This window comes from Callithrix jacchus, chromosome 13 (assembly GCF_049354715.1).
Source record: "Callithrix jacchus isolate 240 chromosome 13, calJac240_pri, whole genome shotgun sequence".
NCBI lineage: Eukaryota > Metazoa > Chordata > Mammalia > Primates > Cebidae > Callithrix > Callithrix jacchus.
The window spans coordinates 55,868,615-55,990,510 of record NC_133514.1 but is presented as its reverse complement, the minus strand read 5'-3'; the positions used below and the strand labels follow the sequence as shown (position 1 = coordinate 55,990,510).

At 43.3% G+C, this 121,896-nt stretch overlaps 1 protein-coding gene, 1 long non-coding RNA gene and 1 pseudogene across 3 annotated transcripts; 2 read left to right on the top strand and 1 right to left on the bottom strand.

The window, feature by feature from the left end:
- Positions 1 to 16,741: 16,741 nt before the first annotated feature.
- Positions 16,742 to 90,510, bottom strand: LOC108587957 (uncharacterized). 2 transcript variants are annotated; one of them, XR_013525312.1, is made up of 6 exons: positions 90,397 to 90,510; positions 83,289 to 83,397; positions 24,754 to 24,880; positions 21,886 to 22,004; positions 20,561 to 20,653; positions 16,742 to 19,429 (listed from the first exon to the last, which is right to left on the bottom strand). It is a non-coding gene; the product is annotated as an uncharacterized LOC108587957 (long non-coding RNA). The 2 variants fall into 2 exon arrangements; XR_008476007.2 differs by lacking the exons at positions 16,742 to 19,429; positions 20,561 to 20,653; positions 21,886 to 22,004; positions 24,754 to 24,880 and adding exons at positions 41,866 to 42,019; positions 43,291 to 43,399; positions 43,505 to 43,636; positions 44,458 to 44,728.
- LOC118147120 (small nucleolar RNA U3) lies at positions 74,100 to 74,200 on the top strand (annotated as a pseudogene).
- LRRC30 (leucine rich repeat containing 30) lies at positions 86,598 to 88,457 on the top strand. The gene has a single exon (XM_008979511.5). The coding sequence runs from the start codon at positions 86,866 to 86,868 to the stop codon at positions 87,769 to 87,771; it is 906 nt and encodes a 301-aa protein (XP_008977759.2). The 5' UTR covers positions 86,598 to 86,865; the 3' UTR covers positions 87,772 to 88,457.
- Positions 90,511 to 121,896: the final 31,386 nt, after the last annotated feature.

Here is a 121,896-nt window from a genome sequence, read left to right as displayed (position 1 = left end):
GTGGTTCACGCCTGTAATCCAAGCACTTTGGAGGCCAAGGCGGGCGGATCACCTGAGATCAGGAATTCAGGAACAGCCTGACCAACATGGTGAAACCCTATCTTTTAAAAAAAAAAAAAAGAGAAGGAGTCTTGCTGTATCACAAAGGCTGGAGTGCAGTGGCACCACCTCTGCTTGCTGCTACCTCCACCTCCCAGGTTCAAATGATTTTCTTGCCTCAGTCTCCTGAATAGTTGGGACTACAGGCACACACCACCACGCCCGGCTAATTTTTTGTATTTTTAATAGAGATGGGGTTTCACCGTGTTAGCCAAGATGGTCTCCATCTCCTGACCTCGTGGTCTGCCCACCTAGGCCTCTCAAATTGCTGGTATTACAGGCAAGAGCCACTGCGCCCAGTCAAGGAACTAAATTTTTAATTTAATTTTAAGTAAACTAAATTTTAAGACTGATAATTCAGTATTGAAAACTCAAGTATGTTTAAAACTTGGATATAAAAATCTACCTTTTTATCTTAAACGTCATTAAATCTTAATGCAGATCAAGCTTTTCCAATGAAAATTTTATGTCTGAATTGCAGTGAGCTGGGACAGCACATTTTAGATATATCGGGTTAAATAAAATATCATTCAAATTTGTTTTATCTGTTTCTTTTTACTTAGTTGAAATGTGGCTTCTAGAATAACTAAAATTACCCATGTGGCTCACTTTATCTTCCTATTGGACATGCTTCTCTAGAGAGATATAATATCCTTTTCCTCATTGTATCTATTATTATGGTGAAATATATTAATGTATTTTCTAATAAAATTTTTTTGGGATTTCTGGCATAACCACCACCTGGTTATGGCATTCTGGATTCTTTACCATAATTCCTTCTTCATTATTTAGCTCCTTTTGTCTTAGTATTCATATATAATGTTGGTCTTTAGTTTTATTGGGCTGTGATCATACATCTGGGAGCTGTTCTTGCCCAGTATTGAAATTGTCTAAATAACATGGAAGATATTGTTCTTTGGGCTTGGCATGGTGGCTCACACACTGGGAGGCCGAGGCGGGTGGATCACTTGTGGTCAGGAGTTCAAGACCAGCCTGGCCAATGTGGTGAAACCCTGGCTCTACTAAAAATAAAAAAAATTAGCTGGGTGGGGTGGTGGGCACCTGTAATCTCAGCTACTTCGGAGGCTGAGGCAGGAGAATTGCTCGAACCTGAGAGGTAGAGGCCAAAATCATGCCATTGCACTCCAGCCTGGGTGATAGAGCAAGACTCTGTCCTAAAAAAAAATCTTGTTTTCCAATTATTTGTTGCTAGTATCATCTTTGTATACAAGTCTTAACACTTGCAGATAAAGATAGATTTACTTCCTCTTCTCCAGTCTTTATTTTTAAAATTTAATTTTCTTGGCTTATTACATTAGCTAGGACCATCAATAAAATGTTGACCAGAAACTCTAATAAGTGACATTCTTTTCTTATTTTGAAAAATCAAGAGAAATGTTAAAAATTTAATAATCAATTATTAACAGGGAATTTTGAAGATATACTTTATTTGATTTAAGTTCCTTTAGGCCAGGCACAGTGGCTCACGGCTGTAATCCCAGCACTTTGGGAAGCAGAGGTGGGCAGATCACGACGTCAAGAGATCGAGACCAGCCTGGCCAACATGGTGAAACCCCATCTCTACTGAAAATACAAAAATTAGCTGGGCATAGTGGTGCACGCCTATAGTCCCAACTACTCAGGAGGCTGAGGCAGGAGAATTGTTTGAATCTGGGACACAGAATTTGCAGTGAGCCGAGGTCATGCCACTGCACTCCAGCCCAGTAACAAAGTGACACTCCGTCTCAAAAAAAAAAGTTCATTTATATTTGTTTTGAATTTCTATCATTAAAAAGTGTCCAATTTTATTAAATCATTTTTCTCATCTATTGAGATTCTCACATTGGTTTTTCCCCTTTATTTTGTTAATGGCATGAATTACATAAATTGGTTTTCAAATGTCCATTTAACCATACCACCTTGTATATTTGTTAGAAATATTCATCTGTGATGATCTTTTCCTCTACTTTACCACTTCCCAAACAACATGAGAATCTCGCAACAGTATTATCTCATTTATTCCTTCACAGTTTTTGTGTCATTGGAGCCAAATATTCTCCCTTTTACTGGTTATAAAGCTTATAAACATTGTTATTAGTGTTCCTTCTGAGCAATAATTTTTATAAAAACTTTATTTTTAGAACATTTTTAAGTTTACAGAAAATTGAAAAGATAGTAGAGAGTTCCCTTATGCACCTCACTGTTTCCACTCTCATTAACCTGCTACTCTAGAATGGCACATTTGTTACAATTAATGAATCAACATGGATCCATTACCATTAACAAAGTCTGTCACTTATTCTGATTTCCTTACTTTTACCTAATACCCTTTTTATGTTCCCATTCAGAATACCACATTGCATTTACTTGTCATATCTTTTTTTTTTTTTTTGAGATGGAGTCTCACTCTGTCTCCAGGCTGGAGTGCTCACTGCAACCTCCACCTCCCAGGTTCAAGCAATTCTCTTGCCTCAGTCTCCCAAGTAGCTGGGACTACAGACACACACCACCACTCCCAGCTAATTTTTTTTTTATTTATTTTTAGTAGAGACAGGGTTTCACCATGTTGGCCAGGATGGTCTTGATCTCCTGACCTTGTGATCCGCCCACCTCCGCCTCCCAAAGTGTTGGGATTACAGGCATGAGCCACCGCGCCAGGCCACTTGTCATATCTCTCTATGCTGCTATGGCTGTGTTGGTTTCTCAGACTTTCCTTGTTTTCAATGACCTTCAGGGTTTTAAGGAGTACTGTTCAGGTATTTTGTGGATGTCCATCTACTGAAATTGTTCTGGTTTTTTTCTCATGATTGGATGGTGGTTACGGATTTTTGGGAGGAAGACCACAGAGGTCTGTTGTATGTTTTTTTGCAGGACTCCCCCTCTAAGTGGAATCTGTCTCTCAGGCAGAGTGAGATTGTGAGAGATTTTTACTACTCCTTTCTAGCTTAATCCGGTAGACTCGTCCTGTGATCTAGCAATCAGGAAATGGAAAACCTGCCTTTCATTTGGTTCCACTCTAGGTCTCAACCCCTTAAGCCAATTTATATGGCCACAAAAACGCTGCTTCTGTTTTTTTTCCTTCAGCAGTTTCCTCTGCCTAGGCCAGTCCTAGTTCTCAGCCTGTGCCCAGCCTTGATGACTACCCACCAGTGAAGAAAATATGGACACTCTCAGCTCACAATAAAGTGGTCTGATCCTCTTTAGAATTTAATTTCATTCCATTTTTCTTTCTAATATTCACAGCTTTCCAATGCCTAGAAGCAGATTGACTGGATTAAAATCTGACTCTTAAATTTATCAGCAGTGTGACCTCTGCAAATCATTTAACCCTTTTGTGATTTAGAGTTTTCAACTATAAGATAATATAACCATAGCACCTACTTGCTACAGTTGTGGCAGTTAGTGTATGTAGAGCATTTAGGACTGTGCAAGCTCTGTAGGTATGAGACATGGTGGGAATGATGACAGAACCCTCTCCTTGCTTCTGAGAGGCCAACCCATGGCAGTTCTATGATGATGCTGCCCCACAGCTGGAGCTCCGAAACGCTCACTATTTTCTTACAAAGTGTTGCAGCATTTTCAATTTTCACATGCTATGGTTTGAATGTCCCCTCCAGAACTCATGTTGAAATTTAATTGCCACGTGATAGCATTAAGAAATGGGACCAGCTGGGCGTGGTGGCTCACGCTTGTAATTCCAACACTTTGGGAGTCCAAGGCAGGCAGATCATCTGAGGTTGGGAGTTCAAGACCAGCCTGACCAACATGGAGAAATCCCGTCTCTACCATTAAAAAAATACAAAATTAGCCAGGCGTGATGGCGCATGCCTGTAGTCCCACCTACTCAGGAGGCTGGGGCAAAAGAATCACTTGAACCTGGGAAGCGGAGGTTGCAGTGAGCCGAGATTGCACCATTGTACCCTAGCCTGGGAAATAAGAGTGAAACTCCATCTAAAAACAAAAAAGAAATGGGACCTTAAAGAGATGATTAGGTCATAGGGGCTCTGCTCTCATGAAAGAATTAAAGTTATTATCTCAGAAATGGGAGATTCATAAGTTGGGGAGTTCAGCCCCCTGTTTCTCCCTCTCTCCCAGGGTCTCTCACCACATGATGCCCTCCCTTGCCAGATGCAGCTTTTAATCTTGGACATCCCAGCTTCTGTGAGCCAAATAAATCTCTTTCTAAAAATAGAATTACCCAGTCTGTGTATTCTGTTTTAGCAGCAGAAAATGAACAGGGTGTTTGAGCTTGAGTATCACTGCACCTAGGACCCTGACCCAGGCTTCTCTAGCTCCACCCTCCTGCGCAGTTGCTGAGTACAGTTCTCTCTACGGGGTTCCACTGTCCCTTCAACAATCTGGCTTCTACCAAAGGCTACCCAAATTCATTCAACAAATATACTCATGTGTGAACTCTAGGGATTAAAAAGCTCAAATCGTTTGCTAGGTGTCTCCCTAGCCACTGTCAAATCCCTGGATGCAAATGTTTATCCTGGAGACAGGACACTGGCCAACTTTACCATCTTGAAGCCACATTCCAAATGGAAACTGGAGGTCGGGTCATATCCTCCAGCTTCCACTGAACTAATACACCCTGTTGCAAAAGAATGTGCTTACTCAGTCTATCGACTTTGCTTTGGGTTCAGGATGTTACATAGCATACTGGTGAGGTGTTAGAGCAAAAAGAAGTGACAACTTAGATATGAGAAACCCTCTGAGAGGGATTCTTCTGAAGAGGGATTCTTCCGTAGCTCTACAATTATTAGGGCCTCAGGTCGAAGAGTCAAGTGAGTTGAAAGCACTTAGAGCAGTGATAGGCACATAGTTAAGAGCTATGAAAATCTAGTTATTTTTATCTCTGTTTTTGGCATCACTGCCCCTTGCCCTGCCACCATGGGAATGTGGGCCCATCCCAGCACAGCCTCTTCCCTCCTACTGCCAAGGCTGCTTTAGTTCCACACCTGAGTCAGGCACCAGTCATGTAGTCATGTTCAGAGAACATACTTTCAACCCCCAGCCCCATGGCAGCCATTAGGATAGTTCACAAATACTCCATTTTGCCTTCTTCAGGGACCTGGTAGAGTTATAATTCCTCATGTCTTTTGTAGTCCCATGTGGGCAGGCAACTCTCTTGACCAAAAACACCTGGTGGGAGTCACTTGTGTTGCATCCTTCTGGACGGAAGTTTTTTTTTTTTTTTTTTTTTTTTTTGAGATGGAGTTTTGCTCCTACTGCCCAGGCTGGAGTGTAATCGCGCCATCTTGGCTCACCACCACCCGCAACCTCCACCTTCCTTCAAGCAATTCTCCTGCCTCAGCCTCCTGAGTAGCTTGGATTTATAGGCGCATGCCACCACGTCCAGCTCATTTTGTATTTTTAGTAGAGACAGGGTTTTGCCAAGTAGGTCAGGCTGGTCTTGAACTCCTGACCTCAGGTGATCTGCCTGCCTTGGCTTCCCAAAGTGCTGGGATTACAGACGTGAGCCACCATGGCCGGCCCCACCATATGTGAGTTGCCACAGCCCCTTACCACTGCTTCAGTGATTGTGAACTTGTGTCCAGCTGGAGCCTCCATCAGCCTGGGATCCCGAGAGATGGCACTGAGCTCAGCCCCAACTGACCTGCGCTGATGTGTAGTGTCAGGGAAAACAAACCTTTAGTGTAGGAGGTCCCTGGGATTTAGGGGTTATTCCTGCAGCGTCATGAGCCTGCCAGGAATGACACACCCCTAATGAGGCGTGAATGAAATGTGATAGGCTTGAATTAAATCCCACACACTGGGATTGAGAAAGGTAGAGACTCAAACTAATGTTTATCCTTCACATCTCACCAAAGTATAGGTCCCTGTCTCATCTCAGACATATGTGAATATATCCCTGTCCTCGGGGAGCCTTCTACCCACCCATTACAGCACTTCCACATAGGTAGGTGGTTGTTGCCTATCTGATTCTCTTCTGTAACTATGAGTTCCCAGAAGGCAGCAATGATATATTTTTACCCAACCATTCAATTAACTTTTTTTTTGAGGTGGAGTCTCAATCTGTCACCCAGGCTGGAGTGCAGTGGTATGATCCTGGCTCACTGCAACCTCCACCTCCTGGGTTCAAGTGATTCTCCTGCCTCAGCCTCCTGAGTAGCTCAGCTGGGATTACAGGGCTGCACCACCACATTTGGCTGATTTTTTATATTTTGGGGTAGAGATGGGGTTTCACCATGTTGGCCAGGCTGGTCTTGAACTCCTGACCTCAAGTGATCTGCCTGCCTCAGCCTCCCAAGTGCTAGGATTACAGGTGTGAGCCACTGCACTCGGCCCCAATGAACTTTTCAAGTTTCTTTCTTTTCTTTTTCTTTTTTTGAAGAAAAAAAAAGGAGTGAAAGAGAGGAAGAAAGAGGAAGAAAAAGAGGGAGAGAAAACGGGAATGCAGCTTTATTCTAAAAATGGGTATTAATAATGGCCGATCAATATTTTGTGTATTTAAGGTGGAGAATGTATATTTTGTGTATTTAAAATGGAGAGCTCTATAAATATTTATTGAGTTTACTTGTTCCGGATCTGAGTTCAAGTCCTGGATACCTTATTAATTTTCTGTCTTGTTGAGTCTAAATCTCTTTATGGGTCTTATGTATCTGGGTGTTAGGATCATTAGCTCTTATTTTTGCATTGATCCTTTTACCACTATATCTTTGTTGCTTTGAAATCTATTTTATCAGATGCGAGAATTGCAACTCCTGCTTTTTATTTATTTATTTATTTATTTTTTCTCTCCATTTGGTTGGTAAATCTTTCTCCATCCCTTTGTTTTAAGACTTTGTGTATCCTTAGATGTGAAATGGGTCTGGATGTAGCATACTGTTAGGTTTTGGCTGTATCTTTTGATTGGGGGATTTAGTCGACTTAAATTTAGGGTTACTGCCATTTGATGTTAACTGGCTATTTTATCCATTCGTTGATCCAAATTCTTCTTCATGTTGATGCTTGTTGATGTTGATGCTCTTTACTTTTTGGTATATTTTTATAAAGGCTAATACTGGTTGTTCCTTTCTATGTATAATGCTTCTTTCAGAAGCTCTTGTAAAGCCAGCCTGGTGGTAAAATCTCTGAGTACTTACTTGTTCATAAAAGATTTTATTTTTCCTTCAATTGTGAAGCTTAGTTTGGCAGGATATGAAATTCTGGGCTGAAAGTTCTATTCTTTAAGGATGTTGAATATCGGCCCCCACTCTCTTCTGGCTTGTAGGGTTTCTGCTGAGAGATCTGCTGTAAGTCTAATAGGCTTCCCTTTGTGGGTAAACTGACCTTTCTCTCTGGCTGCCCTTAGTATTTTCTCCTTCGTTTCAACCCTGGTGAATCTAACGATTATGCGCCTTGGGGTTGCTCTTCTTGAGGAATATCTTTGTGGTGTTCTCTGTATTACCTGGGGTTGAATATTGTGCTGCTTTGCTATATTCGGAAAGTTTTCCTGGATAATATCCTGAAGAGTATTTTCCAGCTTGGATTCATTCTCTCCATCGTATTCAAGTACATCTATCAAACGTAAATTTGGTCTTTTCACATAGTCCCTTATTTCTTGGAGACTTTGCTCGTTCCTTTTTATCCTTTTTTCTCTATTCTTGTCTTCTCGTTTTATTTCATTAAGTAGGTCTTCAACCTCTGATATCCTTTCTTCTGCTTGATCAATTTGGCTATTCAAACTTGTGCATATTTCGCTAAGTTTTCGTGTTGTGTTTTTCAACTCCATTAGTTCATTTATATTCCTCTCTATATTGTCTATTCTTGTTAGTATTTCATCAAACCTTTTTTCAAGCTTCTTAGTTTCTTTACGTTGGGTTAGAACAAGTTCTTTCAACTCCCAGAAGTTTCTTATCATCCACCTTCTGAAGCCTACTTCTGTTAATGGCACACAGTCCTTTTCCATCAGGGCCTGTTCCGTTGCTGACGAGGAACTGTAATCCCCTGTAGAGGGAGAGGGGTTCTGATTTTGGGTATTCTTAGCCTTTTTAGGCTGGTTTCTTCCCTTTGTTATAAATTTATCCATCTGTCGTCTTTACAATTACCGAAAATAAGAAACTTTTCAAGTTTCTTAACAGGTTTGTGCCTCAGTTTCCTCATCTATCAAACAAATAATAATCATAGTTAGCTCAGAGTTGCAGTGAGAATTTGATTGAATAAATGGACCAATACATTTGAATGGTAGTTAAATCACTATTAGGACTGTGCCTGCCACATAAACCACACTATGTGTTAACTTTTATATCATTTCTGTTTGAAGGACTCTTGATTCCTGAGTTGTCTATGTGAACTATTGCACACTTCATGGTCCCAACACTGTGCCTTATGGCTGAAGCAGCTGTGATTCAAGAGATAAACGAGCCAAGAATGAATGGTGCCAGGATATCCTGCTTGGGGAACCTGATGGGCGTTATGCCTTCAGCCAAGGAAAAGAAAGTAAGAGGAACACAGATTTAAGGAGGATACTGAATTGACTTTGGATGTTGAGCGTTAGGTGCCTGCAGGTCATCTAGGTGGAGATGACTGCTAGGCATTCAGGCGGGTGGACTGGGAAGTAAGCAGAGAGACGGGGTGTGGGGGGAGCAGATGTTGACACATGTGTCGTCAGCATCCACATGGCGGGTAAAGTCTTGGGATTTGAGGGACAAGGACTGAGGACAGATCCCATGGGAAGCACCTACAGTCAGAGAGGTGGGAGGAACAAAAATGAGCCTGCTCCTCGGATGGCAGAGATAACATATACTGTTAACTCAGAATAAAAAGGAAGACATGGACTTTCGAGTGTTCTGGGAATTGCATAAAGTCAAAGTTCTCTCCCCATAATCTCGGAGTGCAAGTGTGAAGAGATTCTCTACAACACGGGAGTGAACACAAGTTTCTCTGCACTTTCCACACCACATGCACTGAGGCCAGGGTTGTGCCCGTGCTGACCTCAGGCTTGGGAGGCACATGAAATGTTCAGAGCTAAAGAACAGTTTTCTCCCTTCACCCCTCCCAACCGTTCTAAATGAAGAAGCATTATAGCCATGCATAACGTCTTTTCTCACTAAAGTTTAATCCTAACCTGCAGTAAGTCATACTGAACACACACGAATGCTGTAAAAGAGGACTAGGTCTTCATGCCTTCCAGACGACGACAGTTTGCTCCGAGCCCCACTAGATGGCACTGCTGATCCGTGCAGCCGGAGAAACAAAGCATGGCTTCCTGCATGGAACCGGAGTGATTCTATTACTTCATCTGTCTTTGGTAATAATCTGTCACTCCCCAAGAACATTATCTCCAGATGCAATTTCTTATTCTGTATTCCATGTGGCATGCTTAGAACCTGCTCACCCGCCAAACCCTGTCCCCCACCTTGGGTCCTTTGCACATGGCTGGCCCCGCCATATGTGAGTTGCCACAGCCCCTTATCATTGCTTCAGCGATTGTGAACTTGTGTCCAGCTGGAGCCTCCATCAGCCTGGGATCCCGAGAGATGGCACTGAGCTCAGCCCCAACTGACCTGCGCTGATGTGTAGTGTCAGTGAAAACAAACCTTTAGTGTATGAGGTCCCTGGGATTTAGGGGTTATTCCTGCAGCGTATGAGCCTGCCATGAATGACACACCCCTAATGAGGCTTGAATGAAATGTGATAGGCTTGAATTAAATCCCACACACTGGGATTGAGAAAGGTAGAGACTCAAACTAATGTTTATCCTTCACATCTCACCAAAGTACAGGTTTTGGGCAAAAGAGCTCCTCTTCCGTTTCAGTGGTAGCCGCCTAGAATTCCCTTTCCCTCCTTCTTTTCCTTCTGCCTCCCTCTTCCTCACAGCCCTCCTGCTGTCCTAAAATAGCCAGAGCCCGTGACCCCATCACTTCTCCTCCTGGGTCCCCTGCCAGGCACATGTCACCTGCGGACACCTGGCCTGCACTCTGGAAGCACCCACCCCTACCACGTGGGAAGATGATGTCTTCTTACACTATTTGGCCAGTCATCACACGCAGCGATTTACTTCAACCAGATTAGGGGTTCAGTGGTTCCGGGGGGATGGCTGGGAACATAACCACCAGTTCTAACAACCCTATCACTCAGTGAGCCCCAAACCCAAAGCAGGTGATCAGCTGAGTTAACATGGGATCACAGCTAGGTAACTGCATCACACAGTGAATGCTGTGACAGTGCTCTAAAGCAAATGCCATGGGGAATTCCTTCTTCCTCCAGGTGAAGGCGGAAGCAAGGCACAGCGAAGGAGGTGGTACTGACCATGATCTATGAAAGCCCCTCATCAAAGGAGTGGGGACTGTGGGGACAGGAGACAGAGCCCACCAAGACTACAGTGTGCCTCTGGCCTCGGAGCCCAGGAAGCTTGGCGTAAAGTGAGTAGCAGATTGATGGATGGGAAGAAGGGAGAAGGGGGGCTGAGGAGAGACTAAGCAATGTGGGGTGCCCCTGTTCTTAGACTTGAACTCTAAGCTATGAGGAACAGCAAAGGTTATTTAGGTCAAGGGTTGAGTGTGTCCCCTCAAAAAGGTATAAAGTCCTAGCCTCTATACCTTAGAATGTGACGTTATTTGGGAAAAGGGCTGTTGGAGATGCGGTTAGTTAAGGTTAGGTGAGGTCATACTGGAGTAAGCAGGTCCCTAATCCCAAACAACTGGTGCTCCTAAGGAGGAGAAAAGACCCAGACCTGAGGGCAGGAGGGCCACAGGCGATGCAGACAGAGGATGGAGTGATGGCTGCACGCTGAGGAATGCCACAGGTTGCTGGCAACACCAGCAGCTGGGAGAGGCAAGGAAGAAGCCCTATGGGTTTCAGCAGGAGCATGGCCCTACTGACCCCTTGACCTTGGACTTCTAGCTTCAGACTCTGAGGTAGTCAGCTTCTTTTTAAGCACCCAGTTGGTGGTGCTTTGTTACAGAAGCTCTAGGAAAGTGAGCTTTAGGAAAATGAAGCTCTAGGAAAATGGCCCTCCTCACCCCTGCTTATGTCCCTGCTAGCCACCTGCACTTGACCTGGGAGACCCCACCTCACCGTCTTGTGCTCCTCACGCGCTCCTATCTGTGCTTCCATGATTACCTCGAAGCCCTGCTCTTCCTCAAGCCCCCACGACCCTCAGTCCCAGTAACTTCCCCTTTCCACTTACAGCCTCCACTGCGCACTTGTCCCTGCTGTTCCACAGCCTCCCCTGCTGTCTCACTAGTCTCCCAGATACTAGGCTGCTTCCCCAGTGAACCCCTAAGAGCCTTGAATGCTGCCCCCAAGTTTAGGAACTATGTTTAAAATCAAACTGATCTAAGCCATCATTAACACATTTACTGAGTTGATTGATTTGTTCAGGGCTTTGGAAGAAGAAGCAGGAGACAGAGGTGACAGCAGCCTCAAGCACTTGCATAATAATTATCAAGCCAGAGGGCATAAGATAAAACAAGCCTTGAGATAGAATAGCTCTGAGGTCTGACCTCAACTCTACCACTTAGAAGCTGGTTGACCTTGGGCAAGTCGCATGATGTCCCTGTGTCTGTTTCCTTACCTGGAATATAATGTCTGTGACTCCAGACTGTGAGAACTGCACGCCTGTGGAGGATCAGATGTCCATAAGAACCTTTCACGCAGTGGATGCCCACTGTGCATGGCCGTGGCGATTCACACTCAAGCCAGCCCTGCCTTCCTGTATCAGTCAATGGTACCAGGAGGACAAGTATTTGCATTCCATGAATTTGCACTATGAAGAATTTCCCTCAGATCGTCATAAAGCATGCATTTCATAAACAACGGGTTTTCTATGTTGTCTAAGAATTTCAAGTGAGGGCCTGAAGCTGAGCACGATAGGTACCATGGCCTCTGAGTTCTAGAAAGTGGTGCGAGGTCATCAGGGCAGAACTTGGTCAGGGCGGGCCCAAAGCCAATTCTGCAGCCCCGAATGTCACTCACTTTTCATCCACTTATAATCTAAAAGAGATAAGAACAGGCCAGGTGCGGTGCCTCACACCTGTAATCTTAACACTTTGGGAGGCTGAGGCAGGTGGATCACCTGAGGTCAGGAGTTCAAGACCAGCCTGGCCACAATGGTGAAACCCCCATCTCTACTAAAAATACAAAAATTAGCCAGATGTGGTGATGGGCGCCTATAATCCCAGCTACTGGGGAGGCTAAGGCTAAAGAATCACTTGAACCTGGGAGGCAGAAGTTGCAGTGAGCCAAGATCGCATCATTGCACTCCAGCCTGGGTGACAGAGTGAGACTCTGTCTAAATAAATACATAAATAAAAATAAAAGAGATGAGAATGGTTCGGGGAAAAGGCGATTTCTTTGAAACCAGCTGTCAGTGTAAGAGAACAGCTCCCACTGTTCCATTCCCAGCTCCCACTGCCAAAGGGCGTGTTCTGCTGCTGGAGGTTTGCCAAGGAGGGGAGGTCCCCAGGCCCTGGGCCAGAAGAGCAGGGAAGGATGCAGGGCCTTGTTGGAGCTGCAGGTGAGCCCCCAGGTCAGGTGCCTCCAGGTTAGGTGCCCCCCACCCCAAGACCACCCCCTGGCTCTCACCTGGAAAAGTGTGAAGGCAAGAGATGGTGGACGCTGTCCCCAGCAGCAGAGAGGTGGTGCTGCAGGGTGGCACCTGCACTGCAGGAGGGGAGGGGAAACTGAGCCAAGTTGGAGCCGACTTCAAAGATGGCTCTGCCCAGGAAGATCTCCTTATGGAGAGGGGGACCCAACAGACAGGGCTCTGTGGCGTGGAAGCAAGGCCTGAGAGCCAGTCTCAGGAAGTCACCCAGAGGCTGCTTAGCTTTCTCCAGGGAGGGGCTTCTTCTAATATCCCCAGTTGTGTGTATGCCTGAAGAATCCACAAGAACAGCCCTCCAGACCGTCATCATGGCACCACTGCCACACCAGATGGCCACAACCTCATGCAAGAAGCCACCTCTCCCTATCTGACCCACCCTTCACCTTGCCCTGGAGAAGCCAGAAACGAGCCTAGAGCTGCCAAACCCAGCTCAGGCCTGCGCAGTGGAAGCTTTCCATCGAATGAGACGTTTGCATTTTGAGTCAAAGGGTCTGGACTTTGTAACGTCTCAGAAAGAGATTGCTTTAATCCCTGAAAGTCACTTTTTTAAACTCAGAAGGAGATTGCTCTAATCCCTGAGTCACAGGGAAAGCTCAGGGACATCTTCTAGGCCTTAGGAATGGAGATCAGGGGGTGCAGGTGTGAAGACAGTGGTGGGAAGAACAAAAGTTCCTTTTTCCTTGTTCTTAGCAAGGTCGGTTCATCCAATAAACCCGCTGAACGCATAGTGCGTGTTCTCCCGCTGACTTTATTATCTTCATTTTTTGAAGAGTTGGCATTTTAAATGATCCTAATGACACTGAATCCATCTTAATTATAACCTTTCCTCTCAGGGCACAGAGTTGTCTGTGGAAGAATCTTCTAAATTTCTTAATTAACCTGCAGTGGCTTTATTTTGCCAAAGATTGTGCTTGCAGCCATTATGAGATATTCTCCATGTGCTACCCCAGAGTAGTTAAAAATTTAAAAACTACCCCATAAAGCAGAAAGCCTATAACAATAAACTCCTTGGCTATGAAAGGTCAGGAAGCCCAAGAAAATAGGCAACAATTAGATTAAGAATTTAAAGTCCCAGGTCTCAGAGATTAACGTTCACATCCTGCACAGTCATTACCAAGGGAACATTTAAGGATAAGCTGTATTTTATGAACCTGCCTCAAATCCCATTTTTGATGACCAGGTTTTTGTAAGCAAGCTTTCATTCATTAATATGCAGCTCTTTACCACCCAATCTACTTTATCTTCCAAAGCCAGTGGTTAAGCCTTTCTCTAAATGGAGACTGGATCTTAGGTTCAGCAAACAGAATTGGGCAGAGACGTAATTGGGAGGGAAATTCATCATATCCCCAGTTTCCTTTGAGATTTCAGTTCTTTCCAGTAGACAAGAACTTAGGGGGAAACCAAGCAACCTTTAGGCCCCCCACTCACTTGAGTCTCTTGTAAGGCCTGGGAGGCACCCCAGTAATATCTTCACAGGGTCATCTGTTTTTATCAAGTTGGCAAAATTAAGATAATTTAACTGCAATTGTCCAGGGCATCCTATCTTTCCACACTGACTTGCCCTTTTTAAAACCTTCTTCAGATCTGGTGGCATTGGGGTGTCTATGGGCATTTTTGGGGCTCAACTAGAGCAAAGTTGAGCTAACTGGGTTCAAGAAGACAGCTTTGAGGTGTGGATGGGGGCCCCTACCTCAGTGGGTCCTTGGAGGGTGCCATCCCCAGGTGCTGTCCCTGGCATGGCCTCTCGGTTGTTGGGGCTGCAGGCCTCTGGCCATCTGAGACCCACACAGCTAGGCTTACTGAGCTGGGGCTGGGGCTGGGGGTATCCCTGCTTCTTCTGAGACACCCCCCAAAACCCTTACCACCATAGGCCTGAGCCTTTCTTCACCTGTCGGGTTCCTAGGCACCTTCTCCTCTGCGGCTTTGTGGGGGTCTCTGTGCAGCTCCAGGCCACAGCAGCCCATTCTGCTCTCCCCGACAGGGCCTCTGGGGCATAACTGCCCTGGATTCCTGTCTGGAGCAGCCCCCACAGTCACACCACTCTGGAATCACCGTGAATGCTTTCCTGTGTGTGCTTTTCTGGAACTGCTCCTCAGGGTGCAGGGATGGCTGGAGAGCGGTTGCTCCTCCCTTCCCTTTCAGAGTCCCTGAGAGAGGAATTAGGAGTTCTCCTTTTGTTTGCCTTTTTCGAGATGTCTCTCCCATTCTTTCCCCTACGGACAAAGAGTAGATCCCCCTGCCCCGTACCATGATGGTTCATGTTGATGAAGAGCTTAGCATGTGCCCAGGTGGGAAGATGCTCACATTAGCCCGTTTAGCTTTACACATACTTTATCTACTATCCTCTCCTCCCTACGGATGATGAAACCAAGGCACAGGAGCCTAAGTGACTGGAGCCACAGCCAGGCGGCTCTCAGCCCAGGCCCAGCGCCCACCCCACCTGGAGGCCAGGCAAGCCCAGGGATTTGCTCTGAGCGGCACAGCCTTCCTTGCTGGTTGCTGTGCTAAGACAGGGCTGGGGAATCTGGAAACTTCTCTCTCAAGACAATAGCCAGGCTGGCCTTCAAGCCTGTAGTTTTGGTGAAGAGAAGACGTGACCCTTGTTCAGGGGGAAGGGAAGAGGCTGCTATGCCTCTAGGTGCAGGAACGTGCATTAGCTGAAATTTCCTTGGTTCAGAAAGCACCGGGGAGAAGACCACTTCATCCTGCACTTTGGAATGTTGCATTGTTTAAATTGCTGGATCCTTTGGAGCCCTGGTTTGTTTCCTGTGAAAATTGTTGCTTAGAGTCAGGCACAGTGGCTGACGCCTGTAATCTTAGCTCTTTGGAAGGCTGAAGCAGGAGGATCTCTTGAGCCCAGGAGTTCGAGACCAGCCTGAGCAACATAATGAGACCCCGTCTCTACCAAATACAAACATTAGCTGGGTCTAGTGGCACATGCCTGGCCCCAGTTACTCAGGAGGCTAAGGTGGGAGGATGGCTTGAACCCAGGAAGTGGAGGTATCGAGCCCAGATCATACTACTGAGCTCCAACCTGGGCAACAGAGGGAGACCCTGTCCCAAAAAAAAAAAAAAAAAAAACTGGCTCAGCAGCTGATGTAGAATTGTAGTATGAAGGCTTGACTTTCCTGATACTGTGGTTAGGCTCAGGGAGAATCCTTAGAAGTCCTTTTAGCTAAGGAGAGGATATGTGGAGCAGCCTGTTTATCTCAACCACATGCAATCTCATTGCATCTTGCCAAAGTCTATTTTTTGAGATGGAGTCTCACACTCTGTTGCCCAGGTTGGAGTGTAATGGCATGATCTCTGCTCCCTGCAACCTCAGCCTCCCTGGCTCAAGCAATTCTGTCTCATTACAGGAGCCCACTACCACACCCGCCTAATTTTTTGTATTTTTAATAGAGATGGATTTTCGTCATGTTGGCTAGGCTGGTCTCGAACTCCTGACCTCAGGTGATCCACCTGCCTTGGCCTCCCAAAGTGCTGGGATTACAGGTGTGAGCCACCGTGTCTGCTCCTAGAGTCTCTTTAATCTAGAATATTGAGGAGCCCTGTGGTGCCCTGCAGAACGCCCCTCCTGGATGTATCTAGGGGCCACTCCACGGAGGTACTTTTTGTTTTTCCCAACCTGGTGTTTGCAGCAACTCAGAATTAGTTCTAAAGCCTTGGCAAATTCAAATGAAACATCTGGGCTGAAACACATGGTTCTATCCCATGAACCTGTGCTCAACCTTCCCCTGCTCAAATTCTGAGGCACAAATCTCTGCATGAGCCTCCTGCTTCCTGACCAGAAACCAGCTACTGGACTAGGATTCCTTCTTCTTCTTTTTTTTTTGGGGGGGGGGAGGGAAGGAGGAAGGGAGGAAGGTAGGAAAGGAGGGAAGGAGGAAGGGATGAAGGAAGGAAGGGAGGAAGGGGGGAGGGAAGGAGGGAGGGAGGGAGGGAAGGGAAGGGAAGGAAGGAATTCAAGCAATGAGAGAGACATTGCCAACCTGGATCTAGAGGTTTACAAGTTGATTTCGTTTTTTGAGAGAAGGAAAGAAAAAAAAAATGAGTAAAGGAGAGAAAGAAAGAGAAAGAGAGGGAGGGTGAACAGAAATATTGCTTTATTCTGAAAATTAAATGGGTATTAATAATGACCAATCAATGTTTCATTTAAACTTATGGGTAGGTGTGATGTGGTATTGACAAGAATGTATATTTTGTGTATTTGAAGTGGAGAGCTCTATAAATATTTATTAAGTTTACTTGTTCTGGATCTGAGTTCGAGTCCTTGATATCCTTATTAATTTTCTGTCTCATTGAATCTAAGTCTCTATGTATCTGGGTGTTAGGATCGTTAGCTCTTGTTGTATTGATCCTTTTACCACTATATCTTTGTTGCTTTAAAATCTATTTTATCTGCTACGAGAATTGCAACTCCTGCTTTTTATTTATTTATTTATTTATTTTTGCTCTCCATTTGGTTGGTAAATCTTTCTCCGCTCCTTTGTTTTGAGTCTTTGTGTATCCTTGCATGTGAAACAGTCCGGATGTAACATGCTGTTGGGTTTTGGCTGTGTCTTTTGATTGGGGGACTTAGTCGATTTAAATTTAGGGTTACTGCCATTTGATGTTAACTGGCTGTTTGATCCATTCGTTGATGAAAATTCTTCTTTATGTTGGTGCTCTTTACTTTTTGGTATATTTTTAGAAAGGCTAATACTGGTTGTTTCTTTCTGTGTGTAATGCCTCTTTCAGAAGCTCTTGTAAAGCAGGCCTGGTGGTAATAAAATCTCTGAGTTCTTGCTTGTTCATAAAAGATTTTATTTTTCCTTCAGTTGTGAAGCTTAGTTTGGCTGGATATGAAATTCTGGGCTGAAAGTTCTGTTCTTTGAGGATGTTGAATATTGGTCCCCACTCTCTTCTGGCTTGTAGAGTTTCTGCTGAGAGATCTGCTGTAAGTCTGATAGGCTTGCCTTTGTGGGTAATCTGACCTTTCTCTCTGGCTGCCCTTAGTATTTTCTCCTTCGTTTCAACCCTGGTGAATCTAACGATTATGTGCCTTGGGGTTGCTCTTCTTGAGGAATATCTTTGTGGTGTTCTCTATATTACCTGGGGTTGAATATTGACCTGCTTTGCTAGTTCAGGAAAATTTTCCTGAATAATATCCTGAAGGGTATTTTCCAGCTTGGATTCATTCTCTCCGTCGCATTCAGGTACACCTATCAAACGTAAATTTGGTCTTTTCAGTCCCACATTTCTTGGAGACTTTGCTCATTCCTTTTTATCCTTTTATCTCTAATCTTGTCTTCTTGTTTTCTTTCATTAAGTTGGACTTTGACCTCTGTTATCCTTTCTTCTGCTTGAACAATTCTAGTGTTTAAACCTGTGCATACTTCTCAGAGTTCCTGTATTGTATTCTTCAGTTCCATTAATTTACTTATATTCCTCTCTAAGTTGTCTATTCTCAATAGGATTTCGTCAAACCTTTTTTCAAAGTTCCTAGTTTCTTTACGTTGGGCTACAACATGTTCTTTTAACTCACAGAAGTTTCTTATTATCCATTCCCTGAAGAGTGATTCTGTCATTGGGATGTGCTCGTTCTCCATCAAGCCTTGTTCCATTGTTGATGTGGAACTGTGATCATCTTTAGAGGGAGAGGCGTTCTGATTTTGAGTATTCTCAGCCTTTTTATGCTGGTTTCTTCCCATCATTGTAAATTTATCCTCCTGTCATCTTTGAAATTACCAACTTTCAGATTAGGTCTCTTGAGTGGACGTCCAAGTTGTTAGTTCCCAGGGCCAGAACGGTGGCGTTAAGACTGATGGTGCTTTTCTGCCCAGGATTCTCCTGTCTGGCTTCCTTCTTGTGTCCGTAATGGGCGACTCTGCCTTCCCGAGGCTCCAAACCTTGGTCAGAAGGGGAACCAGTCTCGTTTACTCTGTGTCGAGAGCTGCCGCGCCAAGGTGCTGGCGAAGCTGCTGCGCTGGCCACAAGAGTAGCGCTGGCGACACGTGTGGGTCCTCCACTGGGGATCTTCTGCTCCGTGAGTGACCAGAATTTGTCTGAAAGTGTGACGTCCTCTAGTTCTCTGCGCTTTGACTGAGAGCTGCAATACCGAGCTGTTATCGATCGGCCATCTTGGATCGTTCCCGATTCCTTCTTCTTTTAAATGCTTGTTTGCTTTGTTTTTTATCTGTTGCTTTTATTTATTTATTTATTTTGCATTTAGTCACTGCATTCTTTGTCTTTTCCTGATGCTGTATTTGTCTATTTCCTGATGCTTATCTAGACACCCAAAATAAGAAAAGTCCTGGATCAATTGAACACTAGTGAGGAGAGCCAAAACCCCTCTCCCATGGGAAGTGCTTGAAGCAGTGGGAGGCTCCAAGTTCACTGCCAGGCAAGCTATCACAGACACCAAGGAACAGAGAGGCTCACAGGTTAAAGTACAGTGTTCGAAACACATTGCTTATTAAATGAATTGGAAACACAGGACAAAAAGCAAGGAGAAAGAGATGGAATAGGTAAGAACCTTGGAGACATGGGGCTACCAGGGCAGAAGAGCCACACTCCTGAGCCCTGCCCTCTCCCCTCACTCCCAGCCCCCACTGCCAGCCTTCTCCATGCTGCTGTGGTTCTGGGAGCCAGAGTAGTGGATGATCAAGTGCCTCTGGCAAATGCTTCTTGGGCAGAGGAACCATGGAGGCAGAATGTGTCTCGCCAGTAGATGCAGACTTCAGCCTCGTGAATACCGGGTACCTCCTGAATATGTGAGCTTCCCAAATCTCCGCTCTGAAAGAAAACATGAATTGCAAAACAGGGGCCCAGCCTGTGAGCGGGAGTTTGCTGATAAGATATATTTTATACATACACACACACACACACACACACACATCTGATCAGATATATGATATATATTATAAATGATATATCATATATACATTATATATGATATATATCTGATATATATGATATATATGTGATATATAGATATATCATATATCTTATCTATATATTTTAGATGGGATCTCACTCTGTCACCCAGGCTGGAGTGCCATGGCGCAGTCTCTGCTCACTGCAACCTCTGCCTCCTGGGTTCAAGAGATTCTCCTCCCTCAGCCTCCCAAGTAGCTGGGACTACTCCAGGCATGTGCCACTATGCCTGGCTAATTTTTGTACTTTAAGAAACAGGGTTTTGCCATGTCGGCCAGGCTGGTATCGAACTCCTACCTTGTGATCCACTCACCTCAGACTCCCAAAGTGCTGGGATTACAGGTGTGAGCCACTGTGCCCAGCCTGCATTAAGGTATTATCTAGCTTGATAACAGAGTTTTTGTTTGCCCCTTAAGTTTTGGGCCAAGTGGAGCTCCTCGGCAGCCTCACTCAGACCTGGCCCTGAGGGGTGGAGCCGCGACTGAGATGCAGACAACCTGGCCCACTAGTCCAATGGACTCCAAAGCCACCAACAAAGTGGTTCCCGTGGTCCCAGGAGAGCTTGGGCGGTGAGTCAAACTTTCCTTCATCTGCCTGTGCCGGCCAATGTGAAAACACCTCTGTACGCAGCAGGCACTGTGTCCCTGTTAAGATGTGGACGCAAGCCGGGCGCGGTGGCTCATGCCTGTAATCCCAGCACTTTGGAAGACTGAGATGGGCAGATCATGAGGTCAAGAGTTGAGACCATCCTGGCCAACATGGTGAAACCCTGTCTCTACTAAAAATACAAAAATTAGCTGGCTGTGATGGCACGCGCCTGTGGTCTCAGCTTCTCAGGAGGCTGAGGTGGAAGAATCGCTTGAACCCACGAGGCAGAGGTTGCAGTGAGTCGAGATTGTGCCACTGCACTCCAGCCTGGCGACAGAGCAAGATTGTCTCAAAAAAAAAAAAAAGGCATGGAAGCAGATGGCGCAGCATTAAGCACCTTACCTCTGTCTGCACAGCTGCTAGTTTGGGTCTGACCCTAGGACTCTGTTGCCAAAGCCAAGCTGTGGTAAATGTGTCTGGTGTCATCAGCTGAAACTAGACAAACATAGGCCTGGAATAAGGGTTTTACCCTGAAAAGAAACCAAACATACACGGAAAAGGTAAACAGAGGCACAGGCAGGGACAGGAGAAACAAGAGGTGTGGGAGGGGAGCAACTGGCAGAGGAATGGAGAGGCAGGGTGGGGAAGGGTAGGTAAAAGAGATGTGGGGAGTGGCCTGGCACGATGGCTCATGCCTGTAAATCCCAGCAATTTGGGAGGCCGAGGTGGGCGGATCACGAGGTCAGTAGTTCAAGACCAGCCTGGCCGACATGATGAAATCCTGTCTCTACTAAAAATACAAAAAAATTGGCTGGGCACGGTGGTGTGCACCTGTAATTCCAGCTACTCGGGAGGCTGAGGCAGAAGAATTGCTTGAATTGGGACCCAGTGGTTGCAGTGAGCCGATATTGCGCCACTGCACTCCAGCCTGGGCTACAGAGAGAGACTCCGTGTCAAAACAGAGAGAGAGAGAGAGAGAGAGAGAGATGGGGGAGTAAAGAGGAGGCCCTTTAGGGATGCCTTTCATGGCGGAGTGCTCCAGAATTGAGCATGTGTGTGACTTTCCATGCGCGCTCCTTGACAGCCCTAAGAAGCACACAGAAGAGACAGCAGGCGGGGACCGTGAGGCTGGATATGCAGTAACCTGCTCGCCCAAGGACACGCTAGGAGGGGAGCCTGGGTTTCTCAGGCCAAGTCTGCTGCACATCTGATTTCTCCATGAATGCCGAAGTTCTCTGAGGGCTGAGAATAGATTCTGATAACATACGTAGCAAGAACTTACTATCAGGCATTGAGGTGAGGCAGCTATCCCCAAATCTCACACCCCATAAGCGACAGAGCCCCGGCGAGCCCAGGCAGACCAGCTCCACTTGGCCAGGCTGCCTCATCGGCCTCTGGACCAGGGCTTTGTACCAAATTGAGAACCAGGACTGTCTACACCACACAGCTCACTGCCTACATTAATGTGACTCACTGGCCCATTGTCTCTCTCAACATGAGTTTACTATTCCAGGAAACTCTTGCCAGAAAGCTGTAGATAACTTTATCTTTCCAGAATTTTCTGAAAAGACCCGTCAGCTTTTCAATACAAAACATCAAACCCTCCCAAGACTCTTTTAACCCTGCCTCAAAATCATTGCCTTGCTGTGTCATCCTGCAATCCTCACCTATTACATCGTGGTCCTCACCCAGGCCTAATCAAGGCCCCATTCAATGGGAAATCTCACCTTGAATCTCAATAAAGATGCCGGCTTTGTCCTCCTCCCTCTGCCTCTTCTTCCTTAGAGTCAGCATCTACAGGGCTTTGTGTGCTTGCCAACGATTGTTTCGGTGACACTTCGGGGAGCTAGCATTTGATAACACAGAAAGAAAAGAGAAAAGGGAGATTAAAAAGAAGAAGAAGGGGCTAGGCGTGGTTGCTCATGCCTGTAATCCCAAAACTTTGGGAGGCCGAGGCAGGCCCATTCCCTGAGGTCAGGAGTTTGAGACCAGTCTGGCCAACATGGTGAAACCCTGTCTCTACTAAAAAAAATACAAAAAAATTAGCTGGGTATTGTGGCTCACACCTGTAATCCCAGCACTTTGGGAGGCCAAGGTGGGTGGATCACGAGGTCAAGAGATCGAGACCATCTGGCCAACACGGTGAAACCCCATCTCTACTAAAAAAATACAAAAATTAGTTGGGCGTGGTGGTGCACGCCTGTAGTTCCAGCTACTCGGGAGGCTGAGGCAGGAGAATTGCTTGAACCCAGGAGGTGGAGGTTGCAGTGAGCCAAGATTGTGCCACAGCACTCCAGCCTGGGTGACAAAGCAAGACTCCATCTCACACACACACACACCCCCATACACAAAAGAAGGACCATTGGGACATTTCACAAGGGACCGGTGATCAGGGAGTAGTGACCTTCCACCGTTTGGGCACAGTGCCCAGATGACATCTGGAACTTCTTTGCAGTGTAACAGCACCAGTGGTGGCCAGCCCTGGAATCCAGGGCTGCGTCTGCCACCCTCAGTCTCCTTGCATGGAAAGTTGCAGATTCCTAGGAAAGCTGTAGTTTCCCGTACCCCAGGGTAGGAGGGAATGTTGCATCTGCTGCAGTTTGCCTTTGGCAGGAGAACGCTCCCTCTGTCAGCAGCCCACACCCACGCCCTCTCCTTTATCTTCCAAAGGCGCCTGGGCAGGGAAGCCTGAGCTCTGCAGCCGGGGCCTGTGCTGCTCTCAGGGTCCTCTGGCCTCTCAGCCACGGTAACTGTCACCCTGATCACTGATTACTGCCACCACCACTCTTTCGGGTTAGCTGGCCCAGCCTCTCCCCACTGGCCTGGCCCACCTTCCTCTCCAAGGAGCAGAGGCCAACTGTGACTCCATGTGCTCCCTAGCCGGGCAGTCGCTCTGCTGTGTTGGCCTATGGGGCCCAGGTTTTTCCCTCACAGAGACCACTCCCCGTCAGCTCGTCCTCCCACACGTGAGTGGCCTTCTGCACCTTCCATCTGGCCCACATCAGGGTTAGGGATCTGCTGGGCATCCCAGGAGCCGAGGGAGACCTGGGCAGCTGAGATGTGTCCTTCCATCCCTGGTGATGCTGCAGACTAACAGGAACCTCATGTTGGATCAAGGACTCTAAGAGGCTTTTTGCCTGGAATCCCGATGGGAAGCAGAACAAGGAAACTTCTGCCCTCAGCGCCCACCAGCCTATTCATAGTCAGCCCACAACCCAGTAGCCAGGAAGGACAGTGAGGCCTGCCTCCGCCTGCTGCAGGTGCCATAGCAAAGAATCATGGGCTGGGAGGCTGAAGCAACAGAAACTTGTTTCCTCTGAGTTCTGGAGGCTGAAATCCAAGACCAAGGTGTCAGCAGGGGTGGGTTCTCGTGGGGCTTCTCCTTGACTTGGATGGCTGTCTTCTCCCTGTGTCCTCACGTGGTCTTCCCGCTGTGTGGGTCTCCATGTCCACATTTCTTGGACTTCAGCCTCCAGAACTCAGAGGAAATAAGTTTCTATTGCTTCAGCCTCCTAGCCTGTGATTCTTTGCTATGGCTCCTGCAGCAGGCTGAGGCAGGCCTAACTGTCCCTCCTGGCCACTGGGTTGTGGGCTGACTATGAGGACACCAGTCAGATTGGATCAGGGCCCACCCTAATGACCTCGTTTTACCTTGATCCCCTCTTTAAAGAACCCTCTGCAAACACAGCCATATTCTGAGGTACTGGCATTTAGACTGCAGCAGATGAGTTTGGGGAATGCAGTTCAGCCCTTAACAGACCCCTTCTCTACCATCTCCCCCATGTTCCAGCCTGTTCCCTACAGGAGCCAGAAGCTCCCACTGTCCCTTCCTTTCTCTCTCTCTTTTGTGAGACAGAGTTTCGCTCTTGTCACCCAGGCTGGTGTGCAATGGCACAATCTTGGCTCACGGCAACCTCCACCCCTCGGGTTCAAGCAATTGTCCTGCCTCAGCCTCCCGAAGTAGCTGGGATTACAAGCATGTGCACCCAGCTAATTTCTTTGTATTTTTAGTTGAGACAGGGTTTCCTCATGTTGGGCCAGTCTGGTCTTGAACTCCTGATCTCAGGTGATCCACCTGCCTTGGCCTCCCAAAGTGCTGGGATTACAGACACGAACCACTGTGCCTGGCCTTCCTTTCTCTTTCTAGGTGGGAGTTTTCTTATCATTTCTCTTTTTCTTTTCTTTGAGCTAATGTCTCACTCTGTCGCCCAGGCTGGAGTGCAGTGGCGCCATCTTGGCTCACTAAAGCCTTGACCTCCCGGCTTAAGCAATCCTCTGGCGTCAGCCTCCTGAGTAGCTGGGACTACAGACATGTGCCACTACACCTTGTTCCTTTTAGTACTTTTGGTAGAGATGGGGTTTCACCATGTTGCCTAGGCTGGTCTCAAACGCCTAGGTTCAAGCCATCCACTGGCCTTGGTCTTCCAAAGTGCTGGGATCACAGGTGTGAGCCACCAGGCCTGGCCCACATTTTTCTCTCTGATCTACCTTCCCCACTTCATAAATGGTCTAGTGACTGCCATGGGACCTGACTTCCAGGGGAAAGAAGTGAGAAATCCATTAGTTTAATATTTTTGAAGAGCCATCCTCCTTACCTTCAAGTGAGACTGAGGATACCCCTGGATAGGCCTGGAAACTGACTTGAGGAAAGGAGGCTGATGAAAATGAAGCATCCAGGGGCAACCAGGGGGCCCCTGAGAGCAGATGTGCTTTATGAAGATTCTAGAAGAGGAGGAAGACATCCAAATGCAGCTGGGGTATGGCAGTTACAAAATGGGTTTATCAAGCTAACAAAAATTCATCTGTCAGTATTCATATGACCTCCCTTACACCCCTGGCTGGTGAGGGCTGAATATCACCAGGTTCTTTGTATTGAACTGAAAAAGAGAAAAAAGTAAAAAGTAGGCCTGGTTGATTGACAACATTTTCATTGCCGTTTACGCATTAATAAGCAGTTTTGGGGCCATTCATTATGTAACTCTTAACCTACTATCCCTTTCAACTTTAATGAAATGTGTTCTTTGTATGGAATTTTCATAACTTTACTTTCTCTGTTAGAGAAGCTGTTAGGATTTGATGATGAGCTCTAAGCCAGCTGAATATTCTTTAGAAGTTTTCAAGGTATCTGATTGAGTTTATCAGCTTCTTTCTCCTAGCTGCTTTGCTGCCTCTCTGAACGATTACAGAGTTCTTTCATAATTGTGCCAAACATGAAATGATAATGAACCACTCCGAATCAGAAAGTAGCTTCACAGACGCAGACGGCAGAGGCCAGCGCTGGTTTACTGAGTAATGAAGGACCAACACCTCCCCTTAGCGACACAATGGGGGTACTACATGCTCACACCAGCTAACAGGAACCCTGAGAAGTGAGCGCAAATTCAGATTTAAACCTCATTTTATTGCAGATTTTCACAGGCCGATTATTCTAAACACAGGTGAAAATGCTAATTATCAATCAGGAAGAAGTTGCATAATATATCCGTTATTCTTTTTGTAACTGAAAGACTTTACACTATATGTATACATGTAAATAATGAAATCTGAATAAACACAGATAAAAGTGAATTTAATTATCTTAAAACACTCACTCATCTTAACATCAAAATATAATCCCCAGGGTTTATTAAAAGAATAGCTTATTTTGCTAGACTACTGGTAACAAAATGTTTTAACTGAATTTGCATGAGAAATTGATAAATACGGTTCAATAACTGCCACAAATACATTTGGGGAAATGATGAAATGCCAAGAAAAGAAAAACATATTCAATTTTTCTTTTCAAAACTTTCTCTGAGTCTGAACCAACATATTTGTGACATCAATTATTGCCCTTTTTAGTTGCCTCACTCATCCAAATTGGAAAATTTTTCTGCATAATTAAGTTAATGTAAGACAAGAGAAAAACAATTCCCAGCAGACTTTGAAAGTTAAACTGAAAGATGCTGAAAGGCCAAGTTACTCAGACCCACAAATTGCATAGAAAAATCAAATCAATAAAGATTTGATAACATACTGGAAAAGGTTTGGCGGAGGAGGAAGCATGTCTTCAGGCTCTATCAGTACTGAATATGAACATGTGTTAATGTGGTTCATCCACACTCTAATTGCATTCACTTACCATGTTAGAGGCAAGCTACCAGCAAAGGAAATTGAGAAATAGAAGCCATCGAGAGATGGTTAACATTTAGTATTAACCTACCATTTTCACATCCAACAAAATGATCAAAGAGAAGATCAAGCATTGAACCAGAAAGTGAAACATTCACAGTTGTTTGAAATTGCAGGCAAATACAAATCCAATAATTCAGGGTTAGCTACAGAGTTTCTGATACAAACACATAGAAAATGAGTTTCAAGGCAATTGGTTTTCATTAGCAGAATCTGAGGGATCAAAAACAAATTAAGTCTTAATGTGTGTAATTTCTGGAATACGATCCAAATTTGGAGTCCTGGCTACCTCCAGCAGTGATTATTTGGGACTGTCTATCCTGCCCAAGCCTTTTAAATGCACCTGTGCTGGCCACAGGAATGTGTGTGCATGTGAGAGGCTTACTATCTCTGCTGGAGAGCTAATTCATCCCATCTCCCATTTAACCCTCCGTGCCTCATGGAAGACCTTGGTTCCTTTATTCTGTTCTTTTTCTCTCCCTACATATGTTTTAAAAACCATCTGTGGTGACAAAGGAAGCATATTTTCCAAAAGCAGCATCTTTTCAATTATAGTAAATGAGCCTGTGGTGATATAATATGGCAACTGTTAAGGTTAAAATGAAACGGCAGTGAAGGACTTGTGATTCCAACAGTCTGGGTATGAGATACCCTGACCATTTCTTCCATCTGTATAAACTAAATATGCTGGACTACAAAAAGATTACAATCCAATGATAAACCACCAAGAATGTAAGGCATGCACAGAGGCCAAAACTAAATGAAAGGAGAACCTGCAATCGGAAGTAGATAGGAGAGAGCTTCAGTCCTCAGTGCATTTGCCAAACCTGGTATCTTGGTCTTTGGTTTTCATGTCTAGCCCAAGAAAGAGACCCCCTTGTGATAAGCTGGAGCCTTAAGCAGTTACCTACTTGGTGTCAAGCTAGACTAACCCATCAATACCCTACCCCGGAGACAGTAAGGCTAATTGCCTAGCTTATATCCTTCAAGTAGAGTGAACAATAAATTTTCCTTGAAAATGTATCATTACCACATGGTCTTCTATAGGTTTTACCATGAATTCGTTCAGTTTTTGTGGTCCTAAACTTTTCCAAGCCATAATTTAGCTTGTGGTATCCAGGGTTGGTGTGCTCTGAGACTATAACCAAAAGCAGATGAGGTTGCCTCCGCAGGCATTACCTTCAATGAATCCCCTCATGCAAAATTCCAAGAAACATAAACTTCATATTGAAAACCACAAAGCACACAAGGAATCAAGTCACCACTCTCAAGAGCTGGCAAAAATAACGACAGCAGAATTAGACTCACAAAGACAGCGAGTATTGAAATTATCAGACACAGAATATAAAATAAGAATGTCTAATATGTTTTAATGAAATAAAACTGGAAGCTTAAAACAGTTTTTGAAAAAGCAAGTCTAAAAGTAAACATAAAATTTATAGACAAGATATGTGTAATGACTGACATGAAAACCGTTGAAAGGTTTTGGCAGCTGTTCATTTGTACCTAATGAGAATTAGCAAAATGAACGTTATTTTAGAAGAAATTAATCAGAGCTCAGTGCCCTGCCTGAGACAAACAGGGAAAACAGGACAGAGATGTTAAGAGATGTGGAAGCTACAGGGAAAAGGTCTCCTATATGAAGGGAACACAGGTAATATTTGAAGAGAAAATAGTTGTGGATATTTCAGAACTGATACAAGGCTTTGACTCACAGATGAACTAAGTAAACACAACGATTTCCAAGCACAATTAAAAGAAACAAATCTACATGTAGTTATGTTCTAGTAAGACAAAGACAAAGAGACCTTTGTAAAAGCCAATTTGAAAACACAGATTAACTACATTTGAATGACATTTAGTCTGAGATCTGATTTCTCACTGGCAACAGTCTGAGGCTCAGGAAAGGGAAATAATATTACAGGTTTTTTTTTCTTAGACGGGATCTCTGTCTGTCACCCAGGCTGGAGTACAGTGGCACAATCTCAGCTTACCTCAACCTCCGCCTCCTGTGTTCAAGTGATTCTCCTGCCTCAGCCTCCCCAGTTGCTGAGATTACAGGTGCGTGCCACCATGCCCAGCTAATTTTTTTTAAAAATTTTTTAGTAGACAAGCTTTCACCATGTTGGCCAAACTAGTTTCAAACTCCTGACCTCAGGTGATCCACCCGCCTCGGCCTCCCAAAGTGCTGGGATTACAGGCATGAACCACCACCAGAAATAGTATTTTCAATGTCCTTAGAGAAAGTAGATGTCAGGCCAGTTGCAGTGGCTCACGCCTGTAATCTCAGCACTTTGGGAGGCTGAGGTGTGTGGATCACCTGAGGTCAGAAGTTTGAGACCAGCCTGGCTATCATGGTGAAACCCTGTCTATACTAAAAATACAAAAAATTAGCCAGGTGTGGTGGTGGGTGCCTATAATCCCAGCTACTTAGGAGATTGAGGCAGGAGAATCACTTGAACTCAGGAGGCGGAGGTTGCAGTGAGCCGAGATCACACCACTGTACTGCAGCCTGGCAACAAAGCAAGACTCCATCTCAAAAAAAAAACTGTCTCAAAATAATAATAATAATAATTGAGAAAATAGATGTCAACTTCAGAACTGTATTCACAACAAAAAACATCTATCACAAATGAACATAAATAAAATCACATTTAAATTAATAAAACAGAGCGTTTTCCAGCCACCAACCTCTGTTAAAATTGTAACAGACGGAGGGGGGAGGACTCAAGATGGCGCTGTGAGAACAACCCAGGATTGGAGTTCTCGTTGTGTCTGCGGAGAGGTGAGTCTGAGCTGCATTTCCAGACTGATATTTGTTGCTCACGGAACGGGGAAATTCCCAAGTGAAGAGGAGACGCGGGACGCCAGGCAGATATTCCGCCTGGCGAAGCCGGCAGCCGGGGTGGCGGTGGCCGGCCCTACCCAGCGCTCCCCACAGGGCGCACTTGTCCGGGTGCCCCGTTGAACCGGCAACTGGAGACGTGAGAGGGCTGGACTTGAGACTGAGCTAGACTTGAAAAGTGGGCCAGCCCAGGGGATTGCAGGAACAGAGCGTTAGGATTGGCCCAGTGGGACGAACAAAACCGCGATTTCAAACAAGCCCCGTGCAGACAGCCCGAGACGCTCTGAGGGGGAGGGGCGGCCACCATTACCGAGGTAACCCACCCCAACTGAGATACACGCCCATTGCTGACGCAGCCAGCCGTTGCGGAGGCAACCCGTCCCTACTGAGATACACGCCCACTGCTGAAGCAGCCTGCCATCGCCGAGGCAACCCGCTACAACAGAGAGACTCCGCCGCAGGGCGTGGCGGAGAACAGCAGAATAGCGGAGCCAGGGCGAGCCTCACAACAGCAGGGCGGAGCCTCGGCAGGCAAACAGTGGCTAGTCTGCATCCTAGCTGGGCAGGACCTCAACGGACATCCAAAAATAAAGCCCAAACCCCTCAACACAGCATTTGAGAAAAAAAAGGGTTTTTTTAATGAGCTCTGTTGCAGCAGAATCAAACATAGCAGCCTAACAGCCCTGAATAAACAACACAGCTCACAGCTCAGCAATTAAACCCCTATAAAGTACAAACTGTCTCCTCAAGCAGCTCCCTGACCCCTCTATATCCAAAAGACTGACATTAGGCAGGCACCATCCTGGGACAAAGATAGCAGAAAAAGAAACTGGTAGCATCCCTCGCTGTGCCACAGCTGCTAGAGGTGCACCCCAGACAAGCAGGGTCTGGAGCGGACCTCAGCACTCGTACAGCGAAGGGGCTAGACAGGTAGAAGGAAAACCAAGCAACAGAAATACTTCATCATCAACATTCAGGGTGTCCACTCAGAGACCCAATCGAAAAGTCAGCAACTACGCAGACGACCAGCGGACAAATCCGCAAAGATGGGAAGAAACCAGTGCAAAAAGGAGGAAAACACCCGAAACCAGAACACCTCGCCTCCTAGAAAGGACCAAAACTCCTCACCAGCAAGGGAACAAAGCTGGACGGAGAATGACTGTGAGGAAATGACGGAATTAGACTTCAGAAGATGGATAATGAGAAACTTTTGTGAGCTAAAAGATCATGTATTAAATCAATGCAAAGAAACTAAGAACCTTGAGAAAAGATTTGAAAAAAGATTTGAGGAAATGATAACAAGAATGGATAACTTAGAGAGGAATATGAATGAATTAAAGGAGCTGAGAAACACAATACGAGAACTTCGCGAAGCATGCACAAGTTTCAATAGCCGAATTGACCAAGCAGAAGAAAGAATATCTGAAGTCGAAGACCAACTCAATGAAATAAAACGAGAAACCAAGATTAGAGAAAAAAACGCAAAAAGGAATGAACAAAGTCTCCAAGAAATGTGGGACTATGTGAAAAGACCTAACCTATGTTTGATAGGTGTACCAGAAGGGGACAAAGAGAATGAATCCAAGCTGGAAAATACTCTTCAGGACATCATCCAGGAAAATTTCCCCCACCTAGCAAGACAGGCCAACACTCAATTGCAGGAAATTCAGAGAACACCACAAAGATATTCCGCAAGAAGAGCAACCCCAAGGCACATAATCGTCAGATTCAACAGGGTTGAAATAAAGGAGAGAATACTAAGGGCAGCCAGAGAGAAAGGTCGGGTCACCCACAAAGGGAAGCCCATCAGACTCACAGCAGATCTCTCGGCAGAAACACTACAAGCCAGAAGAGAGTGGGGGCCAATATTCAACATTCTTAAAGAAAAGAACTTTCAACCCAGAATTTCATATCCAGCCAAACTGAGCTTCAGAAGTGAAGGAAAAATAAAATCCTTTGCGAACAAGCAAGTACTCAGAGATTTTGTCACCACCAGGCCTGCTTTACAAGAGCTCCTAAAAGAGGCATTACACATAGAAAGGAACAACCAGTACCAGCCATTCCAAAATCACACTGAATGCTAAAGAGCATCAACATAATGAAGAATCTACAACAACTAACAGGCAAAACAACCACTTAGCATCAAAATGGCAGTATCAAATTCACACATAACAATATTAACCCTAAATGTAAATGGACTAAATGCACCAATCAAAAGACACAGACTGGCAAATTGGATAAAAATCCAAAACCCATCAGTGTGCTGTATCCAGGAAACCCATCTCACATGCAAGGATACAAAAAGGATCAAAATAAAGGGATGGAGGAAGATTTACCAAGCAAATGGAAAACAAAAAAAAGAAGGAGTTGCAATTCTCATCTCCGATAAAATAGACTTTAAAGCAACAAAGATCAAAAGAGACAAAGAAGGCCATTACATAATGGTAAAAGGATCGATACAACAAGAAGAGCTAACGATCCTAAACATATATGGACCCAATGCAGGAGCACCCAGATACATAATACAAGTTCTTAAGGACTTACAAAAGGACTTAGACTCTCACACAATAATAGTGGGAGACTTTAACACTCCACTGTCAATACTAGACAGATCTACCAGACAAAAAAATCAACAAGGATATCCAGGGCTTGAACTCAGACCTGGAGCAAGCAAACCTGATAGACATTTACAGAACTCTCCACCCCAAATCCACAGAATACACATTCTTCTCAGCACCACATCACACCTACTCTAAAATTGACCACATAATTGGAAGTAAAGCACTGCTCAACAAATGCAAAACAACTGAAATCATAACAAACAGCATCTCAGACCATAGTGCAATCAAGTTAGAACTCAGAATTCAGAAACAGACCCAGAACCGCACAGCTTCATGGAAACTGAACAACTGGCTCTTGAATGTTGACTGGGTAAACAACGAAATGAAGGCAGAAATAAAGAAGTTCTTCGAAACCAATGAGAACGAAGACACAACGTGCCAGAACCTCTGGGACACATTTAAAGCAGTCTCTAGAGGAAAGTATATAGCAATAAGTGCCCATATGAGGAGAATGGAGAGATCCAAAATTGACACCCTATCGTCAAAATTGAAAGAGCTAGAGGACCAAGACCAAAAAAACTCAAAACCCAGCAGAAGACAAGAAATAACTAAGATCAGAGCTGAGCTGAAGGAGATTGAGACACGAAAAACCCTTCAAAAAATCAATAAATCCAAGAGCTGGTTTTTTGAAAAGATCAACAAAATAGACAGACCACTAGCCAGATTGATTAAAAATAAAAGAGAGAACAATCAAATAGATGCAATAAAAAATGATAAAGGGGAAATCACCACAGATTCCACAGAAATTCAAACCATCATCAGAGAATATTACAAACAACTCTATGCGCATAAACTAGTAAACCTGGAAGAAATGGAAAAATTCCTGGATTCCTGTGTCCTCCCAAGCCTAAACCAGGAGGAAGCTGAAACTATGAATAGACCAATAACAAGGTCTGAAGTTGAGGCAGCAATTAAGAGCCTACCACACAAAAAAAGCCCAGGTCCAGACGGGTTCACAGCCGAATTCTACCAGACACACAAGGAAGAGCTGGCACCATTTCTTCTAAAACTATTTCAAACAATCCAAAAAGAGGGAATCCTTCCCAAATCATTTTATGAGACCAACATCATTCTGATACCAAAACCTGGCAGAGACCCAACAAGAAAAGAAAACTTCAGGCCAATATCCATGATGAACATAGATGCAAAAATCTTCAATAAAATATTGGCAAGCCGATTGCAACAGCAAATCAAAAAACTTATTCATCATGATCAAGTAGGATTCATCCCGGGGATGCAAGGCTGGTTCAACATACGCAAGTCTATAAATGTAATTCACCACATAAACAGAACCAAAAACAAAAACCACATGATTATCTCAATTGACGCAGAGAAGGCATTTGACAAAATTCAACAGCCCTTTATGCTAAAAACCCTCAATAAACTCGGTATCAATGGAACGTATCTCAAAGTAATAAAAGCTATTTATGACAAACCAACAGCCAATATCATACTGAATGGGCAAAAACTGGAAGCATTCCCTTTGAAATCTGGCACTAGACAAGGATGCCCTCTTTCACCACTCCTATTCAATATAGTACTGGAAGTTCTAGCCAGAGCAATCAGGCAAGAAAAAGAAATAAAGGGTATTCAAATAGGAAAGGTGGAAGCCAAATTGTCTCTATTTGAAGACGACATGATAGTATACCTAGAAGACCCCATTTCCTCAGCCCAAAAACTCCTGAAACTGATAAGCAACTTCAGCAAAGTCTCAGGATATAAAATCAATGTGCAAAAATCACAAGCATTCGTCTACACCAATAACAGACTTAAAGAAAGCCAAATCAAGAGCGAACTGCCATTCGCAATTGCTACAAAAAGAATAAAATACCTTGGAATACAACTCACAAGGAACGTAAGAGACCTCTTCAAGGAGAACTACAAACCACTGCTCAACGAAATCAGAGAGGACACAAACAGATGGAGAAACATTCCATGTTCATGGTTAGGAAGAATTAATATCGTGTAAATGGCTATACTGCCCAAAGTAATTTACAGAATCAACGCTATCCCCATCAAGCTACCATTGACTTTCTTCACAGAACTGGAAAAAACCACCATGAACTTCATATGGAACCAAAAGAGAGCCCGCATAGCCAAGTCAATTCTAAGCAAAAAGAACACAGCGGGGGGCATCACACTACCGGATTTCAAACTATACTACAAGGCTACAGTAATCAAAACAGCATGGTACTGGTACCAAAACAGAGATATAGACCAATGGAACAAAACAGAGGCACCGGAGGCAACACAACATACATACAACTATACAATCTTTGATAAACCTGACAAAAACAAGCAATGGGGCAAGGATTCCATGTTTAACAAATGGTGTTGGGAAAACTGGCTAGCCATGTGCAGAAAGCAGAAACTGGACCCCTTCCTGACACCTTACACTAAAATTAACTCCAGATGGATTAAAGACTTAAACATAAGACCTGGCACCATAAAAACCCTAGAAGGAAATCTAGGCAAAACTATCCAGGACATAGGAGTAGGCAAGGACTTCATGAACAAAACACCAAGAGCATTGGCAACAAAAGCCAAAATAGACAAATGGGACCTAATGAAACTCCACAGCTTCTGCACGGCAAAAGAAACAGTCACTAGAGTGGATCGGCAACCAACAGAATGGGAAAAAATTTTCGCAGTCTACCCATCTGACAAAGGGCTGATATCCAGAATTTACAAACAACTCAAGCAGATTTACAGGAAAAAAACAAACAAGCCCATTCAAAAGTGGGCAAAGGATATGAACAGATACTTTACGAAAGAAGACATATATGAGGCCAACAATCATATGAAAAAATGCTCATCGTCACTGGTCATCAGAGAGATGCAAATCAAAACCACATTGAGATACCATCTCACGCCAGTTAGAATGGCGATCATTAAAAAATCTGGAGACAACAGATGCTGGAGAGGATGTGGAGAAAAAGGAACACTTCTACACTGTTGGTGGGAGTGTAAATTAGTCCAACCATTGTGGAAGACGGTGTGGCGATTCCTCAAGGCCTTAGAAATAGACATTCCATTTGACCCAGCAATCCCATTACTGGGTATATATCCAAAAGACTATAAATCGTTCTACTATAAGGACACATGTACACGAATGTTCATTGCAGCACTGTTTACAATAGCAAAGACCTGGAATCAACCCAAATGCCCATTGATAATAGACTGGATTGGAAAAATGTGGCACATATAAACCATGGAATATTATGCAGCAATCAGAAATGATGAGTTTGTGTCGTTTGTAGGGACATGGATGAATCTGGAGAACATCATCCTCAGCAAACTGACACAAGAACAGAAAATGAAACACCGCATATTCTCACTCATAGGTGGGTGATGAAAAATGAGAACACATGGACACAGAAAGGGGAGTACTAAACACTGGGGTCTATTGGGGGGAAAAGGGGAGGGCCAGTGGGAGGGGGAGGTGGGGAGGGATAGCCTGGGGAGAAAAGCCAAATGTGGGTGAAGGGGAGAAGAAAAGAAAGCACACTGCCATGTGTGTACCTACGCAACTGTATTGCATGCTCTGCTCATGTACCCCAAAACCTATAATCCAATAAAAAATTAAAAAAAAAAAATTGTAACAGACGTATTTCATGAAAAGGAAAGTGAGTGTAAATGCAGCTCTGAGATGAGAGAATGATAGCTGAGAAAGGGCGGATTTACGTCAGCACTGACTGTACGAAATAATGTCAACAAGTCCTGCAGGGTTAAACAAAAGCAAAGAGGAACAAAAATGCAATACACAAGAGAAATCAAAGTGATAGTGTTCCAACTCCTCATATCATTTAGGAAAACTGTGAAGATACTGATTCACTTTAGACTTGGGTAAGTGGAATATTTGGGGTGACTGCTATACGCTATCTCTATGCCAGAGGCTTCAGAATGTCTATCTTCAGGGCAGACCTCTGCCCTAAACACCAAACTCACATATTGCACTACTTACTTGGCATCACCACTTGGATGTCTGTTGGACAATTCAAATTTACACGTTTTAAACCTGTCCTTCCCCTTCAAAAGACTAGCAACAACAAACAAACAAAAATAAATAAATAAAAGCAAACTTTGTTGCGCTTGAACGCCTTTTCATCTCATTTGGTGGCAATGTCATCAAATCTCCAGTTGCTCAATCCAAACACCTCTTTCTCAACCCATCAGGAAGTGCGGTGACTCCAAAAATGCTCTCCAGAGCTGTTTACCACTTAACACTGCCAAGGTGCAGCTGTGAGCTGCTGTCACTCCTCACCTCGATCACTGGCTTCTGTCCCCCCATTTCTATCACTGGCCCTCAAGATTATTTTTCTTACAGCATCCAGGGTTATCTTTTTAAAATGTTAAGTCAGATCATATCAGTTCTCTGCTAAAAAAATTCTGAGATGCCTTCCCATTTCATCCGGAGTAAAAGCTGGAGTCTTTACAATGGTCCTTAAGGAGGCCCCTCACCCCTCACATCTCCTGCCCTGCCCTCCTGCCCTTGTTCTTGTCAACATTCTGACGTCATCTCCCGTGCTCTCCACTGGCTTCCTGGCCATTCCCGCTGCTTTAGAAGATTGTACTGGAAGTTTCTGCCGCCCTACATGCTCTTCTCTCAGAGGTCTACTTGGCTAAATCCCTGCTGCCCTCCATATCCGCTATGTGGCTTTCTCTGTAAGACCCACCCACATGAGTACTGCAGTTCCTTCTCTAACCCTGTGGTCCTGCGCTCCCAGCTTCATCACTCTGCTCTGTTTTTCTCTTTTTCCTAGCATTTATCACTTTCTAGAATGCTACTTAATTTCCTTAGTATATCTATTTCTTATTTTCACACACACATATGCATACACACACACACACACAAATATGAGATTAACAGGAATAGAAATCATTTCTTTTTTCTTTTTTTTTTGAGACGGAGTTTTGCTCTTGTCCAAGCTGGAGTGCAATGACATGATCTTGGCTCACTGAAACCTCTGCTTCCCAGGTTCAAGCGATTCTCCGGTCTCAGCCTCCTGAGAAGCTGAAATTATAGGCACCAGCCACCATGCCCGGTTAATTTTCACATTTTTAGTAGAGACCAGGTTTTGCATGTTGACCAGTCTGGTCTCGAACTCCCGACCTCAGGTGATCCCAAAGTGGCTGGGATTACAGGCGTGAGCCACCACACCTGGCCAGGACTTTCCTACTTTGCATATTAGTCTTTTCCCAAGCACCCATGACAGTGCCTGGAATATAGTTGGTTGTCAATATTTTTAAAAAGAGGAATGAATAAACCAATAAAAAAGAAGTATGCATAACTGCTACAATTGTTTCCAAAGAAATAGACCATTCGATCAGGCAATCTCACTACTGGGTATCTACTCCAAGGAAAAGAAGTCACTATATGAAACAGACAGATGCACATGTGTGTTTATAGCAGCGCAACTGGCAGTCACAAAGATATGAAACCAGTCTAAGTGCCCATCGATCAATGAAGGGATAAAGAAAATGTGGTGTATATACACAATGGAATACTACTCAGCCATAAAAAGGAATGAAATAATGTCTTTTGTAGCAACTTGGACGGAGGGGAAGGCCATTATTCTAAGTGAAGTAACTCAGGAATGGAAAACCAAATATCATTATGTTCTTACTTATAAGTGGGAGCTAGGCTATGAGGACGCAGAGGCATAAGAATGACATAATGGACTTCAGGGGACTTGTGAGGAGAAGGTTGGGGGTGGTGAGGGATAATAGTCTGCATATTGGGTACAGTGTTCACTGCTCAGGTGACAGGTGCAGTAGAATCTCCGAAACCACCACTAAAAAACTTATCCATGTAACCAAAAACCACCTGTACCCCCCCAAAAATTGAAATTCAACAAATAAATAGAATGGAAAAAGTATTCAATCAATGCAAGAAGACAAGAAAGAGAGAAAAGTAAATAACAATGAAAAAAGAAGATGAACAAATAAAAAGCACAAATAATGGCCAGGCACGGTGGCTGACACCTGTAATCCCAGTACCTTGGGAGGCCGAGGCAGGCTCATCTCAAGGTCAGGAGATCGAGACCATCCTGGCCAACATGGTGAAACCCCGTCTCTACTAAAAATACAAAACATAGCTGGTCATGGTGGCACACACCTGGAGGGAGGTGGAGGCAGGAGAATCACTTGAACCTAGGAGGCAGAAGTTGACGTGAGCAGAAATCATGTGAACTCCAGCCTGGCAATAGAGGGACACTGTCTCAGAAAACAAAAAGCACAAATAATATGGTAGAAATGAATCCAAATTAAACACCAATTATAATTCACATTAATATGCTAAAGGTTTCAGCAAAACGTCAATGATTTTAGAGAGAAATTACTAAAAGAAAATAATTATAAGCTGTTTATTTTTATTTTATTTATTTATTTTTGAGACGGAGTCTAACTCTGTTGCTCAGGCTGAATTGCGATGGCATGATCTTGGCTCACTGCAACCTCTGCCTCCCAGGTTCAAGCAATTCTGCCTCAGCCTCCAGAGTAGCTGGGGCTACATTCATGAACCACCATGCCCAGCTATTTCTTATATTTCTTTTCAGTAGAGACAAAGTTTCATCATGTTGGCCAGGGTGGTCTCAAACTCCTGATGTCAGGTGATCCATCCACCTTGGTTTCCCAAAGTGCTGGAATTACAAGTGTGATCCACCACACCTGGCTGCAGTAACTATTTTTTAAAACCATCTAATATATACAGGATCCAGAAAGGTTGAAAGTAAAAAGAATAGAAAAAGATAAACCATCCGAACACTAACCAGAAGATACCTATTAATAGTAAGCAAAATAGATCTTATGGCAACCCACCCCCAAAACTGGTAAGACAGGGTGCTTTTTTTTGTTTTGTTTTGAGATAGAGTTTCACTCTTATTGCCCAGGCTGGAGTGCAATGGCACGATCTCGGCTTACTGCAACCTTTGCCTCCCCAGTTTAAGCAATTCTCCTGCCTCAGTCTCCCCAGTAGCTGGGATTACAGGCGTGTGCCACCATGCCCAGCTAATTTTGCATTTTTAGTAGAGCCAGGCTTTCTCCATGTTGGCCAGGCTGGTCTCGAACTCCCAACCTCAGATGATCTGCACGCCTCGGCCTCCCAAAGTGCTGGGATTATAGGTGTGAGTCACTGCGCCCGGTGCTTTTCTATGTTTTCTTTTTAAGAATTTTATTTTATTGTAAATTGACAAATTATAATTGTATATATTTGTGGTACACAAAGTGATGTTATGATTTATGAATACAATATAGTTATCACAAATCAAACTAATTAGCATATCCATTCCCTCAAATGCTTTCCTTTTTTGTAGTTAGAGCATTTAAAATGTACCACCCGAGCAAATTTGAAATGCTCAGTACACTTATTAACCATATTCACCATGCTGTGTAACAGATCCCCAAGGAAAACCTTACTCCTCCCATCTGAAACTTGGTACCCTTTGACCAACATCTCCTCAAGTCCCCCAACCCAGCCTCTAGTAATCACCATCCTATTCCATTCTGCTTCTAGGAATCCAAGTGATTCAGATTCCACCTGTAAGGGAAGACATGCAGTCTTTGTCTTTCTGTCCCTGCCTTTTTGGAGGTTTCTCAAAAAAACTAAAAATAGACTAAATATAAGCAGAGATTCCACTTGTGGGTATTTATCCAAAATATTTGAACTAGGTATGTGGAAAAGATGTCTGCACTGCCATGTTCACTGCAGCATTATTCACAATAGCCAACTTACAGAATCAACCTAAATGTGCATTAACGAATAAGTGGATAAAGATGACATGGTACAAAGCGGTATATACGCACAATAGAATACTATAGAGCCTTAAAAGGCAGGAGAACTGCTTGAACCAGAGAAGGAAAGTCTGTCATTTGTAACGACATGGATGAACTTGGAGGGGGTTTCTTATTAAGTTCCAGTTAACTAGGAGAATATAACAATTTAAAACTTTTATGCGTCTTTTGCAACTTCTACATTAGAGCTGTGAATGTATTTTTAAAAGTTGACATAACTAAGAATATATACATCTCTCAGGAGATGATAAGTATAAAAAAATTTATAATGATAGAGAAGACTTGAATATGACAGTTAACAATTTGGCCAATATATACACATGTAACACCAGACCCAACAGTGGTGGAAGACAAATTATTTTCAGATACACAAGGACATTTACAGAAATTGACCACACACTAGGCCATAAAGCAAGTCCCTGTATTTTCAAAAGACTGAAACCATATAAAACATTTTCTCTGAGTATAATATCATTATGTGGGCTGGGCACGGTGGCTCATGCCTGTAATCCCAGAACTTTGGGAGGCGGAGGTGGGCGAATCACAAGGTCAAGAGTCCAAGACCAGAGTTGCCAACATGGTGAAACCCCGTCTCTACTAAAAAATACAAAAATTAGCTGGGCATGATGGCTCATGCCTGTAATCCCAGCTACTTGGGAGGCTGAGGCAGGAGAACTGCTTGAACCAGGACCTGAGAGGTGGGGGTTGCAGTGAGATCATGCCACTGGGTTACAGAGGGAGACTCCATCTACAAAAAAAAAAAAAAAAAAAAAAAAAAATCATTATGTAAAGAATAGATCACCAAAGGATAACTGCCTCTGTTTTTAAACAACTCAGGTCAAAAAATAAGTCATAATCAAAATTAGAAAACATTTTGAACAAAACAAAGTGAAAATAATACACAATAATGTGGAGTACAGTTAAAGCAACGATTAAACGAACATTTGTAGCCTCTAAACAGATGCAGAATGAAGGAAGCATAAAGTTTAGTGAATTAGGCCAGGTGTGGTGGCTCATGCCTGTGATCCCAGGATTTTGGGAGGCTAAGGCCAGCGGATCACCCAAGGTTGGGAGTTCGAGACCAGATTCACCAACATGGAGAAACCCCGTCTCTACTAAAAATAGAAAATTAGCCAGGCATGGTGGCACATGCCTGTAATCCCAGTTCCTTGGGAGGCTGAGGCAGGAAAATCACTTGAACCCAGGAGGCGGAAGTTGCCGTGAGCCTAGATAGTGCTGTTGCACTCCAGATTGGCAACAAGAGTGAAACGGTGTCTCAAAAACAAAAAAAGTTTAGTGAATTAGGCACCCATTTAAAGAATATTGAAAAAGAACAGTAAAACAAAGTTCAAAAGCTTTATTTTGAAAGAAAGCAAATAAGTGGTAAGAGCAGGAACTATAAAATAGAAACAAATATTTAACTGAGAGGATCAACGAAGCCAAAAGTTGACTCTTTGTAAAGATGAATAAATTCGATGAAATAGGTGAAAATGGGAGGAGACTTGTGGAAAACCACTATCGGAAAGGTGAAGAGGGACATGTTTGTCTGAGTCTTCCAAGAATCAGGCATCAAGGTGGGAAAACATCTGCAAGAACATTATTTGGGGAAGCACCTGTGAGAGAGAATGGGCGGAGCTGAGAGGCTGGGAGGTGGCAGGCCACGGCGCAGGTCTGATTACAAGGGAAGGAGAGAGGGAAGGAAGGAATTTGGGTGGGAAACAGTAGGGCGGTGCTGGTGAAAATTTGAGAAGCCATTGAGGAGGCTCCAGGCCGTAGCCATGCATTTAAGGTGGCCCCCGTCTCCTGGGAGCAGGCCTGCCTTAGTGTCCCTGCCAAGCTCCATCATGGGTAGAGGACCCCCCAGGAAGCACCCCTGGGGTGCTTGCAGCAATGGGGTTCAGAGCTCAGCAGTGGGGTGCTGGACAATTACAACTCTGAGAGACGTTTCCCCAGGCTCCTTGGCTCACTCCTCATACTGCACAGATGCAGCTGTGCTGGCCCCCTAGAGCCCCCTTCTCCCGGGGGGAAACTGACAGCGGGGAGCTGGTGGTATGGCCCCAACACTGCCGTTCAGCTCTTTCTTGACTCTCCATTCTGCATTCTCCTCCCCTTCAACTACCACCTCTGTTCACCTGCTGGCTTGCCTGGTGGTACGGCCAAACTTCACTACTGAGAAGGCTGCAGCTTGGCAGTCACTCCTTCTCAGTTCAAGGCTGCCTCCTGTGTCTGCTCACTACTCAGATGGCAAGAGAGGATGCCCAAGTGCCTCCGTGGATCACCTGAGTTCCATCCTGTTCCTCCTGCCGCGGTGGGTAGCTCCTCTCAGCCTTCAGGTGATTCCTCTATTTGCCTGCTTGTCCAGAGTGTCCTGGCAGCAGCAGTAACTTGCAGTTCAATGGCCTGAGTGTGCTGCAAGCAGCAACATGCAAGAATCTTAAGGACAATATTTTGAATTAGAAAAAAAAAAGCCAGTCACTACAGAATACATGCAGCATGGCCCCATTTTTACATACAGTTTAAAAGCAGACAGGATTTAATGGCATAATAGTTGGAGAGATGGGCCAGGCATGGTGGCTCATGCCTATAATCCCAGCACTTTGGGAGGCCCAGGTGGACAGATCATCCGAGGTCAGGAGTTCAAGACCAGCCCGGTCAAAAGGAGAAAACCCATCTCTACTAAAAATACAAAAATTAGCAAGGCATGGTGGTGCATGCCTGTAATACCAGCTACTTGGGAGGCTGAGGCAAGAGAATTGCTTGCACCCAGGAGGTAGAGGTTGCAGCGAGCCAAGATCAAAGCCACTGCACTCCAGCCTGGGCAACTGACTGAAACTCTGTCTCAGAAAAAAAAATAGTTGGAGAGATGAAAATACACAGTAAAAATGTGTGGAAGAGGCTGGGCATCATGAGCCAACAGTATAAGCTAATGGTTACGGCTAAGGGAAGAGGGAGAGGACGGGATTGGTGAGGGGTGCAGGGGGCACTTCTGTGGTTAAGACAGCATGTCTGCTGCCTCTTAATTCAAAGCATGGGCACACAGCTGTGAGCTCTGTCTATCTTCTTTTCCCTCACACTCTTTGTATCTGCTGCATATTACTGAATTGCCCAGATGAGAGGTTTCATATAATCTATAAACTTGAGTAAAATCTAATACTGCCTTCAAGTGCCGATTGTCAAGTGAAGGAAATAGATATGTACTTAGACGATGATAGTAAGGGCCAGGTGCGGTGGCTCATGCCTGTAATCCCAGCACTTCGGGAGGCCAAGGTGGATGGATCACAAGGTTAGGAGTTTGAGACCAGCCTGGCCAGTATGGTGAAACCCCATCTCTACTAAAAATACAAAAATTAGCTGGGTGTGGTGGCTATGGCCTGTAGTTTCAACTACTTGGGAGGCTGAGGCAGGAGAATCACTTGAACCTGGAGGACAGAGGTTGCAGTGAGCGGAGATCGTGCCACTGCACTCCAGCCCAGGCGATGGAGCGAGACTTCATCTCAAAAAGAAAAAAGATAGCAAAAGGTACAAATTTATAAACAAATAGAAAACTTGCACTTCCAATAATGTGAGAAGGTAGAAAGAGCTAAATGCATTCATTAAGTAATCAGAGAAAATTTGTAAAAGGTTTAAAATGGAGCTTGAAAGAAGAGCCCATGAAATGGAATCTGTGATTCTGGGTAAATCCCAATGAGGGGTAAGGAGAGCACCTGGATGGGTCAGGGCTGAGGCCAGACTCAGGCAGGGTGACCAGAGAGGGGTGAGGTGTAATCCAGTTTGCCTGGAGATGAGAAAATGTTACTGCAGACAGGAATCCAGCTGAAAACACAAAAAAGGAATGAAAATTTTGTGTAGCTCAGAAATTTTGAGAATAACAGTATAGAGTAGGAAATTAAAAATAAAAGCAACAATTTGAATGATCACCTGTACACATTTCTTCATTTCTTAGAAAGACTTGGATTGGAAGACCAACACTGTTCCATATATAAACATTATCTGCCCTTAGACAGAATGTAAAAATTGGTGCTCAGATGAAAGTCTTGCCCAAGGCACTGGCTGGTGAGACATAAAGCAAGGAAATAGAATTGCATGGGGTTATTTTTCATGTATTCAAATCCTACTGTGCGGAGCTTGGAACTGTGGAGCAATCTGTGTCCTTCTCTGGTTGCTGGACATATTTGAGATAAAAGAAAAACTCAAAGATATATTTGGAGAGAAAACACAGCCGTATGTTTTGATCTAATAGTAATTTGAGACTTTCTAAGGCGAGTGTGTTACTCACAAGGAAAACTTCCTTTCATGGACTTCTGCTTTTATTGGGAACTACATGTGCTACATTATACATGTCTCCATCTGAGAGCTCTAGGGATTACAGTGATTACCCAACATGATCAATAAACTGGCCAATAACTCATCCAGGGTGGCTGGAGTGCAACACACTTTGCATTTTGTGATTGAAAATTCCTTCAAACTGTCACTTGCAACTTTGGTTTTATTTCAAATCTAGTAACCCGTGAAAGTACAACGATCTTGGAGATTTATTGGCTGCATTGTGGCTGATGAAAACAGAATCTCTGACAGGCCAATTGCAATGTTCCCCCTGAGACTTGTAACTAAGCAGAGAAGCCACTGTGATTGCTCCACGAGTCAGAAAACCTGAACTGTGACTGTGATTCTACCACCATTGTCAAGCCAAGCCGTGTGAACTTGAACAAACCAGCTCACCTCTGGGAGATTAGCCTCATTCTCTAAATAGGAAACAGCAACATTTCATCTCCTGAATTCATGGTATTGGTGTGAAAATCAGAAAATGAAAGCAGTATTTGTCCAAAAACTTAAGCATTTCCATTAAAAAAGGAAATAGGAGAGGAACTTACCTTATAAAAATCTTTGGCCAGGCGAGGTGGCTCACGCCTGTAATCCCAACACTTTAGGAGGTGAAGGCGGGCAGATCACAAGGTCAAGAGATTGAGACCATCCTGGCCAACATAGTGAAATCCCATGTCTACTAAAATACAAAAATTAGCTGGGTGTGGTGGTGCGTGCCTGTAGTCCCAGCTACTCAGGAGGCTGAGGCAGGAGAATTGCTTGAACCCAAGAGGTTGCAGCGAGCCAATCCAGCCTGGCACCTGGCAACAGAGCAAGACTCTGTCTCAAAAAAAAAAAAAAGCTTTAATAAGATGAAACCAACACAAAATAAACTGTATGTGTTTAAACAATTTTATAAGATTTAACAATGTGTGCATATGCATGTGAAACTGTCACCACAATCCAGTCATGAACATATTCAAAATCTTCAAATTTTCCTCCTTGCCTTGGTAATTCCCCTCCCAGACACAGAATCCCAAGTCAGCCAATGATCTGCTTTCTGTCCCTACTGATTAGCTTGAATATTCAAACATTTTGTATAAATGGGAAAATAACATAAGTATTCTTATTTGTTTTTGTTTCTAGCCTGGCCTTCTTTTGTTCAGTGTAATTATTTTGAGATTCATCAATTTTGTTGCGTGTATTAGTAGTTTGTTCCTTTTTGTCACTGCATACTATTCCATTGTGTGGATTATACTGCAATTTGTTTACCGTTTCACCTGTTGATGGACATTTGTCTTGTTTTCATTTTTTGGCTATTACAAACACATTTGCTATGAATTTTACTTTGTTAGGTGCTGGATAGTTACTTACTGTTACAATGGATGTTTTTGAGCTTTGTTCTGGAATGCCATTTAGTTACTTGAAAAAAGTTCAATCCTTTTGTAGCATACCTGGAAGCTTTGTTGGCTGGATCAAAGTAGACCTTGTTATAAAGTTTCGCCACTGCAAGCCAGGCCCAGTGGCTCACACCTATTAAACCAGCACTTTGGAAGGCAAGGCAGGTGGATCACGGGGTCAAGAGATCAAGACCATCCTGGCCAACATAGTGAAACCCTGTCTCTACTAAAACAAATATAAAAATTAGCTGGGTGTGATGGTGCGCATCTGTAGTCCCAGCTACTTAGGAGGCTGAGGCAGGAGAATTGCTTGAACCCAGGAGGCAGAGGTTGCAGTGAGCCCAGATTGTGCCACTGCACTCCAGCCTGGTGACAGAGGCTCCATCTCAAAAAAAAAAAATTCCCCTTTGCAGAGACAATACCATTAAGTATTCTGCCTGACGTGGTGTGAATGAATTATGAGATTTTCCACTCTGGATCACAAACTGTTGCTGGGCCTGTGAGTTCAAGTGATCTGTCTCTGTAATTCTTTTGCGACTTTTTGGCTCTTTTCCCAGCCTTGGGTAGTCACATGACATGCCTACGCCTATCACTGCTCAGCCGCTGGCTGGGGGGCCCCTTAGCAAGTCTCTGATGCTCTCTCTATGTAACTCACATCTCTGCCGTTCCCTGCCCTGCAAACTCCAGCCCCTTTGGCCTCCACATACTCCCAGGACCATCTCCTGAACCATCTGCTTCTGGTTCCCCCCTTTTTAGGAAGTGAGCTGGGCAAGCAGGCCTCATCCTGTTGGTGTCCCCTAGCTCAGGGGTCATTGTCCCGCACTGCCTGATGTCCAATATCTGAAAATCATTGTTTTGGGTATTTTGTCCTAGTTTTTAGACACCCTATCTTGACTAGAAGTGACAGTCTGGAATTTACTAATTATACTGATTCTGCTTTACACAATTCTGTCTTTTCTGCTTGCCTGTCCACTGCTTCATCTTTTTTCTTTTTTTCTGAGGCAGAATCTTGCTCTTTTACCCAGGCTGGAGTGCAGTGACACGATCTGGGCTCACTGCAACCTCTGTCTCCCGGGTTTAAGCAATTCTCCTGCCTCAGCCTCTTGAGTAGCTGGGATTACAGGCACATGCCACCACACCTGGCTCATTTTTGTATTTCTAGTAGAGACAGGGTTTCACTATATTGGTCAGGCTGGTCTCTAACTCCTGACCTCATGATCCACCTGCCTCAGCCTCCCAAAATGCCGGGATTACAGGTGTGAGCCGCCGTGCCCGGTCTTGCCTGTCCACTTCTAATCAGGTGCTAGGATTGCGTTAAACCAAAACTATATTCACTGGGAACCAAGGATTGGAAAGAAAGAAAGAACAGAACATGAATGAAGTTAAAACAGTCTGACGCACTGCGCCAGGTAACTTCCACAAGTGAGGCACCGTGCTAGGTACCAAGCAGGTGTAATCCACACATGCAAAAGCCACAGTCCCTGATAAGGATTCAGAGTCGAATGCTGTCATGGAGAACAGATTTTCCACGGCTTTAGGGTTTCTCTGTGAAAAAGAAGTTACCTCCATCCTGTTTTTGTTTTCTTGCTTGTCCCTCCGTTCATTTCTCAAGCCTTAAAAAAAAAGTCTTCAACAAGAGCACCTGTGATCGCTGCTTGGCAGTTCTGTGTGTCTATGACCTTTCTCTCATTGCTACCAGCCTCCCAAGGCTTCCCACTCAACCATTCAGCCCTTATTTGAGAAGAAATGATAAAACCATTAGCTGTGTCCACTTTGGGATGATCTTACAAAACCTGACTCTTGTGCTCATCTCAGTTCAATTATGAGTTCTGTTTTCCTGACTCTGCTGATGCTTTATTTTTGTTGGATGGGCACGGGCTGCTGCACTGGCCTTGTTAGAGCAGTTTGTGCCCTTGCAGGAGCATTTCGTTCTGCTACATTTGTGTCACACATTTGCTACACAATGCAAGGCTGAAGTTAGGCGGTTCAAGGAAATGTCAGCCTGTGATGAGTGTGAAACCCAGCTGCGCTTCCGCATCCAGTAATGTTAGAAGAAACATTACTCTAAATTGATTTGTCATTTGCAAAACCACAATTCTAATAAATGTTTCATTACAAGGTGCTGCCAGCTTTTACTGGGACCCTGGCTGTCTCTGCAGACTTCAAATCTGAGTTGATTTGTAGACCTCTGGCTTATTTTTTAAACTGCCAACCGAATCAGATAGCAACTTCTGAATAGAAACCTAGCAACAGAGAGGGCTGGGCTTCCCTGCAGGGAGTAGGCTAGTATGCCCACTCATGCACTCCCTTGTGAGAGGGAAATCTGGGACATTGTTTAGCAAGAGTAGTGACAACCACTATCAGTCTGTAGTTAATGAGAACCTACTAAGTGCAAAGAAGAAAATGCTTCCCTTCTCCAACTATTCACACCAGGCTACATACCGACCTGGGTCTTTAACTGTGTTCCTTGTGTTTATGCATCTCATTTGTCTCCTCCTCTACTTCTTTTCTTTCCTTTTCTTTTTTTTTCCTTCCTTCCTCCCTCCCTCCGTCTCTCCTTCCCTCTATCTCTCCCTCCTTTCTCTTTCTTTCTTTTTTTTTTTTTTTTGACAGAGTTTTGCCCTTGTTGCCCAGGCTGGAGTGCAATGGCATGATCTTGGCTTGCTGCAGCTTCTGCCTCCCTAGTTAAAAGAAATTCTCCTGCCTGAGCCTCCTGAGTAGCTGGAATTTCAGGTGCCTGTCACCACACCCTGCTAATTTTTTGTATCTTTAGTAGAGACGGGGTTTCACCATGTTAGCCAGGTTGGTCTCAAACTCCTGACCTCAGGTGATTTGCCCACCTCAGCCTCCCAAAATGTTGGGATTACTGCACCCAGCCTCCTCCTCTATTTCTAAGACCAGGCCTTATACTTAGAATATGGAGCTTTACCAGAGGAGCAGCATTCACCTGCAAGCGCGCGCGCACACACACACACACACACACACACACACACACACACACACAGAGTTAGCTTCACTCAAGATGAACACAGATAGCCAGGCACAGCCTGTAATCCCAGCACTTTCAGAGGCTGAGGCCTGCAGATCACCTGAGGTCAGGAGTTCAAGACCAGCCTGGCCAACATGGTGAAACCCCATCTCTACAGAAATAGAAAAATTAGCCAGGCATGATGGCGGACACCTGTAATCCCAGCTGCTTGGGAGGCTGAGGCAGGAGAATGGCTTGAACCAAGGAGGCAGAGGTTGCAGTGAGCTGAGATCATGCCACTGCACTCCAGCCTGGGCAACAGAGCAAGACTCTCTCTCAAAAAAGAGAGGAGGAATGCAGATGACATCCCCTCATCTTCCAGATGTCTGTACCCATGCTGTCTCTATCCCCTGAGGCAACCCAGATGTCTTCCTAGAGTTGAGACCACAGCAGTAGTGAGTAAGGTAAGCTTTGGCGAGCATCAGGTAATGGAGATGTCCAGGGGGCTGTCCCACATGCTCCTCTGCCAACAACTGGAACATGTCACCCAACCCTTCTTGTTCTCCAGTTACTTCTCAGCCATAAAACTGCTGGCATGTTGTCTCTCATCTTTCCACTAACCTGTATCGGCCTTTCTGGCATTTTTCCCCCTCACTCTGAGATTTCTTCTCATGGGGCGCTTCAAATGCCTCTCCCTTCTATAATGAAAAGAGCCTCAGCACTGTGGCAGCGGCTGTCCCCCAAACCCACAGTCCCAAACTTACCACTGTGTACTATGCAAGACTATGGGCTTGCCAGGTAACAGGTTCCAACCTCCCTGGAAGGCACTGCAGCGGCCATCTCTGATATGCACTTTGGGTCTCATTTTCAGTCTAACATTCTCAAAGTATTCTTTCAGAATTATTTTGGAAGTGGGAATTCTGGTGGAGTAACTTTTCCTCATCACTTCTCCATCAGAGTTCAAACATTGCAAGAGCAGATCACCATGAGGTGGACTGACAAAAGCAGGCTTCAAGGCGAAGGTGCCAGCGCAGCCGGACCTTGCCCTGAGTAGGGTTAATAGCGGGGGGTTGGGGGTGGGAAACAGGGACCTTCCAAGCTATTCATATGCTAATGCTTCCTAAATAGACTCTCCAAGGAAAGAGCTAGATCATCTTGTCATATGCTTGGCTGCAACACTTTCCAAGTTGCTCAGGAAGACGTCAAATCCTGCCTCCCAGAGGGCACCTGGAGTAGAACACAGGTGAGAGAATGTGGCAGGCTGGGATGTGTATTGTGTAATTGCGGTCACTGCATGAAAAACAGTTACACTAAACAAAGTATATGCAACATAGGCAAGAGCAAATTAATGTCTCCTGGGGGTGTGAGGCATAGAGTCCCATGTTTATACACACACTCACATATATATACTTAGGGATAAAGCAGGCATACATTTCATAAAATTCACAAATTGTTCATGAGTTGTTTTTTTTTTTCAGATGGAGATTCACTCTGTTGCCCAGGAGACAGTGCAGTGGTATGATCTGTCTCACACTGTCACCCAGGCTGGAGTGCAGTGGCAACCTCTGCCTCCTGGGTTCAAGTGATTCTCTTGCCTCAGCCTCCCGAGTAGCTGGGATTACAGGTGCATGCTACCACGCCTGGCTAACTTTTGTATTTTTAGTAGAGATGGGGTTTCACCATGTTGGCTAAGCTGGTCTCGAACTCCTGACCTCAAGTGATCCACCTGCCTTGGCCTCCCAAAGTACTTGGATTACAGGAGTGAGCCACCTTGCCCGGCTGAGTTTTGTTTGACAAATGTACATAATCATGTAATTACCACTACAATCATGATATGAAACATTTTTCTCACCCAAAATGCTCCCTTGTGCCCCTTTAGAGTCAGTCTTCTCCCCAACACCTGGGCAATAGTAATCACTAACCTTCTCTCCATCACAGTAGCCTTTCCTTTCCTAGGATAAATGGGACTATACAGGAGGTAGTCTTTTGTGTCTGTGTCCTTTCACTTAGCACAATGCTTTCAAGATTTATACATGTTCAACAAAAAAAAAATAAATAAATAAATAAAAAATAAATTCCTCTCCTTTACTTATTTTTTTCTTTCCTTCTCTCAAAAATAAATAAATAAATAAAAAATAATAAAAAAAAATAAAAGATTTATACATGTTAACTTGGCAGCTCTCTGAATAATCAATTGAATAGCCCAAGTACTAGTGGCAAGGAAAGCAGACAGGAGACAAAAGGGAAGGCCCCAGCATGAGGTAACAGGGATGTCTGAACCAGTTTGCTGAGGCAATGACAGTAAAGACACAGAGAGCAAAAGAAAGAAAGAAAGAGGAAGGGAGGGAAAGAAGGAGGGAAGAACAGAGTGAGGGAGAAGGAATTTAGAAAAAGAAGGTTCTGGTGACTGATGGATGGAGGAAGTGGGAGGGGAAAGAGTTAAGGTGGTTCATAGTTTGCCAGGCTTCTTTCCTGGTAGAGTCATAATTTTTTAAAAAAGAAATCTGGGCTTGAAAAGAAGAGGAAAAAAGTTCAATATTAACTATATTCAGTTTGAAATGCTTCTGTGAAGTCCAAGCGGATGTCCATAACTGAGAGGCGAAAATGTGGTCTCGAAGCTTTAGACAGAGGGCAGGAGGGGGCTCTCTTTTCAGAGTCATGCGTGCAGCACTGACAGTGAAATTGGAAGTGAGAGGCACGGAGAGAAGGGCACTTATGTGAGGAATGAGAGTTTCAACAGGCCACTCTGAGGAGGCGGGGGGAAATTGGGAAACACAAGGAAGATGGGTTTCCAGACAGTGAAGACAATCAATATATTTCTGGAAGCCTAAGGAAGCTATAGTGTTGAGCAGAAGGGAGAACCTATAGTGGCAATTACCAAAGAGAACGGATCCCAAGACGTAGGCATGGAATGGGGCAGGCAGAGAGGCGGGACACTGTGGCCACAGCTGCTTGGTCAGTGGTGTGGGCATGAAAAGCCAGTTGGAACGAGGGGTACAAACTGGAGCCATTCTCACAGTCCAAAGGGTCCAGTGGTTTAGTAGGAAAAGAAGGATGGTGTCTATGTCACAGGAAGCCAAGCCAAGAGTAAGAAACGTGCCCAGGGGAGACTGATGTCTAAGAGGGCAGGAGGGAGCATTCTTGGAGAAGCAGGCAGAGCTCTGCGCTCACATGATCAGGGTCTCTGTCGGCATCACGGCTACACTCAGAGTCTGACCTTTATCCACCCATTTGCTCTGCATGCAAGAAAACAGAGGTGCAGAGAAATAAAGTCACATGCCACGGTTACAAAAAAATCTCTGACAAAGCCAGAATAACTGTAACTTTGTCACAATTTATTTTAGAATTTGACAGAAAGATTCTTTATTTTTTTTTGAGACAGAATCTCACTATTTTTGCCCAGGCTGGAGTGCAATGGCGTGACCTCAGCTCACTGCAACCTCTGCCTCCTGGGTTCAAGCATTCTCCTGCCTCATCCTCTCAAGTAGCAGGGATTACAGGCACCCGTCACTATGCCCGGCTACTTTTTTTGTATTTTTAGTAGAGATGGGGTTTCACCATGTTGGCCATACTAGTCTCAAACTCCTGACATCAGGTGATTCACCCACTTCAGCCTCCCAAAGTGCTGGGATTACAGGCAAGAGCCACTGTGCCCAGCTGATAGAAGGAGTCTCAATTTAACTCTCAGAAAAGAAGATACTCTGTAGTAAATACCTATGTCATCTAAGACAAGTTATTTGATTTTCTTAAGTCTTGGTCTCTGTTCTAGTAAAAGAAGAGTAACTAGATTTAAACAAAGGGCCTGTGAAAGGAGACAAAACCCTAAGGCCCTGGCTGGGAATCAGTTAAGACACAGCTGTTCTGTTAATGACCATCCTTATTATTTATCCGTTCCAGCCATACTGGGCTTTTCCAACTTCTTGCACACAACATATTTCATCGGTTCAATTTTGCCTTCACTCCTCACCTGGCTAAATCTCTCACATCAGCCCAACTTCCACTTCCAATGGAAGCCGCCCTTAATGCTGCTAGACCACGTCAAACTGTACGTCTTCATCCATTCATGCTGCGATAACAAAATCCTTAGACTGAGTACCTTATAAACAACAAAAATTTATTGCTCACAGTTCTGGAGGCTGGAAAATCCAAGCACAAGGTGCTAACAGATTGGGTGTCTAGCGGCTCTCCTCTGCATAGATGGCGCCATCTAGGTGACCTCACACGGTGGAAGGGGCCAATGAGCACCCTTGGGCCTCTTTTATAATAAGGGCATGAATCCATTGATAAGGACTCCACCTTCACGACCTAAACACCTCCCCAAAGACCCCACCTCCTAATACCATCACCCTGGGGGTTAGGATTTCAACATATAAATTTTGGGGTAACATAACTAGTCAGACCATAGCTTTGTTGAATCGCACTTTAAGTGGGAATCAAGGTCAAAAGTTAGCCTGTAAGGCAAAAAGTACATGTGGATAACCAAATAATATAGAAACTCACACACATATATATACACACACATTTTAATAAGGTACTATTAACCCAATAGTCCTAGAGACAATTCTTTTGGATAAACATAAAAATGGACTCTTCTGCTATTAAAGCTTGAAACCTCTATTTGTTTTATCTGAGTTCTTCCTTCAGCACAGGACCTTCAGGATTCTCAAAAAAGTATCAAAAAACTGAAGCCTCACAAAAATGTATCAAATAACTGAAACCAGGTCACAGCTGGACCTCTCATTCATTACATTGCTTCACTCCTGTTTTCTTACACATTGTTACATTTCTTCCCTCCTAAATAAACCCCTAGTTTAAGTCAGGGGGGGATGGATTTGAGACTGAATCCCATCTCTTTGACTGCAGGACATGGTTAAAGCCTATTTCTTGGCAGTACTCATGAACTCAGTGATTGGCTTTCTGTGTGCCAAGCCGAACTCCTGGTGTCTCCGCAACATTATTAATATGTCCAACGTAGCCGAGTTTTCTTCCGGTATTGGAACAGCAATGCAAAAATGCAAAATGATGAGACACATGTTGAATTCAAAGCAGAGGCGGCTGGGCACAATGACTCATGCCTGTAATCCCAGCACACTGGGAAACCATGGCAGAAGATTGCTTGAGGCCAGGAGTTCAAGACTAGCCTGGTGAACATACCAAGACCTCATCTCTACAAAAAAAGAACTCATTCAAAAATAGCTGGGCATGGTGGCACATGCCTGTAGTCCCAGCTACTCAGGAGGCTGAGGTGGGAGGATTGCTTGAGACCTAGAGATCAAGGCTGTAGAAAGCCGATCATACCACTGCCCTCCAGCCTTGGTGACAGAGTGAGACCCTATTTAAAAACAAACCCAAAGCAAAGCAGAGGGCCATGGAATTACCCTGCATGACTCTCGTTTCCCTTGGCACCGTGTCCTGAAATTTACTCCAGACCATTGCAGTCTAGTTACCATCTCCCGCCCAACCCCAAACAGCAACCAGACATAGGAGGCAAGGTGGTGAGAATTTTGTCTGCATGGTTTCCCAGGGAGGAACACTAAGGGATTTTAAAACCCTGGGTCATTTTGAGTTAGGAGGAAAGTGTTTTCTATTTAATAAATTATGTTGGGATAAATAGTTATTTGGAAAAAAAAATAACTAAGTTGAATTTTTATCTCACACCATAAAATCTGTTAAAAAATAAACATTTCAAGCAAGGCATGGTGGCCTCCCAGTACTTTGTGAGGCCAAGGTGGAAGGATTGCTTGAGCACAGAGAGCAGCCTGGGCAACACAGTGAGACCTCACCTCTACTGAAAATCAAAAACATTAGCCAACGTGTTGGCATGCACCTGTAGTCCCAGCTACTCAGGAGGCTGAGGTGGCAGCATCACTTGAGTCCAGGAGGTTGAGGCTGCAATGAGCCATGATCACATCGCTGCACTCCAGCCTGGGCAACAGAATGAGGCCCTTTCTCAAATAAATATATAATAAACAGATTTCATTTGAGTAAAAAATGTAGTCTAGGTACAGTGGCTCATGCATGTAATCCCAGGATTTTGGGAGGCTGAAGCAGGTGGATTACTTGAGGCCAGGAGTTCCAGACCACCCTGGCCAAAATGGCGAAACCCTGTCTCTACTAAAAGTACAAAAATTAGCCAGGTGTAATAGTGGGCATCTGTAATTCCAGGAACTTGGGAGGCTGAGGCACAAGAGTTGCTTGAACCCAGGAAGTCAAGGCTACAGTGAGCTGAGATCCTGCCACTGTACTTCAGCCTTGCCTGTAACAGAGTGGAACCCTGTCTCAAAAAAAAAAAAAAAAGTAAAGGTTTAAAAGGTTAAAACAAAAAGGCAAATGTACAATATATTTGAAAAACATGAGAAAAAGCGTTACGGTTTCCACAAAGAGAATGAAATTGTACAAAAAGTATGATCCCAAACTCAGAAGCTGTAAAAGAAAAGATTGCTAGCCTTAGTACCTATCTATAACAAAGCAGGTAATTTGTCACACCTCCTGTACCACGGCTTTACACCTTCCCTCCTACTTCTTTTATCTCATGTAGTCTCTCATTAATTTGTGAAAAGTGTTTGCTTCTCAGGAATTCTGAGGGCACAAGAGGTCAAAAATGAGGAGCACCTTTGTGACCTAAGGCCACACAGATCTCAAGTCAACCGCTGATCTTGTACAGTACAGAACAGAACAGACAAGACCACTGTTCAAAGGAATTGTTTAGCATGTGCAGTAGCCACTGTTTCATAGACAGCCTATACTCCAGTGAAATCTGTCCAACTCAAGCATAGTAAGAAGTATAGTGCAGAGACTTCTTTTCCTCAGCTAGTTCTGCTTTACTTCCTCTCCATCATTCTAATCTCTGGCTTTACGTCATCTGCTGCTACATATTTATGCGTTTCTTTCTAATTTCCATTTCATACATTTGAAAAATCACGGCTTTTGATTTATATCCTCTGTTTCCCACCTTAAAGCTCTTTTAGTGTTTTAGATGGGGTTTCACTCTTATTGTCTAGGCTGTAGTGCAGAGGAGGAATCTCAGCTCACTGCAACCTCTGCCTCCCAGGTTCAAGCATTCCTCCTGCCTCAGCCTCCTGAGTAACTGGGATTGCACACACCTGCCACCACTCCCGATAATTTTTTTTTTTTTTTTTTTTTTTTGTATTTTTAGTAGAGACAAGAGTTTCACCATGTTGGCCAGGCTAGTCTCAAACTCCTGACCTCAGGTGACCCACCCACCTCGGGCTGAGATTACAGTCATGAGCCACTGTGCCAAGCCCAAAGCTCTTAATTGGTTAAAAAACAGCCAATGACAAACACTAAAAAAATGACATTACTGAATAATGATTAAAAACAAAAGTCAAATACCCAAAGTACTCAGGTAAACTACTCAAAACATTACAACTTTCATCCAAATCCAAGTATCTCATCATGGGTAATCTTTAAAATATATTTAGCCTTTACTTGGCACTTTGGGCTCTAGAAAGATTACAAAGTCAGAGAAATCCAACTGAAAATGCAAACATCCATGTCTAAGGGGAGACCTACGTAAGGCGTTCTTGAGAGTTACCAGAGCAGACGGGAGGTTGGAGGTGAAGGCTTTCCACGTGGCTGCGGTCAAGGGGGGCAAGCTCAATGGGAGGACTGGCCACAGCTAGCAGAGAGTGGAAGAACAAAGACCTCGGGGTAATGCAGAGACCAGCTGGCGCGGGGCCTGGTGAAGCACTTTTGTCTTTTTTTCTGGAGGCTGGAGCAACTTTCTGATGAGCATATCTGAGCTACAGCTGCACATTCACATTTGATTCCAGCTGTCACACAGCACCATTATCATTGCCCCCAGGCTCCTGTGCCAAAATACTAGCATCTTTTTTTTGTAAGATGGAGTCTTGCTCTGTCGCCCAGGCTAGAGTGCAGTGGCGCGATCTCAGCTCACTGCAACCTCTGCCTCCCGAGTTCAAGTGATTCTCCTGCCTCAGCCTCCTGAGTAGCTGGGACTACAGGCATATGTCACCATACCTGGCTAATTTTTTGTATTTTGAATAGAAATGGGGTTTCACTGTGTTAGCCAGGATGATCTCAATCTCCTGACCCCGTGATCCACCTGCCTTAGCCTTCCAAAGTGCTGGGATTTCAGGCTTGAATCACCATGCCCAGCCGACCAGCAACTTTTTTATATGAACCACACATGTGTGCATGCAAATGCGCACATGTGCATGTGTGCGTGCACACACACACACACACACACACCCCAGAAAGATACAAGGTGCCAATCCTGTTAGCATTTCTCAAAAATTCCGTTCCAACCCTGGTAAAAATATTCAGATAAGCAAGGATGGAACATTTCATATGGCATTCCCGTTTTTCCCCCTTAGGGTTGCATTAATTTATAGTAAATAATTGAATAATGATTAATAATAATAGGGCTTAAAATACTGCAATGATAACTTATTTAAGAAATAAGTGGGGCTGGGCACGGTGGCTCACACCTGTAATCCCAGCACTTTGGGAGGCCAAGGCGGGTGGATCACGAGGTCAAGAGATTGAGACCATCCTGGTCAACACGGTGAAACCCCGTCTCTACCAAAAATATAAAACATTAGCTGGGCATGGTGGCACGTGCCTGTAATCTCAGCTACTCAGGAAGTTGAGGCGGGAGAATTACCTGAACCCAGAAGGCGGAGGTTGCAGTGAGCCAAGATTGCGCCATTGCACTCCAGCTTGGCTAATAAGAGCAAAACTCCGCCTCAAAAAACGAAAAACAAAAAACAAAAAAGAAGTAAGTATGTCTTTCCATTTAAATTAAATTAAAATAACCTAATAATAAATTTCCAAGTGAAGTAATATATCCAATTAAATAATATAAATGCAACTTAATTTATATTCCTGATATTATTGCATAAATTTCCTAGTTACAGTGTCTGGGGGCTGCTAAGCCCTGCTCTATGCTGATTAGTGGGAGTGGGGGGATTCTAGGGTGGGCATGAGACACAGGGGAGTTTGGGTCTCCAATCTCACAGCTTTCACAACATGGGCAGTGACTGCACCCTCTGCTAAGTCCCATGGAAGTAGCCCAGTCCCTGGCACGTGAGTCTCTCTAGTCACATCTGCTTGGCTTTTGCCTCAGTTTTAGTCTTCAGGACCAAATCTTGTCTGTGAGCTCCAGACAAAATTTGAAGAAGATTGTTAATCTCTTGCACTAATAAAATCAGTTAATGTGTTTAGGGCATTTAGGAATGTCCCGCCTTGAATGGAGCACTACGCACGCACTGACTCACTGAGTCTTTACACTAGCCTGAGAGATACAGAGGTGGTTTTGCCATCTCCACTGCACACATGCAGAAACCAAGGCTTAGAAAGAAAAAGGACCTGCCCATGCACCACAGGGGGAAAATGGTAGAATGAGGATTAAAACCGGATTCCAAAGTCCCTTCTCTTAATGATTACTTTATACTAACTTGGTCACACTTAATAGTCCCATCTAGGCATTTGCTAACTTGCTCAGTGGCAAGTCCTAGAGGAGGGATCGGCATTTTAAAAAGTGTCCCAATGAATAGTGATAACTCAAACATGTATGGTGAATTTTGGTTTACAATGGGCGATTGTGTCTGTTATCCCATGAATTGTTTCCATGACCTCTACTGTAGATGGCCTTTCCAGCTTATAAAGAGAAACCTGGAGGCTCAGAGCGAGAGGCAAGCTGCCCCAACAGTCACTGGGAGAGCCAGCCTCAAAGCCAAGTCCCCCCACTGCAGATGGAGTTCTCCATTCACCACCCAATGTCATGATGATGCCCTTCCGATTCCTATGAGGAAGAAGAGGGCTACGAGGCTCCACATAAACACCAGCATTTTGCACACCACCCCGCTTCTCTCGTTTCTTCCTCTAAGTTAGTTTTACTTGTAGAAAGAGTAGGTAAACATCTCTCTTCATGGGGTGATCTCAGAGACACAAGGGAGGCCACACTGATGGCTGGACTATTTCTCCTTGTGACTAACGCCTGCAGTCAGCCACTTACTGCATCATCCCTTTCATTCTGAAGGCTTGATTCTGTTTGAAATAAAATATCCCTGAGACGAGAGTTACTTTAGTGTGTTTTCAGGAAAGGGCTGCGGAGTGGAGTGAAATGTTGCTGAGGCAGGAGTCCGACGTGGGAGTTCAGTTCAGTCCTGGCTTGCCCATGGCTGTGTGTGTCTGGGGACAGCACCCAACAGCATGGGGGTCTCAGGTGAATTATCTATGAAGTCAGAGGCAGTAAACCAGAGACTGGAGATTCTTTCTGGCTGAACATACTAGATTTTTGTAAAGCTTCATTGTATGTTTTTTGTGGATGTTTAGACACTTGAACTGTACTGAATTATGAGATTAGAATCAACAGTGGAAAATCACAGACTTCTGCCTGATGATTTACTTCAGAGAGTCTTTAGAGTCTACTGGTTAAAAATGATTTATGGCTCCAAAAGGATGGCTGCGAAATGTTCTGGCAGCACTTCCCATGTGAGGGCTTGACTGTGGTCAGCCCATTTCAGATGATACTTGCTAGGTTGCTGAAAACAAAACGGTTCCTGATACTGTTCTGAAAAAAGATGCGGCAATGTCCGTTTGATTCTAAATGTTGTCATACTCCTACAAGGGCTTTCAAAGACCATAACCTTCCCCACTCCCTTCCAGAGCCTACCTTCAGTCCGTCAGCAAACCCTATTCCTTTCCATAGTTCCTTCCTTTCTTCCTTTTCTTTCCTCCCTCCATCCCTTTCCTTTCCTTCTCTCTGTCTTTGTCTCTCTCTTTCCATCTCTGTCTCTATCTTTCTTTCTTCCTCCATCTATTTTTCTATTCCATTCACTTTCACTCTCTTTTCCAGTTTTTGGAAGAATGCCCAGGGCTCAATGTCTTATAGACTTTCAGTAAACATAAGAGTTTTATTGTGTCATTGGGGGTAATCTAGCTAGTTGATGAAACTGCTGAATGCATTAAACTGCAAAATGTCATTCCTGGGATTATGCTAAGCCTTGCAATCAGTTAATAAAAACCACTACACTGCAAAAAGTCTACTCAGCCCTCCTAAATCCAAATTGCCTCCTCAATGTTCCCCCTACCCTCCGCATCTTCTACTCTTCCTCCTGGCTGCTGCCTTGGGGCAGAGTTCGGAACTTGGCGCCTCCCTACACAGCAGTCATGACAGATTGAGGAAGAGAGAAATAGGAACACCAGGCGTTTAGTGTAATAGATGCTCACAAACACATCAGAAGGGGAAGGAAGAGAAGGCAAAGCAAATCAATTCCTCTGACACACTCTAATTTTCTTAATGGGCTTCTTGATTTCCGTAGTGCTTGCCCTGATTTCATTTAATTAGGTAAAAAAAGAGGTGATAATGCACCTGCATATTTTTCTATGGAAAGGGAGAAGAAAGACAATGAACATGATGGCAGCTTTCATTTTTTGAGCATGTCTGATGTGCCAGACTCGATGGTGAAGGCACGTAGAACCCTTACCATCCTCCCATTTGCAGAGAGAAGACCAAGGTTCCAGGAATGCAGGGCCAGCTTTCATGGCTAAGCCTCTTCTCACCCACTGTGCTTTAAAACAGCAATTTTGTTGAATTAGGAATTAATTTATACAGAAATAATTCCTAAAGGGGAAGACAGGACATAGGAGCATTTGTATGCACTTTCTTTTAAAGAGGAGTAAAAGAAACAGAAATGTGATGTCTAAGATAATCTTTTATTTATTTATTTATTGAGACTGAGTCTCACTCTGTTACCCAGACTGGAGTGTAGTGGAGCGATCTTGGCTCACTGCAACCTCCACCTCCCAGGTTCAAGAGAGTTTCCGGCCTTAGCCTCCTGAGTAGCTGGGGCTACAGGCTCATGCCACCACACCTGGCTAATTTTTGCGCATTTTTTAGTAGAGACTGGGTTTCACCATATTAGTCAGGCTGGTCTTGAACTCCTGACCTCATGATCCGCCCACCTCGGCCTCCCAAAGTGCTGGGATTACAGGCGTGAGCCACTGCCCTGGCAGATAATCTTCTTTTAAAAGAAAACTTTCCCTGTTTATATGTGAAATACATTCCCCAACCTCTCAACCTTAACTCTCCTATTTCCATCTCTCCCGCAGCCTTTTTACTAAAAGTCAGTACAAGTCCTCTGGGGACAAACATTGTGAGAGGGAGGTGGTAGATGAAGAAGGAGAAGCTCACACTGCCCTGAGCCACTGTTGCTGACAGAGGCCTCTGCCTCCACGTTGTTTCGTGTGAGGACATGTGTGAATGCATCTGGGATATGAGTGATAAAGCAAGGCTGGTTGTCCCAGGAAACAAAACCCCTGACCGGTTGCAGTGGCTCATGCCTGTAATCCCAGCACTTTGGGAGGCTGAGGCGGGTGGATCACGAGGTTGAGATCAAGACTATACTGGCCAACATGATGAAACCCCATCTCTACTAAAAATACAAAAATTAGCCGGGCGTGGTGGGGCACACTTTTAGTCCCAGCCACTCGGGAGGCCAAAGCAGGAGAATTGCTTGAAGCTAGGAGGCAGAGGTTGCAGTGAGCCGAGATTGTGCCACTGCACTCCAGCCTGGGCGACAGAGTAAGACTGTCTCAATAAACAAAACAACACAAACCAAAAATAAATAAAAAAAAACCCAATCTGCTTCTTATTGACAGAATAATTTCAACTCGTTAACTTATTTAATTGTTCATTTTTATCACTTTTGTTTCACATTTCAGTGTTTCAAAAAGATTTTTTTTAATTATTATTTTTTATTTGAAATAACTTTACATTTTGAGAAAAGTTGCAAAATGATAGAGTTCCATATATCCTTAACTTAGTGTTTCCAAATAGTACCATGTTCCCTCATTCCTCATTTGCTTTACTATTCTGTTATATATATATGATATTTAACAAATATGTGGCTGGGCACAGTGGATTACGCCTGTTAGCCCAGCACTTTGGGAGGCTGATGTGGGCAGATCACCTGAGGTCAGAAGTTTGATACTAGTTTGGCCAATATGGTGAAACCCCATCTCTACTAAAAATACAAAAATTAGCCAGGTGTAGTGCCACACACCTGTAGTCCCAGCTACTTGGGAGGCTGAGGCAGGAGAATCACTTGACCTCAGGAAGCGGAGATTGCAATGAGCCGAGATCACGCCACTGCATTCCAGCCTGGGTGACAGAGTGAGACTCTGTCTCAAAAAAAAAAAAACCAAAAAACAAAAAGACAAACCTCCACCACCAACAAAAATAAATATGTATTTATACATATGAGACTAAGATATAATGCCCCTTTGCCCCTAAATGATTCCATGTGTATTTTCTTTTTTTAAAAAATGATTTTTCTCTTGTGTAACCATAATACAATCTTCAAAGTATAAAATTAACATTGATGCAATACTATTACTAAGCCACACCTATTATATAAATTTCAGAATTATCTCACTAATGTCCTTATAATAAAATAAAAATAATAAATTCTTTTTCTGATCTAAGATTCAATCAGGGATCATACATTGCATTTAAATGCACTTTCTTTCTAGACTCCTTTCCTTTAGAACAATTCTTCAGTCTTTTTTTTTTTATTTTAATGAACCTGAGCAAACAAAGTCAAGGATGGCAAAAGAAGGTAATCCTATGCGTCCAAATCAGGAATGCTCTTACCTGTACCTAACTTGTAACTTGTAATCCTATGCGTCCAAATCAGGAATGCTCTTACCTGTACCTAACTTGTAACTTGTAATCCTATGCGTCCAAATCAGGAATGCTCTTACCTGTACCTAACTTGTAACTTGTAATCCTATGTGTCCAAATCAGGAATGCTCTTACCTGTACCTAACTTGTAACTTGTAATCCTAAGCATCCAAATCAGGAATGCTCCTACCTGTACCTAACTTGTAACTTGTAATCCTATGCATCCAAATCAGGAATGCTCTTACCTGTACCTAACTTGTAACTTGTAATCCTAAGCATCCAAATCAGGAATGCTCTTACCTGTACCTAACTTGTAACTTGTAATCCTAAGCATCCAAATCAGGAATGCTCTTACCTGTACCTAACTTGTAACTTGTAATCCTATGCATCCAAATCAGGAATGTTCTTACCTGTACCTAACTTGTAACTTGTAATCCTATGCATCCAAATCAGGAATGCTCTTACCTGTACCTAACTTGTAACTTGTAATCCTATGCATCCAAATCAGGAATGTTCTTACCTGTACCTAACTTGTAACTTGTAATCCTATGCATCCAAATCAGGAATGCTCTTACCTGTACCTAACTTGTAACTTGTAATCCTATGCATCCAAATCAGGAATGCTCTTACCTGTACCTAACTTGTAACTTGTAATCCTATGCATTCAAATCAGGAATGTCTAAGTTCCTACTTGTACCTAACTTGTAACTTTCACTTATACTGAAATTTTCCAAAGTATCTTTCCAAATTGCACTTTAAAAGGCTTATTTGAGCTGGGTTGTGGTGGCTCACACCTGTAATCCTAACACTTTGGGAGGCCAAGGCAGGCCTATCATCTGAGACCAGGAGTTCGAGACCAGCCTGGCCAACATGGTGAAACCCTGTCTCTACCAAAAATACAAAAATTAGTGAGGCATGGTAGTGCACACCTGTAGTCCCAGACTCCGGAGGCTGAGGCAGGAGAATTGCTCCAACCCCGGAGGTGGAGGTTGATTGAGGCAGGAGAATCACTTGAACCTGGGAAGCAGAGGTTAGAGTGGACTGAGATTGTGCCACTTTACTCCAGCCTGGGCAACAAGAGTGAAAACCTGTCTCAAAAAAAAGAAAAAAGGCTTGAGTTTTATAAAAAATCTGTCATTGCCTGGGGAGGAAAAAAGAGACAAGAAAGGAAGGAAGGTAACAAAAGAAAATGTAGGATTCTATAACAATTGTACACACTGCATTTTTGAGTGCACTCCCGACAGAAGAGAACTTCTATTTGATTAGGTGTTGTGAGAACCAAATCAACTGCTCCCAACTTTTCATGTTTGTATCAGTTATTATCTATTACTGTGTAACGACGACTCCCAAATTTAGTCGCTTTAAACAACAACAATTTTATTTTGTTACGATTCTGTGGATCAGCAAGTTGGGCAGGGCTCTGCTTGGTGGTTTTGCTGGTCTCATCGGCAATTACTCATGAAGCCCCAGCTGTCTGGTGGTAGAACCAGGGCTGAATGGGCTTACATGGCCTCATTTACATATCTGGAGGTTGGTGTGGGCTGTCACCTGGAATCCCTTTCCTGTGGCCTCTAATCCTCAAGGAAGCTAGCCTGGGCTTCTTCACATGGCAGAAAGAGGATGGGTGTAAAAGCTACCTGTTCATGGCCAGGCACGGTGGTGCATACCTATAATCCCATCATTTTGGGAGGCTGAGGTAGGAGGATAACTTGAGGCCAGTCATCACAGCAAGATCCCATCTCTGCAAATAAAAAATTAAAAATTACCCAAGCATGGTGGCACACATTTTAGTCCCAGCTATTTGGGAGACTGAGGCAGGAGGATAGCTTCAGCCCTGGAGTTCGTGGTTACAGTTAGCTCTGATGGCACCACTGCACTCCAGCCTGGGTGACAGAGCAAGACCTTATTTCCATAAGGAACACACAAAAAAAGCTACCTGGCCTCTTATGTGCTAGGCAAATTACTCAGCTGGAGAAAATGGAATCTATCACTTCCACAACGTTCTATTGGTCAAACCAATCCCCAATTGTAGCCTAGATTTGAGGTGTGGTGAAAAAAGGGGGCTCTTGATGGAAGATACCGCAAAGACTTTGCAAATAACAGTGCAGTGTGGGAATCATTTTTGCAGCCAACTTTGCAAATAATGCACCATAACATCTGCCAAGAGGAAGAATTTTCTGCAAGTTAATGTCTGGTGCCAGGAGTCCTAGAACTAGGACTCATTTCTATCTCAACCTGTCCTCTGGTTTTGAACCTTCATGTTATGACACCAATTGAGATGCATGGTGGGTGGTAATAATTGCCCTACCATCTATTCTAACACCAGAATGGCCAAGAATAACTTCATTATCCATGAAAGTGACCGCAAATCACGTAAATACACCCCACCTAACCCAAAGAAGATGCATGTTTTTTTTAGATGGAGTCTCGCTTTGTCGCCCAGGCTGGAGTGTAGTGGCGCGATCTCGGCTCATTGCAACTTCCTCCTCTTGGGTTCAAGCGATTCTCGTCCCTCAGCCTCCTGAATGGCTGGGATTACAGGCACGCACCACCAGGCCCAGCTAATTTTTTGTATTTTTTTAGTAGCGACGAGGTTTCACCATGTTAGTCAGGCTGATCTCAAACTCCTGACCTTGTGATCCGCCTGCCTCGGCCTTCCAAAGTGCTGGGATTACAGGCATGAGCCACTGTGCCCTGCCAAGAAGATGCATTTCTTATCTAAGTTCCCTTCAGCTAGACCCCAAAAATGTTTGGCCACTCTCATGCCACCTAAACTGAAGGGACGTGTGACAGAGAGAATTCCAAGTGGATTGCAGCTAAAATACCTAACTTTTACAGTTTATTTTCAATGTGAACACATGACTGTGGCCTCACCTAGTGTCTTGAGACTGTCCTGGGCTTGTGAGGGGTGCTGAAGTTTAAGCCGTGTTAGCTTCGCAGTGAATCCACCTTTGCCTGGAATGAAATTCATCACTGCACCTCAGGGCGAGAATGACATTTGGGTTCTTCTATGTCCATGTACAAAGAAAACAGAAGCCTCTGAAAGAAAACATACCTCTGTCTGGGTGTTCTAGATGCTGTCAAACAGAGAAAAGGTTTTGTGGGGCAGAAAGTACCTCTCTAAACTTCCTCTTGTGGGGCATATTTACTTCTTGAAAGGCAAATCTATTTTCAGGGGTGTGAACAGAACCAAAGCCAACATAAACGGCTCCAACTGACTGAACTCAGGACAAACTGAATCCAAATATACAAATTTTTGTAGAGCCAGGAACTGTGGCAAAGGCTGATTTTCTTGCCCTTTCAAAAAATTTGTTTTGCTTTCTTTCCCATAATGTTTTCATTAACTGTGTTTTTCAATTTTAAAAAGCTCTGTAGACATAGCATACATGATTTTCAGTCAAAAAATTGTTATTTCAGTTATGCAAAAAGTGTCTTGTTTTCTTACAACTAAAACTAAATCTATCTCAAGGTCTCGTAGCTGCCCGATAACAAGCACACAAAAACATCCATAAAAGTGTCGTTACATTCAGTGACTTTGCAGTAAGTTTGGTTCCAACTCAATTGAATTCAAAGTTGTTGTTTTTTTTTTTTTCTCTCCTCACTCCTTGGTTAGCTCTGAGGTCAGAGCCCAATGAAGGTTGGGCTTATACATTTTTTTTTTTTTTTTTTTTTTTGAGACGGAGTCTTACTCTGTCACCAGGGTAGAGTGCAGTGGTGTTATCTTGGCTCACTGCAACCTCCACCTCCTGGGTTCAAGCAATTCCCCTGCCTCAGCCTTCCAAGTAGCGGGGCCTATAGTGGCCCACCACCCTGCCTGGTTAATTTTTTGTATTTTAGTAGAGATGAGGTTCCACCATGTTGGCCAGGATGGTCTCAATCTCCTGATCTTGTGATCTGCCCACCTCAGGCCTTCCAACGTGCTGGGATTACAGGCGTGAGCCATCATGCCCGACCACACTTTGTTTTGTTTTTTGTTTTTTTTGAGACAGAGTCTTACTCTTTCACCCAGACTGGAGGGCAGTGGAGTGATCTCAGGTCACTGCTGCCCAAGTTCAAGCAATTCTCTGCCTCAGCCTCCCCGAGTAGCTGGGATTACAGGCACCCACCACCATGCCCAACTAATTTTTGTAGTTTTAGAAGAGACAGTGTTTCACCATCTTGGCGAGGCTCGTCTTGAACTCCTAACCTCGTAATCCACCTGCCTTGGCCTCCCAAAGTTCTGGGATTATAGTCGTGATCCATTGCACCTGGCCTGTTTGGTTTATACTTTATGGGGTAACCAAATAGGACGCTGGACAAAGCACTCCTGTGCTTTCAGTCTCCAAACTGGGTGGTTGAAGTCCCATCAATTCTCAACTCCCCATGCAAGTCCCACTCTCAGGAACTTAGTTGGGCCAACACACAGGAGTGCACAGACTCCTTTCTCTAGGACCTCCTTTATTTGTTATTTATTATTTGAGACAGAGTATCCATCTGTCTCCCAGGCTGGAGTGCAGTGGGCTGAAGTAATCTTTCTGCCTCAATTTCCTGAATTGCTGGTACTACAGGCATGTGCCACCACACCTAGATAATTTTTCAAAAAGTTTTTGGAGAGACAGGGTCTTGCTATGGTATCCAGGCTGGTCTCAAACTCCTGATCTCAAGTGATCCTCCCACTTCGTCCTCTCTAAGTGCTAGGTGCTAGGATTACAGGTGTTAGCCACTACACCTGGCTATCTCTCTGGGACTTTCAAAAAATGTGTGCTCCAAGAAGCAGAATATGGCTGTGATGCAGGGGCCAGTCTGCTGTGCCTGAGAATGATGACACTAGCGTACTACGAACAATGTGTCAATGTGGATATAGAGTTTATTTAATTAGACATAATTCCTAACTGCAAAATTTTTAAAGCATTTTCAGTACTTAATTATGACTTGTTTTTATCCCCTTTTAATTATTTTTAGGAGATATTTAAAATCCATTGCCGTATTAAACCATTAAATCTTGCAAAAGCCTAAATGCATAGTCATTAAACCCCAGGGGCCTGTAAAAAAAACCATGTATCTTCTGAAAGTATGAAACCAGAACAATAAAATCCTCTTGCAATGTAAGCTGAGCAGAATCACCATTACATGAAGCCAAGTCATTATTAACTAATTCAAATCGGAGAACACTTTCAAGATTATTCCAAGAACAGCAACATGGCTGGAGTGAGTTTTTCATTTCTCTTCTGTGATATTCAACGCCTCCACTCTTCCTGCCTGCTCCGCTGCCTCTCCTTTCACCTGTTTGCATCCCACCCTCCAGGCTTCCCCAGGCGCTTGCGGTCTCTAGTGCTCTCTCCATCATCTCCGCTCCTTCTGGCCACTCAGCTTGCCAGGCTCAGCCCTTGGCTTCTCCTTGGTCTTCTAACCCCAACTTATGCCTCCTCTGAATACTTTTTTTTTTTTGAGATGGAGTTTTGCTCTTCTCACCCAGGCTGGTGTGCAATGGTGCGATCTCAGTTCACTGCTACCTCTGCCTTCTGGTTCAAATGATTCTCCTGCCTCAGCCTCCCAAGAAGGTGGGATTACAGGTGCCCACCACCACGCCTAGCTAATTTTTGCATTTTTAGTAGAGACGGAGTTTCACCTTGTTGGCCAGGCTGGCCTCGGCGGACTCCTGACCTCAGGTGATCCGCCCGCCTCAGCCTCTCCCTGCTGGGATTACGGGTGTGAGCCACTGCGCCCAGTCACCTCCTCTGAATCTTGGACTGTTCCCATCCCCAGCAGAGCGTCTCCCTTCTTTGGTCTGTTCCCATCACAACTTGGACATGCTTCTGTTATAGCATGTATTTAATATAACCCTGCACTAAAATACTTTGGTTAGATTTAGAGTAGGAAATCAGCAAGAGCAAGGACTTGGTCTTCATTTTCCTTTATTCCCCCAGTAGCATTCTTGTTTTGCATAGGACCTCACGCCTGGCCTCCTGTACAGCAAGGGCTTTGTAAATGCTTGTTGAATGAATAGAAGGAATGATGTGGTGTGAGCACACCTGGGTTCTGATTCTTTGGAGCCAGCTGGACATTTCCAGTGGAGCTAAATCTTTTTATTTTCTGTTTCCTACTCCTCACCTGCATGTTCTAGGTCATTTTTATTGCCTCATTTATTCATGAAAGTTATTATATTTGGCCAGAGTGCTGACTTGAATTTTCCTTCATGATTATGAAATAAATTGTTTGCAGGGAAGGTAGGTGATAGGTGTATGGAGCTTCATTATACTTTGTATATAATCAACCTATTTAAAGCATTATTATTACATACAGTTATAATGTTAGCAGAAATCAAAGAAAAGTTTAAAGCTTCATCCACATGCTGAACACCCAAACAAATCAATGTCTATTCGTCCCTGCTTTTTTTCAGTCCTTGCCTGTGTACATATACAATTTTTATATAGTTGCAAACATTTACATGGATTTTTTTAAGCATAGAAGCATCTTAACTCCCCTTCTTTCAGCTAAAATGCAATCACTTAAAAGTCCGGAAACCACCGAGATGCTGATGTCCATGGTAACAAAGATGATTATGATAATGATAACTATTGGTCCCCAGAACAAGCTGACACTCTCAGCAAGCTTGAAAACTTGCCTAGACTCTCAAAACTAGTAGGAAAATAATAGTAATATTTGCCGGACGTGGTGGCTCACACCTATAATCCCAGCACTTTGGGAGGCTGAGGTGGGTAGATCACCTGAGGTCAGTAGTTCAAGATCAGCCTGGCGAATATGGTGAAACCTTGTCTCTAACAAAAATACAAAAATTAGTCAGGTGTGGTGGTGCACACCTGCAGTCCCAGCTACTCGGGAGGCTGAGGCAGAAGAAATACTTGAACCCAGCAGGCGGAGGTTGTAGAGAGCTGAGACTGTACCACTGCACTCCAGCCTGGACAACAGAGTGAGATTCCATCTCAAAAACAAAGTAATATTAATAGTAATAACATCATTAATAAGTATTAATGATGTATTACCTATTACTTTACTATGTGCCAGGGTCCATGCTGAGCAATTGACCTGTTTCATCTCATTTAAACCTCAAAGCAATCTCAACTTATTATTATTCCTGTCCCCCAGAGGAGAAAACTGAGGTGTAGAGAGGATAAGTAACTGGCCCAAGATTGCACTGCTTGGCAGAACTAGGATTGATAAACTCAACCTTTTTTAAGTTTTGTTTTTAATTGACACATCATAATTGTACATATTTATGATGTGATGTTTTGATATATGTATATATTTTGTAATGATCAAATGAGGGTAATTAGCACGTCCATCACCTCAAACATTTATCATCTCTTTGTGATGAGGATATTAAAGATTCTCTTCTCTAGCTATTTTGAAATATACAAGACACCATGTTAACTTTAGTGACCCTACTGTGCAGTAAACACCAGAACGTATATCTCCTGCCCACTATAACTTGGAATATGGTCACCAACCTCTCCCCATTCTTCTTACTACCTTCCCCAGCCTCTGGGAACCACTATTCTCCTCTATACTTCTGTGAAATCAGCTTTTGTAGATCCATGTATCAGGTAGATCATGTGTTATTTGTTCTTCTGCACTTGGTTTATTTCACTTAACAATGGTCCTCTAGGTTCATCCACATTGTCACAGATGACAGGATTTCATTCTTTTTTATGGCTGAACTGGCTGAACAGTATTCCCTAGTGTGTGTATATACACAACACTTTTTTGTCCGTTCATCTATTGAAAGATACCTAAGTCAATTGGGAATTGTACTGCAATAAACTTGGGAGTGCAGATAATCTCTTTAGCATACTGATTTCATTTCCTTTGGATATATATCCAGAAGTGGGATTGCTGGATCATATGGTAGTTCTAGTTTTAATTTTTTGAGGAAACTTCTAATCAATAGTATATAAGAGTTTCCCTTTCTCCACATTCTCTCTAGAAATTGTTACTTTTTATCTTTTTGATAGCAGTCATTCCAATTGGAGTAAGGTAACATCTTATTGCAGCTTTTTTTTTTCTGAGACAGAGTCTTGCCTGGGTTCAAGTGATTCTCCTGTCCCACCCTCCCAAGTAGCTGGAGTTACAATCAAAGATGAGGTTTTGCCATGTTGGCCAGGCTGCTCTAGAACTCTTGACCTTGGATGAGGATCATCCTGCCTCAGCCTCCCAAATGTATTGCAGTTTTGCATTTATCCAATAAGTATATTAAGCATTTTTTTTTTTTTTGGAGACAGAGCCTTTCTCTGTTGCCAGGCACCAGGCTGGAGTGCAGTGGTGCAGTCTCGGCTCACTGCAACCTCCGCCTCCTGGGTTCAAGCAATTCTCCTGCCTCAGCCTCCCAAGTAGCTAGAACTACAGACTCGCACCACCATGCTCAGCTAATTTTTGTATTTTTTAGTAGAGATGGGGTTTCACCGTGTTGGCCCAGATGGTCTCTATCTCGTGACCTCATGATCCTCCTGCCTCAGCCTCCCAAAGTGCTGGGATTACAGGTGTGAGCCACTGCGCCTGGCCAAGAATTTTTAATATACCTGTTGGCCATTTGTATGTCTTTTGAGAAATGTCTATCCAGGTCTTTTGCACATTTTAAATCAGAATTTTTTTTATATTGATTTGTCTGAGTTCCATATATATTCTGGATATTAACCCTTTCTCGGAAGAATAGATTGCAGATATTTTCTTCCATTCTGTAGGTTGTCTCTTTGATCTGTTGAGTGTTTCTTTTGCCATGCAGAAACTTTTTAGTTTTGCTTTTGTTGTATGCGCTTTTGAGTCATAGCCAAAATCCTTGCCCAGACCAAAGTCATGAAATACCTTTAAGTTTTCTTCTAGTAGTTCATAGTTTTGGGTCTTACAATTGTCTCTATCCATTTTGAATTAGTTTTTGTATATGGTGAGAGATGGGGAAGTCTAGTTCTTTTCTTCTGCATGTGGATATTAAGTTTTACCATTTATTGAGGAGAATGTTCTTTCCCCACTAATGTTATTGGCACCTTTATTGGATATCGGTTGGGTATAGATGTGAGACTTAGGTTTTCTATTTTGTTCTACTGGTTGATGGGTCGGTTTTTATGCCAGTACCTGCTATTTTGGTTACTATAACTGTGTAGTTTATTTTTAAGTCAGGTATTATGATGCTTCCAGTTTGTTTGTCCAAGAAAGCTTTGGCTACTTGGGGTCTTTTGTGATTACATATAAATTTTAGAATTGCCTTTTAAAAAATTACTGTGAGGAATGTCATTGGTGTTTTGATAGGGATTCCATTGAGTTTATAAATTTCTTTGGGTAGTATGAATGTTTTAAAAATATTCATTTTTATAATCCATAAACAGGCTATCATTCAATTTATTTGTACCCTCTTCAATTTCTTTCATTAATGTTTTATAGTTTTTATTATAAAGCTCTTTCGGATCCTTGGTCAAATTTATTCCTAGGAATTTTATTTATTTATTTGTAGCTACTGTAAATGGAATTGTTTTCTTGATTTCTTATTCAGACAGTTTGCTGTTGGCACATAGAAACACTACTGATGGCCTGAAATCCCAGCACTTTGGGACACCAAGGTGGGCGGATTACGAGGTCAGGAGATCGAGACCATCCTAACATGATGAAACCCTGTCTATACAGAAAATACAAAACATTAGTTGGGTGTAGTGGCACAAACCTGTAGTCCCAGCTACTCGGGAGGCTGAGGCAGGAGAATCACTTGAACCCGGGAGGTGGAGATTGCAGTGAGCACAGATCACACCACTGCACTCCAGCCTGGGCAACAGAGCAAGACTCTTTTTCAAAAAAAAAAAAAAAAAAAAAAAAAAAAAGGCCAAGCGTGGTGGCTTACACCTGTAGTCCCAGCATTTTGGGAGGCTGAGGCAGGTGGATCATGAGTTTAGGAGATAGAGACCATCTTGGCCAACATGGTGAAACCCCATCTCTACTAAAATATAAAAAATTAGCCAGGTGTGGTGGTGTGTGACTGTAGTCCCAGCTACTTGGGAGGCTGAGGCAGGGGAGTTGTTTGAACTCAGGAGGTAAAGGTTGTAGTGAGCCAAGATGGCACCACTGTACTCCAGTCTGGCGACAGAGCAAGGCTCCATCTGAAAAAAAAAACAAAAAACCAGCATTACTGCTTTTCTGATGTGGATTTTGTATTTTGTGTTCTGCAATTTTACTGAATTTGTTCATTAGTCCTATTAGTTTTTTTGGTGGAGTCTCTAGGGGGTTTTCTGTTTATAAGATCATGTCATCTGCAAACAGGGCCAACTTGACTTTCTCATTTCCAATTTGAATGCCTTTTATTTCTTTCTCTTGACTGCTAGCTCTGGCTAAGAATTCCCACATAATGTTCAATAGAAATGTTCTATAGAAATGCTGACAGTGAGCATCCTTGTGGAGTTCTAGACCTTAGAGGAAAGGCCTTCAACTTTTTCAGACTGAGTGTGATGTTAGCTGTGGATTTATCATGTATGGCCTTTGTTGTGTTGAGGCACATTCCTTCCATACCTAGTTTGTTGAAGGTTTTATCATGAAGGCATGTTGAATGTTTTCAAAAAATTTTTCTGTGACTGTTGAAAGAATCATAGGGCTTTGTTCTTCATTCTGTTAATGTGATATATCACATTTATCAGTTTACGTCTGTTGAATCATCTTTGCATCCCTGAGATAAATCCCACTAGATCATAACCAAGAATCTTTTTAATGAGTTGTGGATTTTTGTTTCCTAGTATTTGGTTGAGGATAGTTGCATCTATGTTCTTCAAGAATGTTGGCCTGCAGTTTTCTTTTTTGTGTGTATCTTTGTCTGGTTTTGGTATCAGGGTAATGCTGGCCTCACAGAATGAGTTTGAAAGAATTCCTTCTCTTTCAGGTTTTTTTTTTAATAATTTGAGAAGAATTGGTATTAGTTCTTCTCTAAATGTATGATAGAATTCAGTGGTAAAGCAATCCAAGCCTGCACTTTTCTTTGATGGGAGACTTAACCATTACTTTAACCTTGTTACTCATGATTGGTCTGTTCAGGAGGTAAAGGTTACAGTGAGCAGAGATGGTGCCACTGTACTCCAGTCTGGCAACAGAGCAAGTCTCCATCTAAAAACAAAACAAAACAAAAAAGCAAAACAGTATGTCTTCATAATTCAGTCTTGCTAGGTTGCATGTGTCCAGAAATTTATCCATTTCTTCTAGACTTTCCAATTTGTTGGCATATGTTTGTTTGTAATAGTATCATAGGATGCTTCATATTTCTGAGGTATGAGTTATAACGTCTTCTTTTTTGTCCCTGGTTCTGCTTATTTGAGTCATGTCCCTTTTTCTCCCTAGTCTAGCTAAAGTTTTGTCAGTTTTCTTTACCATTTCAAAATTATTTGTTTTGTTGATCTTTGCATTTTTTAGTCTCCAACTTATTTCTGCTCACATCATTATTATTTTTTCCCTCTACTAATTTTAGGTTTAGTTTGTTCTTGTTTTTCTAGCTCCTTGAGGTACAGCATTAGGTTGTTTCATTGTGATCTTTCTACTTTTTTGACATAGGTGTTTATTGATATAAACTTCCCTCTTAGAATTGCTTTTGCTGTATCCCATCAGTTTTGGCATATTGTGTTTTCATTTTCATTTTGTAATATTGGGGTTCAGGGTGCTCTCAGCTCCCCTGAGAGGACATTTCTCCAGGTCTTGGTCTCCTGCCCTCTCAAGAATGAGAGAGGGGAACATAGCGCAGTGTGCAGTAAATGCCGGACCTAAAAGTGTTTGTAGAAAGTGATTTATTTAGAGAAAGAATCCGGAGAAGGAGAGAGAAAGAAACAGCTAACTCTCACACTGAGTGAGAGAATCCAGAAAGATGGAATCCAGGAGTGGAAAGCAGCTTCCACACTGAGTGGAAGGGAACAGAGAGAGAGATGGAGTTTAGGAGGGGAAGGCAGGCTTCCACGAGAGAGTGTGGAAGGTGACTCCAGAGGGGAAATCCAGGAGAGTGAAAGATGGCTTCCACAAAGGTAGTGTTCATGGAAGGGGACCCAAACATGCAGTCTGAAGGGGTGTGGAAGAAGGGGACTTTTAACCTGGGAGGAACTCCCACCTTCTCTAAGACCCTGGGCCAATGAAAGGAGTTCCTCAGAACTTCCGCTGGAGTGACTGACTGTTTCTTCCCGTGCCCGAGACATTAAAACATAAACCGTTAAATCTCCCGGATGGAAGACTATACTTTCAGGGATCATTTCTATAGTGTGTTACTAGAGAAGTTTCTCTGAATGTGTAGAGAAAAAAAAAAAAAAATCTCCTGGATGGAGAGAGATTGGAGCGGGGCATGGCGCTAGGAAGTTCTTGACTTTAAAACTACGCCCCTTTGTGGACCTGGAAAGAGAACACATTCCCTCAATTTGTTTCAAGAAATTTTTAAAAATTTTAAATTTTTCTTTTCAATTTATTCATTGACCCATTGGTTGTTCAGAAGCATTGTATTTAATTTCCATGTATTTGAACAGTTTACAAAATTCTCCATTATTAATTTCTAGTTTTTTTTTTCTTGAGACTGAGTCTTGCTCTGTCACCAGGCTGGAGTGCAGTGGCGCAATCTCGGCTCACTGCAACCTCCACCTCCCGGTTTCAAGTGATACTCCTGCCTCAGCCTCCCGAGTAGCTGGACTACAGGCATGTAGTCCCATGCCCAGCTAATTTTGTATTTTGTATTTTTAGCAGAGATGGGATTTCACCATGATGACCAGGATGGTCTTAATCTCTTTATCTTAAGATTGTCCATCTTGGCCTCCCAAAGTGGTGGGATTACAGGTGTGAGCCACCGCACCTGGTCTAATTTCTAGTTTTAGTCACTGTAATCAGAAAATATACTCGATATAATTTTCATTTAAAAAAATTTTTTTGACATGTTTTGTGGTATAACATATGATGTATCCTGGAGAATGCTCCATATGCTGTTAAGAAGAACGTGTAGTTTACAACTGTTGGATGGAATGTTCTGTAAATACCTGTTAGGTTCATTTGATGAAGAATGCAGTCACTTTTCTTTCTGAATGATCTGTCCATTCCTGCATCAGGGATGTGCAAGTCCTTTGCTATTATTGTATCATATTCTACTTTTCCATTAGATCTATTATTATTTGCTTTGCATGTTTAGGTACTCCAATGTTGGGTGCATTTGTATGTTTTTAATTGTTACTCTCTTCTTGGGTATTGACCCTTTTATCATTATACAATGTCTTTCTTTGTCTCTTTTTGAAGTTTTTGGCCTAAAGTCTATTTTACCTGATGTAAGTATAAATACTTCTGCCCTTTTTTGGTTCCCATTTGCATGGAGTATCTTTTCCATCCTTCATTTTCAGTTTATGCATGTCCTTACAAGTGAAGTGAGTTTCTTGTTAGGAACATATAGTTGACTCTTGTTTTCTTTATCCATTCAACCACTCTATGTCTTTTAATTGGAAAAAACTAATCCATTTACATTAAAAGTAAGTATTGACAGCTTAAGGCTTACTACTGCCATTTTGTTATTTGATTTTAGTTGTTTTACAGACATTTCATCCTTTCTTCTTCTCTTACTGTCTTCCTTTGTGGTTAAATTATTTTCCCTAGTAGTGTGTTTTGATGCTTGCCTTTTATTTTTAGTGTATCTATTATAGATTTTTCCTTTGTGATTATCATGAGCTTTACAATAAACATCCTATAATTATAACACATTATTTTAAACTGATAAAAACTTAACTTTGATCTCAAAGAAAAGAAATAAAAAGCAAACCATCTACATTAACTTGATTTCCCTCTGCACTTTGAATTTTGCTGTCACATTTTATCTTTTAATTTTGTCTATCTTTTAATAATTTATTATAATTTTTAAACGTTTTGTCTTTTAGTCTTCATACTGAAGAGTTAAATGGTTTACACACCATGATTACAATATTGGAGTATTCTGAATTTGCATCTTTACTTCTAACAGTGAGTTTTATAGGTCAGATGTATTGTTGTTACACATTAGCATCCTTTTCTTCAGTTTGAAGAACTTCCCATAGCATTTCTTATAAGACAGGTCAGGTGGTGAATTTCCTCAGCTTTTTGTTTGGGTAGGCCTTTATTTCTTCTTTAATTCTAAAGGATAGCCTTGGTTGGTACACTATTCTTGGCTGAATGTTTTTTTTCCCTTTAGCTCTCTATATTATCCTGCCCCCTTCTTGCCTGCAAGATGTCTGCTGGGAAGTCTACTGCCAGGCATATTGGAATTAACTCGTTTACTAATTTATTGTTATCTCTTGCTGGTTTCAGAATTCTCTCTGTCTTTGACCCTTGAGTGTTTGATGATATGTCTTGGGTTGAATTTGATTGGTAACTTTATCATTTCTTTTCTTTTTAGAGATGGAGTTTTGCTCTTATTGCCCAGGCTGGAGTGCAATAGCTCAGTCTTGACTCACTACAACCTCTGCCTCCTGAGTTCAAGTGATTCTCCTGCCTCAACCTCCTGAGTAGCTGGGATTATAAGCACCCATCGCCACGCTCAGGTAATTTTTTTTGTTTTTTAGTAGAGACAGTGTTTTACCATGTTGGCCAGGCTTGTCTCAAACTCTTGATCTCAGGTGATCTACCTGCCTCGGCCTCCAAAATTGCTGGGATTACGTGCATGAGCCACCACACCTGGCCTGATCGGTGACTTTTCTACATGGGTATTTATAACTTTCTTCAGGTTTAAAAAGTTTTTTTTAAGTTATTTCTTTGAATAAGCATCCTACCCTTTTGTCTTCTCTGCTTCTTCTTTAACTCCAAGAAGAACTTGATTTTTTTAATGCAATTCCACAGATTATATAAGCATAAGTTTTCCCTTTTCATTCCTTTTTCTTCTTTCTATTATGACTGTATATTTTTAAATAGCCTGTCTTCAAGCTCAGTGATTATTTCTTCTACTTTATCACTGCTACTGCTCTCTGTTGGCTTCCCCACTTCTTGCATTGTAATTTTTTAGCTCCAGAATTTTTGGGTTTCTTTTATTATTTCAGTTTATCTGTTAAATTTATCTGACACATTTCTGAATTGTTTTTCTGTGTTTTCCTGAAGTTAATGAGTTTCTTAACATGGCTATTTTGAATTTCTTGCCTGACAGATCAAACATCTCCATCTCTTTATATTCTCTCACTGCTGCCTTGTTTTGTCCATTAGGTGAGTTTATAATTCCCTGACTGTTCTTGATAATAGTAGAAGTACATTGATGTCTGTGCATTCAAGAGTTAGGTATTTATTCAGGTCTTTGCAGTCTGGCTTTATTTATGGCCATCCTTCTTTAGTGGGGCTGTCTAGAAGCTAAGCTGACTATTGTCAGAGCCTATAATTCCTGCAGCCATTTAAGCACTAGAGGGAGCCACAAGCCCAGGCTTACTGCAGGCCTCAAAAAGACTCCAAGGTTGGTTTTCGCAGTGTCCCGGCTTGGACGGACCTGGGGAAGACTTAAGGAGGGTAACCAGCCTGTATGGGAAAGCTGGTCAGGTATCCAGGTGTAGAAGCCTGTCTGTTCCATTGGCCCAGGCAGGAGCAAACTTCCTGGCAGATCCCTGGACAAGTGGGACAATTCCTTGACTGCTGTGACAGGGGCTGGAGCTGAGAAAAGGCCCCCTCAGAGTTTGCTGTTGGACAGTGGTGGGCAAGCCTGTCCCACTGGTGCAGATAGATAGATATGTATGCTGCCAACATTTTTCCACATGCACAGGGGAGTTCCTGACTGCAGTGAGAGGGGCTGGAGCCAAGACTTGTCTCCCTCAGAATCCACTGTGAGAAAGAAGCTGGAAAACGTGCACCAGTGGCTTAGATGCATGTGGAAAAAGTGCAACTTTAACCAAGGATTTTAAACTGAATTTGGAATTCCTCTGACTCTAGGGTTCAACTGTTTTTAACTTTTTCTCACCAATTCAATGAAGAGGGAACATTTATTTTTGTTAACATAGTCTAGACCAAATCTGAAATTAAAACAGTGATAAGTAGTTTGGGGAGTTTTAAATAAGATTCAAATGTATAATTTATTAAACAGATAAGTTCTATACATACTATGCATATTTTAAACTTTCTATCAGAAACGCCTAGATCTTAGATATTTCACTTGACTGAACTTAGTGTATCTTCTTTGTTTTTTTTTTTTTTAGCCATTTATCAATTTATTATCCTGAAATGTCACAATAATTTAAAACTTCTTAAAAGGAGGCGATCTTTAATAAAGCTCTGCTACTTTGGTATGTGGATATTATACAAAATCTCATTGCTCTTAAATTTATGACCTTGCTTTCTGATATAAACTCAATATGCAGAAGGCTGAATTGGTATTTAATTACTCCCTCAACTTTTAATCAAAGCATCTTTTTATTTCGCCTTTCCTTCAGTGCTGTAAAGCATGAAGTGTACTTTGATGGATCAGGACCGAATGAACAGGACTGTAAAAGCCTGAACTGGTTACCCAGCTCCATTGAAGACAAACAGGAAGATGAAAGGAAAAATGATACCTGAAGGACTAGGGTTAGCCCAGCAAAAGGACTAGGGTTAGCCCGGCAAATTTCCCGAGAGGAAAATATGCAAAATAATAAAATGGCTGTCTCTCTAGAAGCAACTTTTCTAAAAGGGACATTTGAATTTGTTGAGATGATTTAATAAAATTGTAGCTGGCCAGCAAAAGTAGACTTAATGCTTTCTTGGAGTTGCACCAGTCCTATAATTTCTTTATCTTGTTAGGTGACAGGCTAGAGCTATTCAGATTTCAAAGAGATGAAATGGCCTTGCTTGTAAGTTCTTTCTTCCTGAATGAATAATATCAGTTGTGTAATTCTGGATAAATAGAAGTCTGATACCAGTTGACAAGCAAGGCAATTTTATTTATGTTTCTGGTTATATGGGTCACATAATAAGACAGAGTCAGTAAGCCTCTCAAAATAGAGAGGTTTGATTCACAAATAAGAGGATACAGTGAGAAGAAACCAGGCTTATTGAATAGGTACCACACATGAGGCAACGTCCGAGGCTCAAGGAGAACAAATAATGAATAAGATTTAGCTCTAGCCCTAAGACATGTATTTATAGTCTAATGGAGGAGACTGGCACAAAAGCTGATGATTTCTATATAATAGGGTTTCTTTCTTTCTTTCTTTCTTTTTTTTGAGACAGAGTTTCACTCTTGTTGCCCAGGTGAGAGTACAATGGTACAATCTTGGCTCACTGTAACCTCTGCCTCCTGGGTTCTCTCAAGCAATTCTCATGCCTCAGCCTCCTGAGTAGCTGGGATTACAGGCATGTGCCACCATGCCCAGCTAATTTTGTATTTTTAGTAGAGGCAGGCTTTTACCATGTTGATGAGGCTGGTCTCGAACTCCTGACCTTAGGTAACCTGCCCACTTCTGCCTCCCAAAGTGCTGGGATTACAGATGTAAGCCACCGCACTCTGCATATGGTAGGGTTTCTCAAGCCCTGTACAACTGAGATCATAGACTGAATGGTTGTTGTGGAGGCTGTCCTGAGCTCTGTAAGAGGTTTGCAGCATCACTGGCCTCTACTCACTAGATATTGGTGGTACCACCTCCACAGTTGATGATGAAACATATCTCCAGATATTGTCAAACATCCCATGAGGGGCAAAATTGGCTTAGTTGAGATCTGGGGTTGTAGTGTTGTGACAAAGGTAAGTCCAGGATGCTCTGGGAAGTAAGGAAGGATGCCCAGATAGCCCTGGAGGAAGGTGGGTGGTCAAGGAAGGCTTCCTGGAGGAGGGAGCACTGTTATGTGGAAACATAAATGGTATGAGCCATGTGGAGCAAAGGATCAGCATGAGCAAAGGAGTGCATTCTGAAATACCAAGGAGCGTGTAGGGAGCCAGCCCGGGTTATCAAGTACGAGTGTTAGAGGTAAACGCTGAGGCATGAGGCTGTGGTGCAGACATGTGTGTAACTATAGCTTGCATGGACTGTCTGTGAGCACATGTGTGTCAGTGGAGGGCCCACAAGCAGTGGGTTGATAGGAACAGTCTTCTAGAACATTCTGGCCACAATGGGAAGGATGGAGTACTGTGCTGGTAGCATGGCAGCAGGACCATTTTGTGCTGAGCTACCTGCTTTACCTGTGTCATTCCATTTAATCCTCACAACAGGCCTGTGTGAAGGAGGCACAGTTATCCCCATTTACAGAGGAGGATGTAGCAGGGCCGAGCAGCTTCCCTGAGGAGGTGCTGAGGTCTCCTCTTAAAGATGAAAGAGCCTTGGCTTATCTGACAAAGCTTTTGTTCAGTGAGCTGCTGTGATGGAGTTCAAATCAGGGATCCTGTGGTCAGCCAGCACTGGAGGGACTTATAAGCAAGCACATATCCAAATAGAGTAGCAGAGAAGCAATAAAACAAGCGGGATATTCAATGCCCTCTGTATTATTCTTTTCTCACACGAAATTTCCATCAGGGCCCAAATGTTTGTTCATTTCAATGAGCATTTATTGAGTGCCTACTGTGTCCTTGGGATGATTCCGGGGCTCTGAGGGAGACAAGGGATTTGAAATAGAATCGGGCTGGCAGCAAATGTGAGCTGAATGAAAAGAGTGAGATAGTAAACAAACTGAGGACAAATGATTTCCGAAGAGGATCTTGACTTTCAGAGAGACGTTATTTTGATTCCAATCTCTCTAAGAACTTGCCTCTAGAACTTGCGTCTTACACTCTAGAGAAGCATGTTTGCCCCTGGGAATAGCTGATTGAGGTGTAGTGTGGTTAAGAGGAAGTTTATAGGAGAGGAAAGGGACCAGGCTTGCCCTGCTGGTGAAGGTGCTCAGCCCTTGAGCACTCAGAGGTGGCTGTGGAATTGACATCTTCCTTGGGATCTTCAGGTATCCTTGCTGTGTATGAAGCCATGCTCTATGTGTTTTCTGTACAGAGTCATGTAATTCCCACAGAAACCTTATATGATGGGTAGTAATATTATCTCCACTTTATGTATGAGGAAACAGCACAGACAAACTAAGTAGCTTGCCCAAGGTCACCCAGCCTTTGACTAAAATTTCCAGGATTGAAACCCAAGATGGTCAGACAAACAGAGCTTATGACATTAGCCACTAGATTATGCTGCCTTTCTCTGCAATGACTGTGCCAGAAGGCTGTGGCATGCTCCAATTGGAAAAATAATCAGCCACCTTACTAAGAAAAACTGTGCAGAGGAAGTCAGGTTTCCATGTAGTAGAAAGAGAACCGGAGTCAGAATCAGAAGACCTGAGAGTTGATTCTGATGCTGGTAGTAATTGACTTTGCAACCTAGAGAGTCATTTAACTTCAGTGAGGCTCAACTTCCTCATAGTTAACATGAGGTTAATAATCAGTCTCCCAAGTATTATTTGTGTCAGATAGAATGTATCTCAGAATTGTGTCAGATAGAAAGTGTCTCAGTTTCCTAGCACTAAAATGAAAGATGAATGTGAGATAAATGAGAGATGCTTCAGACTTACAGGTTTGATTGGACTTAAAGAAAGTATAGGCTGGGCGTGGTGGCTCACGCCTATAATCCCAGCACTTTGGGAGGCCGAGGCAGGTGGATCATGAGGTCAAGAGATCGAGACCATCCTGGCCAACATGGTAAAATCCCGTTTATACTTAAAAAAAAAAAATAGCTGGGCATGGTAGCGCATGCCTATAGTCCCAGCTACTTGGGAGGCTGAGGCAGGAGCATTGCTTGAACCCGGGAGGTGGAGGTTGCAGCAAGCCGAGCTCATGCCACTGCACTCCAGCCTGGTGCCTGGCGACAGAGGGAGACTCTGTCTCAAAAAAAAAAAAAAAAAGTAAAGTTCATAAAGAAGGAAAAAATAAAAATCAAACACGTGAAAAATGTTCTCTGAATGACTCCAGGGGCATGTGTGTGTGTATGTGTATAAAGGCTATCATTTTTAGAATAACTATCATTGGTTGAGTTCTTACCCTGTCCTAGTACTATACTATGGGCAATATGTCATCAATAACTATGATTTAGGGATTTTTAAAATGTGCTTTAGGTTTTACCATTGTATGCATTTCATAGATGCTTAACCACGGACCATTCTGAGCTACAATGGTTTAATTTAGCCTCTGAGTATGTCTGCAAAACCTAGCAACAGGCTGTGTTTGATACAAAGATGTGGCAGCTCAGAGCACATCACTTACGTTTGCTACCCCTCCTGATGATGCTCCTCCCCATGTCTCCCTTGTGCTTGCTTACCCATGACTGTGCTCCTTAATGAAATATTAGCCCCATAAGCTTTTGCCTCAGCTCTGCTTTTGAGGAAATGTAGGCTAAGGCAGATTTTAGAAAAAAAATTTTGGGGGGGAAAGGAAAACAGAAGCCAATATATATAGAAAAAAATCTTGCGGGCCGGGTGCAGTGGCTCAAGCCTGTAATCCCAGCACTTTGGGAGGCCGAGGCAGGTGGATCACGAGGTCAAGAGATCGAGACCATCCTGGTCAACATGGTGAAACCCTACCTCTACTAAAAATACAAAAAATTAGCTGGGCATGGTGTCGCATGCCTGTAATCCCAGCTACTCAGGAGGCTGAGGCAGGAGAGTTGCCTGAACCCAGGAGGCGGAGGTTGCGGTGAGCCAAGATAGCACCATTGCACTCCAGCCTGGGTAACAAGAGCAAAACTCCGTCTCAAAAAAAAAAAAAAAAGAAAAAAGATCTTGTTTTATGTATGCCAAATGTTAACTGGGTTGTCTCTTCATATACTCTGCTGTATTTTCTATTTTAATTAATTAATTAATTAATTTTTGAGATAGTATCTCGCTCTGTTGCCTGGGCTAGAGTGCAGTGGTGTGATCATGGCTTACTGCAGCCTCACCCTCCAGGGCTCAAATGTTCCTCCCACCTCAGCCTCCCGAGTAGCTGGGACTACAGGTATGTGCCAACATGCCTAGCTAATTTGTATATTTCTTGTAGAAATGGGGTTTCACCACGTTGCCCCGGTTGGTCTTGAACTCCTATCTGCCTCAGCTTCCCAAAGTGATTACAGGCGTGAGCCAATGCAACTGGCCTACTTAAAAATTTTTAAACAGTAAAAAGTTTATTTTAATAAACTATTTAGAGGTACACATTTCTTTCTTCTGAGATTAACAGATATGATGTACAGACATAAGCTGAAAAGTCATAGAATAAAACATACTGTTTTCCATAGATATTCCATTAGTGTGAATTCAGAAGTAGCCTCAGATATTTTCATAACTTACTATTTTTACACTCTCATTATTTCAGTTTTACATTACCTAGGTTTAAAGAAATAATCCATATTGATTTTCATTTGTTGGAACGATCAATTGGAATATACAGCCATGCAGTAAACACGTCAGGCATATTAGATGCGTTTCAGTTACTCTACCGGCTCCTCAGGTTTTAAAGATAATCACATTACTTACAGTGCCCTGGAATTTCAAAAACTTGTCCAGCGATGTTCTGGGAGTTATTTCCAGCCACATTCCATTCAGAGAGCCCCGAAAGTCTTTTGGTAAAAGTTGAACATGTGGTCTATAAAGTATAGAGAACCCAAAAGCCAACATTCCCTTGTTACTGTTTATCCCCAGGACAAACATTAAAGTTACAAAAATGAAGGCTGTCTTGGATTTTGCATACTTTCACCAGAAAGGGGGTTAAATGTAGCTTTCAGTTTCTCACAAGTGGCATCATCTATAGTGAGAATCAGACTGGAAGAGCGGGAAGGGGCTCTCGGCCATTATCCCTTCCAAATGGCCCATTTCTTAGAGGAGAAAACTGAGACCAGAGACAAGGAATGTCCTCTCAGAGAACTATGACTGGATAACTGAGAGTCCCTGAGTGAGCAGCATTTACATTTCAAAAAATTAGAAGAAACCAAGTCAGCTAGTGACACAGCTCATCCATTTGATATATGAGAAACTCTCTGGAAATGACCTGAACTGTTTTTGGAGGAGATAAACCCCTCACTCCGAAGTTTTCTGGAGGGATACTTTAACTTTTGCTTTTCCTGATTCTGCTAGCATAGAGTAAGCAGGGTTAGTATCTAGCTGTGTAGTTCTCTTTCTTTTCTTTTCTTTTGACAGAGTCTTGCTCTATTGTTCAGGCTAGAGTGCAGTGATACCATCTCGGCTCACTGTAACCTCCACCTCCTGGGTTCAAGTGATTCTCCTGCCTCAGTGTCCTGAGTAGCTGGGGTTACAGGCATGTGCCACCACGCCCAGCTAATTTTTTGTGTTTTTAGTAGAGACGGGATTTCACCGTGTTAGCCAGGATGGTCTCAATCTCCTGACCTCATGATCTGCCCACCTCAGCTTCCCAAAGTCTTAGGATTACAAGTGTGAGTCACCTCGCCCAGCCCTGTGTAATTATTTCTATGCATGCAGTAATGGAGTCATACACCCTGGCACTTGAAAACAAGGGGCCATGTCCTAGCCAGTGTTGCTTTGCTTCTCTACAGAGGTAAGACCAGCATCTTCCTGTGGTTCCCAGCCACAGGAGGTGTGTGCAGACCAACTGGGATTGAATCCTGAGATCGAATCCTGGTTCTACCATTGACTAGTTACTTGATCTCAGGTAAGTGAGTTGATTTTTGTGTAAGTAATTTTACCTTTGTCTATCTTCTTTTCCTCATCTGTAACATGGAGATAATTTTAATACCTGTTCTGCATATAAAGTGAGGGGTGCAGTGATTTTCACATAAGTAAACATCTGATGAATATTGGCCATTGATAAGTGCTTAAAAATATTTATTAGACAAAATGTATTAAGGGGGAAGAGAGAGAGTTGCCACAAGAAGAAAGTTGTTGATATTTTTCTCAAACCATCCCAGGTCCTCCAATTCCCCACATTCCAAGTACTCTAGCATAATTTCTCATGCTCAAGGAAGGAAAGAGGAAGCATAACTAGATTTTTTTTTTAACAGCAGAACGATATGAAATTTACATATATAAGTCATGGTCTGTTCCAAAAACTTAGGGTCTAAATTTAGCCACGTTGCTCCCCTGCCACCCACCACAACTGATAATTAGAGCACTCAGGTGCCCCTTGAAAAGCATGTGCATCCACCTTTGTCCAGAATCCCTGGAGCTGACTCAGTCAAAGGGGTCAGATCTCTCTCAGATGCTATGTATCGAGAGAAGTGGCCTCCCCTTGTTTTTACCTCTGCTTCTCCTCCTGCCCAGATGCTGCACCCTGGGTGTGGATGGACTTCCAGGCTCCCCAGGCAGCACCCAGTTAGGACCTAGTGACAGCTGTTGGGTTCGTGACAACAGCCCCGTGAGGTCAGGGTCCAAGGAGCAGCATGGGTCTCCAGGACACATAGCTGCACAAACCCCATCCTTTCAGGCCAAACCAGCCCTTGCCACAGACCACAAGCCTTTTGCTTAGAACCTAGGTCAGCACCTTGATATCTCTTGTCCTCTTAATCACTACTTTTTTTTTGAGACAAAGTAACTGTCACTGGGCTGGAGTGCAGTGGCGCAATCTCGGCTCATTGCAACCTCTGACTCCCTGGTTCAAGCAATTCTCCTGCCTTAGTCTCCTGAGCAGCTGGGATTACAGGCATGTGCCACCACTCCCAGCAGGGTTCCACCATGTTGGCCAGGATAGTGTCGATCTCCTGGCCTTGTAATCCACCCTCGGCCTTCCCAAGTGCTAGGATTACAAGCATGAGCTGCTGTGCCCAGCCAATGAGTTTATTTTTCGTATTTTTCACCTATGCAGATGTATGTCTGCGTCCTTTCCAATCATAATAGACTGGGTGGCTTAAACAACAGAAATTTATTTTTCTCACAATTCCGGAGACTGGAAGTCTGAGACCAAGGTATTGGTTTCTTCTGAGGCCTCTCTCCTCGGCTTACAGGTAGCTGCCTTCTCCCTGTGTCTTCACTTGTCCCGATTGCCAAACCCAGCTGCCTTCTGAGATACTGGGAGTTATTTCAGCATGTGAAATTTGAGGGTGGGGTGAGGGGACAAAGTTCAGCCTATAACACAAACAATTAACTCTGCAAACTGAAGGTCTAAGTTAACTTTTTTTAATACAAGGAAAAGACAGGGTAGACAAGAAAGAGAGAGAGAGAATGGTGCATAGCAAAGGGGGCCTCATTATATCCGTCCAGGACAATGGGTGGTCGGTGCTTTTAAAGTGCACACTTAAAGTGCACCCTACTAAATGCAGAAAAGGTCTCTGTAAGACAGATGAATCCAGAGCTTCTCTGGCTGAAATGGGAGTGAAGGGTTGAGATTCTCCCACAACTCCCTTCTCACTAAACCACCTCTGACAAGCACAGGATTGAACAGCTTTGACCTGGAAGATTCGAGGTATCCGGGCTGCTTTTGTTACCTTTTCACAAACACACAGTTCATCAAGGTTTGGAAAGGGCACCTATGATATCATCTGACGATCTTTAGCTTTAAAGACATAACAGTCACTAGCACCGAGCCCTGTTTCACTGTAAAGTTGCCTGGCTGAGCTCCCGCAATCCTGCCGACAGCTGGTGCTGGTGTGGCCTGCTCTGTTTTTCCACTTTACTTCTTTTTAGAGATGGGCTTGTTAATCACCCTGCTCAACTGTGATACCCAAGAAAAGCTGAGAGAGTAAAGTTATATGCAGCCTTCCTGTGACCTGTTTGCACGTACTTGGTCAATAAAACCCAGGCAGAGTGACAGTGACAGCTGCCTTGTAGCATTCAGAGGGAATCGAGCAGTTTAGCTGCCTCCAGGACAAGTATATCATTACAGCTCAGCTGCTCAGAGAGAAAACACCTAAACCGTGGGGGACAAGCACAGCTCCTGCAGCTGCCCAGGGACCTGTCTCGGACACCTGCAAGGCCTGATCAAGACTCTCGTGGCAGATTTCTCCACGCTGGGACCTCCCCGCCACAAGTTGGTTCTTACCCTGACACATGCTCTCTGCCTGCAGCAGCCTGGCTTTTAGCAGCTGAGACGACACAGTCCCTGCCTAGGAGGTGGCAGAGGAGGGTGACTAGAAGGGAAGGCACAATGGGGGCCAGGCAGTCAAGAGCCAGCTCCAAGGATAAGGGCCCCAAGCGGGTACTGTTCACTGGAAGGAGACAGAAGTTTTCTCCGTGGGACGATGCCCTGCTCTCGGGGAGGGACCCACGGTCTCTGCTGAAGCGTGGCATGCACCATGTAAGTTTCAGCCTGGTCACCAGAGGAATGGCAGACATCCCTGACTTTCTCTGGGGCTTGTCCGAGGTCCAGAAACTCAATCTGTCTCACAACCAGCTCCGGGTTCTCCCTCCCGAGGTGGGGAAACTGACCCGGATCGTGGTCCTGAACCTGTGCGGGAACCGCCTGAAGAGCCTTCCCAGAGAGGTGAGCCTCCTGCAGAACCTCAGGGTCCTGTTTGTCAACATGAACTGCCTGACCGAGGTGCCAGCCGAGCTGAGCTTGTGCCGAAACCTGGAGGTCCTGAGCTTGTCGCACAACTGCCTGTCCCAGCTCCCTGCAGGCTTCGCTGACCTCTCCAGACTGAGGAAGCTGAACCTCAGCAACAACTCCTTTGTGCACATCCCCATGTGTGTGTTCTCACTGAAGGAACTGATCTTCTTGCACGTGGGCTCGAATCGCCTGGAAAACATCGCTGAGAGCATCCAGCACCTGGCCAGCCTGCAGATCTTCATCGCAGAGGGCAATAACATCCACTCCTTCCCGAGGTCGCTCTGCCTGGTCACCAGCCTGGAGCTGCTGAACCTCAATAACAACGACATCCAGACCCTCCCGAGCGAACTCCACCTGCTGTGTAGACTGGTGAGGATCGCCTGGAATCCCATGGACAAAGGGCTCCACATTTCCCACAACCCTTTATCCAAGCCTCTGCCAGAGCTGGTGGAAGGGGGCCTGGAGATGCTCTTCAGCTACCTAAAGGACAAAAAACACACCTGACCTGGGTCCTGGAGACCTGAATGGGAGGCAGCTCACCTGGACTCTGCCAGCCAGGGTAGTTCTCTCATCTCAATGTCTACTGTCACTCTGTCTGCCAATGCTTTTGTTAACTTCGCTAAATCATTGTTGAACATCCACATTAAGGAGGTGTTTACTTTTAACTCTGTATATTCTTAATAACCTCTGGAATATCATGTTCATCTCATCCTAAACATAAATTGAAACAGGGGGTTGGTTTTCTCCAAAGAGAACTAATAGTTCTGATTCTTCTGAGGAGCAGTGAGATTCAGCCCTTGGGAGAGTGGACGCCTAACAGGTCTGAATTCAATGTAACTCAAAAGGCAAATATTTGCTAAGTACTGTGTGCTAAGTACAGTATGAGGTGTTGAAACCTGGTTTCAGATGGTTTCTACCATTGAATCAGCAACCTGTGGCCAGGTGGCAACGGCAAGACATGTTCCTCTGTCAGCCTCTATGAAGGGACCTGGGACCAAAAGGCAAATCACAGTGGGCTCTGTCCCCAGTGACCAAAAGAGGCAGAGCTCTCCCCTTGAGTTCTGGGGGACAATCATAGGAAGTTTTTCTTTCATGCGGCTGTAGAGGAATAATCAAGCCTCTCATGCTTATGTCTGGTGGTAAGTAATGGGTAGCATGATGGCTTTCAGATAATAAATATGAACTGATATTAATGTGTATTCCTTTCTTTCTCTCTCTCTCTTTTTTTTTTTTTTTTTTTTTTTTTTGGAGACAGAGTCTCACTCTGTTGCCCAGGTTGGAGTGCAGTGGTACAATCTCAGCTCACTGCAACCTCCACCTCCCCGGTTCAAGTGATTCTCCTGCCTCAGCCTCCCAAGTAGCTGGGACTACAGGCACCTGCCACCACACCCAGCTAATTTCTGTATTTTTAGTAGAGACGGAGTTTCACTATATTGGCCAGGCTGGTCTCGAACTCCTGACCTTGTGATCCGCCCACCTTGGCCTCCCAAAGTGCTGGGATTACAGGCATGAGTCACCACACCTGGCCGTAATGTATATTTCAACCGTCCTTCCCAGTCCTCTCTCACTCATTGTCACGTCCTTGAACTTTTTTGCTAGACACTAGGCTCTTAACAGATGATCTCATTCTGATTTCACTTCTCCATGACTACATTTGCCCTCTCAAAGATAAGCTACTAAATGGGATAATTTGGCCAACAATGACCAAAAGACAGGAAAGAAGGGAAAGACGGTGCAGTGGCTCACGTTTGTAATCCCAGCACTTTGGAAGGCCGAGGTGGGTGGATCACAAGGTCAGAAGTTCAAGACCACCCTGACCAACATGGTGAAATCCTATCTCTACTAGAAATGCAAAAAAATATTAGCTGGGCATGGTGGCATGCACCTGTAATCCCAGCTACTTGGGAGGCTGAGGCAGGGGAATTGTTTGAACCAGGGAGGTGGAGGTTGCAGTGAGCCAAGATCATGCCACTGTACTCCAGCCTGGGTGATGGAGTGAGACTCTGTCTCAAAAAAAAAAAAAAAAAAAGGGAAAGACATACACAAGTCATGCAAAAAAGCAATTACCCTTTTACAGTTTGGAGGAGAATAATATTGACTTTCCCATATTGACGTTAAAAAAAATGAGTTTAGTGACATTTAAAAGCTCCTTGGAAAAAAGCCTCTCTAAAAACATGAAGCTTGTTTTTTATTTCAAGCGTACACAGCTGTTAGTGAAACACAGACACCAGGGCAAGCAGTGACAGAGTTCCTGCACCAAAGGTCACTGGACCTTACTGCTATAGCAGCAGCCAAGAGCCACACGACATTCATATTGATTCTTTAAAGCTAAAAAGTCAGAATGGAAAGATGACACTGAAGAAAACCAAGTACCTTTAGGTCAATGAAAAGCCAATTGCTCTGTTTTCTTGGCACATTTGTCTACAAAATTATAACAAACTACAATGAGACTTAGCATTTGGGGTTGCTGCCAAGACTTGTAAGACTTCTCGGTATTCTTAGTTTAATTCAATCAAACATATTTATTAGCACCTTTTCCAGTCTGGACACTGGAAAAGGTGGGAAACCTGAGAAAAATAGCACCTGCCCCTCCTACCACGGAGCTCACAGGTTGGAGAAGGAGACAGACCCACGTGAGTTCCAACAATTGCAGCAAGATGTGATTCCTCCTCAAGAAAGATACAAACAATGGACTGAGGGAAGAATAACACACTGTAGAGCGTAGGCTAGACTGAGCTCCAAAGTCTCAGTAACCAGAGAACAGTAAGCAAAGAACACAGCTGGGATAAATCAGTCAAACACTTCATTTCCTGCAGCCGTCAAACCCTAATTCCTCCCCCTCTCCACTCGCCTGATTTGGAAAGAGCAGCAACGTGTTGAGGCAGTGTCTAGCTCATTCTCAGGTTAGGCAATTTCACTGTGAAAAATACTTGCTTTTTCTAAAAGCTGATCAAAGGGGGTCCGTATAGCTTATTCAAAGGGCAAGTGATTTTTCCCAACAGACCCCAAAGTCAATTTTCCCACCCGTAAAAGAAAGAAGCCAATTTTTGCTGTTATCCCAGATACCATAGTTCCATTAGTACATTTGTGCATGAGGTTATATGTTGAACCATTGCACGCAGACCTTACCAGTGTCACTTAGAGGCAGCTAAGGAAGTCTCCTCCAAATTCCCCCTCCAGCAGCAACTGAAGACCTGCCTATCCCTGCCAGGCGCACACAGGCACACTCCAAAATCCTCCCCTACGTTAGCTTGTTGCAGCCAAGACTATTTAAAGACATCAGTGGAATTCTCACTTGACCTCCTGACTCAATGGGGAATGGCAGGGCCAGGCTTCCTCCGCGGAACCTGGTAGGTCACTTACTGCAGCTTCGGCCGAAGCACACACAGCTGTCAGACAAACACCAGCGAGTGCCAGGATCATGCCCATGAATGTCTGCTGCTGAAGAACCACTTGGGCTCACGCTGAATTTCCATGACCTTGCTGTGGGCAGAGACGCAGGCGAGGACAGCAGCACCACACTTGTCCTGCTGAGCAATCATTTTATTTCCTCTTCTAGCCTTTTCAGTCACTTGATCCCAGAGTAACTCTACTCCAGGGAAAGAATGTGACCACATTTTGAAGGTGACCCACGAGCTCATTATACTTTTTATAAAAAAATGATACCAATTTGGTTGTCAGCTTCCACTGGTGTCTTTCAAAAGTATAGTAGCAAGGTTTTCTTTGTTAACACAGCACTGAGGAAATCATAAAAGTGTAGTAGTTGCCCAACGTGCTTTAGATATTGATTCTTTGTGAATACTCCTTTTTACTGATAAAGGGAAGTGCTGAGCACAAAACTGGTTAACGTGCTTAGTTATTCAAAACTTGAACGTGGAAGGAATTTGATATAACCTTCAATGTCTTTGCTGTCAAATCATATAGTTTGCGAACTGGTTGTGAAATGCTTCTTCCTTATCTTTTGTATTTTGAATAGCGCCACATTCAAGTAACTAGGTAATTGTAAAGCTTCTGAAATCAAAGCACTGAGGGTGACTGGATTGGCTGTGGAGTATATTTAGCCAAAGAATACGAGCTAATTGGGTGCTTGATGTGGGGAGCTGGATGCCCCCATTCTTGATGATGATGTGGTTTTCATGGCACTCGGCTCTCAGTACGGAGGGATCTCAGTGTGTGCTCAGAAGCACCTTTCGAGGCAGTTGCAGCTTACAAGCATACAATTAAGAAGAAATCCTATGTTCGTAGGAAAGGAAGAAGACAGTGAAAAGACACATCTGTTCAAGAAATAATATTGCTAAATGCATAATACTGCAGGCACATTCGAAAGGAAAATGTAGTCATTACTTAGCTTGTTGACTTAATAAATGGTTAATAGAGAAATGCACTCCATTCTTGGGCTTTAGTTAACAAACTGCCTTTCTGGAGTAAGCAAAGATAGAGCGCCTTCAGGACTGCACCTGGATTTCACAATAAAGTCATGCCTGTGCTGGAAAGAGATAAAACAGGGAATGCTGTCGCTATTTGTATGGATGCATTACACTAAACCTTTTTCTTTTGGCAATGAATATTGCATTTTGATCGTGTATTTCATATGGCTCAAAGCATGTACTGAATATGTGTTTTGATAGCCATTCATTAAAAACAGACGAAGATTAAAGGGATGTGGGCTCAGCTACTGGAACACACATTCAGGTAGTAACACCTGAGATTATAGGGGAGACAAAGGCCCAGAGGCTGGACTGGGGTGTATTTCCCATATGCTAGGGGGAGTCCCCTGTCTAGGTGGAGTCACTAAGAGTCTGGTACAAATGGTGAAAAAGAGAAGATGAGTTCAGGAAATGGTCTAAAAAAATTAAAGCTGCTAAATTAAGCCACTCTGAAGATACTAAATACTAAATGAGGGCGTCATTAACTGCTACTTAAGTATCCAAATGCTCTCGATTTTCTTATTCCACAAAAGAAGTATTTTCAGTACTCCGTAAGATACACTTGAGAAACACAAAATACCCAGTTAATGTGCAATGAAGTAACAGTACCCTTGATGTAATGTCTTAGTTGTAACTAATCCAAGAATCCCAAAATACGACCCCTTCCTATATTTCAATCAAGAAAACAAAATAAAATTGAGAGGAACACGAAAGCTATTGTAAGCAATTATGGGAACAATCTTGACCTTGCTGAGAAGAGAATTTTCTACAAGTGTTTCTTTTAAGTTTCCTGTCTAGTTACATGTTGAATCCAAAGCATTACTGATTTTTTAAAAAAAGAACAGCACAGTAATAAAAAGGGGATGCAAGGAGGACTCATAATGAATTTGTAAGAGCTTGGGCATCATTAGGCAAGCATAACCGAAAGCCATTAGCATGAAGCTTGCTATGCAGATTTTTTTAGTAGTGCCATAGGAATCTACCTGCAAGGAGAGAGCTGATTTCCTATATTCTTCTAGACTCACTCCTTATTTCAGCACAGGACAGAAAACAAAAGGCAAACTGGAGTCCTATCAGCGTATTTCTTGAAACTTTTTTTTTTAAATATAGTTTTTAGATGGAGTCTCGCTCTGTCACCCAGGCTAGAGTGCAGGAGAATCGCTTGAACCAGGGATGTGGAGGGTGCAGTGAGCTGAGATTGTGCCACTGCACTCCAGCCTGGGCAACAGAGTGAGATTCTGAGACTCCATCTTAAAAAACAAACAAACAAACAAACAAACAAACAAACAAACAAACGGGTAGAGCCCCAGCTCCCTTTGGTATGCTTTCAGATTCAGTGGCGCCAGGGTAGGGCTGGCGTGTGTGGGCCTAACAAGTGTTCTAGGTGTCTCCTATCGTAACACAAATAGAAGAAAACCTGGTCTGGCAGAATGTGTGCCCACTGGAAAATGAAAGCTCTGGTCTCCAGATTCAGCTGCTCCCAGCGTGCTGCTGATTTTCTCGGCTCTCTCTGCCACTGGAGACTGTATGTACGTCTCGACATGTTATCTTTGCACCCAGCATAGGGGAGATAAGAATAAAGCATCAAATGGACAAATGAGAGTGAATGAGCATCCAAGACCACCTCACTTCTCTGGGCCTCGGTTTTCTATAAAGTTAGGCAATTGCGCTCACTTTAAAGTAGACTTACTTTATGCTCCTTTCAGCTTTGAAATTCTATGACTGCATTGTTTTTTTACTTTGTCTCTCTCTGATTTAATGCCTTGGTAAATAGGTACTGGGTTTATAATTACTGTGATTACTCAAGAAAAGCAAAACACACTGTGGAGAATGGTCGAGATCAGTACTAATGCTTTGATAGCTCCTTCCAGCACACCAGAAAAGGTAATTTTAATTTCAGTTGATGTTCAAAAATATAGAAAGAGTGAGCAGTGTTGTGGGTGAATCTAGAGGTTTAGACGTCTCCAAAATGCCTAGATTCCACCTCTAATTTTTTATTGGACTGGCAGCTCAGAAGGAAAAGCCTCACTTTGGCTTTTTTAATTGACCAATTAATAATTTATCTGATTCATGTTTCTGGAAGAGATGAAATTCCTGGTTATGCTTTCCCTGAAAAAAAAAACAACAAACCAAAGCCAGGAACCGTGGCTCATGCCTGTAATTCCAGAACTTTGGGAGGCCAAGGCGGGCGGATCACAAGGTCAGGAGTTTGAGACCAGCCTGGCCAGCATGGTGAAATGCCATCTCTACTAAAAATACAAAAAATTAGCTGGATGTGGTGGCGGACAGCTGTCATCCCAGCTACTCGGGAGGCTAAGGCAGGAGAATTACTTGAACCGGGGAGGTGGACGTTGCAGTGAGCTGAGATCATGCCACTGCACTCCAGCCTGGGTGACAGAGCAAGACTTTGTCTCAGGAAAAAAAACAAACACAAAACACTTCTGGATTTGACTCAATTAAATGATTTGGGCACTTAGAGCTGAGATCTTTCCCCTTTTTAAGAAAAGCATAGTGCACTCCAAAGTGTGAGTTGAGGAAATCTAACAATAAAATTCACATCTCCTCCATAGCCCTTCCTCATCTACCTGCACATGTGAATCAAATTTGATTTTTGCTATAAATTTTCAAAAGTAACTTCTGCAAGTGAACACACATGAAGCTGCAAAGTAACATTTTGGTAACGTTGATTCTTAATAATGTTCCTTTCTCCACCTCCACTGTTTTAGTCAAAGCTGCAAATTGATGTTGTCCACACTGTGGAAATCAGAAATTAAGGACTTAATTTGGTTTTGATTAACCTTAGTTATAAAAGGGTAAGTTACAGTTATGCATGATAAAAATTCTTAAATAATATTGCTGTCATACTATTGCCATATATTTAAAGAATTCAAAGTCTCGTTCTGATATTACCCTCTTCAGCCACGATACATAAGAAAGTTAAGGGTTTTCTTTCTGGAAGTCACAGGAATACTATAAACAAAGAGTCTATCGAAGAAGGATAAAAGTCTTCTGTATGTTTAATTTTTATGCTTTCTTATTTTCATAAACTTCTGTTATAAATTATTTAAAGAATTTGTGTAATTTCCCAATATGTCATGTTTTCTACAGAAATTTTTTATTGTTTATTTGACTATGTAGTATGTTGATTATAGAAAATTGAGTTTATTCAGTTTGTGAATGAACTTATGCTCTTGTTGATTAATCTGCCACAACAAATATCATTTGAGCCAGCTTTCTCCTACAGCTGGAGAAGGAAAGTAGCTCCATTTCCTTTTTTTTTTTTTGAGACAGAGTTTCGCTCTTGTTACCCAGGCTGGAGTGCAATGGCGCAATCTCGGCTCACCGCAACCTCCGCCTCCCGGGTTCAGGCAATTCTCCTGCCTCAGCCTCCTGAATAGCTGGGATTATATGCATGCACCACCATGCCCAGCTAATTTTTTGTATTTTTAGTAGAGACAGGGTTTCACCATGTTGACCAGGATGGTCTTGATCTCTTGACCTCATGATCCACCCGCCTCGGCCTCCCAAAGTGCTGGGATTACAGGCGTGAGCTGTGCCCAGCCAGTAGCTCCATTTCTGATAGGTCAGAATGAGCCTGGCCAACATGGTGAAACCCCATCTCTACAAAAAAACAGAAAAATTAGCTGGGCGTGGTGGCAGGTGCCTGTAATCCCAGCTACTTGGGAGGCTGAGGCATCAGAATCACTTGAGCCAGTGAGGCAGAGGTTGCAGTGAGCCGAGATTGTGCCACTACACTCCAGTCTGGGTGACAAAGTGAGACTCTGTCTCAAAAAAAAAAAAAAAAAAAAGAATGAGGAGATTTGTTTTTATTCATGTGAGCTTGGTTCCTTAACAGTCGTCACCTATTGCACAAAGGCTGAGGATGAATTTGACAAACTCACACAGTATGTGTGCATCAAAAGTTTGGCCCAGCAGGTCTGAATGCTCAGCAGGTATGTCCAGACCTTGCACGTTCCAAAGAATGGGCTTAGGTTTCCTCTAAGCCCGTGGAACATCCTGCCTGATATGAGGGTCTGCTTTCCTAGGGCCTTGAGCCACAACAGATAGTCTATCCTATCAGTGTCATTTATATGGGGGGGTGGCTTGGGCAACAAGTTAACCATCTGATCTCTGGAGAAGCTGGAGGCCGAAGTAATAAGGTCAGCCATACGGGCACTCTATGCCCATATGACTGACTCCCAATAAAACCACTGAATAGCAAGGCTCAGGGGGGCTTCCCTGGTGGGTGGCACTCTATATGTGCTGTCATACATCCTTGCTGTGAGAATGAAGCATGAGCTCTACAACTCCATTAGAAGAGGACAGCTGAAACTAGTGCCTGGGCTTTCCTTGATTCTGCTATATGCTGCTTTTATTGTTGCTGATTTTGATTTATATCGTTTTGCAGTAATAAACCATACCCAGGAATAAACAGATTTTCTGAGATCTGTGAGTCCTTCTAGCAAATTGCCATACCTAAGCATGGTCTTGGGAACTCCCCCAAACTGTTGATTAAAGAATAAACTTTATTAAGAAAGCAGAAACTTACAAGCCAAGAGTCATCAAGGAAGAGAAGCCACAGGTTCCCAGATTTCCTCTTGATGCAGAGAGGGTCAAGGGAGGCCAGGGACAAGGTATTTGGCCATGCATGGGAGGTGTGTCTGTCTGGGGGAGAACTCACTTCTCTGGTAGTTCTCCCTTTATATACAGAAATCATGAGCACACTAATTAGATCCCTGTATTAACCAGTTTTCACACTGCTGATAAAGATGTACCTGAGACTGGGAAATTTACAAAAGAAAGAGGTTTATTGGACTTACAGTTCCACGTGGCTGGAAAAGACTCACAATCATGTTAGAAGGTGAAAGGCACATCTCATATGGTAGCAGACAAGAGAAGGGCTTGTGCAGGGAAACTCCCATTTTTACATAACCATGAGATCTCATGAGTCGTATTCACTATCATGAGAACGGCACAGAAAAGACCTGCTCCAGTGATTCAATTACCTCCCACCGGGTCCCTCCCACAACATGTGGGAATTCAAGGTGCGATTTGGGTAGGGACACAGCCTAACCATATCAGTCCCTTTGGTGGCTTCTTGGCTGTTTTTTATGTTAGGAATTGTTGGAGAAAGCCAGCTACTCAGCACTGAGAGATCCTGGGCATCATCAGTCCAAGAGAAGACAATCTGGAGTTCCATTCTCTCTTCTAGAAAAAATGGTGAAACCCTGGTCCCACAAGCTCATTGTATAGGCAGCCCAGAGTAAAATCCCAAATTATTTTTGTGTACTCTAAACAACCCATTGACTACATGTTACACATGTCACAGTTTCCTCCTGAATGATACAATGCTTCTTCATTAGGAAGTCATTTATATGTCAATCTCAGTTATTCCAAGTCTGTCTGAGATCCCAGAGTTAATGTCAAATATTTTATTCATGTATTCATAGGAGAGATTTTCAAATCATAAGAGAATGAATACATACATACATATTATGTCAATTAATAATAAGCATATGGAGAAAAATTAGACAGGGAGGGAGAATAGGGCTGGGGGCATTTGCTGTAGGATGGTCAGAAAAGTTGCTGAGAATATCATGTTTAAAGAGAGACTTGTAGGCAGTGAAGGAAACGGTCATGCAAATACTTCAGGTGAAGATCTTTCAGACAGGAAAGAAATCACATGGAAAGTTAGAAGTGTGCCTGACATGTTCATGGAAAAAAAAAGGCCAACATGGCTGAATGGAGTGAGTGCAGGGAGAGTAATGAAGTCACATCGATGGTGGGACTGGCTAATGCAAGGCTTTAGGCCTTCGGAAAAACTTTGGATTTTGCTCTGAAGTGAGAAGGCCATCTAGGGTTCAGAGAAGAGGTGTGGATTGGAGATAAAATTAGTGATTTTGGAATCACTAGCAAAATAAACAGGAAGAAGTTAGGAAAAAAATAGACTCTACTGTGAAGGGTTTCAATCAAAACTGGCAACTCTTTTTCTTGAAGTTGTGATACCCAAAGTGCTATGCTCAGCCATCTTGAAATATGCCATTATGCTTACTTTTCCCAGATGCTAGATAAAGGGGCTATTACTATTCTATATCTCACACCTGCATTTGTAAAAACCCTTGCAATTATTGGTTGATGAAAGGAAGTTTTCTCTAATCACACAGAAATTCCAGCTAGGCAGGGCCAAGCGTTCCAAGTGGACACTTGTGGCACTTCTGCCTTTGGCTGCCAGCCTACCCTCTGCCTGCTCTCCTAACTGGCAGCAATTTTAATCAGCCCTCAAGCAGAGATCCATATCAGCATGGATCAGCATGGGGCAAGACTCACTGAAATATAGTTGGGCAAGTCTCAATTAATCTCCTTTCCCCTCTTTTTCCTTCTCCACGTGTTTTAATTTGTTTCTATCTTAGGGCATATCATTACGTTTTCAAGCTACATGTTTAAAACTAGAGCGAAGGATAGTAAAACTAACATTCATGTTAGATTACCTCTTAGAAATGTGGGGAAAAAAGTTTTCCTTGAGTCTGTCATTTAATGAATACATTTTAGAATGTGAAATTTAATCAACAGAATTTCAGAGTTAGCCCTGCACATTCTCCTACCTATGAGCTATTGATACTTGCTTCAACCCAAGGCATCTTACTGGCAAGCAGCCCAGAAGGCTTCTCTATATGTTGTGTATGTATTCTATTGGGCTTCTCATCTGAATGACTAAAATCTCTCCAATTTAAGCAGAGGACAATAGCCTTCTTTTGGAACTCTAGCTAAAAATCATCTTTTATTTTGGCCTCATCTTGCATTCTCTACACAGGCATGGAAATGCCATAAAGTAATGTATACCAAGGAATGATGGCCCTGTAGATTCTTACTCTTGGTAAGGGGCAGAAAAACTGCCGTATAACCTGTGATCTGTTTTCTCACAAGTCACCAGGAGATGGGGAATTCCTTTCTGGGATCAATGGTAAGGTGTGATTTATTGTTGCCATTTGTTTTAAAGGAAAATAACACAAAATGATAAATAATTTTGAAAACCAAAGAAAAAGTTCCACTGGAATGTATGTGTGCTTACTTCTTTCACATATTGATCAAATAATCCGATTGCTGTTTACATCTTGCTAATGCATATTAGGTTTTCTGAACAAATCTTGCACTCCTAGTTTAAACTGCAAAGGCTGCCACAGAATTTTATCTTCTCACTGGGAAATTATTTTCTCCATATGTGTTTTGATGATGACAGGCCTTTTTCCATCTTGCAGTTCCTCTTCCTTGGGGGAATAGAAATGTAAGGAATAATTTCTGATTTGATATTTGCTGTTCTACTCACGTATCACCGCAGTTTAAAAACTACAAACTTACCAACAATTTACTTTTAAAACTACACTTTGGGAAAACAAGAAGCAAAAGGGAAGAGAGGTAAGACTTAAAATAATACATTTGAGAATATATGTAAAATATTTGAAAAGATGTGATTAACTAATTCGCCTGGGTGCATAACATTGCAGAAAGCTATATATATGGGTTTTGGTTAAGACCATTTCTAAGCTAAAATTTTATAACTCTGCTGGATAGGAAGTGTCATTGTAAGCAAGAATGTTTTCTTCTATATCTCAGATAAATTGTCATAGTTCATCACTATTCTAGAACAGAAAGATGGGTGTTTCTGTTTACTAGTTAAATGACACAGCCATAAGAAAGTAGCATAAACGCAATTCAGAATTTAAAGGGTTTATCAGCTTCAAAAGGGAAATTCTTGATTTTTTTAAACTTAGTGGATTGACATTATTTTGAATTTTTTGCAATATCAAGACAGTTAATAACATCACATTTCTTCAAGTCTTTAAAACTCAGATTTTTATATAATGTAATGATACTGTATAATGCAGACAAGTGTCAGTTTAATATCAAAGGTAATAAAAAGCTGCACATTGTGTGCAATTCCATAGGTCAAGGCACAGCCAAACATTTATATATTTCTCTCTTCTTAATGTTACCAGGCTAATACCCACCCAACAGTTTCAGACTCTAGACCTAGAACAAACAAATCTTAAAATTTATCTATCCTAAACTTCTTTGTCATACATCTTTTTAAAAATCTGTGCTCACTTTCAGAAACAAGGGGCTCGCCTGGTGCCAATAATCCAGCCCATTGATTTCTTCATCTTTCTCCCTTAAACATGATCCCTCTTCCTTGTTCTTCATCTCAGTGAACAGCACTTATATCTACCCTGATACTTGAGACTCATTCCACCCATCTCCCTCACTCAATCTGCTCGGCTCTCTATCACCCAACCCTGAGGCTCTACCCCCAAAATCCTCTTCTCCATCTCGGCTGCTCCTCAGCCACGCTGCCACCATGCCTCCTCAGTCTGGTCTCTCTACTTTTTTCTCTGGGCCCTGCTTTTAAATCTATCCTCCACACAGAGGCTGAGAGGTATTTTAAAAAGCATTCCACCAGCACTTAAAGTCCTTCAGCATGTGCTTGCAATACAAGACAAAACCCTTACATTTGATCTACCACCCCTTGCAGACCCTGGCTCCAACCTACAATTTCTTCAGTCGATGCCTAACATTTTGTTCTCTCAGGAATGTCCATGAACATTGGCCTTCTAGCTCCTGAAGCCACCGGCCACTGGCCTAACTCAGGACACACAGTTCTCTCTCCATGCAATGATCTGCCTGGCCAAAGCCTACTCACCCTCCAGGTTTTAGCTGGAATATACCTTCTCAGAAAACCTTTTACTTTTCCTTCATAATACTTACCACAATTGAAATGACACGTGTATGTGTGTCTGTATGTGTGTATCATTAAATGTAATGAAATTCATTTGTAAATGTGTGTACAAACACACACACTGATAGATGTGTATCTTGTGTAATGTCTCTCTCATGACAACAGGCAGCACACCTGCCCTATCTCACTGCTGCATTACCCGCATATCACCTTCCGGCCCACATTAGGTACTTAATACATTCTATTGAATATATTCATATCTAATTATTAGGAATCATTATTTTGTAATTTGTTCCTTAGTTGAAATTTATTTTATCAGTCAAATGCCAGGTGTGTATACCTGATTATGGAGTGACTTTAGTGCAAAGTAACGCTACATTAAAAAGTACTGAGAACCAAAGAATAAACATATGAAGCACTCATCACCTGACTTTAACACTAAGAGTAAATGCACATTAAACCCCCAGTCATGAGTTGAGTAAATAAGTGATTAGCTTGAGAACAGCATGGCCACTGTTGGCAGCAGCTTCTTGTTACCGTTTGGTAGAGGACATCATCTAGTTGCTGCTGTGTCTCTTAGTTAGTGGTTTGTAGAAAAAAATAACAATAATGATTAAAAAATGACAATTATGCAAGTATAAGTAACATTAATTGAATACTTACCATGAGTCAGGTCCATTTAAATCTCACCAGAGCCCTATTACACAGTTACTCTTACAGGTTGGTCATTCCTAATCCAAAAATCTGAAATCTGAAACCCTCCAAAATTGGAAACTCTTTGAGTTACCAACGTGACGCCACAAGTGGAAAATTCTGCTCCTGACCTCATGTGATGGATTGCAGACAAAATGCAATCAAAACTTTGTTTCTTGCACAAAATTATGAAAAATATTATATAAAAGTACTTTCTGGCTATGTGTATAATGTGTACATGACATATAAATGATTTCATGTTTAGATTTGGGATCCATTCCCAATATACCTCATTGTAATATGCAAATATTCCCGAATCCAAAAAGATCTGAAACCTGAAACACTTCTGGTCCCCAGCATTTCAGATATGTAATATTCAACCTGTCCTGAGGAACTATATAGTGGTCAACATCTTCAATTCATCTTCACGACAATCCTGTAAATTGGTCATCCTTTTCATCCATGAGGGAAGTGGCACCTAGAGTGTCCCCACTGTCACCTGTCAAGGAAAAGGGCGTCCAGCAGGCAGCATGGGCAGCCACTCTCCCTGTGGCTCAGGTGAATGCTGCAAAGAGAAGTGACCTGTGTGAGGAGAGTCACAAGTCAGTGTGGAATTAAAGCTGGAGAAAATGAGAGACGGGGGTGAGCAGTAATGGGTGGGACTAGAGTTGGCTGAATTCCACAAGCTTCCAGCACAGGCTTCCACGGGTGGTCAAATCCCTCTGAAGGAGGGGTTTAAGTGGGCAGTTCCGTGCCCAGCAGTCCTGTCTCCCTGCCTGCCTGGACTGGACCCATCGGAGCATTATCTCTGTCCTGGTTTTGGGAAGGTTTCTTCCGTTGATATGCTGCTTTGCTTCCTCCCTTTTCCTCTGCACCATCCCTGCTGTTAAGGTGACAATAGTCCTTTTCTGCAACAAAACCAATGTACCCCTCTAGGAGAGCATTAGTCTTTTGTGCACAGACAGCCTGAAGATAAATCCTCTAGGCAGCGACTTTTCACTGCAGCTGCACAGAGCACAGCCCCGCGGTCCTATCTCTCCCGACGTGGCTGTTTGGGTTACTGGTGGTTAGTGCCCAAACTCACCACACTGGTGTCAGGTGGACTCTGATGTGCACACCTCACCCCAGGCCCACAGGCACCCCAGGCTCATCCTCTGGGCTGCAAGTGTTGGTGTCCTCCCAGACTTCCTTGGTGTGTTTGCTGGGAAAGAAATTCTCCTTCAGGTGCCTGCTGGCAGAAAGATGTCTACCGTTGTCCAGATGGCCTGTTGTCTCCTTGCTTCCCTCGCTCCCTTGGGCATCTTCTGGCTGATTCTGGGCTGAGGCTGGAAGCCGTCTCCCAGTGCAGGGCTGCCTGTGACTGCTTCTGGACTGTAGTCCCCACAGCAGCGTGGTCCAGGCTCCACAGCACCTCCACTGCTCAGCGCTCAGACACACCAACCAGTTCCAGTACAGCGTCTGTTATCTCTGATTCAAACAGGTCTTTAAACACTGTGTCATATTTTACGGATTATTTTTTCCAATAAGCAAGTAGAAATGTTCTTACACCCTGGTTTCAGCTGCAGCAACTCTGTTCAACTATCTGGCTGTGGAAATCGAAGGCAGTTCAAGGACTGCTGCAGGCATCCACTCAGCCCTTCGATAATGAGTTCGATACCTCTAAAAGTGACAGTAAATCAAGGATGAAATGAAACAGTAAACAGAGCGAAGGCAGATTTCACATATGGGTGGCGTCATTTCAAGCTTCAGCCAGAATGCTGGATCAAAATGCCGACCGTGGCGGATGGTGCTTGCCTGTCTCAGATGAATTGTTTTGGCTGCTGACATGGAGCATGCTTTTTGCACCATGTATTCTAAGTCAAAAGGAAAAAAATTTAATGTAGAGCAAAGGTTATCTTATCCCATGGGGACTTCCATGCCCCAGGAGACCCTGTAAGAGGTGCAAATCCATGCACTTCAGTCCCGTTTGCCCCTTGCTGATCATAGCAAGGGCACAGAAGTCCAAAAGCTCTAGCAGCTCCTACCAGCTCATTCACCAGCAGCGTCCTCTCAAGCCCAAGGCCCTTTTCCTCCAGGCCTTGTATTCATCACTTTTCCTAAAAGTCCCTTGTGTTGGCCCCACGCAGTGGCTCACGCCTGTAATCCCAGCACTTTGTGGGGGCCAAGGCGGGTGGATCACGAGGTCAGGAGTTCAAGACCAGACTGGCCAACATGGTGAAACCCTGTCCCTACTAAAAAATACAAAAATTAGCTGGGCATTAGCTGGGCATGGTGGCTTGTGCCTGTAATCCCACCTACTTAGGAGGCTGAGGTAGGAGAATTGCTTGAACTGAACCCAGGAGGCAGAGGTTGCAGTGAGCTGAGATCGTGCCACTGCACTCCAGCCTGGGCTACAGAGCGAGACTTGGTCTCAAAAAGAAACCCAAAAGAAACCTCCCCTGTGTTTGTTAGGGTTTCTTCATCCCACCACAGCGTCTCCTGTTTCTACTTCCAGCTCTGGCTGAAGTTATTTCACTCTTCTGTGTGACATCTTTCCTGCAGAGGTCCATGTCAGCCACTTCTCTCTCTGACTCTAGGACTGTCTGTGGGGTCCCCTCAGCCCTTTTTGAGATGAGGTTCTGGGGCAGGCATCTCTGCAAGCTGCACACTCTGGTGTTCCTAGTTAACTGGCTACTGGGGCTTAATGTCACTCGTCTCTCTCCTCTTTCTGTGCCTCCAATTTAAAGAGTCATAAGGTAAAGCCACCTGTCTACTGTGTTTATGAATATATTTGGACAAGGGTAATCCCTCCACTGTACTGGGACACTACCCAGTGGGCTTTCTATGGTCTTGGGGACTGACCTTCTAACATCTCCCAAGCTCAGTTGTAGGGAGTGACTGAGGAATGCTTGTCAAAAGATGGCTCCTAATTGAGTGGCCAGATCCTTTCATGCCTTCCAGTGACAGTGGCTTTATATTATCCTGGATGTCATGTAGTGATGTGTGAATTGCCTGGCTCAGCTCCACCGCTGCCTGAAATAACTCCTCACACGTGGTCTGCAGGGTCAGTTGCCACAGAGATCACATTGCAGGAGGGATTTTCCACATTTATTTAAAAGCTGGAATTAACATTGTCAGGTGAGAGGTGAAGCATCTCCTTATTATGCCTTTTAAACTCTGTCAAGGCCAGAAAACAACAGTCTGCAGATTCAATCCAGCTCACTTCCCACTGTGTAAATAAAGTTTTATTGGAACCCAGCCACACTCACCCACTCATTCACACTTTGTCTGTGACTGCTTTCACACCACAACAAAGCTGAGAGGTTGCAACAGAGACCTCAGTGGCCTGCAGCACCTAAAATATTCACCATCTGGCTCTTTTCAGAAAAAGCATGTCAACTCCTGGATTCTATCACTGATTCTGAGATGTTTTCTTTTATGAGCACAGGGAATCCTTTAGTATCTGTGAATGAGCTGGGAGTGTGACCTCTGCTTCAGTACAGTTTTGATGGTAGGGTGGCAGCGAAGAACATTGATCTGTCCCAAAGAGACGCACACCTCAATTATCACAGCAGTGGCTCGAGGAAGGAAGCTAATACTTCTGTTTTTTTCCTTTTCCTTTTTTCCACATATCTAATGTTCCAGAACTGTAGCTGGCCCAAAGCGTTCATTTTGCCCACTGCGCAGATAGCACCCACTTATCAAGACAGAAGAATTGCAACAGAGAAAGAGTTTAATTCACGCAGAACTAGCTGATCAGGAGACAGGAGCTTTGTTATTACTCAAATCAATCTCCCTGAAACTTCAGGAACTGGAGTTTTTTCAGGATAATTTGGCAGGTAGTGGGCCAGGGAGTAGGGAGTGCTAAGCCAGTTCCTGGGTGGGGGCCAGGAACTAGTTTATTCATCTGTGTGGCACCAGATACCCATCGAGTACAGGGTATGAAATATATCTCCAGCACCAATTTTAGATTTTGCAATAGTAATGTTATCCCTAGGAGCAGTTGGGGAAATTCAGAATCTTGTGGCCTCCAGGTGCTTGACTCTTAAACTATAATTTCTAATCTTGTGGCTAATTTGTTAGTCCTACAAAGGCACTCTGGTCCCCATGCAAGAAGGGGGTTTTTTACGAGAAAGGGCTGTTATCATCTTTGTTTCAAAGTTGAGCTATAAACTAAGATCCTCCCAAAGTTAGCCCAGCCTACTCCCAGGAATGAACAAGAACAGCTTCGAGGTTAGAGCAAGATGGAGTCGGGTCGGTGAGATCTCTTTCACTGTCATCATTTTCTCACAAGTTTTGGAAGCTGGTTTCAGAACTGGTGTTTACATTCCATATGGAGTTGAGATTTTTTTTTTTCCTATTGCCTATTTGGTCCTATTTGTCCTACTCTGTACAGGTTTCTTCTTTCCTTTCATGATTTCTTTTTGGATTTAACTCTTTTTCTCATTTTAATTTTTCTTTCATTAGTTGGGAAATTATGTAATACAGTTTTTTTATAGTACAGACTTGTTGAAGTCTAAAATTAATCCATGTCTCTTCAGTCCTCTCATACAAGATCCTCAAAACACTTTACTTCTCACAGCCTCTTTCTCTATTTCTTACATATTTATGTCACATTTTGCATTTAGTTCCCTATTTTTTAATAAACCACACAAAACATTTTCACTATTGCTTAGTCCATGTTTGTTTAATTTTACCCATGTATTTGCCCATTTTTGCCTTATCATTGCCTTTTTCACCTTCACCCTCCTGTGTAGGAATTGTTTTTCTTAACTGCTGTGCTTTCTTTTGAATTTTGTGGGTTTAAATTTGTTAGTGGTTATTGGAAAATACTATTAGCTTTGATTTATCTAAAGACACTTTTGTTTTGTTCTTACTGAATGACATTTTAATCAGGTATAGGCTGATTATTATTTTCTTTCAGCACACTAAACTCTGTTCCCACTGTATGATGTCTGCCATTGCTGTTTTTGAAAGGTCACCTGTCAGTTAATTGCAATTCTTTTTAGACAATATATCATTTACCTGTGACTGACTTCATGACTTTTCTCCTTTGTCCATGTTGTTCTTCACTTTTCTTCTTCTTCTTCTTCTTCTTTTTGAGACAGAGTCTCATTCTGTTGCCCAGGCTGGAGTGCAATGGCATGATCTCTGTTCACTGCAATCTCCACCTCCCAGGTTCAAGCAATTCTCATGCCTCAGCCTCCTGAGTAACTGAGATTACAGGTGTGCACCAGCACAGCCAGCTAATTTTCTGTATTTTTTTTTTCAACAGTGTCTTACTCTGTCACCAGGCTGGAGTGCAGTGGCGCCATCTCAGCTCACTGCAATCTCTGCCTACCGGTTCAAGTGATTCTCTTGCCTCAGCCTCCTGAGTAGCTGGGACTACAGGTGCATGCCACCATGCCAGCTAATTTTTGTATTTTTAGTACAGATGGGGTTTAACCATGTTGGCCAGGATGGTCTCTATCTCTTGACCTCGTGATCCACCTGCCTCAGCCTCCCAAAGTGCTGGGATTACAGGTATGAGACACTGCGCCTGGCAGTTTTTTGTATTTTTAGTAGAGATGGGGTTTTGCAAATTGCCAAGGCTGTGTTCTTCACTTTCATTATGATGTTTTTTAGTGTTTTATTTATCAGGCTTGGTTAAGAGTCACTCATTTCTTAAATCTGTGGATTGATTTTTTTGTCAGTTCTGGAAAATTCTCGGCAATTATGGGAGCGCCTCTCCCTGTTCTGCACTCTCTGCAACTCCACTCAGTGTTTGTTAGATTTTTCTCACTGTATCTTAGGTCTTCACCTCTTTTTCTTATTTTTCATCACTTTCTTTGATGGGGGCTAAATTCTGGAAAACTTCATCAGATCTAGCTTCCAGTTCCCTAATTTCTCTTAGCTAAGTCTTGATCAGTTGAACAGCATTCATTGAATTTTTAAATTTCATTGTTATATTTTTAATTTTTAGAAATTCTTCTTGGCTCTTATTCCTATCTGCTAGATCTCTTTCTAATCTTTTCCTCATTGCTATTTTCAATCCTTTATCTTTCTGTTTTATTTAAAATATTTAAATGCTTGTTTTACATCTGTTGTAAAAATATTTATATGCTTATTATAACTTCAGTATATAATGTCTAATTCCAGTTCTCATTTTTTATTCAGTTGAGTCTTGCTTAAATGCTTTGTTTTCTTGTAAATTTTGTGAATTTTGACTGTGGAGCTTTGTCTGAAGGAATCCCTTGAAACCCAGGTTGGAGTGGGGACAGAACTCCTCCCTGCAGAAAGGATTTGCATTTTCCTTTGTTGGCTCTTGGGGACCTCATCTATTTGCGACTTTTTATTTATTTATTTATCTTTATTTTTTAATTTTGAGACAGAGTCTCGCTTTTATTCCACTATCCAGAAGCAGCCACTAATCATATTTTGTTATGCCAACTTTTGCCCAGAGTTTGATATGCTCCTGTTTTTAAATAATTGAGAAAGCATTGTTCCAGATAAATTTATTTAATTAGAAGGTTATGATTCTTTTTTTGAGATGTGAGTCACAGAATAGCATTATTTCTCTCTTTCTATTTTGAGGTCATTGAAGATCAGTTAACTACTTGGAAGATATACTACATTTCTCAGCTTAATCTATCCTGATGGGTCTAATTAAATGAATCCACTCTGAAAACCATGAGGGAGCAGTAATTGAAGAAACAGTGCCACTCAGCGAGGGGTGGTGGTAAAGTGTTTAGGTTTAACTGACTAGCGCCATGCAGAAACAATGTGGCCATTATTCAAATGCTGCTATAGGCTGTCTGAGCAACAGAAAGAGGAGTATGGTGAAATTAGGACTGGGATTGAAAGGATCATTGTATTTGACAAATAAAAATGCTTCAGTAAGTTTCACATGAGCTCAGATCTCTGCAGGTCTGTCTCTGAGATAGTGCACACAGCTCAGGTCCCGCAAAGGCCTGGCCACGCCTGTCTTAACTCTCACAGATGGGGGCTTTCATCCAAGTTACTAACATCGCCAGTTAATCTGAAATATTTCGATCCATAACTATACTTCCCTCTCCATGAAATTCTGGAAGAGAGCCTCTCCGAACAAATATAGACAGAATTTCCAGGTGGGTGGAGATGTAATGGGTGTTGAACATTGTGGAAGAGGATTCCAAGGCCATAGATATCAGTAAACCTAGAGGAAACCTGAGTGCTTCCCCTTAGACCTCAATGAGCAAAAGTGTTTTTAAACACCTTCAGTGAGAAGTCCTAGATGGATGTACACTACCCTTTCGTTTTGCAGAGCCCAATGAAATATAACAGCTACTGCGCTTTATTTAGGATGAGCAGGATCTCTCTTTTTTGGGGGGGATGGAGTCTCACTCTGTAGCCAGGCTGGAGTGCAGTGGTGTGATCTCGGCTCACTGCAACCTCCGACTCCCTTGTTGGGAGGGATTCTCCTGCCTCAGCCTCCCGAATAGCTGCGATTACAGGGGCGCACCACCATGCCCAGCTAATTTTTGTATCTGTATTAGAGACGAGGTTCCACCATGTTGGCCAAAATGGCCTCCATCTCCTGACCTGGTGATCCGCCCACCTCAGCCTCCCAAAGTGCTGGGAACACAGGCTTGAGCCACCACACCCCGCCAAGGATCTCTTTCTATAACAGAAAACACAGGCTCTGGTGTCATACAGATCTAAATCCAAATGCTAGGCCAGTCACTTCTTGGCTGTGCAAACTCATGAAAGGTACTTAACATCTCCTCTGTAACATGGTGATTATAATACTTACCATGGCAGGGTTGCAGGAATGATTAGAATGATCTCTCTAATGCACCCAGCCCAAGGTAAATGGCAGTTACTCCACTTGACTGTGTAAGTCCCTGACATCTGGAACCAATTTTGGTCTCAATGTCTCTGAAATACCTGGCACACAGTAGTTGTTCTATAAATACTCATTAAATGAAAGGATAAATTACTTAGGTATAGAATAAATCAAAGCATGGGAAGACGAGGGCAAAGGCCTGCTGCTGTCCCACCAGGACACCTTTTTTTTTTTTTTTTTTTTTTTGAGACAGAGTCTTGCTCTGTTGCCAGGCACCAGGGCTGGAATGCAGTGGTGCGAGCTCGGCTGACTGCAACCTCCACCTCCCGGGTTCAAGTAATGCTCCTGCCTCAGCCTCCCAAGTAGCTGGGACTACAGGCGTGTGCCACCACGCCCAGCTAATTTTTGTGTTTTTTAGTAGAGAAGGGTTTTCACCACAATATTTATTGATGATCTCCTTTCCCCTCCCCTCCCCTTCCCGATACAGGGTCTCCCTCTATCACATGGGCTGGAGTACAGTGGTGCACTCACAGCTCACTGCAACCTCAAACTCCTAGGCTCAAGCAATCCTCCTGCCTCATGCTTTTGCCTCAGCCTCAAGTGTAACTGGGACTCTAGGTGCGAGCCAACGTGCCTAGCTAATTTTTTAAAATAACTTTTTTAGTTTCTCAGCCTGAGATGACTCTTGATGGGAACATTCCAACTAGTCCAAGGTTGGAAGTCGTCCATTCTCTGCCTGCTCCAGCCTCAGGTATCTAGAGCTACAGGTGGCCCCTTACCTCCATGCTGATTACTTGAGCCCAGATGACCACTGGACTGACCAGATGCCCATGGACACCAGCTGTGCTGAACCCCACCTTCCTTTGGCTCTCTTCCCCACTTCTCAACCTGTCCACCTACTCCACTCACATGGCCTGTGATGCACCTCCTCCCCATGCCACTTACTGGAAATGGAATCAGATCGAAGCAGAAAAGGGAGGAACACATTTACAGGTGTAGGGGAAGAGGACCTTGAAAGACCAGCCTCACTATGCAAAACTATCAAATAGTTTCACCTGGAGGCTGATTTAATAAATTATAGCAATAAGTCAGTAGTGATGTCAGATAAATGAAATATTTAACACAATGTAATAATCCCTCCAGTAATGTTAGAATGTTCACATTTGTTAATCTGAAGTACTCCCTGATGAGATAGCTGAATGGTTGAACATGCTGGAAAGCTGCTCTCTAAAGCGTGGGATTTAGAGAGTCAGGGAACAGGGCCTTCTATCCTGTTCCCTCTGGGTGGCGGGATTCACCCCTCAACAGAGCATGTTTTCCTCTAATTAACAAATAATGGATTTAAGGATATCTAGGAAAACACAAATCCTCTCTCTTTTTTTGTCTCCTTCTCTCCCCTCACAACTCCATTTCATGGACAGAATCTGCCTGATCCTCCTACGTGCTCCCTTCCTGGGTAGAGACGCTGGGAAAGGTACCTCTGCTTATCTCTCACGTTGTAATTTGGCTTCCCCTGTGAATTGAGGAGCCATACAATAGATGCTTCCCAGCCTGGTGGTTGGTCCGCTTGTTCACAAAGCTGACTGGTATCAGCCGAAGCTTTGTTAACTTTCAGGTTTCTATTTAATGGCATAAAAGAAAAAGGAAAATAGAAAGCCTTTCTTCAGAATTCTCAGGCTCACACAAAATAGAGCTGTTATTTCAAGACCTAACTGCTCACAGTATCCACTCATGGCATGGTTATTAATTTATGTATTAAGTAGTTGGTATCCATTTCTGGATTATTTGCATTCTGTAATTAAACAGTACTACCTCCAATGGAGACGAAGACAATTGTCACTGCGTCCCAGTGATCTCCTTCTCTGGCCGTGCAACGCACCCTTTCACAGAACTGCAAATACACCCACAGACCAGGCCGGCTCTGTGACATGGACCAACATTGCTGTTGTCACTTCCAATCTCTATGGGATTCTTCTGCCCTGCCTGCCCCACCCCCTGCTCTGAATGACCCACATAGGTCTCTCTGTTACCAAGAAAGACTGGAAGAATTTACCTGGGAAACTGGTCATATATATCTATGTATGTCTGCTTCTTTCATCTTTTAGATGAAAATTTATCTTATTAGATTTTTTTTTCTCCAAAGTTAACGAGGCTAGGTAACACACTTTCTTTGAAAATTATTTATTTTATCAAAGTTACAAATTTATCTACATAGGATTGACCAAGCTAGTCTCATGGTTCTTTACACTTCCTTTGTATCTGCAGTTTTCTTATTAAATTTTTTTTTTTTTTTTTGAGACAGAGTCTCTGTCATGGCTGGAGTGCACTGGTGTGATCTCGGCTCACTGCAACCTCTGCCTCCCAAGTTCAAGTGATTCTCCTGCCTCAGCCTTCTGAGTAGCTGGGACTGCAGCTGTGTGCCACCACACCCGGCTAATTTTTATATTTTTAGTAGAGATGCGGTTTCACCATACTGGCCTGGCTGGTCTCAAACTCCTGACTCATGATCCACGCGCCTTGGCCTTCCAAAGTGCTGGGATTATAGGCGTGAGAGCCACCATGCCTGGCCCATTAAAATTTTTTTTATATGTATGTGTGCCTTTTAAATATTCTTGACTAGTTAGCTACAATTTTGGAAAATTACTTTTTCTAAAAACCAGCTCTCAGATTTATTTCTACCACTTTCTCTCTACCAAATCATTTATTTCTGCTCTTAATCTTAAAATGATAACATCGATGTTATTGAAATTGTTAAAAGAGCATGGAAAAAAGAAGCAGAGTTTTCAAATTCTTTTTATGAAGTCAGCATAACATTGATATAAAATCTAACAAAAATAAAACACCCCAACTGTGCAGAAAAATCTCACCCATAAATATCAGTGCAGAAATCCTAAGTCAAATGCTAGCAAATAGAACCTAGTAGCAGATTTTAAAAAATACAGTGTCTAAGTTTTCATATAAGTATTTCAAAGTACATTTATTGGATATGTATTAAATATTTATTACCACCTGAGAAAAAAATCATAGTCCTCTCTTTAAATGCTATAGGGGCTTTGATATAATATTCAATATGAATTTTATATTTTTTTAATTAAAAAAGAAATTGATGGTTACTTCTTAGATGTGGTCTTATATTGCTGTGGTCTGAATGTCCTCCCAAAATTCACATGTTGGAACCTAATACCCAAAGTGACGGTATTAAAAGATGAGGCCTTTGAACAGTGATGAAGTCATGAGGGTTCCATCCTCCCGAATGGCCTTAGCATCCTCCTAAAAGAGGCTCCAGGGAGTTTTCTTCCTCTCTCTGCTGTGTGCCAGCCCAGCAACAAGGCACCATCTATGAATCCCACACCAGACACCAAATCTGCCAGCGCCTTGACCTTGGACTTCCTAGCCTCCAGTACTGTGAGCAATAAATCAATTTCAACAAAGAAATATAAAAAAGAAAAATCCAGAGGCCAAAAGAATCCATAGAGTTTGCTCTTGCACAAACGGTTCATCACCCAATTCTTTCAAGCTTGAGGTAAATTTTCAGCTTATCAGTGAATGCATTTATGTTATGAAAATTGTCTAATTAGCCTGATCCAGATAGCATGGTTCTCTCTGTGTAGTAGATCCAGAGCTCTGTCTGTGGCATTTCTAGTTGATAGAAGTAGAGGATGCTAATTATACAGGTTTGGGCAGTGGCCAAATCTCCATCAAAGCCTGGAATAATCAGTTCTGTTATTTGCAAGGAAAGCAGGGTTTTGTTACAGCCTCCAGAGGTCAAAGGCTACTGATTTTACTGGCGGTATCACAGGAATGTCTCTGTTTGGACGTGGAGCTGGCAAGAACTCTATTCCCTTGCTTCACAGAAGTGCCTGAAACAGCGGTTTTAAAGCGCTCCTCTGGAATGGTAGGTACCTGTGAACTATTCACCTACCTGGCAGCTGCTGGGAGCCTCCAGGCACCCTGGAATTGAGAAAGCTGTAAAAATGAGTACATATGTACATAGTTATTCCCTTGGACACTGGGTTTTCTGTTTGTGTATTTGTGTTTTGTTTCAAAGTCCCCAGACAAAATAAAGAAGGTTACTTGGTAACATGTATTTATCGTGGAAGAATCTGATATGTAAGTAACCTGTATGTATTTATTTGTTCATTTATTTATTTATTTGAGATGGAGTCTCACTCTGTCGCCCAGGCTGGAGTGCAGTGGCGTAATCTCAGCTCACTGCAATCTCTCCCTCCTGGGTTGAAGCAGTTCTCTGCCTCAGCCTTCCGAGTAGCTGGGATTAAAGGTGCCTGCCACCACACCTGGATACTTTCTGTAGTTTTATTATAGACAAGATTTCACCATCTTGGTCAGGCTGGTCTTGAACTCCTGACCTCGTGATCCACCTGCCTCAGCTTCCCAAAGTGCTGGGATTACAGCGCCCTGCCATAACCTGTATTTATTGTGGGAGAATTCTGATATGTTATACACAGACTTCTGGTGCATCTTTATTTCTGATGCTCAGTTTCCTCCTGTTTCAACCACCCAGAACCATGAATACTCCTCTGGGGGTGGCAGGCAGGGCTCCTGGGCACAGGGAGTTGCTGCCTCCCTGTCTGCTGTGCTCCAGTTTCTCTGAGACGCGTGAGACCACCTTGTGATCCCCAGAGACCTTACTCTCTGTTCTTCATCCTTTTAATGGCTTCCCCTTGATATCTCCTCTGGTATTTGATCGCTCTTAATCACATCTCAAAAATAAGGAGAAAACCATCAAGAAAAAAATTCTCATAGGAAAAATGAGAAGTTTGATATATTCCTATATAGTAATACAGTACTATGCTCTAGCAGAAGAAAAACAGTAAATAAATATAAATATTTATAATATCAGTTAATCTTTTTTTAATCTCTGGATTCAAGGGGATGATTTCCTAAGGGGATATGGTCCTGATGGTGGGTCAGAAGAGCCATGTTTCCCTGCAGGAAGAACAGCTCAGCAGCTGTTCTTCCCTGGTGGCTGTTGCATTCTGCTGTTCTGGTCTATGCAGGGGAGGCTGAGAGGCAGGAAGGGAGAAAGCACACTTGCTTTGCTCTAACAGGCTGATCAGAAAGAACTGGTACCAGATTCAGCACTCCTGGTGCCTCAAAAGCTCTTTGTTGCCAGGTGCAGTGGCTCATGCCTGTAATCCCAGCACTTTGGGAGGCCGAGGCAGGTGGATCACGAGGTCAAGAGATCGAGACCATCCTGGTCAACATGGTGAAACCCCGTCTCTACTAAAAATACAAAAAATTAGCTGGGCATGGTGGTGCGTGCCTGTAATCCCAGCTACTCAGGAGGCTGAGGCGGGCGAATTGCCTGAACCCAGGAGGCGGAGGTTGCGGTGAGCCGAGATCGCGCCATTGCACTCCAGCCTGGGTAACAAGAGCGAAACTCCGTCTCAAAAAAAAAAAAAAAAAAAGCTCTTTGTTGCCCAGAGTTACTCACAAGGACAGCTCATGAACTCCCAAGCCTCCCTAATCATGAAAGACATGGAGAGAAGTATTGGGAGCTGGTGTTGGAGATCATGTTTGATAGCTTTTTTCCTGCCAGAAGATTTCAGAGCAGGGGAAAGAATATGGGTGGTTGTAGTTCTACCCAGTTGGCCATTTGGTTAGACTTGTAGGCCTAGTTCTTATGTCAACAGCCAGGTGGAGAGGGAAAAGTAGCCAAGCTAGCATTTCTGCTCTGTGCAAAGCAATTTGACATTTTGCATCTATTTTGCATCTATTCACTACATTGTATAGATGAGGAATCAGAGGCTGAGAATGATCATGTAACATATTAGCTAAAAGTAAATGTCAGAGATAGGATTTTTAACCTAGGATTTATTGCTCCCAAAGCCTGTGTTTTTCCCAGAAACTGTCTGAGGCCTAACATGTCAAGAATCCAAGTCCTTGAGCCCAGGGCACAATTCACGAGACCTGGGCTGCCCTTTGGAGTTTCACTCAGTTCAGTAGAAGGGTTTGCAGGAGCCTGTCCTGACTGACTCAGAGGAGCCATCTCATACCTAACAGACAGAAATGAAAGAGCTGGCGTGACCGTCCTCTGCTCTCTAACAGTACAGACATGGGGGACCACAGGGAAGCCCCAGACTTATGCCAGGGAGCCGTGGCCAGGCGGCCAAGGCCCAGGGCAGCCAGACCTCATCATTTGGCTTTAAGTATCCAGAATGTTTAATAAGAGCTGCTGAAACTGACAATAAAACCTTGTGGATTTTTAAGTGGTAGTTCATTGACACAACTGGTCCTCTCAACAGCTGAGACGTTTTGGTATTATTGTTGTTGAAATAGTGCATTTAGTTCAAATAAAAAATACAATGAGGAGTTCTGCTACTTCCTATAACCTCACTCCCTACCCAACATTCAGCTATCTGGAATGAACCCAGTTACACTGGAGGATATAGGGAATCTTCAGGTCTCTGCTCCCACTAGACCTAACATGGCCCTCAGTTGGGGGATTGGGTAGTCTCTGGAACAGTGCTTGATTCTAGTGCTGTAGTGCCAGGATGAGGGTCTTGTTTAGCAGAGGTTTCTGAGTTCCAAATGGGTCATTCTGGACCCTTGAGAAGGGCAGGAGCAAGAGAAGCAGAACATTAGGTTGTCCCTGGATCTGCTTTACAAAGTGGGTGCCCCAGCTATGGATAGGCCAGGACTGAGTAGTTTCACAGTGCAGGAGGCACATGAAAGCCATCATTATCATTCCCTTTTATCCATTTATTGATTAGATACTTAAAACCTTCAATGTTTTCTTGAAGTTATCCAGTGATTCAGTGATATTTTACATTGGGGGAAGGAAAATGTCAAGAGGGTTTCTAATGTATTTTTTATTTTATTTTGTTATTATTATTATTTTTAAATTTAGAGACAGTCTCACTCTGTCAGTCAGGATAGAGTATGGTGGCATGATCACAGCTCACTATAATTTCTAACTCCTGGGTTCAAGCAATCCTCCTGCCTCAGCCTCCCAAGTAGCTTGGACTAAACATGTGTGCCACCACAGCTAGGTAATTTGTTTTTATACTTTAAGTTCTGGGATACATGTGCAGATCTTGCAGGATTGTTACATAGGTCTACACATGCCATGGTGGTTTGCTGCCTAATGTTATCCCTCCCCAACCTCCCCACCCCCTGCTATTGCTTCCCTAGCCCCCTAACCCCCAAGAGACCCCAGTGTGTGATGTTCCCTTCCCTGTGTCCATGTGTTCTCATTGTTCAGCACCCATTTATGAATGAGAACATGCAGTGTTAGGTTTTCTGTTCTTGTGTCAGTTTGCTGAGAATGATGGTTTATAGATTCATCCATGTCCCTACAAAGGACATGAACCCATCCTTTTTTATGACTGCATAGTATTCCATGGTGTATATGTGCCACATTTTCTTTATCCAGTCTATCCTTGATGGGCATTTGGATTGGTTCCAAGTCTTTGCTATTGTAAACAGTGCTACAATGAACATACATGTGCATGTGTCTTCATAATAGAATGATTTATAATCCTTTGGGTATATACCCAGTTATGAGATTGCTGGGTCAAATGGTATTTCTATTTCTAAGTTTTTGAGGAGTCACCATACTGTCTTCCACAATGGTTGCACTAATTTACACTCCCACCAACAGTGTAAAAGCATTCCTATTTCTCCACATCCTTTCCACCATCTGTTGTCTCCAGATTTTTTAATGATAGCCATTCTAACTGGCGTGAGATGGTATCTCAATGTGGTTTTGATTTGCATTTCTCTAATGACCAGCGATGATGAGCATTTTTTCATGTTTGTTTGCCACATAAAATTCTTCTTTTGAAAAGTGTCTGTTCATATCTTTTGCCCACTTCTTGATGTTTTTTTTTTTTTTCTTGTAAATTTGTCTTAGTTCTTTGTAGATTCTGGATATTAGCCCTTTGTCAGATGGGTAGATTGCAAAATTTTTTTCCTATTCTGTTGGTTGCCAGTTCACTCTGATGATTGCTTCTTTTGCTGTAAAGAAGCTCTTGAGTTTAATTAGATTCCATTTATCTATTTTGGCTTTTGTTGCCATTACTTTGGTGTTTTAGTCATGAAGTCCTCTCCTATGCCTATGTCCTGAATGGTATTGTCTATGTTTTCTTCTAGGGTTTTAATGGTGCCAGGTCTTATGTTTAAGTCTTTAATCCATCTGGAGTCAACTTTTGTGAAGTTGTAAGGAATGGGTCCAGTTTCAGCTTTCTGTACATGGTTAGCCAGTTTTACTATTTATTAAACAGGGAGTCCTTTCCCCATTGCTTGTTTTCAGGTGTGGATTTGGGGTAGGAAGTTCTGTAGATGTTTATTAGGTCTGCTTGGTCCAGATCTGAGTTCAAGACCTGGATATCCTTGTTAATTTTCTGTCTTGTTGATCTGTCTAATGTTGACAGTGGGATTTTAGGTCTTTGAGAGCTTGCTTTATGTATCTGGGTGCTCCTGTATTTGGGTGTATAGATATTTAGGTTGCCCCCTCTTGTTGCATTGATCCCTTTACCATTATGTAATGCCCTTCTTTGTCTCCTTTGATCTTTGTTGGTTTAAAGTCTGTTTTATTGGAGACTAGGATGGCAACCCCTGCTTTTTTTTTTCTCTCTCTATTTGCTTGGTAAATCTTCCTTCATCCCTTTATTTTGAGTCTATGTGTGTCTTTGCACGTGAGATAGGTCTCCTGAATATAACACACCAATGGGTCTTGACTTTTTATCCAATTTGCCATTCTGTGTCTTTTGATTGGGGCATACAGCCCGTTTACATTTAAGGTTAATATCGTTATGTGTGAATTTGATCCTGCCAATTTGATACTCACAGCTAGGTAATTTTAAAGTTTTTTTAGAAATGGGGTCTCGCCAGGTTGCCCAAGCTGGTCTCAAACTTCTGGGGTCAAGCAATCCTCCCATCTTTGCCTCCCAAAGTGCTGTGATTACAGGCATGAACCACCACAGCTGGCCTAAGGATTCTAATTTAAAAGGCCACCTGGCTAGCAGCTCCTGATTCAGTCTCCCTCAATCCCCACGTACAAGAAAAGAACATATTTGCAACCTTCAAAACTAGGACTGACAGGCAGTCTCTATCCAGAATTTGGAAAGAGTTTCCACAAGCTATAGAGCTAAAGTCACTTGGTGGACAATGCAGATCTGGCCTCAGGAATGGGACAACGGGCTTCCATTTCTCTCCACGCTCCGCTCCAGGTCAGAGCCTTGTCATCTGTAAAACCAGACTATGTCATGCCTCGACTCTCTAGGGGCCTTTTGACACAGTCAGATTTGTTCTCCCCATAAAACTACTTCTACTGTTAGATCAAGCTAGATAATTCCAGAGTATCTTAGGGAGGAGGCCAGTTCTGGGGAGTGTAGTGTGCCAAATAAAGCACCATGAATGGGGATAGAGTCCAGGGGAGCCTTGGCGTCTAGGCATCTGGAAGGCTATTATTTCTGAGATCCTTAAATTTTACAAAGGGTCAGAAGGTCAGACAGTGAAGACAGGAAAAGATCCCTTCATAGTTTAGCAAAGACATTCCAGCAGCCGGCCTCCTAGTGAGAGAGGAGCTGTGCCTGTCTCCAGGCTCTTCCTGGGACAGCCACTTGGGAAGGGTAGGGGTGGGGACAGACAGCATGCTTGTTCTCTTGTGCTGAGGAAAGCTCTGCCTTCTTGGACAAGCAAACAAGAAAAAGGAGAAGTCTTTGAAAAAATTGTAGGGGCCTGATAAAGTCAGCCTTACGCTAACATTTTACTGGAAACAATGTTTTTCAGCAACAACAACAACAAAAAAATAGCCTAAAACATTTTAGGAAAAAATGATCATCCTTAGATAAAAAATTGAATTGCCTTTTTGAAATGGAACAAAATGTCAAAGGGAGAATAGACTGATATGGATGCAGCCCAGATAAAGAAAGGAGAGATAAGTAAAATGAGAAAGTATTAAAGGAAACAAGAAATTCAATGCTGAATTTATCTATGTGGGGTTGGTAAATCAGAAATGACACCTTCAAAAATCTGATCTGTAGTAAGGGAGACAAACCTGAGACACTGTCTGAGAATGGAGCGGAAAGAAAATCACATGGGAAGGGTGGGATGGACAGAAATAAAGGAGGTGCAGCACTGGGGTCAAAGGGCATGAGCTTTGGGGTCTCATGTGGACTTGAAGCTCAACCCGAGCACTTACAATGTGTGTGGACCTGGCCACGCCTTCCACCTGCAGTACAGGGATAACAATATCTCCTCTGAGTACCTCAGTCAGGACAGCAACGAATATGTGTGAGAATTCAGCACTTCATATGGTATCTGGTGAACACTCAACATGCATAAAAGGAGGAACAGAGACAGAAAGAAGTTAGGGCTGTTCCCCAGGAAGAGAGTCAAGTAGATCTGATGGGTGGAATGGTCACCAAAGACATGGTGGTGGGAAGTGAGGGTGAGGTGGATATGGGGGTGTTTGGACCTTTCCTGAGTCTGGGCTGAAAAAAAGACCTGAGTGCAATTAGAAGGAGGGCACCAGAAGAAGACATTGATGCCATGAGAATTTGTTATATTTTTGAGTTCCTAGGATCAAGAAAACAAAACCCAACAAGCATTCAGGCAGCAAAAATAAGTACCTCAGAAGTTCAGAAATTAAGATGGCCTCAGGGAATCATGAAATACCAGAATCTGATGAAGCAACATTTGCTGTTTTGAAGGAAAATAGTTGCAAGCCCAAAATATATGCCCAGTTGAGTTATTTTTCATGTGAAACCTACGGAAAGATATTTTTGAATATGCAAGGTTCAAGAAATAGGCACGAATGTGCTATTCTGGTAAAAACTGTTTTAGATGACCTAGAGCCAACTAAGCAATTAACCACTATTAGTGAATGGATAATTTTAATACAAAAGAACTCATAGTGAACAATGACATCTACTAAATATATCATAAAACCTATTCTGTTATAAATTTAGTTTTAAAATATACTGACAATCTCAAATTTAATATTGAATTATATTTAATAGAAAAATTGTAATTTAATAAGAACAAACTTGTCTTGAACCCCAGATTTTATTGATAAAGTCTGGGATGTGGGAAGTGATGCAGTGGTTACTGTGTCATGGTTTTACTCTAGTACTTAGAGAAACATATTGTCTAGTAATGTTCTTATAGCTTAAACGTAACGTATTGTCCAGGTGCAGTGGCTCACACCTGTAATCCCAGCACTTTGGGAGGCTCAGGTGGGCAGATCAGCTGAGGTCAGCAGTTCGAGGCCAGCCTGGCCAACATGGCAAAACCCTGTATCTATTAAAAATACAAAAGTTAGCCTGGCATGGTGGCATGTGCCTGTAATCCCAGCTACTAGGGAGGCTGAGGCAGGAGAATTTCTTGAACTCAGGAGGTGGAGGTTGCAGTGAGTTGAGATTGTGCCACTGCACTTCAGCCTGGGTGACAGAGTGAGACTCCATCTCAAAAAAATAAATAAATAAGTAAAAAGGGCCAGGTGCAGTGGCTCACGCCTGTAATCCCAGCACTTTGGGAGGCTGAGGCAGATGGATCACACAGTCAAGAGATTGAGACCATCCTGGCCAACATGGTGAAACTCCGTCTCTACTAAAAATACAGAAATTAGCTGGGCATGCTGGCACACACCTGTAGTTCCAGCTACTTGGGAGGCTGAGGCAGGAGAATCACTTGAACCTGGGAGGCAGAGGTTGCAGTGAGCCAAGATTGTGCTACTGCACTCCAGCTTGGCAACAGAGACAGATTCTGTCTCCAAAATAAAAGGGAACTTATTGTTAGATTTAAAATAGGATATGACTTCCAAATATTTGGAAAATATTTAAGCAGGTCAAACCTAGAGTGTTAACAAAAAACCGAAAACACAGACTTAGGGAGGAGCCATCAAAGCAGTAAATGTGAAGGACAAGGAGATATACGTAGAACGTAACCCATAGGTACAGCATGGTTCTGACATTAATACATGTCTGTGTACGTGCATGTGTGCGTGGATGCTAGGAAAAGAAATGAAAGGAAGTTGGTCAAAATATGCTGGTTTTTACAAGAATGTAAGTTACCATCATATGTAGAGAAAACAGACAATATAACGACCACAGAAGACAATGGAAGGGCCAGATGTGTAGACAGCTAATGTGGGATATCACCCAGGCAAGCCCTAGGTACCACTGTGGGGAGGGGAGGGCTCTGCGGTGTCTCCCTAAAGAGCTGGATCAGCAGGACCCTCCCCAAGGTCAGCCTCTGTTCCCCAGCATCCCCACCTTCATCAGAGAACACAGACATGGGTCTCTGCTCTTGTCAATTTAAATGGCATATAAAGTACTAACTTAAGGTCAATTCTTCCAGTGCTATTTTACCTTAATGGGCATATGATTTGAATGATTAACTTTCTAGTAGTTGAAATTGCGCAAGTGGAGAGCATACACGTGTGTCGGGCACACTGCCTAGCCCCAGGCATGGGCGCCGACAGAGCTGGCACAGGGCCCAGGGCCCACAATACTTTCAAAGGCCCATGAAAATGTTTACATTATAATTTTTTTTTAAATCGTAAGAGAAATTACTAGAATAATAATGAAAGTACAATAGTGAATCTAGTTCATTTTAAATTCATCTTTATACCAACACAGTTGTATAATATCGTTTTTAATACTTTTCATGGAGAAAGTCACACAAAGGCAAAAATACCTAGGGTTCATACAAGCAATAATGTGGCCCTGCCATGAGCTCATAACACCTTGAACTCATAGTACCCCTGAACTCATGGTATCCCTAAGTTCACTGAGCTCGTAGATGTGTGAATCATAGCACCCCTAAACCGGTACCTCTAAACTCATTGGACCCCCTACATTCATAGCACCCCTGAACTCATGGCACCCCTAAATTCAGCATTTCTGATCTCATTGTATGTCTGTCATAGCACCCCTGAACTCATAACACTTCTGAGCTCATAGCACCCTGAACTCAGCGATCTACTCTGTCCTGTTCTGCTTGAATTACCAATTAAAAAAGGCCTC

What these genes read in the sequence shown, in the direction of transcription:
- LRRC30 (XM_008979511.5), top strand. Translation starts at nt 86,866, where the DNA reads ATGGGGGCCAGGCAGTCAAGAGCCAGCTCCAAGGATAAGGGCCCCAAG.